The sequence below is a fragment of the Lissotriton helveticus genome, chromosome 8 (assembly GCF_964261635.1).
Source record: "Lissotriton helveticus chromosome 8, aLisHel1.1, whole genome shotgun sequence".
NCBI classification, from domain to species: Eukaryota; Metazoa; Chordata; class Amphibia; order Caudata; family Salamandridae; genus Lissotriton; species Lissotriton helveticus.
The window spans coordinates 1,158,970,841-1,159,115,019 of NC_136069.1; positions in this window are offsets into that span (position 1 = coordinate 1,158,970,841).

A 144,179-nucleotide genomic window follows, 5' to 3' on the forward strand; every position below is an offset into this window, starting at 1 on the left:
TCAAATTGAAACTTCTGATTAAGCAAAACTCTGTAAAAATGGCAATTTTGGTCACTGTGAGGGTTTAACAAGTGGTTATTCAACATGAGGCACGATCCAAAAGACATTTTGAATCATTTTTGGTACAGTCCAAAAAATTAATTTTCTGATAAAAAACGATGACCCCGGACCAGTCGAACGCTCCTAAAATGGTCAATTTGGATGAAATGTTAACATTTAATCTTTTGAATGTAAATTACTGTTGCATGTGAATTATTACTTTTTCAACTAAAATAATTGTATTTAAAGTCATTTCTGTGCCTGAAATTGGTCAAAATTGAAGCTTCTGAGCAAGCAAAACTATGTAAAAATGGCAATTTTGGTCACTGTGAGGGTTTAAAAAGTGGTTAGTTAACATGAGGCACGGTCCAATTGACATTTTGAATCCTTTTTGGTACAGTCCAAAAAATCAATTTTCTGATGAAAAACGATGACCCCGGACCAGTTGAACGTTTCTAAAATGGTCAATTTTGTTGAAATGTTAACATTTAATCTTTTGACTGTAAATTACTGTTGATTGTGAATTTTTACTTTTTCCACTAAAATAATTGTGTTTAAAGTCATTTCTGTGCCTGAAATTGGTCAAAATTGAAGCTTCTGAGCAAACAAAACTCTGTAAAAATGGCAATTTTGGTCACTGTGAGGGTTTAAAAAGTGGTTAGTTAACATGAGGCACGATCCAAAAGACATTTTGAATCATTTTTGGTACAGTCCAAAAAATAAATTTTCTGATGAAAAACGATGACCCCGGACCAGTCAAACGTTCCTAAAATGGTCAATTTCGATGAAATTTTAACATTTAATCTTTTGACTGTAAATTACTGTTGGATGTGAATTATTACTTTTTCAACTAAAATAATTGTGTTTAAAGTCATTTCTGTGCCTGAAATTGGTTCAAATTGAGACTTCTGAGTAAGCAAAACTCTGTAAAAATGGCAATTTTGGTCACTGTGAGGGTTTAAAAAGTGGTTAGTTAACATGAGGCACGGTCCAATTGACATTTTGAATCATTTTTGGTACAGTCCAAAAAATCAATTTTCTGATGAAAAACGATGACCCCGGACCAGTCGAACGTTTCTAAAATGGTCAATTTCGTTGAAATGTTAACATTTAATCTTTTGACTGTAAATTACTGTTGGATGTGAATTTTTACTTTTTCCACTAAAATAATTGTGTTTAAAGTCATTTCTGTGCCTGAAATTGGTCAAAATTGAAGCTTCTGAGCAAGCAAAACTCTGTAAAAATGGCAATTTTGGTCACTGTGAGGGTTTAACAAGTGGTTATTCAACATGAGGCACGATCCAAAAGACATTTTGAATCATTTTTGGTACAGTCCAAAAAATCAATTTTCTGATGAAAAACGATGACCCCGGACCAGTCGAACGTTCCTAAAATGGTCAATTTCGATGAAATTTTAACATCTAATCTTTTGACTGTAAATTACTGTTGGATGTGAATTATTACTTTTTCAACTAAAATAATTGTGTTTAAAGTCATTTCTGTGCCTGAAATTGGTCAAAATTGAAGCTTCTGAGCAAGCAAAACTCTGTAAAAATGGCAATTTTGGTCACTGTGAGGGTTTAACAAGTGGTTAATTCAACATGAGGCACGATCCAAATGACATTTTGAATCTTTTTTGGCACAGTCCAAAAAATTAATTTTCTGATGAAAAACGATGACCCCGGACCAGTCGAAAGTTCCTAAAATGGTCAATTTGGATGAAATTTTAACATTTAATCTTTTGAATGTAAATTACTGTTGGATGTGAATTATTACCTTTTCAACTAAAATAATTGTGTTTAAAGTCATTTCTGTGCCTGAAATTGGTCAAAATTGAAGCTTCTGAGCAAGCAAAACTCTGTAAAAATTGCAATTTTGGTCACTGTGAGGTTTAAACAAGTGGTTATTCAACATGAGGCACAATCCAAAAGACATTTTGAATCATTTTTGGTACAGTCCAAAAAATCAATTTTCTGATGAAAAACGATGACCCCGGACCAGTCGAACGTTCCTAAAATGGTCAATTTCGCTGAAATTTTAACATCTAATCTTTTGACTGTAAATTACTGTTGGATGTGGATTATTACTTTTTCAACTAAAATAATTGTGTTTAAAGTCATTTCTGTGCCTGAAATTGGTCAAAATTGAAGCTTCTGAGCAAGCAAACTCTGTAAAAATGGCAATTTTGGTCACTGTGAGGGTTTAACAAGAGGTTATTCAACATGAGGCACGATCCAAAAGACATTTGGAATAATTTTTGGTACAGTCCAAAAAATCAATTTTCTGTTGAAAAACGATGACCCCGGACCAGTCAAACTTTCCTAAAATGGTCAATTTGGATGAAATTTTAACATTTAACCTTTTGAATGTAAATTACTGTTGGATGTGAATTATTACTTTTTCAACTAAAATAATTGTGTTTAAAGTCATTTCTGTGCCTGAAATTGGTCAAAATTGAAGCTTCTGAGCAAGCAAAACTCTGTAAAAATAGCAATTTTGATCACTGTGAGGGTTTAAAAAGTGGTTATTCAACACGAGGCACGATCCAAATGACATTTTGAATCATTTTTGGTACAGTCCAAAAAAATCAATTTTCTGATGAAAAACGATGACCCCGGACCAGTCGAACGTTTCTAAAATGGTCAATTTTGTTGAAATGTTAACATTTAATCTTTTGACTGTAAATTACTGTTGGATGTGAATTTTTACTTTTTCCACTAAAATAATTGTGTTTAAAGTCATTTCTGTGCCTGAAATTGGTCAAAATTGAAGCTTCTGAGCAAGCAAAACTCTGTAAAAATGGCAATTTTGGTCGCTGTGAGGGTTTAGCAAGTGGTTATTCAACATGAGGCACGATCCAAATGACATTATGAATCATTTTTGGTACAGTCCAAAAAATCAATTTTCTGATGAAAAACGAGGACCCCGGACCAGTCAAAATTTCCTAAAATGGTCAATTTGGATGAAATTTTAACATTTAACCTTTTGAATGTAAATTACTGTTGGATGTGAATTATTACTTTTTCAACTAAAATAATTGTGTTTAAAGTCATTTCTGTGCCTGAAATTGGTCAAAATTGAAGCTTCTGAGCAAGCAAAACTCTGTAAAAATTGCAATTTTGGTCACTGTGAGGTTTAAACAAGTGGTTATTCAACATGAGGCACAATCCAAAAGACATTTTGAATCATTTTTGGTACAGTCCAAAAAATCAATTTTCTGATGAAAAACGATGACCCCGGACCAGTCGAACGTTCCTAAAATGGTCAATTTCGATGAAATTTTAACATCTAATCTTTTGACTGTAAATTACTGTTGGATGTGGATTATTACTTTTTCAACTAAAATAATTGTGTTTAAAGTCATTTCTGTGCCTGAAATTGGTCAAAATTGAAGCTTCTGAGCAAGCAAACTCTGTAAAAATGGCAATTTTGGTCACTGTGAGGGTTTAACAAGAGGTTATTCAACATGAGGCACGATCCAAAAGACATTTGGAATAATTTTTGGTACAGTCCAAAAAATCAATTTTCTGTTGAAAAACGATGACCCCGGACCAGTCAAACTTTCCTAAAATGGTCAATTTGGATGAAATTTTAACATTTAACCTTTTGAATGTAAATTACTGTTGGATGTGAATTATTACTTTTTCAACTAAAATAATTGTGTTTAAAGTCATTTCTGTGCCTGAAATTGGTCAAAATTGAAGCTTCTGAGCAAGCAAAACTCTGTAAAAATAGCAATTTTGATCACTGTGAGGGTTTAAAAAGTGGTTATTCAACACGAGGCACGATCCAAATGACATTTTGAATCATTTTTGGTACAGTCCAAAAAAATCAATTTTCTGATGAAAAACGATGACCCCGGACCAGTCCAACATTTCTAAAATGGTCAATTTCGTTGAAATGTTAACATTTAATCTTTTGACTGTAAATTACTGTTGGATGTGAATTATTAGTTTTTCAACTAAAATAATTGTGTTTAAAGTCATTTCTGTGCCTGAAATTGGTTCAAATTGAGACTTCTGAGTAAGCAAAACTCTGTAAAAATGGCAATTTTGGTCACTGTGAGGGTTTAAAAAGTGGTTAGTTAACATGAGGCACGGTCCAATTGACATTTTGAATCCTTTTTGGTACAGTCCAAAAAATCAATTTTCTGATGAAAAACGATGACCCCGGACCAGTCGAACGTTTCTAAAATGGTCAATTTTGTTGAAATGTTAACATTTAATCTTTTGACTGTAAATTACTGTTGGATGTGAATTTTTACTTTTTCCACTAAAATAATTGTGTTTAAAGTCATTTCTGTGCCTGAAATTGGTCAAAATTGAAGCTTCTGAGCAAGCAAAACTCTGTAAAAATGGCAATTTTGGTCACTGTGAGGGTTTAACAAGTGGTTATTCAACATGAGGCACGATCCAAAAGACATTTTGAATCATTTTTGGTACAGTCCAAAAAATCAATTTTCTGATGAAAAACGATGACCCCGGACCAGTCGAACGCTCCTAAAATGGTCAATTTGGATGAAATTTTAACATTTAATCTTTTGAATGTAAATTACTGTTGGATGTGAATTATTACCTTTTCAACTAAAATAATTGTGTTTAAAGTCATTTCTGTGCCTGAAATTGATCAAAATTGAAGCTTCTGAGCAAGCAAACTCTGTAAAAATGGCAATTTTGGTCACTGTGAGGGTTTAACAAGTGGTTATTCAATATGAGGCACGTTCCAAAAGACATTTTGAATAATTTTTGGTACAGTCCAAAAAAACAATTTTCTGTTGAAAAACGATGACCCCGGACCAGTCAAGCTTTCCTAAAATGGTCAATTTGGATGAAATTTTAACATTTAATCTTTTGACTGTAAATTACTGTTGGATGTGAATTATTACTTTTTCAACTAAAATAATTGTGTTTAAAGTCATTTCTGTGCCTGAAATTGGTTCAAATTGAAACTTCTGAGTAAGCAAAACTCTGTAAAAATGGCAATTTTGGTCACTCTGAGCGTTTAAAAAGTGGTTAGTTAACATGAGGCACGGTCCAATTGACATTTTGAATCATTTTTGGTACAGTCCAAAAAATCAATTTTCTGATGAAAAACGATGACCCCGGGCCAGTCGAACGTTTCTAAAATGGTCAATTTCGTTGAAATGTTAACATTTAATCTTTTGACTGTAAATTACTGTTGGATGTGAATTTTTACTTTTTCCACTAAAATAATTGTGTTTAAAGTCATTTCTGTGCCTGAAATTGGTCAAAATTGAAGCTTCTGAGCAAGCAAAACTCTGTAAAAATGGCAATTTTGGTCACTGTGAGGGTTTAAAAAGTGGTTAGTTAACATGAGGCACGGTCCAATTGACATTTTGAATCCTTTTTGGTACAGTCCAAAAAATCAATTTTCTGATGAAAAACGATGACCCCGGACCAGTCGAACGTTTCTAAAATGGTCAATTTTGTTGAAATGTTAACATTTAATCTTTTGACTGTAAATTACTGTTGGATGTGAATTTTTACTTTTTCCACTAAAATAATTGTGTTTAAAGTCATTTCTGTGCCTGAAATTGGTCAAAATTGAAGCTTCTGAGCAAGCAAAACTCTGTAAAAATGGCAATTTTGGTCACTGTGAGGGTTTAACAAGTGGTTATTCAACATGAGGCACGATCCAAAAGACATTTTGAATCATTTTTGGTACAGTCCAAAAAATCAATTTTCTGATGAAAAACGATGACCCCGGACCAGTCGAACGCTCCTAAAATGGTCAATTTGGATGAAATTTTAACATTTAATCTTTTGAATGTAAATTACTGTTGGATGTGAATTATTACCTTTTCAACTAAAATAATTGTGTTTAAAGTCATTTCTGTGCCTGAAATTGATCAAAATTGAAGCTTCTGAGCAAGCAAACTCTGTAAAAATGGCAATTTTGGTCACTGTGAGGGTTTAACAAGTGGTTATTCAATATGAGGCACGTTCCAAAAGACATTTTGAATAATTTTTGGTACAGTCCAAAAAATCAATTTTCTGTTGAAAAACGATGACCCCGGACCAGTCAAACTTTCCTAAAATGGTCAATTTGGATGAAATTTTAACATTTAATCTTTTGACTGTAAATTACTGTTGGATGTGAATTATTACTTTTTCAACTAAAATAATTGTGTTTAAAGTCATTTCTGTGCCTGAAATTGGTTCAAATTGAAACTTCTGAGTAAGCAAAACTCTGTAAAAATGGCAATTTTGGTCACTGTGAGGGTTTAAAAAGTGGTTAGTTAACATGAGGCACGGTCCAATTGACCTTTTGAATCATTTTTGGTACAGTCCAAAAAATCAATTTTCTGATGAAAAACGATGACCCCGGGCCAGTCGAACGTTTCTAAAATGGTCAATTTCGTTGAAATGTTAACATTTAATCTTTTGACTGTAAATTACTGTTGGATGTGAATTTTTACTTTTTCCACTAAAATAATTGTGTTTAAAGTCATTTCTGTGCCTGAAATTGGTCAAAATTGAAGCTTCTGAGCAAGCAAAACTCTGTAAAAATGGCAATTTTGGTCACTGTGAGGGTTTAACAAGTGGTTATTCAACATGAGGCACGATCCAAAAGACATTTTGAATCATTTTTGGTACAGTCCAAAAAATCAATTTTCTGATGAAAAACGATGACCCCGGACCAGTCGAACGCTCCTAAAATGGTCAATTTGGATGAAATGTTAACATTTAATCTTTTGAATGTAAATTACTGTTGCATGTGAATTATTACTTTTTCAACTAAAATAATTGTATTTAAAGTCATTTCTGTGCCTGAAATTGGTCAAAATTGAAGCTTCTGAGCAAGCAAAACTCTGTAAAAATGGCAATTTTGGTCACTGTGAGGGTTTAACAAGTGGTTATTCAACATGAGGCACGATCCAAAAGACATTTTGAATAATTTTTGGTACAGTCCAAAAAATCAATTTTCTGATGAAAAACGATGACCCCGGACCAGTCGAACGTTTCTAAAATGGTCAATTTTGTTGAAATGTTAACATTTAATCTTTTGACTGTAAATTACTGTTGGATGTGAATTTTTACTTTTTCCACTAAAATAATTGTGTTTAAAGTCATTTCTGTGCCTGAAATTGGTCAAAATTGAAGCTTCTGAGCAAGCAAAACTCTGTAAAAATGGCAATTTTGGTCACTGTGAGGGTTTAACAAGTGGTTATTCAACATGAGGCACGATCCAAAAGACATTTTGAATCATTTTTGGTACAGTCCAAAAAATCAATTTTCTGATGAAAAACGATGACCCCGGACCAGTCGAACGCTCCTAAAATGGTCAATTTGGATGAAATGTTAACATTTAATCTTTTGAATGTAAATTACTGTTGCATGTGAATTATTACTTTTTCAACTAAAATAATTGTATTTAAAGTCATTTCTGTGCCTGAAATTGGTCAAAATTGAAGCTTCTGAGCAAGCAAAACTCTGTAAAAATGGCAATTTTGGTCACTGTGAGGGTTTAACAAGTGGTTATTCAACATGAGGCACGATCCAAAAGACATTTTGAATAATTTTTGGTACAGTCCAAAAAATCAATTTTCTGATGAAAAATGATGACCCCGGACCAGGCGAACGTTCCTAAAATGGTAAATTTGGATGAAATGTTAACATTTAATCTTTTGAATGTAAATTACTGTTGCATGTGAATTATTACTTTTTCAACTAAAATAATTGTGTTTAAAGTCATTTCTGTGCCTGAAATTGGTCAAAATTGAAGCTTCTGAGCAAGCAAAACTCTGTAAAAATTGCAATTTTGGTCACTGTGAGGGTTTAAAAAGTGGTTATTCAACACGAGGCACGATCCAAATGACATTTTGAATCATTTTTGGTACAGTCCAAAAAATCAATTTTCTGATGAAAAGCGATGACCCCGGACCAGTCCAACATTTCTAAAATGGTCAATTTCGTTGAACTGTTAACATTTAATCTTTTGACTGTAAATTACTGTTGGATGTGAATTATTACTTTTTCAACTAAAATAATTGTGTTTAAAGTCATTTCTGTGCCTGAAATTGGTTCAAATTGAAACTTCTGAGTAAGCAAAACTCTGTAAAAATGGCAATTTTGGTCACTGTGAGGGTTTAAAAAGTGGTTAGTTAACATGAGGCACGGTCCAATTGACATTTTGAATCCTTTTTGGTACAGTCCAAAAAATCAATTTTCTGATGAAAAACGATGACCCCGGACCAGTTGAACGTTTCTAAAATGGTCAATTTCGTTGAAATGTTAACATTTAATCTTTTGACTGTAAATTACTGTTGATTGTGAAGTTTTTACTTTTTCCACTAAAATAATTGTGTTTAAAGTCATTTCTGTGCCTGAAATTGGTCAAAATTGAAGCTTCTGAGCAAGCAAAACTCTGTAAAAATGGCAATTTTGGTCACTGTGAGGGTTTAACAAGTGGTTATTCAACATGAGGCACGCTCCAAATGACATTTTGAATCATTTTTGGCACAGTCCCAAAAATTAATTTTCTGATGAAAAACGATGACCCCGGACCAGTCAAACTTTCCTAAAATGGTCAATTTGGATGAATCTTTAACATTTAATCTTTTGAATGTAAATTACTGTTGAATGTGAATTATTACTTTTTCAACTAAAATATTTGTGTTTAAAGTCATTTCTGTGCCTGAAATTGGTCAAAATTGAAGCTTCTGAGCAAGTAAAACTCTGTAAAAATGGCAATTTTGGTCACTGTGAGGGTTTAACAAGTGGTTATTCAACATGAGGCACGATCCAAATGACATTTTGAATCATTTTTGGTACAGTGCAAAAAATCAATTTTCTGATGAAAAACGATGACCCCGGACCAGTCAAAAGTTACTAAAATTGTCAATTTCGATGAAATTTTAACATTTAATCTTTTGAATGTAAATTACTGTTGGATGTGAATTATTACCTTTTCAACTAAAATAATTGTGTTTAAAGTCATTTCTGTGCCTGAAATTGGTCAAAATTGAAGCTTCTGAGCAAGCAAACTCTGTAAAAATGGCAATTTTGGTCACTGTGAGGGTTTAATAAGTAGTTATTCAACATGAGGCACGATCCAAAAGACATTTTGAATAATTTTTGGTACAGTCGAAAAAATCAATTTTCTGTTGAAAAACGATGACCCCGGACCAGTCAAACTTTCCTAAAATGGTCAATTTGGATGAAATTTTAACATTTAACCTTTTGAATGTAAATTACTGTTGGATGTGAATTATTACTTTTTCAACTAAAATAATTGTGTTTAAAGTCATTTCTGTGCCTGAAATTGGTCAAAATTGAAGCTTCTGAGCAAGCAAAACTCTGTAAAAATGGCAATTTTGGTCACTGTGAGGGTTTAACAAGTGGTTATTCAACATGAGGCACGATCCAAATGACATTTTGAATCTTTTTTGGCACAGTCCAAAAAATTAATTTTCTGATGAAAAACGATGACCCCGGACCAGTGATACGTTTCTAAAATGGTCAATTTCGTTGAAATGTTAACATTTAATCTTTTGACTGTAAATTACTGTTGGATGTGAATTTTTACTTTTTCCACTAAAATAATTGTGTTTAAAGTCATTTCTGTGCCTGAAATTGGTCAAAATTGAAGCTTCTGAGCAAGCAAAACTCTGTAAAAATGGCAATTTTGGTCACTGTGAGGGTTTAACAAGTGGTTATTCAACATGAGGCACGATCCAAAAGACATTTTGAATCATTTTTGGTACAGTCCAAAAAATCAATTTTCTGATGAAGAACGATGACCCCGGACCAGTCGAACGCTCCTAAAATGGTCAATTTGGATGAAATGTTAACATTTAATCTTTTGAATGTAAATTACTGTTGCATGTGAATTATTACTTTTTCAACTAAAATAATTGTATTTAAAGTCATTTCTGTGCCTGAAATTGGTCAAAATTGAAGCTTCTGAGCAAGCAAAACTATGTAAAAATGGCAATTTTGGTCACTGTGAGGGTTTAAAAAGTGGTTATTTAACACAAGGCACGATCCAAATGACATTTTGAATCATTTTTGGTACAGTCCAAAAAATAAATTTTCTGATGAAAAACGATGACCCCGGACCAGTCAAACGTTCCTAAAATGGTCAATTTCGATGAAATTTTAACATTTAATCTTTTGACTGTAAATTACTGTTGGATGTGAATTATTACTTTTTCAACTAAAATAATTGTGTTTAAAGTCATTTCTGTGCCTGAAATTGGTCAAAATTGAAGCTTCTGAGCAAGCAAAACTCTGTAAAAATGGCAATTTTGGTCACTGTGAGGGTTTAACAAGTGGTTATTCAACATGAGGCACGATCCAAATGACATTTTGAATCATTTTTGGTACAGTGCAAAAAATCAATTTTCTGATGAAAAACGATGACCCCGGACCAGTCAAAAGTTCCTAAAATAGTCAATTTCGATGAAATTTTAACATTTAATCTTTTGACTGTAAAGTACTGTGCGATGTGAATTATTACTTTTTCAACTAAAATAATTGTGTTTAAAGTCATTTCTGTGCCTGAAATTGGTCAAAATTGAAGCTTTTGAGCAAGCAAAACTCTGTAAAAATGGCAATTTTGGTCACTGTGAGGGTTTAACAAGTGGTTATTCAACATGAGGCACGATCCAAAAGACATTTTGAATAATTTTTGGTACAGTCCAAAAAATCAATTTTCTGATGAAAAACGATGACCCCGGACCAGGCGAACGTTCCTAAAATGGTAAATTTGGATGAAATGTTAACATTTAATCTTTTGAATGTAAATTAATGTTGGATGTGAATTATTACTTTTTCAACTAAAATAATTGTGTTTAAAGTCATTTCTGTGCCGGAAATTGGTCAAAATTGAAGCTTCTGAGCAAGCAAAACTCTGTAAAAATGGCAATTTTGGTCGCTGTGAGGGTTTAGCAAGTGGTTATTCAACATGAGGCACGATCCAAATGACATTTTGAATCATTTTTGCTACAGTCCAAAAAATCAATTTTCTGATGAAAAACGATGACCCCGGACCAGTCAAACTTTCCTAAAATGGTCAATTTGGATGAAATTTTAACATTTAATCTTTTGAATGTAAATTACTGTTGGATGTGAATTATTACCTTTTCAACTAAAATAATTGTGTTTAAAGTCATTTCTGTGCCTGAAATTGGTCAAAATTGAAGCTTCTGAGCAAGCAAACTCTGTAAAAATGGCAATTTTGGTCACTGTGAGGGTTTAACAAGTAGTTATTCAACATGAGGCACGATCCAAAAGACATTTTTAATAATTATTGGTACAGTCCAAAAAATCAATTTTCTGTTGAAAAACGATGACCCCGGACCAGTCAAACTTTCCTAAAATGGTAAATTTGGATGAAATTTTAACATTTAATCTTTTGAATGTAAATTACTGTTGCATGTGAATTATTACTTTTTCAACTAAAATAATTGTGTTTAAAGTCATTTCTGTGCCTGAAATTGGTCAAAATTGAAGCTTCTGAGCAAGCAAAACTCTGTAAAAATTGCAATTTTGGTCACTGTGAGGGTTTAAAAAGTGGTTATTCAACACGAGGCACGATCCAAATGACATTTTGAATCATTTTTGGTACAGTCCAAAAAATCAATTTTCTGATGAAAAACGGTGACCCCGGACCAGTCCAACATTTCTAAAATGGTCAATTTCGTTGAACTGTTAACATTTAATCTTTTGACTGTAAATTACTGTTGGATGTGAATTATTACTTTTTCAACTAAAATAATTGTGTTTAAAGTCATTTCTGTGCCTGAAATTGGTTCAAATTGAAACTTCTGAGTAAGCAAAACTCTGTAAAAATGGCAATTTTGGTCACTGTGAGGGTTTAAAAAGTGGTTAGTTAACATGAGGCACGGTCCAATTGACATTTTGAATCCTTTTTGGTACAGTCCAAAAAATCAATTTTCTGATGAAAAACGATGACCCCGGACCAGTTGAACGTTTCTAAAATGGTCAATGTTGTTGAAATGTTAACATTTAATCTTTTGACTGTAAATTACTGTTGATTGTGAATTTTTACTTTTTCCACTAAAATAATTGTGTTTAAAGTCATTTCTGTGCCTGAAATTGGTCAAAATTGAAGCTTCTGAGCAAGCAAAACTCTGTAAAAATGGCAATTTTGGTCACTGTGAGGGTTTAACAAGTGGTTATTCAACATGAGGCACGCTCCAAATGACATTTTGAATCATTTTTGGCACAGTCCCAAAAATTAATTTTCTGATGAAAAACGATGACCCCGGACCAGTCAAACTTTCCTAAAATGGTCAATTTGGATGAATCTTTAACATTTAATCTTTTGAATGTAAATTACTGTTGAATGTGAATTATTACTTTTTCAACTAAAATATTTGTGTTTAAAGTCATTTCTGTGCCTGAAATTGGTCAAAATTGAAGCTTCTGAGCAAGTAAAACTCTGTAAAAATGGCAATTTTGGTCACTGTGAGGGTTTAACAAGTGGTTATTCAACATGAGGCACGATCCAAAAGACATTTTGAATAATTTTTGGTACAGTCCAAAAAATCAATTTTCTGTTGAAAAACGATGACCCCGGACCAGTCGAAAGTTCCTAAAATGGTCAATTTGGATGAAATTTTAACATTTAATCTTTTGAATGTAAATTACTGTTGGATGTGAATTATTACCTTTTCAACTAAAATAATTGTGTTTAAAGTCATTTCTGTGCCTGAAATTGGTCAAAATTGAAGCTTCTGAGCAAGCAAACTCTGTAAAAATGGCAATTTTGGTCACTGTGAGGGTTTAACAAGTGGTTATTCAACATGAGGCACGATCCAAAAGACATTTTGAATACTTTTTGGTACAGTCGAAAAAATCAATTTTCTGTTGAAAAACGATGACCCCGGACCAGTCAAACTTTCCTAAAATGGTCAATTTGGATGAAATTTTAACATTTAATCTTTTGACTGTAAATTACTGTTGGATGTGAATTATTACTTTTTCAACTAAAATAATTGTGTTTAAAGTCATTTCTGTGCCTGAAATTGGTTCAAATTGAAACTTCTGAGTAAGCAAAACTCTGTAAAAATGGCAATTTTGGTCACTGTGAGGGTTTAAAAAGTGGTTAGTTAACATGAGGCACGGTCCAATTGACATTTTGAATCATTTTTGGTACAGTCCAAAAAATCAATTTTCTGATGAAAAACGATGACCCCGCACCAATGGAATGTTCCTAAAATGGTTGATTTCGATGAAATTTTTAACATTTAATCTTTTGACTGTAAATTACTGTTGGATGTGAATTTTTACTTTTTCAACTAAAATCAGTGCGTTTAAAGTCATTTCTGTGCCTGAAATTGGTCAAAATTGAAGCTTCTGAGTAAGCAAAACACTGTAAAAATTGCAATTTTGGTCACTATCAGGGTTTAAAAAGTGTTTAATTAACATAAGGCACGATCCAATTGACATTTTGAATCATTTTTGGTGCAGTCTAAAAAAATCAATTTTCTGATGAAAAACGATGACCCCAGACTAGTCGAACGTTCCTAAAATGATCAATTTGGATGAAATTTTAACATTAAATCTTTTGAATGTAAATTAATGTTGCATGTGAATTATTACTTTTTCAACTAAAATAATTGTGTTTAAAGTCATTTCTGTGCCTGAAATTGGTGAAAATTGAAGCTTCTGAGCAAGCAAAACTCTGTAAAAATTGCAATTTTGGTCACTGTGAGGGTTTAAAAGTGGTTATTCATCACGAGGCACGATCCAAAAGACATTTTGAATCATTTTTGGTACAGTCCAAAAAATCAATTTTCTGATAAAAAACGATGACCCCGGACCAGTCGAACATTCCTAAAATGGTCAATTTGGATGAAATTTTAACATTTAATCTTTTGACTGTAAAGTACTGTTGGATGTGAATTATTACTTTTTCAACTAAAATAATTGTGTTTAAAGTCATTTCTGTGCCTGAAATTGGTCAAAATTGAAGCTTTTGAGCAAGCAAAACTCTGTAAAAATGGCAATTTTGGTCACTGTGAGGGTTTAACAAGTGGTTATTCAACACGAGGCACGATCCAAAAGACATTTTGAATCATTTTTGGTACAGTGCAAAAAATCAATTTTCTGATGAAAAACGATGACCCCGGACCAGTCAAAAGTTACTAAAATTGTCAATTTCGATGAAATTTTAACATTTAATCTTTTGACTGTAAAGTACTGTTGGATGTGAATTATTACTTTTTCAACTAAAATAATTGTGTTTAAAGTCATTTCTGTGCCTGAAATTGGTCAAAATTGAAGCTTTTGAGAAAGCAAAACTCTGTAAAAATAGCAATTTTGGTCACTGTGAGGGTTTAACAAGTGGTTATTCAACATGAGGCACGATCCAAAAGACATTTTGAATAATTTTTGGTACAGTCCAAAAAATCAATTTTCTGATGAAAAACGATGACCCCGGACCAGGCGAACGTTCCTAAAATGGTAAATTTGGATGAAATGTTAACATTTAATCTTTTGAATGTATATTACTGTTGCATGTGAATTATTACTTTTTCAACTAAAATAATTGTGTTTAAAGTCATTTCTGTGCCGGAAATTGGTCAAAATTGAAGCTTCTGAGCAAGCAAAACTCTGTAAAAATGGCAATTTTGGTCGCTGTGAGGGTTTAGCAAGTGGTTATTCAACATGAGGCACGATCCAAATGACATTTTGAATCATTTTTGGTACAGTCCAAAAAATCAATTTTCTGTTGAAAAACGATGACCCCGGACCAGTCAAACTTTCCTAAAATGGTCAATTTGGATGAAATTTTAACATTTAACCTTTTGACTGTAAATTACTGTTGGGTGTGAAATATTACTTTTTCAACTAAAATAATTGTGTTTAAAGTCATTTTTGTGCCTGAAATTGGTCAAAATTGAAGCTTCTGAGCAAGCAAAACTCTGTAAAAATTGCAATTTTGGTCACTGTGAGGGTTTAAAAAGTGGTTATTCAACACGAGGCACGATCCAAATGACATTTTGAATCATTTTTGGTACAGTCCAAAAAATCTATTTTCTGATGAAAAACGATGACCACGGACCAGTCGAACGTTTCTAAAATGATCAATTTCGTTGAAATGTTAACATTTAATCTTTTGACTGTAAATTACTGTTGGATGTGAATTATTACTTTTTCAACTAAAATAATTGTGTTTAAAGTCATTTCTGTGCCTGAAATTGGTTCAAATTGAAACTTCAGAGTAAGCAAAACTCTGTAAAAATGGCAATTTTGGTCACTGTGAGGGTTTAAAAAGTGGTTAGTTAACATGAGGCACCGTCCAATTGACATTTTGAATCATTTTTGGTACAGTCCAAAAAATTAATTTTCTGATGAAAAACGATGACCCCGGACCAGTCGAAAGTTCCTAAAATGGTCAATTTGGATGAAATTTTAACATTTAACCTTTTGAATGTAAATTACTGTTGGATGTGAATTATTACTTTTTCAACTAAAATAATTGTGTTTAAAGTCATTTCTGTGCCTGAAATTGGTCAAAATTGAAGCTTCTGAGCAAGCACAACTCTGTAAAAATTGCAATTTTGGTCACTGTGAGGGTTTAACAAGTGGTTATTCAACATGAGGCACGATCCAAAAGACATTTTGAATAATTTTTGGTACAGTCCAAAAAATCAATTTTCTGTTGAAAAACGATGACCCCGGACCAGTCAAACTTTCCTAAAATGGTCAATTTGGATGAAATTTTAACATTTAATCTTTTGACTGTAAATTACTGTTGGATGTGAATTATTACTTTTTCAACTAAAATAATTGTGTTTAAAGTCATTTCTGTGCCTGAAATTGGTTCAAATTGAAACTTCTGAGTAAGCAAAACTCTGTAAAAATGGCAATTTTGGTCACTGTGAGGGTTTAAAAAGTGGTTAGTTAACATGAGGCACGGTCCAATTGACATTTTGAATCATTTTTGGTACAGTCCAAAAAATCAATTTTCTGATGAAAAACGATGACCCCGCACCAATGGAATGTTCCTAAAATGGTTGATTTCGATGAAATTTTAACATTTAATCTTTTGACTGTAAATTACTGTTGGATGTGAATTTTTACTTTTTCAACTAAAATCAGTGCGTTTAAAGTCATTTCTGTGCCTGAAATTGGTCAAAATTGAAGCTTCTGAGTAAGCAAAACACTGTAAAAATTGCAATTTTGGTCACTATCAGGGTTTAAAAAGTGTTTAATTAACATAAGGCACGATCCAATTGACATTTTGAATCATTTTTGGTGCAGTCCAAAAAAATCAATTTTCTGATGAAAAACGATGACCCCGGACTAGTCGAACGTTCCTAAAATGATCAATTTGGATGAAATTTTAACATTAAATCTTTTGAATGTAAATTAATGTTGCATGTGAATTATTACTTTTTCAACTAAAATAATTGTGTTTAAAGTCATTTTTGTGCCTGAAATTGGTCAAAATTGAAGCTTCTGAGCAAGCAAAACTCTGTAAAAATTGCAATTTTGGTCACTGTGAGGGTTTAAAAAGTGGTTATTCAACACGAGGCACGATCCAAATGACATTTTGAATCATTTTTGGTACAGTCCAAAAAATCAATTTTCTGATGAAAAACGATGACCCCGGACCAGTCCAACATTTCTAAAATGGTCAATTTCGTTGAAATGTTAACATTTAATCTTTTGACTGTAAATTACTGTTGGATGTGAATTATTACTTTTTCAACTAAAATAATTGTGTTTAAAGTCATTTCTGTGCCTGAAATTGGTTCAAATTGAAACTTCTGAGTAAGCAAAACTCTGTAAAAATGGCAATTTTGGTCACTGTGAGGGTTTAAAAAGTGGTTAGTTAAGATGAGGCACGGTCCAATCGACATTTTGAATCATTTTTGGTACAGTCCAAAAAATCAATTTTCTGATGAAAAACGATGACCCTGGACCAGTCGAACGTTTCTAAAATGGTCAATTTCATTGAAATGTTAACATTTATTCTTTTGACTGTAAATTACTATTGGATGTGAATTATTACTTTTTCAACTAAAATAATTGTGTTTAAAGTAATTTCTGTGCCTGAAATTGGTTCAAATTGAAACTTCTGAATAAGCAAAACTCTGTAAAAATGGCAATTTTGGTCACTGTGAGGGTTTAAAAAGTGGTTAGTTAACATGAGGCACGGTCCAATTGACATTTTGAATCATTTTTGGTACAGTCCAAAAAATCAATTTTCTGATGAAAAACGATGACCCCGCACCAATGGAATGTTCCTAAAATGGTTGATTTCGATGAAATTTTAACATTTAATCTTTTGACTGTAAATTACTGTTGGATGTGAATTTTTACTTTTTCAACTAAAATCAGTGCGTTTAAAGTCATTTCTGTGCCTGAAATTGGTCAAAATTGAAGCTTCTGAGTAAGCAAAACACTGTAAAAATTGCAATTTTGGTCACTATCAGGGTTTAAAAAGTGTTTAATTAACATAAGGCACGATCCAATTGACATTTTGAATCATTTTTGGTGCAGTCCAAAAAAATCAATTTTCTGATGAAAAACGATGACCCCAGACTAGTCGAACGTTCCTAAAATGATCAATTTGGATGAAATTTTAACATTTAATCTTTTGAATGTAAATTACTGTTGCATGTGAATTATTACTTTTTCAACTAAAATAATTGTGTTTAAAGTCATTTCTGTGCCTGAAATTGGTGAAAATTGAAGCTTCTGAGCAAGCAAAACTCTGTAAAAATTGCAATTTTGGTCACTGTGAGGGTTTAAAAGTGGTTATTCAACACGAGGCACGATCCAAAAGACATTTTGAATCATTTTTGTTACAGTCCAAAAAAAACAATTTTCTGATGAAAAACAATGACCCCGGACTAGTCGAACGTTCCTAAAATGGTCAATTTGGATGAAATTTTAACATTTAATCTTTTGAATGTAACTTACTGTTGCATGTGAATTATTACTTTTTCAACTAAAATAATTGTGTTTAAAGTCATTTCTGTGCCTGAAATTGGTTCAAATTGAAACTTCTGAGTAAGCAAAACTCTGTAAAAATGGCAATTTTGGTCACTGTGAGGGTTTAAAAAGTGGTTAGTTAACATGAGGCACGGTCCAATTGACATTTTAAATCATTTTTGGTACAGTCCAAAAAAATCAATTTTCTGATGAAAAACGATGACCAGTTAAACTTTCCTAAAATGGGCAATTTGGATGAAATGTTAACATTTAATCTTTTGACTGTAAATTAGTGTTGGATGTGGATTATTACTTTTTCAACTAAAATAATTGTGTTTAAAGTCATTTCTGTGCCTGATATTGGTCAAAATTAAAGCTTCTGAGCAAGCCAAACTCTGTAAAAATTGCAATTTTGGCCACTGTGAGGGTTTAAAAAGTGGTTATTCAACACGAGGCATGATCCAAATGACATTTTGAATCATTTTTGGTACAGTCCAAAAAATCAATTTTCTGATGAAAAACGATGACCCCGGACCAGTCAAACGTTCCTAAAATGGGCAATTTGGATGAAATGTTAACATTTAAACTTTTGAATGTAAATTACTGTTGCATGTGAATTACTACTTTTTCAACTAATATAATTGTGTTTAAAGTCATTTCTGTGCCTGAAATTGGTCAAAATTGAAGCTTCTGAGCAAGCAAAACTCTGTAAAAATGGCAATTTTGGTCACTGTGAGGGTTTAACAAGTGGTTATTCAACATGAGGCACGATCCAAAAGACATTTTGAATCATTTTTGGTACAGTCCAAAAAATCAATTTTCTGATGAAAAACGATGACCCCGGACCAGTCGAACGCTCCTAAAATGGTCAATTTGGATGAAATGTTAACATTTAATCTTTTGAATGTAAATTACTGTTGCATGTGAATTATTACTTTTTCAACTAAAATAATTGTATTTAAAGTCATTTCTGTGCCTGAAATTGGTCAAAATTGAAGCTTGTGAGCAAGCAAAACTCTGTAAAAATGGCAATTTTGGTCACTGTGAGGGTTTAACAAGTGGTTATTCAACATGAGGCACGATCCAAAAGACATTTTGAATCATTTTTGGTACAGTCGAAAAAATCAATTTTCTGTTGAAAAACGATGACCCCGGACCAGTCAAACTTTCCTAAAATGGTCAATTTGGATGAAATTTTAACATTTAACCTTTTGAATGTAAATTACTGTTGGATGTGAATTATTACTTTTTCAACTAAAATAATTGTGTTTAAAGTCATTTCTGTGCCTGAAATTGGTCAAAATTGAAGCTTCTGAGCAAGCAAAACTCTGTAAAAATGGCAATTTTGGTCACTGTGAGGGTTTAACAAGTGGTTATTCAACATGAGGCACGATCCAAATGACATTTTGAATCTTTTTTGGCACAGTCCAAAAAATTAATTTTCTGATGAAAAACGATGACCCCGGACCAGTGATACGTTTCTAAAATGGTCAATTTCGTTGAAATGTTAACATTTAATCTTTTGACTGTAAATTACTGTTGGATGTGAATTTTTACTTTTTCCACTAAAATAATTGTGTTTAAAGTCATTTCTGTGCCTGAAATTGGTCAAAATTGAAGCTTCTGAGCAAGCAAAACTCTGTAAAAATGGCAATTTTGGTCACTGTGAGGGTTTAACAAGTGGTTATTCAACATGAGGCACGATCCAAAAGACATTTTGAATCATTTTTGGTACAGTCCAAAAAATCAATTTTCTGATGAAGAACGATGACCCCGGACCAGTCGAACGCTCCTAAAATGGTCAATTTGGATGAAATGTTAACATTTAATCTTTTGAATGTAAATTACTGTTGCATGTGAATTATTACTTTTTCAACTAAAATAATTGTATTTAAAGTCATTTCTGTGCCTGAAATTGGTCAAAATTGAAGCTTCTGAGCAAGCAAAACTATGTAAAAATGGCAATTTTGGTCACTGTGAGGGTTTAAAAAGTGGTTATTTAACACAAGGCACGATCCAAATGACATTTTGAATCATTTTTGGTACAGTCCAAAAAATAAATTTTCTGATGAAAAACGATGACCCCGGACCAGTCAAACGTTCCTAAAATGGTCAATTTCGATGAAATTTTAACATTTAATCTTTTGACTGTAAATTACTGTTGGATGTGAATTATTACTTTTTCAACTAAAATAATTGTGTTTAAAGTCATTTCTGTGCCTGAAATTGGTCAAAATTGAAGCTTCTGAGCAAGCAAAACTCTGTAAAAATGGCAATTTTGGTCACTGTGAGGGTTTAACAAGTGGTTATTCAACATGAGGCACGATCCAAATGACATTTTGAATCATTTTTGGTACAGTGCAAAAAATCAATTTTCTGATGAAAAACGATGACCCCGGACCAGTCAAAAGTTCCTAAAATAGTCAATTTCGATGAAATTTTAACATTTAATCTTTTGACTGTAAAGTACTGTGCGATGTGAATTATTACTTTTTCAACTAAAATAATTGTGTTTAAAGTCATTTCTGTGCCTGAAATTGGTCAAAATTGAAGCTTTTGAGCAAGCAAAACTCTGTAAAAATGGCAATTTTGGTCACTGTGAGGGTTTAACAAGTGGTTATTCAACATGAGGCACGATCCAAAAGACATTTTGAATAATTTTTGGTACAGTCCAAAAAATCAATTTTCTGATGAAAAACGATGACCCCGGACCAGGCGAACGTTCCTAAAATGGTAAATTTGGATGAAATGTTAACATTTAATCTTTTGAATGTAAATTAATGTTGGATGTGAATTATTACTTTTTCAACTAAAATAATTGTGTTTAAAGTCATTTCTGTGCCGGAAATTGGTCAAAATTGAAGCTTCTGAGCAAGCAAAACTCTGTAAAAATGGCAATTTTGGTCGCTGTGAGGGTTTAGCAAGTGGTTATTCAACATGAGGCACGATCCAAATGACATTTTGAATCATTTTTGCTACAGTCCAAAAAATCAATTTTCTGATGAAAAACGATGACCCCGGACCAGTCAAACTTTCCTAAAATGGTCAATTTGGATGAAATTTTAACATTTAATCTTTTGAATGTAAATTACTGTTGGATGTGAATTATTACCTTTTCAACTAAAATAATTGTGTTTAAAGTCATTTCTGTGCCTGAAATTGGTCAAAATTGAAGCTTCTGAGCAAGCAAACTCTGTAAAAATGGCAATTTTGGTCACTGTGAGGGTTTAACAAGTAGTTATTCAACATGAGGCACGATCCAAAAGACATTTTTAATAATTATTGGTACAGTCCAAAAAATCAATTTTCTGTTGAAAAACGATGACCCCGGACCAGTCAAACTTTCCTAAAATGGTAAATTTGGATGAAATTTTAACATTTAATCTTTTGAATGTAAATTACTGTTGCATGTGAATTATTACTTTTTCAACTAAAATAATTGTGTTTAAAGTCATTTCTGTGCCTGAAATTGGTCAAAATTGAAGCTTCTGAGCAAGCAAAACTCTGTAAAAATTGCAATTTTGGTCACTGTGAGGGTTTAAAAAGTGGTTATTCAACACGAGGCACGATCCAAATGACATTTTGAATCATTTTTGGTACAGTCCAAAAAATCAATTTTCTGATGAAAAACGGTGACCCCGGACCAGTCCAACATTTCTAAAATGGTCAATTTCGTTGAACTGTTAACATTTAATCTTTTGACTGTAAATTACTGTTGGATGTGAATTATTACTTTTTCAACTAAAATAATTGTGTTTAAAGTCATTTCTGTGCCTGAAATTGGTTCAAATTGAAACTTCTGAGTAAGCAAAACTCTGTAAAAATGGCAATTTTGGTCACTGTGAGGGTTTAAAAAGTGGTTAGTTAACATGAGGCACGGTCCAATTGACATTTTGAATCCTTTTTGGTACAGTCCAAAAAATCAATTTTCTGATGAAAAACGATGACCCCGTACCAGTTGAACGTTTCTAAAATGGTCAATTTTGTTGAAATGTTAACATTTAATCTTTTGACTGTAAATTACTGTTGATTGTGAATTTTTACTTTTTCCACTAAAATAATTGTGTTTAAAGTCATTTCTGTGCCTGAAATTGGTCAAAATTGAAGCTTCTGAGCAAGCAAAACTCTGTAAAAATGGCAATTTTGGTCACTGTGAGGGTTTAACAAGTGGTTATTCAACATGAGGCACGCTCCAAATGACATTTTGAATCATTTTTGGCACAGTCGCAAAAATTAATTTTCTGATGAAAAACGATGACCCCAGACCAGTCAAACTTTCCTAAAATGGTCAATTTGGATGAATCTTTAACATTTAATCTTTTGAATGTAAATTACTGTTGAATGTGAATTATTACTTTTTCAACTAAAATATTTGTGTTTAAAGTCATTTCTGTGCCTGAAATTGGTCAAAATTGAAGCTTCTGAGCAAGTAAAACTCTGTAAAAATGGCAATTTTGGTCACTGTGAGGGTTTAACAAGTGGTTATTCAACATGAGGCACGATCCAAAAGACATTTTGAATAATTTTTGGTACAGTCCAAAAAATCAATTTTCTGTTGAAAAACGATGACCCCGGACCAGTCGAAAGTTCCTAAAATGGTCAATTTGGATGAAATTTTAACATTTAATCTTTTGAATGTAAATTACTGTTGGATGTGAATTATTACCTTTTCAACTAAAATAATTGTGTTTAAAGTCATTTCTGTGCCTGAAATTGGTCAAAATTGAAGCTTCTGAGCAAGCAAACTCTGTAAAAATGGCAATTTTGGTCACTGTGAGGGTTTAACAAGTGGTTATTCAACATGAGGCACGATCCAAAAGACATTTTGAATACTTTTTGGTACAGTCGAAAAAATCAATTTTCTGTTGAAAAACGATGACCCCGGACCAGTCAAACTTTCCTAAAATGGTCAATTTGGATGAAATTTTAACATTTAATCTTTTGACTGTAAATTACTGTTGGATGTGAATTATTACTTTTTCAACTAAAATAATTGTGTTTAAAGTCATTTCTGTGCCTGAAATTGGTTCAAATTGAAACTTCTGAGTAAGCAAAACTCTGTAAAAATGGCAATTTTGGTCACTGTGAGGGTTTAAAAAGTGGTTAGTTAACATGAGGCACGGTCCAATTGACATTTTGAATCATTTTTGGTACAGTCCAAAAAATCAATTTTCTGATGAAAAACGATGACCCCGCACCAATGGAATGTTCCTAAAATGGTTGATTTCGATGAAATTTTAACATTTAATCTTTTGACTGTAAATTACTGTTGGATGTGAATTTTTACTTTTTCAACTAAAATCAGTGCGTTTAAAGTCATTTCTGTGCCTGAAATTGGTCAAAATTGAAGCTTCTGAGTAAGCAAAACACTGTAAAAATTGCAATTTTGGTCACTATCAGGGTTTAAAAAGTGTTTAATTAACATAAGGCACGATCCAATTGACATTTTGAATCATTTTTGGTGCAGTCTAAAAAAATCAATTTTCTGATGAAAAACGATGACCCCGGACTAGTCGAACGTTCCTAAAATGATCAATTTGGATGAAATTTTAACATTAAATCTTTTGAATGTAAATTAATGTTGCATGTGAATTATTACTTTTTCAACTAAAATAATTGTGTTTAAAGTCATTTCTGTGCCTGAAATTGGTGAAAATTGAAGCTTCTGAGCAAGCAAAACTCTGTAAAAATTGCAATTTTGGTCACTGTGAGGGTTTAACAAGTGGTTATTCATCACGAGGCACGATCCAAAAGACATTTTGAATCATTTTTGGTACAGTCCAAAAAATCAATTTTCTGATAAAAAACGATGACCCCGGACCAGTCGAACATTCCTAAAATGGTCAATTTGGATGAAATTTTAACATTTAATCTTTTGACTGTAAAGTACTGTTGGATGTGAATTATTACTTTTTCAACTAAAATAATTGTGTTTAAAGTCATTTCTGTGCCTGAAATTGGTCAAAATTGAAGCTTTTGAGCAAGCAAAACTCTGTAAAAATGGCAATTTTGGTCACTGTGAGGATTTAACAAGTGGTTATTCAACACGAGGCACGATCCAAAAGACATTTTGAATCATTTTTGGTACAGTGCAAAAAATCAATTTTCTGATGAAAAACGATGACCCCGGACCAGTCAAAAGTTACTAAAATTGTCAATTTCGATGAAATTTTAACATTTAATCTTTTGACTGTAAAGTACTGTTGGATGTGAATTATTACTTTTTCAACTAAAATAATTGTGTTTAAAGTCATTTCTGTGCCTGAAATTGGTCAAAATTGAAGCTTTTGAGAAAGCAAAACTCTGTAAAAATGGCAATTTTGGTCACTGTGAGGGTTTAACAAGTGGTTATTCAACATGAGGCACGATCCAAAAGACATTTTGAATAATTTTTGGTACAGTCCAAAAAATCAATTTTCTGATGAAAAACGATGACCCCGGACCAGGCGAACGTTCCTAAAATGGTAAATTTGGATGAAATGTTAACATTTAATCTTTTGAATGTATATTACTGTTGCATGTGAATTATTACTTTTTCAACTAAAATAATTGTGTTTAAAGTCATTTCTGTGCCGGAAATTGGTCAAAATTGAAGCTTCTGAGCAAGCAAAACTCTGTAAAAATGGCAATTTTGGTCGCTGTGAGGGTTTAGCAAGTGGTTATTCAACATGAGGCACGATCCAAATGACATTTTGAATCATTTTTGGTACAGTCCAAAAAATCAATTTTCTGATGAAAAACGATGACCCCGGACCAGTCAAACTTTCCTAAAATGGTCAATTTGGATGAAATTTTAACATTTAATCTTTTGAATGTAAATTACTGTTGGATGTGAATTATTACCTTTTCAACTAAAATAATTGTGTTTAAAGTCATTTCTGTGCCTGAAATTGGTCAAAATTGAAGCTTCTGAGCAAGCAAACTCTGTAAAAATGGCAATTTTGGTCACTGTGAGGGTTTAACAAGTAGTTATTCAACATGAGGCACGATCCAAAAGACATTTTGAATAATTATTGGTACAGTCCAAAAAATCAATTTTCTGTTGAAAAACGATGACCCCGGACCAGTCAAACTTTCCTAAAATGGTCAATTTGGATGAAATTTTAACATTTAACCTTTTGAATGTAAATTACTGTTGGGTGTGAAATATTACTTTTTCAACTAAAATAATTGTGTTTAAAGTCATTTTTGTGCCTGAAATTGGTCAAAATTGAAGCTTCTGAGCAAGCAAAACTCTGTAAAAATTGCAATTTTGGTCACTGTGAGGGTTTAAAAAGTGGTTATTCAACACGAGGCACGATCCAAATGACATTTTGAATCATTTTTGGTACAGTCCAAAAAATCTATTTTCTGATGAAAAACGATGACCACGGACCAGTCGAACGTTTCTAAAATGATCAATTTCGTTGAAATGTTAACATTTAATCTTTTGACTGTAAATTACTGTTGGATGTGAATTATTACTTTTTCAACTAAAATAATTGTGTTTAAAGTCATTTCTGTGCCTGAAATTGGTTCAAATTGAAACTTCAGAGTAAGCAAAACTCTGTAAAAATGGCAATTTTGGTCACTGTGAGGGTTTAAAAAGTGGTTAGTTAACATGAGGCACCGTCCAATTGACATTTTGAATCATTTTTGGTACAGTCCAAAAAATTAATTTTCTGATGAAAAACGATGACCCCGGACCAGTCGAAAGTTCCTAAAATGGTCAATTTGGATGAAATTTTAACATTTAACCTTTTGAATGTAAATTACTGTTGGATGTGAATTATTACTTTTTCAACTAAAATAATTGTGTTTAAAGTCATTTCCGTGCCTGAAATTGGTCAAAATTGAAGCTTCTGAGCAAGCACAACTCTGTAAAAATTGCAATTTTGGTCACTGTGAGGGTTTAAAAAGTGGTTATTCAACACGAGGCACGATCCAAATGACATTTTGAATCATTTTTGGTACAGTCCAAAAAATCAATTTTCTGATGAAAAACGATGACCCCGGACCAGTCCAACATTTCTAAAATGGTCAATTTCGTTGAAATGTTAACATTTAATCTTTTGACTGTAAATTACTGTTGGATGTGAATTATTACTTTTTCAACTAAAATAATTGTGTTTAAAGTCATTTCTGTGCCTGAAATTGGTTCAAATTGAAACTTCTGAGTAAGCAAAACTCTGTAAAAATGGCAATTTTGGTCACTGTGAGGGTTTAAAAAGTGGTTAGTTAACATGAGGCACGGTCCAATTGACATTTTGAATCATTTTTGGTACAGTCCAAAAAATCAATTTTCTGATGAAAAACGATGACCCTGGACCAGTCGAACGTTTCTAAAATGGTCAATTTCATTGAAATGTTAACATTTATTCTTTTGACTGTAAATTACTATTGGATGTGAATTATTACTTTTTCAACTAAAATAATTGTGTTTAAAGTAATTTCTGTGCCTGAAATTGGTTCAAATTGAAACTTCTGAATAAGCAAAACTCTGTAAAAATGGCAATTTTGGTCACTGTGAGGGTTTAAAAAGTGGTTAGTTAACATGAGGCACGGTCCAATTGACATTTTGAATCATTTTTGGTACAGTCCAAAAAATCAATTTTCTGATGATTAACGATGACCCCGCACCAATGGAATGTTCCTAAAATGGTTGATTTCGATGAAATTTTAACATTTAATCTTTTGACTGTAAATTACTGTTGGATGTGAATTTTTACTTTTTCAACTAAAATCAGTGCGTTTAAAGTCATTTCTGTGCCTGAAATTGGTCAAAATTGAAGCTTCTGAGTAAGCAAAACACTGTAAAAATTGCAATTTTGGTCACTATCAGGGTTTAAAAAGTGTTTAATTAACATAAGGCACGATCCAATTGACATTTTGAATCATTTTTGGTGCAGTCCAAAAAAATCAATTTTCTGATGAAAAACGATGACCCCAGACTAGTCGAACGTTCCTAAAATGATCAATTTGGATGAAATTTTAACATTTAATCTTTTGAATGTAAATTACTGTTGCATGTGAATTATTACTTTTTCAACTAAAATAATTGTGTTTAAAGTCATTTCTGTGCCTGAAATTGGTGAAAATTGAAGCTTCTGAGCAAGCAAAACTCTGTAAAAATTGCAATTTTGGTCACTGTGAGGGTTTAAAAGTGGTTATTCAACACGAGGCACGATCCAAAAGACATTTTGAATCATTTTTGTTACAGTCCAAAAAAAACAATTTTCTGATGAAAAACAATGACCCCGGACTAGTCGAACGTTCCTAAAATGGTCAATTTGGATGAAATTTTAACATTTAATCTTTTGAATGTAACTTACTGTTGCATGTGAATTATTACTTTTTCAACTAAAATAATTGTGTTTAAAGTCATTTCTGTGCCTGAAATTGGTTCAAATTGAAACTTCTGAGTAAGCAAAACTCTGTAAAAATGGCAATTTTGGTCACTGTGAGGGTTTAAAAAGTGGTTAGTTAACATGAGGCACGGTCCAATTGACATTTTAAATCATTTTTGGTACAGTCCAAAAAAATCAATTTTCTGATGAAAAACGATGACCAGTTAAACTTTCCTAAAATGGGCAATTTGGATGAAATGTTAACATTTAATCTTTTGACTGTAAATTAGTGTTGGATGTGGATTATTACTTTTTCAACTAAAATAATTGTGTTTAAAGTCATTTCTGTGCCTGATATTGGTCAAAATTAAAGCTTCTGAGCAAGCCAAACTCTGTAAAAATTGCAATTTTGGCCACTGTGAGGGTTTAAAAAGTGGTTATTCAACACGAGGCATGATCCAAATGACATTTTGAATCATTTTTGGTACAGTCCAAAAAATCAATTTTCTGATGAAAAACGATGACCCCGGACCAGTCAAACTTTCCTAAAATGGGCAATTTGGATGAAATGTTAACATTTAAACTTTTGAATGTAAATTACTGTTGCATGTGAATTACTACTTTTTCAACTAATATAATTGTGTTTAAAGTCATTTCTGTGCCTGAAATTGGTCAAAATTGAAGCTTCTGAGCAAGCAAAACTCTGTAAAAATGGCAATTTTGGTCACTGTGAGGGTTTAACAAGTGGTTATTCAACATGAGGCACGATCCAAAAGATATTTTGAATAATTTTTGGTACAGTCCAAAAAATCAATTTTCTGTTGAAAAACGATGACCCTGGACCAGTCAAACTTTCGTTAAATGGTCAATTTGGATGAAATTTTAACATTTAATCTTTTGAATGTAAATTACTGTTGGATGTGAATTATTACTTTTTCAACTAAAGTAATTGTGTTTAAAGTCATTTCTGTGCCTGAAATTGGTCAAAATTGAAGCTTCTGAGCAAGCAAAACTCTGTAAAAATGGCAATTTTGGGCACTGTGAGGGTTTAAAAAGTGGTTATTCAACACGAGGCACGATCCAAATGACATTTTGAATCATTTTTGGTACAGTCCGAAAAATCAATTTTCTGATGAAAAACGATGACCCCGGACCAGTCGAACATTCCTAAAATGGTCAATTTGGATGAAATGGTAACATTTAAACTTTTGAATGTAAATTACTGTTGCATGTGAATTATTACTTTTTCAACTAAAATAATTGTGTTTAAAGTCATTTCTGTGCCTGAAAAAGGTCAAAATTGAAGCTTCTGAGCAAGCAAAACTCTGTAAAAATGGCAATTTTCGTCACTGTGAGGGTTAAACAAGTGGTTATTCAACATGAGGCACGATCCAAAAGACATTTTGAATCATTTTTGGTACAGTCCAAAAAATCAATTTTCTGATGAAAAACGATGACCCCGGACCAGTCGAACGTTCCTAAAATGGTCAATTTCGATGAAATTTTAACATTTAATCTTTTGACTGTAAATTACTGTTGGATGTGGATTATTACTTTTTCAACTAAAATAATTGTGTTTAAAGTCATTTCTGTGCCTGAAATTGGTCAAAATTGAAGCTTCTGAGCAAGCAAAACTCTGTAAAAATGGCAATTTTGGTCACTGTGAGGGTTTAACAAGTGGTTATTCAACATGAGGCACGATCCAAATGACATTTTGAATCATTTTTGGCACAGTCCAAAAAATTAAATTTCTGATGAAAAACGATGACCCCGGACCAGTCGAAAGTTCCTAAAATGGTCAATTTGGATGAAATTTTAACATTTAATCTTTTGAATGTAAATTACTGTTGGATGTGAATTATTACCTTTTCAACTAAAATAATTGTGTTTAAAGTCATTTCTGTGCCTGAAATTGGTCAAAATTGAAGCTTCTGAGCAAGCAAACTCTGTAAAAATGGCAATTTTGGTCACTGTGAGGGTTTAAAAGTGGTTATTCAACACGAGGCATGATCCAAAAGACATTTTGAATCATTTTTGGTACAGTCCAAAAAATCAATTTTCTGATAAAAAACGATGACCCCGGACCAGTCGAACATTCCTAAAATGGTCAATTTGGATGAAATGTTAACATTTAATCTTTTGAATGTAAATTACTGTTGCATGTGAATTATTACTTTTTCAACTAAAATAATTGTGTTTAAAGTCATTTCTCTGCCTGAAATTGGTTCAAATTGAAACTTCTGAGTAAACAAAACTCTGTAAAAATGGCAATTTTGGTCACTGTGAGGGTTTAAAAAGTGGTTAGTTAACATGAGGCACGGTCCAATTGACATTTTGAATCATTTTTGGTACAGTCCAAAAAAAACAATTTTCTGATGAAAAACGATGACCAGTTAAACTTTCCTAAAATGGGCAATTTGGATGAAATGTTAACATTTAATCTTTTGACTGTAAATTAGTGTTGGATGTGGAATATTACTTTTTCAACTGAAATAATTGTGTTTAAAGTCATTTCTGTGCCTGATATCGGTCAAAATTAAAGCTTCTGAGCAAGCAAAACTCTGTAAAAATTGCAATTTTGGTCACTGTGAGGGTTTAAAAAGTGGTTATTCAACACGAGGCATGATCCAAATGACATTTTGAATCATTTTTGGTACAGTCCAAAAAATCAATTTTCTGATGAAAAACGATGACCCCGGACCAGTCAAACTTTCCTAAAATGGGCAATTTGGATGAAATGTTAACATTTAAACTTTTGAATGTAAATTACTGTTGCATGTGAATTATTAGTTTTTCAACTAAAATAATTGTGTTTAAAGTCATTTTTGTGCCTGAAAAAGGTCAAAATTGAAGCTTCTGAGCAAGCAAAACTCTGTAAAAAGTGGCAATTTTGGTCACTGTGAGGGTTTAACAAGTGGTTATTCAACATGAGGCACGATCCAAAAGACATTTTGAATAATTTTTGGTACAGTCCAAAAAATCAATTTTCTGTTGAAAAACGATGACCCCGGACCAGTCAAACTTTCCTAAAATGGTCAATTTGGATGAAATTTTAACATTTAATCTTTTGACTGTAAATTACTGTTGGATGTGAATTATTACTTTTTCAACTAAAATAATTGTGTTTAAAGTCATTTCTGTGCCTGAAATTGGTTCAAATTGAAACTTCTGAGTAAGCAAAACTCTGTAAAAATGGCAATTTTGGTCACTGTGAGGGTTTAAAAAGTGGTTAGTTAACATGAGGCACGGTCCAATTGACATTTTGAATCATTTTTGGTACAGTCCAAAAAATCAATTTTCTGATGAAAAACGATGACCCCGCACCAATGGAATGTTCCTAAAATGGTTGATTTCGATGAAATTTTAACATTTAATCTTTTGACTGTAAATTACTGTTGGATGTGAATTTTTACTTTTTCAACTAAAATCAGTGCGTTTAAAGTCATTTCTGTGCCTGAAATTGGTCAAAATTGAAGCTTCTGAGTAAGCAAAACACTGTAAAAATTGCAATTTTGGTCACTATCAGGGTTTAAAAAGTGTTTAATTAACATAAGGCACGATCCAATTGACATTTTGAATCATTTTTGGTGCAGTCCAAAAAAATCAATTTTCTGATGAAAAACGATGACCCCGGACTAGTCGAACGTTCCTAAAATGATCAATTTGGATGAAATTTTAACATTAAATCTTTTGAATGTAAATTAATGTTGCATGTGAATTATTACTTTTTCAACTAAAATAATTGTGTTTAAAGTCATTTCTGTGCCTGAAATTGGTGAAAATTGAAGCTTCTGAGCAAGCAAAACTCTGTAAAAATTGCAATTTTGGTCACTGTGAGGGTTTAAAAGTGGTTATTCATCACGAGGCACGATCCAAAAGACATTTTGAATCATTTTTGGTACAGTCCAAAAAATCAATTTTCTGATAAAAAACGATGACCCCGGACCAGTCGAACATTCCTAAAATGGTCAATTTGGATGAAATTTTAACATTTAATCTTTTGACTGTAAAGTACTGTTGGATGTGAATTATTACTTTTTCAACTAAAATAATTGTGTTTAAAGTCATTTCTGTGCCTGAAATTGGTCAAAATTGAAGCTTTTGAGCAAGCAAAACTCTGTAAAAATGGCAATTTTGGTCACTGTGAGGGTTTAACAAGTGGTTATTCAACACGAGGCACGATCCAAAAGACATTTTGAATCATTTTTGGTACAGTGCAAAAAATCAATTTTCTGATGAAAAACGATGACCCCGGACCAGTCAAAAGTTACTAAAATTGTCAATTTCGATGAAATTTTAACATTTAATCTTTTGACTGTAAAGTACTGTTGGATGTGAATTATTACTTTTTCAACTAAAATAATTGTGTTTAAAGTCATTTCTGTGCCTGAAATTGGTCAAAATTGAAGCTTTTGAGCAAGCAAAACTCTGTAAAAATGGCAATTTTGGTCACTGTGAGGGTTTAACAAGTGGTTATTCAACATGAGGCACGATCCAAAAGACATTTTGAATAATTTTTGGTACAGTCCAAAAAATCAATTTTCTGATGAAAAACGATGACCCCGGACCAGGCGAACGTTCCTAAAATGGTAAATTTGGATGAAATGTTAACATTTAATCTTTTGAATGTATATTACTGTTGCATGTGAATTATTACTTTTTCAACTAAAATAATTGTGTTTAAAGTCATTTCTGTGCCGGAAATTGGTCAAAATTGAAGCTTCTGAGCAAGCAAAACTCTGTAAAAATGGCAATTTTGGTCGCTGTGAGGGTTTAGCAAGTGGTTATTCAACATGAGGCACGATCCAAATGACATTTTGAATCATTTTTGGTACAGTCCAAAAAATCAATTTTCTGATGAAAAACGATGACCCCGGACCAGTCAAACTTTCCTAAAATGGTCAATTTGGATGAAATTTTAACATTTAATCTTTTGAATGTAAATTACTGTTGGATGTGAATTATTACCTTTTCAACTAAAATAATTGTGTTTAAAGTCATTTCTGTGCCTGAAATTGGTCAAAATTGAAGCTTCTGAGCAAGCAAACTCTGTAAAAATGGCAATTTTGGTCACTGTGAGGGTTTAACAAGTAGTTATTCAACATGAGGCACGATCCAAAAGACATTTTGAATAATTATTGGTACAGTCCAAAAAATCAATTTTCTGTTGAAAAACGATGACCCCGGACCAGTCAAACTTTCCTAAAATGGTCAATTTGGATGAAATTTTAACATTTAACCTTTTGAATGTAAATTACTGTTGGATGTGAAATATTACTTTTTCAACTAAAATAATTGTGTTTAAAGTCATTTCTGTGCCTGAAATTGGTCAAAATTGAAGCTTCTGAGCAAGCAAAACTTTGTAAAAATTGCAATTTTGGTCACTGTGAGGGTTTAAAAAGTGGTTATTCAACACGAGGCACGATCCAAATGACATTTTGAATCATTTTTGGTACAGTCCAAAAAATCTATTTTCTGATGAAAAACGATGACCACGGACCAGTCGAACGTTTCTAAAATGATCAATTTCGTTGAAATGTTAACATTTAATCTTTTGACTGTAAATTACTGTTGGATGTGAATTATTACTTTTTCAACTAAAATAATTGTGTTTAAAGTCATTTCTGTGCCTGAAATTGGTTCAAATTGAAACTTCAGAGTAAGCAAAACTCTGTAAAAATGGCAATTTTGGTCACTGTGAGGGTTTAAAAAGTGGTTAGTTAACATGAGGCACCGTCCAATTGACATTTTGAATCATTTTTGGTACAGTCCAAAAAATTAATTTTCTGATGAAAAACGATGACCCCGGACCAGTCGAAAGTTCCTAAAATGGTCAATTTGGATAAAATTTTAACATTTAACCTTTTGAATGTAAATTACTGTTGGATGTGAATTATTACTTTTTCAACTAAAATAATTGTGTTTAAAGTCATTTCTGTGCCTGAAATTGGTCAAAATTGAAGCTTCTGAGCAAGCAAAACTCTGTAAAAATTGCAATTTTGGTCACTGTGAGGGTTTAAAAAGTGGTTATTCAACACGAGGCACGATCCAAATGACATTTTGAATCATTTTTGGTACAGTCCAAAAAATCAATTTTCTGATGAAAAACGATGACCCCGGACCAGTCCAACATTTCTAAAATGGTCAATTTCGTTGAAATGTTAACATTTAATCTTTTGACTGTAAATTACTGTTGGATGTGAATTATTACTTTTTCAACTAAAATAATTGTGTTTAAAGTCATTTCTGTGCCTGAAATTGGTTCAAATTGAAACTTCTGAGAAAGCAAAACTCTGTAAAAATGGCAATTTTGGTCACTGTGAGGGTTTAAAAAGTGGTTAGTTAACATGAGGCACGGTCCAATTGACATTTTGAATCATTTTTGGTACAGTCCAAAAAATCAATTTTCTGATGAAAAACGATGACCCTGGACCAGTCGAACGTTTCTAAAATGGTCAATTTCATTGAAATGTTAACATTTAATCTCTTGACTGTAAATTACTATTGGATGTGAATTATTACTTTCTCAACTAAAATAATTGTGTTTAAAGTAATTTCTGTGCCTGAAATTGGTTCAAATTGAAACTTCTGAATAAGCAAAACTCTGTAAAAATGGCAATTTTGGTCACTGTGAGGGTTTAAAAAGTGGTTAGTTAACATGAGGCACGGTCAAATTGACATTTTGAATCATTTTTGGTACAGTCCAAAAAATCAATTTTCGGATGAAAAACGATGACCCCGCACCAATGGAATGTTCCTAAAATGGTTGATTTCGATGAAATTTTAACATTTAATCTTTTGACTGTAAATTACTGTTGGATGTGAATTTTTACTTTTTCAACTAAAATCAGTGCGTTTAAAGTCATTTCTGTGCCTGAAATTGGTCAAAATTGAAGCTTCTGAGTAAGCAAAACACTGTAAAAATTGCAATTTTGGTCACTATCAGGGTTTAAAAAGTGTTTAATTAACATAAGGCACGATCCAATTGACATTTTGAATCATTTTTGGTGCAGTCCAAAAAAATCAATTTTCTGATGAAAAACGATGACCCCAGACTAGTCGAACGTTCCTAAAATGATCAATTTGGATGAAATTTTAACATTTAATCTTTTGAATGTAAATTACTGTTGCATGTGAATTATTACTTTTTCAACTAAAATAATTGTGTTTAAAGTCATTTCTGTGCCTGAAATTGGTGAAAATTGAAGCTTCTGAGCAAGCAAAACTCTGTAAAAATTGCAATTTTGGTCACTGTGAGGGTTTAAAAGTGGTTATTCAACACGAGGCACGATCCAAAAGACATTTTGAATCATTTTTGTTACAGTCCAAAAAAAACAATTTTCTGATGAAAAACAATGACCCCGGACTAGTCAAACGTTCCTAAAATGGTCAATTTGGATGAAATTTTAACATGTATTCTTTTGAATGTAACTTACTGTTGCATGTGAATTATTACTTTTTCAACTAAAATAATTGTGTTTAAAGTCATTTCTGTGCCTGAAATTGGTTCAAATTGAAACTTCTGAGTAAGCAAAACTCTGTAAAAATGGCAATTTTGGTCACTGTGAGGGTTTAAAAAGTGGTTAGTTAACATGAGGCACGGTCCAATTGACATTTTAAATCTTTTTTGGTACAGTCCAAAAAAATCAATTTTCTGATGAAAAACGATGACCAGTTAAACTTTCCTAAAATGGGCAATTTGGATGAAATGTTAACATTTAATCTTTTGACTGTAAATTAGTGTTGGATGTGGATTATTACTTTTTCAACTAAAATAATTGTGTTTAAAGTCATTTCTGTGCCTGATATTGGTCAAAATTAAAGCTTCTGAGCAAGCCAAACTCTGTAAAAATTGCAATTTTGGCCACTGTGAGGGTTTAAAAAGTGGTTATTCAACACGAGGCATGATCCAAATGACATTTTGAATCATTTTTGGTATAGTCCAAAAAATCAATTTTCTGATGAAAAACGATGACCCCGGACCAGTCAAACTTTCCTAAAATGGGCAATTTGGATGAAATGTTAACATTTAAACTTTTGAATGTAAATTACTGTTGCATGTGAATTACTACTTTTTCAACTAATATAATTGTGTTTAAAGTCATTTCTGTGCCTGAAATTGGTCAAAATTGAAGCTTCTGAGCAAGCAAAACTCTGTAAAAATGGCAATTTTGGTCACTGTGAGGGTTTAACAAGTGGTTATTCAACATGAGGCACGATCCAAAAGACATTTTGAATAATTATTGGTACAGTCCAAAAAATCAATTTTCTGTTGAAAAACGATGACCCCGGACCAGTCAAACTTTCCTAAAATGGTCAATTTGGATGAAATTTTAACATTTAACCTTTTGAATGTAAATTACTGTTGGATGTGAAATATTACTTTTTCAACTAAAATAATTGTGTTTAAAGTCATTTCTGTGCCTGAAATTGGTCAAAATTGAAGCTTCTGAGCAAGCAAAACTTTGTAAAAATTGCAATTTTGGTCACTGTGAGGGTTTAAAAAGTGGTTATTCAACACGAGGCACGATCCAAATGACATTTTGAATCATTTTTGGTACAGTCCAAAAAATCTATTTTCTGATGAAAAACGATAACCACGGACCAGTCGAACGTTTCTAAAATGATCAATTTCGTTGAAATGTTAACATTTAATCTTTTGACTGTAAATTACTGTTGGATGTGAATTATTACTTTTTCAACTAAAATAATTGTGTTTAAAGTCATTTCTGTGCCTGAAATTGGTTCAAATTGAAACTTCAGAGTAAGCAAAACTCTGTAAAAATGGCAATTTTGGTCACTGTGAGGGTTTAAAAAGTGGTTAGTTAACATGAGGCACCGTCCAATTGACATTTTGAATCATTTTTGGTACAGTCCAAAAAATTAATTTTCTGATGAAAAACGATGACCCCGGACCAGTCGAAAGTTCCTAAAATGGTCAATTTGGATGAAATTTTAACATTTAACCTTTTGAATGTAAATTACTGTTGGATGTGAATTATTACTTTTTCAACTAAAATAATTGTGTTTAAAGTCATTTCTGTGCCTGAAATTGGTCAAAATTGAAGCTTCTGAGCAAGCAAAACTCTGTAAAAATTGCAATTTTGGTCACTGTGAGGGTTTAAAAAGTGGTTATTCAACACGAGGCACGATCCAAATGACATTTTGAATCATTTTTGGTACAGTCCAAAAAATCAATTTTCTGATGAAAAACGATGACCCCGGACCAGTCCAACATTTCTAAAATGGTCAATTTCGTTGAAATGTTAACATTTAATCTTTTGACTGTAAATTACTGTTGGATGTGAATTATCACTTTTTCAACTAAAATAATTGTGTTTAAAGTCATTTCTGTGCCTGAAATTGGTTCAAATTGAAACTTCTGAGAAAGCAAAACTCTGTAAAAATGGCAATTTTGGTCACTGTGAGGGTTTAAAAAGTGGTTAGTTAACATGAGGCACGGTCCAATTGACATTTTGAATCATTTTTGGTACAGTCCAAAAAATCAATTTTCTGATGAAAAACGATGACCCTGGACCAGTCGAACGTTTCTAAAATGGTCAATTTCATTGAAATGTTAACATTTAATCTCTTGACTGTAAATTACTATTGGATGTGAATTATTACTTTTTCAACTAAAATAATTGTGTTTAAAGTAATTTCTGTGCCTGAAATTGGTTCAAATTGAAACTTCTGAATAAGCAAAACTCTGTAAAAATGGCAATTTTGGTCACTGTGAGGGTTTAAAAAGTGGTTAGTTAACATGAGGCACGGTCAAATTGACATTTTGAATCATTTTTGGTACAGTCCAAAAAATCAATTTTCGGATGAAAAACGATGACCCCGCACCAATGGAATGTTCCTAAAATGGTTGATTTCGATGAAATTTTAACATTTAATCTTTTGACTGTAAATTACTGTTGGATGTGAATTTTTACTTTTTCAACTAAAATCAGTGCGTTTAAAGTCATTTCTGTGCCTGAAATTGGTCAAAATTGAAGCTTCTGAGTAAGCAAAACACTGTAAAAATTGCAATTTTGGTCACTATCAGGGTTTAAAAAGTGTTTAATTAACATAAGGCACGATCCAATTGACATTTTGAATCATTTTTGGTGCAGTCCAAAAAAATCAATTTTCTGATGAAAAACGATGACCCCAGACTAGTCGAACGTTCCTAAAATGATCAATTTGGATGAAATTTTAACATTTAATCTTTTGAATGTAAATTACTGTTGCATGTGAATTATTACTTTTTCAACTAAAATAATTGTGTTTAAAGTCATTTCTGTGCCTGAAATTGGTGAAAATTGAAGCTTCTGAGCAAGCAAAACTCTGTAAAAATTGCAATTTTGGTCACTGTGAGGGTTTAAAAGTGGTTATTCAACACGAGGCACGATCCAAAAGACATTTTGAATCATTTTTGTTACAGTCCAAAAAAAACAATTTTCTGATGAAAAACAATGACCCCGGACTAGTCGAACGTTCCTAAAATGGTCAATTTGGATGAAATTTTAACATTTATTCTTTTGAATGTAACTTACTGTTGCATGTGAATTATTACTTTTTCAACTAAAATAATTGTGTTTAAAGTCATTTCTGTGCCTGAAATTGGTTCAAATTGAAACTTCTGAGTAAGCAAAACTCTGTAAAAATGGCAATTTTGGTCACGGTGAGGGTTTAAAAAGTGGTTAGTTAACATGAGGCACGGTCCAATTGACATTTTAAATCATTTTTGGTACAGTCCAAAAAAATCAATTTTCTGATGAAAAACGATGACCAGTTAAACTTTCCTAAAATGGGCAATTTGGATGAAATGTTAACATTTAATCTTTTGACTGTAAATTAGTGTTGGATGTGGATTATTACTTTTTCAACTAAAATAATTGTGTTTAAAGTCATTTCTGTGCCTGATATTGGTCAAAATTAAAGCTTCTGAGCAAGCCAAACTCTGTAAAAATTGCAATTTTGGCCACTGTGAGGGTTTAAAAAGTGGTTATTCAACACGAGGCATGATCCAAATGACATTTTGAATCATTTTTGGTACAGTCCAAAAAATCAATTTTCTGATGAAAAACGATGACCCCGGACCAGTCGAACATTCCTAAAATGGTCAATTTGGATGAAATGGTAACATTTAAACTTTTGAATGTAAATTACTGTTGCATGTGAATTATTACTTTTTCAACTAAAATAATTGTGTTTAAAGTCATTTCTGTGCCTGAAAAAGGTCAAAATTGAAGCTTCTGAGCAAGCAAAACTCTGTAAAAATGGCAATTTTCGTCACTGTGAGGGTTAAACAAGTGGTTATTCAACATGAGGCACGATCCAAAAGACATTTTGAATCATTTTTGGTACAGTCCAAAAAATCAATTTTCTGATGAAAAACGATGACCCCGGACCAGTCGAACGTTCCTAAAATGGTCAATTTCGATGAAATTTTAACATTTAATCTTTTGACTGTAAATTACTGTTGGATGTGGATTATTACTTTTTCAACTAAAATAATTGTGTTTAAAGTCATTTCTGTGCCTGAAATTGGTCAAAATTGAAGCTTCTGAGCAAGCAAAACTCTGTAAAAATGGCAATTTTGGTCACTGTGAGGGTTTAACAAGTGGTTATTCAACATGAGGCACGATCCAAATGACATTTTGAATCATTTTTGGCACAGTCCAAAAAATTAAATTTCTGATGAAAAACGATGACCCCGGACCAGTCGAAAGTTCCTAAAATGGTCAATTTGGATGAAATTTTAACATTTAATCTTTTGAATGTAAATTACTGTTGGATGTGAATTATTACCTTTTCAACTAAAATAATTGTGTTTAAAGTCATTTCTGTGCCTGAAATTGGTTCAAATTGAAACTTCTGAGTAAACAAAACTCTGTAAAAATGGCAATTTTGGTCACTGTGAGGGTTTAAAAAGTGGTTAGTTAACATGAGGCACGGTCCAATTGACATTTTGAATCATTTTTGGTACAGTCCAAAAAAAACAATTTTCTGATGAAAAACGATGACCAGTTAACTTTCCTAAAATGGGCAATTTGGATGAAATGTTAACATTTAAACTTTTGAATGTAAATTACTGTTGCATGTGAATTATTAGTTTTTCAACTAAAATAATTGTGTTTAAAGTCATTTTTGTGCCTGAAAAAGGTCAAAATTGAAGCTTCTGAGCAAGCAAAACTCTGTAAAAAGTGGCAATTTTGGTCACTGTGAGGGTTTAACAAGTGGTTATTCAACATGAGGCACGATCCAAAAGACATTTTGAATAATTTTTGGTACAGTCCAAAAAATCAATTTTCTGTTGAAAAACGATGACCCCGGACCAGTCAAACTTTCCTAAAATGGTCAATTTGGATGAAATTTTAACATTTAATCTTTTGACTGTAAATTACTGTTGGATGTGAATTATTACTTTTTCAACTAAAATAATTGTGTTTAAAGTCATTTCTGTGCCTGAAATTGGTTCAAATTGAAACTTCTGAGTAAGCAAAACTCTGTAAAAATGGCAATTTTGGTCACTGTGAGGGTTTAAAAGTGGTTAGTTAACATGAGGCACGGTCCAATTGACATTTTGAATCATTTTTGGTACAGTCCAAAAAATCAATTTTCTGATGAAAAACGATGACCCCGCACCAATGGAATTTTCCTAAAATGGTTGATTTCGATGAAATTTTAACATTTAATCTTTTGACTGTAAATTACTGTTGGATGTGAATTTTTACTTTTTCAACTAAAATCAGTGCGTTTAAAGTCATTTCTGTGCCTGAAATTGGTCAAAATTGAAGCTTCTGAGTAAGCAAAACACTGTAAAAATTGCAATTTTGGTCACTATCAGGGTTTAAAAAGTGTTTAATTAACATAAGGCACGATCCAATTGACATTTTGAATCATTTTTGGTGCAGTCCAAAAAAATCAATTTTCTGATGAAAAACGATGACCCCGGACTAGTCGAACGTTCCTAAAATGATCAATTTGGATGAAATTTTAACATTAAATCTTTTGAATGTAAATTAATGTTGCATGTGAATTATTACTTTTTCAACTAAAATAATTGTGTTTAAAGTCATTTCTGTGCCTGAAATTGGTGAAAATTGAAGCTTCTGAGCAAGCAAAACTCTGTAAAAATTGCAATTTTGGTCACTGTGAGGGTTTAAAAGTGGTTATTCATCACGAGGCACGATCCAAAAGACATTTTGAATCATTTTTGGTACAGTCCAAAAAATCAATTTTCTGATAAAAAACGATGACCCCGGACCAGTCGAACATTCCTAAAATGGTCAATTTGGATGAAATTTTAACATTTAATCTTTTGACTGTAAAGTACTGTTGGATGTGAATTATTACTTTTTCAACTAAAATAATTGTGTTTAAAGTCATTTCTGTGCCTGAAATTGGTCAAAATTGAAGCTTTTGAGCAAGCAAAACTCTGTAAAAATGGCAATTTTGGTCACTGTGAGGGTTTAACAAGTGGTTATTCAACATGAGGCACGATCCAAAAGACATTTTGAATAATTTTTGGTACAGTCCAAAAAATCAATTTTCTGATGAAAAACGATGACCCCGGACCAGGCGAACGTTCCTAAAATGGTAAATTTGGATGAAATGTTAACATTTAATCTTTTGAATGTATATTACTGTTGCATGTGAATTATTACTTTTTCAACTAAAATAATTGTGTTTAAAGTCATTTCTGTGCCGGAAATTGGTCAAAATTGAAGCTTCTGAGCAAGCAAAACTCTGTAAAAATGGCAATTTTGGTCGCTGTGAGGGTTTAGCAAGTGGTTATTCAACATGAGGCACGATCCAAATGACATTTTGAATCATTTTTGGTACAGTCCAAAAAATCAATTTTCTGATGAAAAACGATGACCCCGGACAAGTCAAACTTTCCTAAAATGGTCAATTTGGATGAAATTTTAACATTTAATCTTTTGAATGTAAATTACTGTTGGATGTGAATTATTACCTTTTCAACTAAAATAATTGTGTTTAAAGTCATTTCTGTGCCTGAAATTGGTCAAAATTGAAGCTTCTGAGCAAGCAAACTCTGTAAAAATGGCAATTTTGGTCACTGTGAGGGTTTAACAAGTAGTTATTCAACATGAGGCACGATCCAAAAGACATTTTGAATAATTATTGGTACAGTCCAAAAAATCTATTTTCTGATGAAAAACGATGACCACGGACCAGTCGAACGTTTCTAAAATGATCAATTTCGTTGAAATGTTAACATTTAATCTTTTGACTGTAAATTACTGTTGGATGTGAATTATTACTTTTTCAACTAAAATAATTGTGTTTAAAGTCATTTCTGTGCCTGAAATTGGTTCAAATTGAAACTTCAGAGTAAGCAAAACTCTGTAAAAATGGCAATTTTGGTCACTGTGAGGGTTTAAAAAGTGGTTAGTTAACATGAGGCACCGTCCAATTGACATTTTGAATCATTTTTGGTACAGTCCAAAAAATTAATTTTCTGATGAAAAACGATGACCCCGGACCAGTCGAAAGTTCCTAAAATGGTCAATTTGGATGACATTTTAACATTTAACCTTTTGAATGTAAATTACTGTTGGATGTGAATTATTACTTTTTCAACTAAAATAATTGTGTTTAAAGTCATTTCTGTGCCTGAAATTGGTCAAAATTGAAGCTTCTGAGCAAGCAAAACTCTGTAAAAATTGCAATTTTGGTCACTGTGCGGGTTTAAAAAGTGGTTATTCAACACGAGGCACGATCCAAATGACATTTTGAATCATTTTTGGTACAGTCCAAAAAATCAATTTTCTGATGAAAAACGATGACGCCGGACCAGTCCAACATTTCTAAAATGGTCAATTTCGTTGAAATGTTAACATTTAATCTTTTGACTGTAAATTACTGTTGGATGTGAATTATTACTTTTTCAACTAAAATAATTGTGTTTAAAGTCATTTCTGTGCCTGAAATTGGTTCAAATTGAAACTTCTGAGAAAGCAAAACTCTGTAAAAATGGCAATTTTGGTCACTGTGAGGGTTTAAAAAGTGGTTAGTTAACATGAGGCACGGTCCAATTGACATTTTGAATCATTTTTGGTACAGTCCAAAAAATCAATTTTCTGATGAAAAACGATGACCCTGGACCAGTCGAACGTTTCTAAAATGGTCAATTTCATTGAAATGTTAACATTTAATCTCTTGACTGTAAATTACTATTGGATGTGAATTATTACTTTTTCAACTAAAATAATTGTGTTTAAAGTATTGAATTGAATTGAATTGAAAATAATTTGTATTGCGCAGGACAATAACCCGAAGGTATCAAGGCGCCTAGCAAAAGGTCAGGAAGGACCAAGAGGGGAGACATAGAACTTAAACATAAGCTTGCTTGAAGAGAAAGGTCTTTAAGGCACTGCGAAAAATCTGTAGGGATGGAAGGGATCTAAGATCCAAAGGAAGTTCATTCCACCACTTAGGAGCCAGAGTGGAAAAGGCCCTACCACCCCACCTGGCTTTCCGTACCCGGGGAGCTGCAAGAAGCAGCTTCCCGGAGGAACGCAGGTTTCTAGGGGGAACATAGTGGGAGATAATGGATCCAATTCCGGTATCGCTCTTTTTAGCAATGGCTCTGTAGGTCATACTCAGGACCTTAAACCGAATGCGCAGTTCCACCGGCAACCAGTGCAGAGTTTTCCTGGCTGCCGTGGCTGAGGAGCGCCTGGGGATATCCAGGACAAATCTGGCTACGGCATTTTGGACCACCTGCAAGCGCTGCAGCTGTCCTTTGTTGAGTCCTGCATACAGCGCATTGCAATAGTCCAAACGCGAGCCGATGAGAGCGACTGCTATTTGTTTTCTTGCCTGGAGGGAAAGAAATTTCCTAACCCTACGGAGAGTATGAATCAAGCCCCAGCAAGTGGAGACAGTTCTGCTCACCTGGTTGCCCAGGTCAAGGGCAGGGTCTATTATCACCCCGAGATTTTTAGCAGAGGAGGTGGGGGAGGGACAAGTACCAAGGGAGTCAGGCCACCAGTTGGCTGACCAGATGTTTTCTTTTCCCCCAAACACCATCACCTCAGTTTTCTCCCCGTTCAATTTCAGAGAGTTCAGAACCATCCACCTGCCGACCGCCTCCATACAAGATCTAAATTTGGAGGCGATTGGTTCATCTGAATGGGGTAGAGAAACGAGGATTTGAGTGTCGTCTGCATACGAGACTACCTCCATCCCGAAAGATCTTATAAGTTTGGCCAGTGGGGTAACATAGATATTAAAAAGGGTCGGGCTAAGAGCCGACCCCTGAGGAACCCCACACAGCACTGGACGGGATGGAGATAGAAACTCCCCAAGTTTGACTCTCTGTTCCCTCCCTGTAAGAAAGGAGGTCAAGAGATCAAGAGCTGCGTTCTTCACCCCCACCTCCCTCAGCCGGGATGTAAGTACCGAGGGGGAGAGGGTGTCGAAAGCCGCCGTTAGATCTAGCAGGACCAGGAGAGATGTCTGGCCCACATCTACTGATGTACGGATCTTGTCAAGTACGATGGTGAGGGCTGACTCAGTACTAAATTCCTTCCTGAATCCATGCTGAGAGGAGTCCAGGCATCCAGAGCTTTCGACAAAGGCGGCGAGATGTTTGTTAAGATGAGTCTCGAGCATCTTGGCAGGAGCGGGGAGCAGGGAGATAGGCCGGAAGTTTTTTAGAACCCCCGGATCCAGGGAAGCCTTTTTCAGCAGGGGTTTCACTACTGCCTTCTTCCACTCTGCAGGGAAGACACCATCTCTAATGGCAAGATTCATTATCTCCACCAAAGGGGGCAGGAGGGTCTCCCTACATTGTTTAATGACCTTCAGCGGGCAGGGGTCCAAAGGAGATCCGGACTTAATCTTGGCTAACAAAAGCTCAAGATCTTGTACGGTCAGCGAGGGGAAGGTGTCTAGGGTGCAAGGAGTGGGGATTTCGGTGATGGTTAGACTCATCTCCACACCAGGTGTAGGTGCACTGAGGGCAGCTCTTTGTTCCTCCAGGGCTAAGTAAATGTCCTGGATCTTAGAGTGAAAAAAGGAGGCGATCTTCTCACAGAGGTCCTGTGAGGGGATGACGGGGTCAGGGACTTGCAGTCTAACCAGGGAGTCAACAGTTTTAAAAAGTTCCTTCGGAGAAGAAAGCGAGGAGGTCACTGTCACAAAGTATTGTTGTTTAGCTTGCAAGATTTCCGCCTTGTATTTTTTAACCAGAAGTCGGTGCGCATCCTTGTTTTTAAAATCCCAGCTGGCATGCCATAGTCTCTCCATTCTCCTCACTTCTTGCCTAAGAAGCCTAAGGGAGTTAGAAAACCAGGGGGCAGAAGGTCTCTTTCTAGCGCGGCATCGGGATTGTTCTGGGGCCAGTTGATTCAAGGCCTCAGTCGTGACCTGGTCAAAATGGGCGGCTGCAGTCTGAACGCTGCATGGGCCAGAGATGGCAAGGTTTGCAGCCCAGGGCACGAAGGAGTTGCTGTTGATATTCCTAAAATTCCTCGTCGTCTCTATAGTGTGGTTTGCTGGTATAGAGGGCTTTACCCTATGATGATTCAGAAGAAAAGGGACCGCCAGATGGTCAGACCAGGAAAGATGGATCGGATCCTTGGTAATCAGACGTGGATCATTGGAGAAGATGCCATCTAGGGTGTGTCCTGCACGGTGAGTAGCTCCCATGACAAGTTGCATAAGCCCACAAGATTGTAAAGCCTCAGTAAGACAGGAGGTGTCAGAGAGGTCGTGTCGTTCTAGGTGGTAATTAAAGTCACCCATAATGGAAAAATTATCTAGACCAAAGTAGGGTTCAAGAGATTGGAGAAGGTGGTACGTGAATTGAGTTCTCGAGCCGGGGGGACGGTAGATAAGAATGCCGTTAAAGAAGGGGCGTTGTTCTTCTTTTATTGAGAAGTGAAAAGCTTGAAAACTATCAGGGAAATCAGTCAGAGGCACAGTGTGGCATTGAAGATGATCCTTATAAAGGATCGCTATCCCCCCTCCCACTCGTCTCTGCCTATCGAGTCTGGCCAGACAGTAACCTTCCGGAACAGCCTCTATTAGATCGGGGTCAGAGGAGTCCTTAGCCCAAGTTTCTGTCACAAACACTACAGTAGGCGTTCTGTCCAATACCATCTCCTTGAACATAACCCTGTTCTTGATCAACGAACGGGCATTAATTAAGATACCCTCTACTTCTACTAGATTGGAGGTGGGAGAAGTGGAGGGTTTAGAGGTAGGGTGGATGGGAACGGGATTGGAAAGTCTTGGAGAGAGGTAGCAGCCGCAGCGGGGAGGGAACAGAAAGGCGTCCGGATCGTAGGTATGATGACAACGTTTGTTCCTAGGTTTAAGGGCCAGCATTTCACGCAAAGAATAGCTACAGGCGGGGGATGACATTTTGTCCGAGTCCAGAGCCCAGCCGTCCAGCGCGTCCTTAGCGCGGACGGGCGCAGACGGGCTGACTCAGGCGTGACTCCGGCGCAGCGACGGCGCCCCCGCAAACGCGACCGCTAGCGCGGTAGAACACTGATTCCTTATATGTGGTAGACTAGAGCGCTCCCACCACTCTAGCCCCCACTCAAGATGGCCGCCGAGTGCAGAAAAGCCTGAGCCCGGTTTGAAGCTCTAACGGCAGCTAACGCCGTGATAGATGGGCGAAAATGCGTGCAAGTGTATCAGAGGTATGCTGAGTGCATTTGCAACATGAAAATCACACAATTTAAAAGTTTGCTAAAAATCACAAAAAACGATCCGTTTTGCTCACGGAGCGCTAAATACAATGCACATGCTCTGTGCTTCACCAAAATCAATTCAGACAGGTATGAGGGATAGATCTCGCGAGTGCTGCTTCAGGGCTCCTTATATGTGGTAGACTAGAGCGCTCCCACCACTCTAGCCCCCACTCAAGATGGCCGCCGAGTGCAGAAAAGCCTGAGCCCGGTTTGAAGCTCTAACGGCAGCTAACGCCGTGATAGATGGGCGAAAATGCGTGCAAGTGTATCAGAGGTATGCTGAGTGCATTTGCAACATGAAAATCACACAATTTAAAAGTTTGCTAAAAATCACAAAAAACGATCCGTTTTGCTCACGGAGCGCTAAATACAATGCACATGCTCTGTGCTTCACCAAAATCAATTCAGAACACAGTAATTTCTGTGCCTGAAATTGGTTCAAATTGAAACTTCTGAATAAGCAAAACTCTGTAAAAATGGCAATTTTGGTCACTGTGAGGGTTTAAAAAGTGGTTAGTTAACATGAGGCACGGTCAAATTGACATTTTGAATCATTTTTGGTACAGTCCAAAAAATCAATTTTCGGATGAAAAACGATGACCCCGCACCAATGGAATGTTCCTAAAATGGTTGATTTCGATGAAATTTTAACATTTAATCTTTTGACTGTAAATTACTGTTGGATGTGAATTTTTACTTTTTCAACTAAAATCAGTGCGTTTAAAGTCATTTCTGTGCCTGAAATTGGTCAAAATTGAAGCTTCTGAGTAAGCAAAACACTGTAAAAATTGCAATTTTGGTCACTATCAGGGTTTAAAAAGTGTTTAATTAACATAAGGCACGATCCAATTGACATTTTGAATCATTTTTGGTGCAGTCCAAAAAAATCAATTTTCTGATGAAAAACGATGACCCCAGACTAGTCGAACGTTCCTAAAATGATCAATTTGGATGAAATTTTAACATTTAATCTTTTGAATGTAAATTACTGTTGCATGTGAATTATTACTTTTTCAACTAAAATAATTGTGTTTAAAGTAATTTCTGTGCCTGAAATTGGTGAAAATTGAAGCTTCTGAGCAAGCAAAACTCTGTAAAAATTGCAATTTTGGTCACTGTGAGGGTTTAAAAGTGGTTATTCAACACGAGGCACGATCCAAAAGACATTTTGAATCATTTTTGTTACAGTCCAAAAAAACCAATTTTCTGATGAAAAACAATGACCCCGGACTAGTCGAACGTTCCTAAAATGGTCAATTTGGATGAAATTTTAACATTTATTCTTTTGAATGTAACTTACTGTTGCATGTGAATTATTACTTTTTCAACTAAAATAATTGTGTTTAAAGTCATTTCTGTGCCTGAAATTGGTTCAAATTGAAACTTCTGAGTAAGCAAAACTCTGTAAAAATGGCAATTTTGGTCACTGTGAGGGTTTAAAAAGTGGTTAGTTAACATGAGGCACGGTCCAATTGACATTTTAAATCATTTTTGGTACAGTCCAAAAAAATCAATTTTCTGATGAAAAACGATGACCAGTTAAACTTTCCTAAAATGGGCAATTTGGATGAAATGTTAACATTTAATCTTTTGACTGTAAATTAGTGTTGGATGTGGATTATTACTTTTTCAACTAAAATAATTGTGTTTAAAGTCATTTCTGTGCCTGATATTGGTCAAAATTAAAGCTTCTGAGCAAGCCAAACTCTGTAAAAATTGCAATTTTGGCCACTGTGAGGGTTTAAAAAGTGTTTATTCAACACGAGGCATGATCCAAATGACATTTTGAATCATTTTTGGTACAGTCCAAAAAATCAATTTTCTGATGAAAAACGATGACCCCGGACCAGTCAAACTTTCCTAAAATGGGCAATTTGGATGAAATGTTAACATTTAAACTTTTGAATGTAAATTACTGTTGCATGTGAATTACTACTTTTTCAACTAATATAATTGTGTTTAAAGTCATTTCTGTGCCTGAAATTGGTCAAAATTGAAGCTTCTGAGCAAGCAAAACTCTGTAAAAATGGCAATTTTGGTCACTGTGAGGGTTTAACAAGTGGTTATTCAACATGAGGCACGATCCAAAAGATATTTTGAATAATTTTTGGTACAGTCCAAAAAATCAATTTTCTGTTGAAAAACGATGACCCTGGACCAGTCAAACTTTCGTTAAATGGTCAATTTGGATGAAATTTTAACATTTAATCTTTTGAATGTAAATTACTGTTGGATGTGAATTATTACTTTTTCAACTAAAGTAATTGTGTTTAAAGTCATTTCTGTGCCTGAAATTGGTCAAAATTGAAGCTTCTGAGCAAGCAAAACTCTGTAAAAATGGCAATTTTGGTCACTGTGAGGGTTTAAAAAGTGGTTATTCAACACGAGGCACGATCCAAATGACATTTTGAATCATTTTTGGTACAGTCCAAAAAATCAATTTTCTGATGAAAAACGATGACCCCGGACCAGTCGAACATTCCTAAAATGGTCAATTTGGATGAAATGGTAACATTTAAACTTTTGAATGTAAATTACTGTTGCATGTGAATTATTACTTTTTCAACTAAAATAATTGTGTTTAAAGTCATTTCTGTGCCTGAAAAAGGTCAAAATTGAAGCTTCTGAGCAAGCAAAACTCTGTAAAAATGGCAATTTTCGTCACTGTGAGGGTTAAACAAGTGGTTATTCAACATGAGGCACGATCCAAAAGACATTTTGAATCATTTTTGGTACAGTCCAAAAAATCAATTTTCTGATGAAAAACGATGACCCCGGACCAGTCGAACGTTCCTAAAATGGTCAATTTCGATGAAATTTTAACATTTAATCTTTTGACTGTAAATTACTGTTGGATGTGGATTATTACTTTTTCAACTAAAATAATTGTGTTTAAAGTCATTTCTGTGCCTGAAATTGGTCAAAATTGAAGCTTCTGAGCAAGCAAAACTCTGTAAAAATGGCAATTTTGGTCACTGTGAGGGTTTAACAAGTGGTTATTCAACATGAGGCACGATCCAAATGACATTTTGAATCATTTTTGGCACAGTCCAAAAAATTAAATTTCTGATGAAAAACGATGACCCCGGACCAGTCGAAAGTTCCTAAAATGGTCAATTTGGATGAAATTTTAACATTTAATCTTTTGAATGTAAATTACTGTTGGATGTGAATTATTACCTTTTCAACTAAAATAATTGTGTTTAAAGTCATTTCTGTGCCTGAAATTGGCCAAATTTGAAGCTTCTGAGCAAGCAAACTCTGTAAAAATGGCAATTTTGGTCACTGTGAGGGTTTAAAAGTGGTTATTCAACACGAGGCACGATCCAAAAGACATTTTGAATCATTTTTGGTACAGTCCAAAAAATCAATTTTCTGATAAAAAACGATGACCCCGGACCAGTCGAACATTCCTAAAATGGTCAATTTGGATGAAATGTTAACATTTCATCTTTTGAATGTAAATTACTGTTGCATGTGAATTATTACTTTTTCAACTAAAATAATTGTGTTTAAAGTCATTTCTCTGCCTGAAATTGGTTCAAATTGAAACTTCTGAGTAAACAAAACTCTGTAAAAATGGCAATTTTGGTCACTGTGAGGGTTTAAAAAGTGGTTAGTTAACATGAGGCACGGTCCAATTGACATTTTGAATCATTTTTGGTACAGTCCAAAAAAACAATTTTCTGATGAAAAACGATGACCAGTTAAACTTTCCTAAAATGGGCAATTTGGATGAAATGTTAACATTTAATCTTTTGACTGTAAATTAGTGTTGGATGTGGAATATTACTTTTTCAACTAAAATAATTGTGTTTAAAGTCATTTCTGTGCCTGATATCGGTCAAAATTAAAGCTTCTGAGCAAGCAAAACTCTGTAAAAATTGCAATTTTGGTCACTGTGAGGGTTTAAAAAGTGGTTATTCAACACGAGGCATGATCCAAATGACATTTTGAATCATTTTTGGTACAGTCCAAAAAATCAATTTTCTGATGAAAAACGATGACCCCGGACCAGTCAAACTTTCCTAAAATGGGCAATTTGGATGAAATGTTAACATTTAAACTTTTGAATGTAAATTACTGTTGCATGTGAATTATTAGTTTTTCAACTAAAATAATTGTGTTTAAAGTCATTTTTGTGCCTGAAAAAGGTCAAAATTGAAGCTTCTGAGCAAGCAAAACTCTGTAAAAAGTGGCAATTTTGGTCACTGTGAGGGTTTAACAAGTGGTTATTCAACATGAGGCGCGATCCAAAAGACATTTTGAATAATTTTTGGTACAGTCCAAAAAATCAATTTTCTGTTGAAAAACGATGACCCCGGACCAGTCAAACTTTCCTAAAATGGTCAATTTGGATGAAATTTTAACATTTAATCTTTTGACTGTAAATTACTGTTGGATGTGAATTATTACTTTTTCAACTAAAATAATTGTGTTTAAAGTCATTTCTGTGCCTGAAATTGGTTCAAATTGAAACTTCTGAGTAAGCAAAACTCTGTAAAAATGGCAATTTTGGTCACTGTGAGGGTTTAAAAAGTGGTTAGTTAACATGAGGCACGGTCCAATTGACATTTTGAATCATTTTTGGTACAGTCCAAAAAATCAATTTTCTGATGAAAAACGATGACCCCGCACCAATGGAATGTTCCTAAAATGGTTGATTTTGATGAAATTTTAACATTTAATCTTTTGACTGTAAATTACTGTTGGATGTGAATTTTTACTTTTTCAACTAAAATCAGTGCGTTTAAAGTCATTTCTGTGCCTGAAATTGGTCAAAATTGAAGCTTCTGAGTAAGCAAAACACTGTAAAAATTGCAATTTTGGTCACTATCAGGGTTTAAAAAGTGTTTAATTAACATAAGGCACGATCCAATTGACATTTTGAATCATTTTTGGTGCAGTCCAAAAAAATCAATTTTCTGATGAAAAACGATGACCCCGGACTAGTCGAACGTTCCTAAAATGATCAATTTGGATGAAATTTTAACATTAAATCTTTTGAATGTAAATTAATGTTGCATGTGAATTATTACTTTTTCAACTAAAATAATTGTGTTTAAAGTCATTTCTGTGCCTGAAATTGGTGAAAATTGAAGCTTCTGAGCAAGCAAAACTCTGTAAAAATTGCAATTTTGGTCACTGTGAGGGTTTAAAAGTGGTTATTCATCACGAGGCACGATCCAAAAGACATTTTGAATCATTTTTGGTACAGTCCAAAAAATCAATTTTCTGATAAAAAACGATGACCCCGGACCAGTCGAACATTCCTAAAATGGTCAATTTGGATGAAATTTTAACATTTAATCTTTTGACTGTAAAGTACTGTTGGATGTGAATTATTACTTTTTCAACTAAAATAATTGTGTTTAAAGTCATTTCTGTGCCTGAAATTGGTCAAAATTGAAGCTTTTGAGCAAGCAAAACTCTGTAAAAATGGCAATTTTGGTCACTGTGAGGGTTTAACAAGTGGTTATTCAACACGAGGCACGATCCAAAAGACATTTTGAATCATTTTTGGTACAGTGCAAAAAATCAATTTTCTGATGAAAAACGATGACCCCGGACCAGGCGAACGTTCCTAAAATGGTAAATTTGGATGAAATGTTAACATTTAATCTTTTGAATGTATATTACTGTTGCATGTGAATTATTACTTTTTCAACTAAAATAATTGTGTTTAAAGTCATTTCTGTGCCGGAAATTGGTCAAAATTGAAGCTTCTGAGCAAGCAAAACTCTGTAAAAATGGCAATTTTGGTCGCTGTGAGGGTTTAGCAAGTGGTTATTCAACATGAGGCACGATCCAAATGACATTTTGAATCATTTTTGGTACAGTCCAAAAAATCAATTTTCTGATGAAAAACGATGACCCCGGACCAGTCAAACTTTCCTAAAATGGTCAATTTGGATGAAATTTTAACATTTAATCTTTTGAATGTGAATTACTGTTGGATGTGAATTATTACCTTTTCAACTAAAATAATTGTGTTTAAAGTCATTTCTGTGCCTGAAATTGGTCAAAATTGAAGCTTCTGAGCAAGCAAAACTCTGTAAAAATGGCAATTTTGGTCACTGTGAGGGTTTAAAAAGTGGTTATTCAACACGAGGCACGATCCAAATGACATTTTGAATCATTTTTGGTACAGTCCAAAAAATCAATTTTCTGATGAAAAACGATGACCCCGGACCAGTCGAACATTCCTAAAATGGTCAATTTGGATGAAATGGTAACATTTAAACTTTTGAATGTAAATTACTGTTGCATGTGAATTATTACTTTTTCAACTAAAATAATTGTGTTTAAAGTCATTTCTGTGCCTGAAAAAGGTCAAAATTGAAGCTTCTGAGCAAGCAAAACTCTGTAAAAATGGCAATTTTCGTCACTGTGAGGGTTAAACAAGTGGTTATTCAACATGAGGCACGATCCAAAAGACATTTTGAATCATTTTTGGTACAGTCCAAAAAATCAATTTTCTGATGAAAAACGATGACCCCGGACCAGTCGAACGTTCCTAAAATGGTCAATTTCGATGAAATTTTAACATTTAATCTTTTGACTGTAAATTACTGTTGGATGTGGATTATTACTTTTTCAACTAAAATAATTGTGTTTAAAGTCATTTCTGTGCCTGAAATTGGTCAAAATTGAAGCTTCTGAGCAAGCAAAACTCTGTAAAAATGGCAATTTTGGTCACTGTGAGGGTTTAACAAGTGGTTATTCAACATGAGGCACGATCCAAATGACATTTTGAATCATTTTTGGCACAGTCCAAAAAATTAAATTTCTGATGAAAAACGATGACCCCGGACCAGTCGAAAGTTCCTAAAATGGTCAATTTGGATGAAATTTTAACATTTAATCTTTTGAATGTAAATTACTGTTGGATGTGAATTATTACCTTTTCAACTAAAATAATTGTGTTTAAAGTCATTTCTGTGCCTGAAATTGGTCAAAATTGAAGCTTCTGAGCAAGCAAACTCTGTAAAAATGGCAATTTTGGTCACTGTGAGGGTTTAAAAGTGGTTATTCAACACGAGGCACGATCCAAAAGACATTTTGAATCATTTTTGGTACAGTCCAAAAAATCAATTTTCTGATAAAAAACTATGACCCCGGACCAGTCGAACATTCCTAAAATGGTCAATTTGGATGAAATGTTAACATTTAATCTTTTGAATGTAAATTACTGTTGCATGTGAATTATTACTTTTTCAACTAAAATAATTGTGTTTAAAGTCATTTCTCTGCCTGAAATTGGTTCAAATTGAAACTTCTGAGTAAACAAAACTCTGTAAAAATGGCAATTTTGGTCACTGTGAGGGTTTAAAAAGTGGTTAGTTAACATGAGGCACGGTCCAATTGACATTTTGAATCATTTTTGGTACAGTCCAAAAAAAACAATTTTCTGATGAAAAACGATGACCAGTTAAACTTTCCTAAAATGGGCAATTTGGATGAAATGTTAACATTTAATCTTTTGACTGTAAATTAGTGTTGGATGTGGAATATTACTTTTTCAACTAAAATAATTGTGTTTAAAGTCATTTCTGTGCCTGATATCGGTCAAAATTAAAGCTTCTGAGCAAGCAAAACTCTGTAAAAATTGCAATTTTGGTCACTGTGAGGGTTTAAAAAGTGGTTATTCAACACGAGGCATGATCCAAATGACATTTTGAATCATTTTTGGTACAGTCCAAAAAATCAATTTTCTGATGAAAAACGATGACCCCGGACCAGTCAAACTTTCCTAAAATGGGCAATTTGGATGAAATGTTAACATTTAAACTTTTGAATGTAAATTACTGTTGCATGTGAATTATTAGTTTTTCAACTAAAATAATTGTGTTTAAAGTCATTTTTGTGCCTGAAAAAGGTCAAAATTGAAGCTTCTGAGCAAGCAAAACTCTGTAAAAAGTGGCAATTTTGGTCACTGTGAGGGTTTAACAAGTGGTTATTCAACATGAGGCACGATCCAAAAGACATTTTGAATAATTTTTGGTACAGTCCAAAAAATCAATTTTCTGTTGAAAAACGATGACCCCGGACCAGTCAAACTTTCCTAAAATGGTCAATTTGGATGAAATTTTAACATTTAATCTTTTGACTGTAAATTACTGTTGGATGTGAATTATTACTTTTTCAACTAAAATAATTGTGTTTAAAGTCATTTCTGTGCCTGAAATTGGTTCAAATTGAAACTTCTGAGTAAGCAAAACTCTGTAAAAATGGCAATTTTGGTCACTGTGAGGGTTTAAAAAGTGGTTAGTTAACATGAGGCACGGTCCAATTGACATTTTGAATCATTTTTGGTACAGTCCAAAAAATCAATTTTCTGATGAAAAACGATGACCCCGCACCAATGGAATGTTCCTAAAATGGTTGATTTCGATGAAATTTTAACATTTAATCTTTTGACTGTAAATTACTGTTGGATGTGAATTTTTACTTTTTCAACTAAAATCAGTGCGTTTAAAGTCATTTCTGTGCCTGAAATTGGTCAAAATTGAAGCTTCTGAGTAAGTAAAACACTGTAAAAATTGCAATTTTGGTCACTATCAGGGTTTAAAAAGTGTTTAATTAACATAAGGCACGATCCAATTGACATTTTGAATCATTTTTGGTGCAGTCCAAAAAAATCAATTTTCTGATGAAAAACGATGACCCCGGACTAGTCGAACGTTCCTAAAATGATCAATTTGGATGAAATTTTAACATTAAATCTTTTGAATGTAAATTAATGTTGCATGTGAATTATTACTTTTTCAACTAAAATAATTGTGTTTAAAGTCATTTCTGTGCCTGAAATTGGTGAAAATTGAAGCTTCTGAGCAAGCAAAACTCTGTAAAAATTGCAATTTTGGTCACTGTGAGGGTTTAAAAGTGGTTATTCATCACGAGGCACGATCCAAAAGACATTTTGAATCATTTTTGGTACAGTCCAAAAAATCAATTTTCTGATAAAAAACGATGACCCCGGACCAGTCGAACATTCCTAAAATGGTCAATTTGGATGAAATTTTAACATTTAATCTTTTGACTGTAAAGTACTGTTGGATGTGAATTATTACTTTTTCAACTAAAATAATTGTGTTTAAAGTCATTTCTGTGCCTGAAATTGGTCAAAATTGAAGCTTTTGAGCAAGCAAAACTCTGTAAAAATGGCAATTTTGGTCACTGTGAGGGTTTAACAAGTGGTTATTCAACACGAGGCACGATCCAAAAGACATTTTGAATCATTTTTGGTACAGTGCAAAAAATAAATTTTCTGATGAAAAACGATGACCCCGGACCAGGCGAACGTTCCTAAAATGGTAAATTTGGATGAAATGTTAACATTTAATCTTTTGAATGCATATTACTGTTGCATGTGAATTATTACTTTTTCAACTAAAATAATTGTGTTTAAAGTCATTTCTGTGCCGGAAATTGGTCAAAATTGAAGCTTCTGAGCAAGCAAAACTCTGTAAAATTGGCAATTTTGGTCGCTGTGAGGGTTTAGCAAGTGGTTATTCAACATGAGGCACGATCCAAATGACATTTTGAATCATTTTTGGTACAGTCCAAAAAATCAATTTTCTGATGAAAAACGATGACCCCGGACCAGTCAAACTTTCCTAAAATGGTCAATTTGGATGAAATTTTAACATTTAATCTTTTGAATGTAAATTACTGTTGGATGTGAATTATTACCTTTTCAACTAAAATAATTGTGTTTAAAGTCATTTCTGTGCCTGAAATTGGTCAAAATTGAAGCTTCTGAGCAAGCAAACTCTGTAAAAATGGCAATTTTGGTCACTGTGAGGGTTTAACAAGTAGTTATTCAACATGAGGCACGATCCAAAAGACATTTTGAATAATTATTGGTACAGTCCAAAAAATCAATTTTCTGTTGAAAAACGATGACCCCGGACCAGTCAAACTTTCCTAAAATGGTCAATTTGGATGAAATTTTAACATTTAACCTTTTGAATGTAAATTACTGTTGGATGTGAAATATTACTTTTTCAACTAAAATAATTGTGTTTAAAGTCATTTCTGTGCCTGAAATTGGTCAAAATTGAAGCTTCTGAGCAAGCAAAACTTTGTAAAAATTGCAATTTTGGTCACTGTGAGGGTTTAAAAAGTGGTTATTCAACACGAGGCACGATCCAAATGACATTTTGAATCATTTTTGGTACAGTCCAAAAAATCAATTTTCTGATGAAAAACGATGACCCCGGACCAGTCGAACGTTCCTAAAATGGTCAATTTCGATGAAATTTTAACATTTAATCTTTTGACTGTAAATTACTGTTGGATGTGGATTATTACTTTTTCAACTAAAATAATTGTGTTTAAAGTCATTTCTGTGCCTGAAATTGGTCAAAATTGAAGCTTCTGAGCAAGCAAAACTCTGTAAATATGGCAATTTTGGTCACTGTGAGGGTTTAACAAGTGGTTATTCAACATGAGGCACGATCCAAATGACATTTTGAATCATTTTTGGCACAGTCCAAAAAATTAAATTTCTGATGAAAAACGATGACCCCGGACCAGTCGAAAGTTCCTAAAATGGTCAATTTGGATGAAATTTTAACATTTAATCTTTTGAATGGAAATTACTGTTGGATGTGAATTATTACCTTTTCAACTAAAATAATTGTGTTTAAAGTCATTTCTGTGCCTGAAATTGGTCAAAATTGAAGCTTCTGAGCAAGCAAACTCTGTAAAAATGGCAATTTTGGTCACTGTGAGGGTTTAAAAGTGGTTATTCAACACGAGGCACGATCCAAAAGACATTTTGAATCATTTTTGGTACAGTCCAAAAAATCAATTTTCTGATAAAAAACGATGACCCCGGACCAGTCGAACATTCCTAAAATGGTCAATTTGGATGAAATGTTAACATTTAATCTTTTGAATGTAAATTACTGTTGCATGTGAATTATTACTTTTTCAACTAAAATAATTGTGTTTAAAGTCATTTCTCTGCCTGAAATTGGTTCAAATTGAAACTTCTGAGTAAACAAAATTCTGTAAAAATGGCAATTTTGGTCACTGTGAGGGTTTAAAAAGTGGTTAGTTAACATGAGGCACGGTCCAATTGACATTTTGAATCATTTTTGGTACAGTCCATAAAAAACTATTTTCTGATGAAAAACGATGACCAGTTAAACTTTCCTAAAATGGGCAATTTGGATGAAATGTTAACATTTAATCTTTTGACTGTAAATTAGTGTTGGATGTGGAATATTACTTTTTCAACTAAAATAATTGTGTTTAAAGTCATTTCTGTGCCTGATATTGGTCAAAATTAAAGCTTCTGAGCAAGCAAAACTCTGTAAAAATTGCAATTTTGGTCACTGTGAGGGGTTAAAAAGTGGTTATTCAACACGAGGCATGATCCAAATGACATTTTGAATCATTTTTGGTACAGTCCAAAAAATAAATTTTCTGATGAAAAACGATGACCCCGGACCAGTCAAACTTTCCTAAAATGGGCAATTTGGATGAAATGTTAACATTTAAACTTTTGAATGTAAATTACTGTTGCATGTGAATTATTAGTTTTTCAACTAAAATAATTGTGTTTAAAGTCATTTTTGTGCCTGAAAAAGGTCAAAATTGAAGCTTCTGAGCAAGCAAAACTCTGTAAAAAGTGGCAATTTTGGTCACTGTGAGGGTTTAACAAGTGGTTATTCAACATGAGGCACGATCCAAAAGACATTTTGAATAATTTTTGGTACAGTCCAAAAAATCAATTTTCTGTTGAAAAACGATGACCCCGGACCAGTCAAACTTTCCTAAAATGGTCAATTTGGATGAAATTTTAACATTTAATCTTTTGACTGTAAATTACTGTTGGATGTGAATTATTACTTTTTCAACTAAAATAATTGTGTTTAAAGTCATTTCTGTGCCTGAAATTGGTTCAAATTGAAACTTCTGAGTAAGCAAAACTCTATAAAAATGGCAATTTTGGTCACTGTGAGGGTTTAAAAAGTGGTTAGTTAACATGAGGCACGGTCCAATTGACATTTTGAATCATTTTTGGTACAGTCCAAAAAATCAATTTTCTGATGAAAAACGATGACCCCGCACCAATGGAATGTTCCTAAAATGGTTGATTTCGATGAAATTTTAACATTTAATCTTTTGACTGTAAATTACTGTTGGATGTGAATTTTTACTTTTTCAACTAAAATCAGTGCGTTTAAAGTCATTTCTGTGCCTGAAATTGGTCAAAATTGAAGCTTCTGAGTAAGCAAAACACTGTAAAAATTGCAATTTTGGTCACTATCAGGGTTTAAAAAGTGTTTAATTAACATAAGGCACGATCCAATTGACATTTTGAATCATTTTTGGTGCAGTCCAAAAAAATCAATTTTCTGATGAAAAACGATGACCCCGGACTAGTCGAACGTTCCTAAAATGATCAATTTGGATGAAATTTTAACATTAAATCTTTTGAATGTAAATTAATGTTGCATGTGAATTATTACTTTTTCAACTAAAATAATTGTGTTTAAAGTCATTTCTGTGCCTGAAATTGGTGAAAATTGAAGCTTCTGAGCAAGCAAAACTCTGTAAAAATTGCAATTTTGGTCACTGTGAGGGTTTAAAAGTGGTTATTCAACACGAGGCACGATCCAAAAGACATTTTGAATCATTTTTGGTACAGTCCAAAAAATCAATTTTCTGATAAAAAACGATGACCCCGGACCAGTCGAACATTCCTAAAATGGTCAATTTGGATGAAATTTTAACATTTAATCTTTTGACTGTAAAGTACTGTTGGATGTGAATTATTACTTTTTCAACTAAAATAATTGTGTTTAAAGTCATTTCTGTGCCTGAAATTGGTCAAAATTGAAGCTTTTGAGCAAGCAAAACTCTGTAAAAATGGCAATTTTGGTCACTGTGAGGGTTTAACAAGTGGTTATTCAACACGAGGCACGATCCAAAAGACATTTTGAATCATTTTTGGTACAGTGCAAAAAATCAATTTTCTGATGAAAAACGATGACCCCGGACCAGTCAAAAGTTACTAAAATTGTCAATTTCGATGAAATTTTAACATTTAATCTTTTGACTGTAAAGTACTGTTGGATGTGAATTATTACTTTTTCAACTAAAATAATTGTGTTTAAAGTCATTTCTGTGCCTGAAATTGGTCAAAATTGAAGCTTTTGAGCAAGCAAAACTCTGTAAAAATGGCAATTTTGGTCACTGTGAGGGTTTAACAAGTGGTTATTCAACATGAGGCACGATCCAAAAGACATTTTGAATAATTTTTGGTACAGTCCAAAAAATCAATTTTCTGATGAAAAACGATGACCCCGGACCAGGCGAACGTTCCTAAAATGGTAAATTTGGATGAAATGTTAACATTTAATCTTTTGAATGTATATTACTGTTGCATGTGAATTATTACTTTTTCAACTAAAATAATTGTGTTTAAAGTCATTTCTGTGCCGGAAATTGGTCAAAATTGAAGCTTCTGAGCAAGCAAAACTCTGTAAAAATGGCAATTTTGGTCGCTGTGAGGGTTTAGCAAGTGGTTATTCAACATGAGGCATGATCCAAATGACATTTTGAATCATTTTTGGTACAGTCCAAAAAATCAATTTTCTGATGAAAAACGATGACCCCGGACCAGTCAAACTTTACTAAAATGGTCAATTTGGATGAAACTTTAACATTTAATCTTTTGAATGTAAATTACTGTTGGATGTGAATTATTACCTTTTCAACTAAAATAATTGTGTTTAAAGTCATTTCTGTGCCTGAAATTGGTCAAAATTGAAGCTTCTGAGCAAGCAAACTCTGTAAAAATGGCAATTTTGGTCACTGTGAGGGTTTAACAAGTAGTTATTCAACATGAGGCACGATCCAAAAGACATTTTGAATAATTATTGGTACAGTCCAAAAAATCAATTTTCTGTTGAAAAACGATGACCCCGGACCAGTCAAACTTTCCTAAAATGGTCAATTTGGATGACATTTTAACATTTAACCTTTTGAATGTAAATTACTGTTGGATGTGAAATATTACTTTTTCAACTAAAATAATTGTGTTTAAAGTCATTTCTGTGCCTGAAATTGGTCAAAATTGAAGCTTCTGAGCAAGCAAAACTCTGTAAAAATTGCAATTTTGGTCACTGTGAGGGTTTAAAAAGTGGTTATTCAACACGAGGCACGATCCAAATGACATTTTGAATCATTTTTGGTACAGTCCAAAAAATCTATTTTCTGATGAAAAACGATGACCACGGACCAGTCGTACGTTTCTAAAATGATCAATTTCGTTGAAATGTTAACATTTAATCTTTTGACTGTAAATTACTGTTGGATGTGAATTATTACTTTTTCAACTAAAATAATTGTGTTTAAAGTCATTTCTGTGCCTGAAATTGGTTCAAATTGAAACTTCAGAGTAAGCAAAACTCTGTAAAAATTGCAATTTTGGTCACTGTGAGGGTTTAAAAAGTGGTTAGTTAACATGAGGCACCGTCCAATTGACATTTTGAATCATTTTTGGTACAGTCCAAAAAATTAATTTTCTGATGAAAAACGATGACCCCGGACCAGTCGAAAGTTCCTAAAATGGTCAATTTGGATGAAATTTTAACATTTAACCTTTTGAATGTAAATTACTGTTGGATGTGAATTATTACTTTTTCAACTAAAATAATTGTGTTTAAAGTCATTTCTGTGCCTGAAATTGGTCAAAATTGAAGCTTCTGAGCAAGCAAAACTCTGTAAAAATTGCAATTTTGGTCACTGTGAGGGTTTAAAAAGTGGTTATTCAACACGAGGCACGATCCAAATGACATTTTGAATCATTTTTGGTACAGTCCAAAAAAATCAATTTTCTGATGAAAAACGATGACCCCGGACCAGTCCAACATTTCTAAAATGGTCAATTTCGTTGAAATGTTAACATTTAATCTTTTGACTGTAAATTACTGTTGGATGTGAATTATTACTTTTTCAACTAAAATAATTGTGTTTAAAGTCATTTCTGTGCCTGAAATTGGTTCAAATTGAAACTTCTGAGTAAGCAAAACTCTGTAAAAATGGCAATTTTGGTCACTGTGAGGGTTTAAAAAGTGGTTAGTTAACATGAGGCACGGTCCAATTGACATTTTGAATCATTTTTGGTACAGTCCAAAAAATCAATTTTCTGATGAAAAACGATGACCCTGGACCAGTCGAACGTTTCTAAAATGGTCAATTTCATTGAAATGTTAACATTTAATCTTTTGACTGTAAATTACTATTGGATGTGAATTATTACTTTTTCAACTAAAATAATTGTGTTTAAAGTAATTTCTGTGCCTGAAATTGGTTCAAATTGAAACTTCTGAATAAGCAAAACTCTGTAAAAATGGCAATTTTGGTCACTGTGAGGGTTTAAAAAGTGGTTAGTTAACATGAGGCACGGTCCAATTGACATTTTGAATCATTTTTGGTACAGTCCAAAAAATCAATTTTCTGATGAAAAACGATGACCCCGCACCAATGGAATGTTCCTAAAATGGTTGATTTCGATGAAATGTTAACATTTAATCTTTTGACTGTAAATTACTGTTGGATGTGAATTTTTACTTTTTCAACTAAAATCAGTGCGTTTAAAGTCATTTCTGTGCCTGAAATTGGTCAAAATTGAAGCTTCTGAGTAAGCAAAACACTGTAAAAATTGCAATTTTGGTCACTATCAGGGTTTAAAAAGTGTTTAATTAACATAAGGCACGATCCAATTGACATTTTGAATCATTTTTGGTGCAGTCCAAAAAAATCAATTTTCTGATGAAAAACGATGACCCCAGACTAGTCGAACGTTCCTAAAATGATCAATTTGGATGAAATTTTAACATTTAATCTTTTGAATGTAAATTACTGTTGCATGTGAATTATTACTTTTTCAACTAAAATAATTGTGTTTAAAGTCATTTCTGTGCCTGAAATTGGTGAAAATTGAAGCTTCTGAGCAAGCAAAACTCTGTAAAAATTGCAATTTTGGTCACTGTGAGGGTTTAAAAGTGGTTATTCAACACGAGGCACGATCCAAAAAACATTTTGAATCATTTTTGTTACAGTCCAAAAAAAACAATTTTCTGATGAAAAACAATGACCCCGGACTAGTCGAACGTTCCTAAAATGGTCAATTTGGATGAAATTTTAACATTTAATCTTTTGAATGTAACTTACTGTTGCATGTGAATTATTACTTTTTCAACTAAAATAATTGTGTTTAAAGTCATTTCTGTGCCTGAAATTGGTTCAAATTGAAACTTCTGAGTAAGCAAAACTCTGTAAAAATGGCAATTTTGGTCACTGTGAGGGTTTAAAAAGTGGTTAGTTAACATGAGGCACGGTCCAATTGACATTTTAAATCATTTTTGGTACAGTCCAAAAAAATCAATTTTCTGATGAAAAACGATGACCAGTTAAACTTTCCTAAAATGGGCAATTTGGATGAAATGTTAACATTTAATCTTTTGACTGTAAATTAGTGTTGGGTGTGGATTATTACTTTTTCAACTAAAATAATTGTGTTTAAAGTCATTTCTGTGCCTGATATTGGTCAAAATTAAAGCTTCTGAGCAAGCCAAACTCTGTAAAAATTGCAATTTTGGCCACTGTGAGGGTTTAAAAAGTGGTAATTCAACACGAGGCATGATCCAAATGACATTTTGAATCATTTTTGGTACAGTCCAAAAAATCAATTTTCTGATGAAAAACGATGACCCCGGACCAGTCCAACATTTCTAAAATGGTCAATTTCGTTGAAATGTTAACATTTAATCTTTTGACTGTAAATTACTGTTGGATGTGAATTATTACTTTTTCAACTAAAATAATTGTGTTTAAAGTCATTTCTGTGCCTGAAATTGGTTCAAATTGAAACTTCTGAGTAAGCAAAACTCTGTAAAAATGGCAATTTTGGTCACTGTGAGGGTTTAAAAAGTGGTTAGTTAACATGAGGCACGGTCCAATTGACATTTTGAATCATTTTTGGTACAGTCCAAAAAATCAATTTTCTGATGAAAAACGATGACCCTGGACCAGTCGAACGTTTCTAAAATGGTCAATTTCATTGAAATGTTAACATTTAATCTTTTGACTGTAAATTACTATTGGATGTGAATTATTACTTTTTCAACTAAAATAATTGTGTTTAAAGTAATTTCTGTGCCTGAAATTGGTTCAAATTGAAACTTCTGAATAAGCAAAACTCTGTAAAAATGGCAATTTTGGTCACTGTGAGGGTTTAAAAAGTGGTTAGTTAACATGAGGCACGGTCCAATTGACATTTTGAATCATTTTTGGTACAGTCCAAAAAATCAATTTTCTGATGAAAAACGATGACCCCGCACCAATGGAATGTTCCTAAAATGGTTGATTTCGATGAAATGTTAACATTTAATCTTTTGACTGTAAATTACTGTTGGATGTGAATTTTTACTTTTTCAACTAAAATCAGTGCGTTTAAAGTCATTTCTGTGCCTGAAATTGGTCAAAATTGAAGCTTCTGAGTAAGCAAAACACTGTAAAAATTGCAATTTTGGTCACTATCAGGGTTTAAAAAGTGTTTAATTAACATAAGGCACGATCCAATTGACATTTTGAATCATTTTTGGTGCAGTCCAAAAAAATCAATTTTCTGATGAAAAACGATGACCCCAGACTAGTCGAACGTTCCTAAAATGATCAATTTGGATGAAATTTTAACATTTAATCTTTTGAATGTAAATTACTGTTGCATGTGAATTATTACTTTTTCAACTAAAATAATTGTGTTTAAAGTCATTTCTGTGCCTGAAATTGGTGAAAATTGAAGCTTCTGAGCAAGCAAAACTCTGTAAAAATTGCAATTTTGGTCACTGTGAGGGTTTAAAAGTGGTTATTCAACACGAGGCACGATCCAAAAAACATTTTGAATCATTTTTGTTACAGTCCAAAAAAAACAATTTTCTGATGAAAAACAATGACCCCGGACTAGTCGAACGTTCCTAAAATGGTCCATTTGGATGAAATTTTAACATTTAATCTTTTGAATGTAACTTACTGTTGCATGTGAATTATTACTTTTTCAACTAAAATAATTGTGTTTAAAGTCATTTCTGTGCCTGAAATTGGTTCAAATTGAAACTTCTGAGTAAGCAAAACTCTGTAAAAATGGCAATTTTGGTCACTGTGAGGGTTTAAAAAGTGGTTAGTTAACATGAGGCACGGTCCAATTGACATTTTAAATCATTTTTGGTACAGTCCAAAAAAATCAATTTTCTGATGAAAAACGATGACCAGTTAAACTTTCCTAAAATGGGCAATTTGGATGAAATGTTAACATTTAATCTTTTGACTGTAAATTAGTGTTGGGTGTGGATTATTACTTTTTCAACTAAAATAATTGTGTTTAAAGTCATTTCTGTGCCTGATATTGGTCAAAATTAAAGCTTCTGAGCAAGCCAAACTCTGTAAAAATTGCAATTTTGGCCACTCTGAGGGTTTAAAAAGTGGTAATTCAACACGAGGCATGATCCAAATGACATTTTGAATCATTTTTGGTACAGTCCAAAAAATCAATTTTCTGATGAAAAACGATGACCCCGGACCAGTCAAACTTTCCTAAAATGGGCAATTTGGATGAAATGTTAACATTTAAACTTTTGAATGTAAATTACTGTTGCATGTGAATTATTACTTTTTCAACTAATATAATTGTGTTTAAAGTCATTTCTGTGCCTGAAATTGGTCAAAATTGAAGCTTCTGAGCAAGCAAAACTCTGTAAAAATGGCAATTTTGGTCACTGTGAGGGTTTAACAAGTGGTTATTCAACATGAGGCACGATCCAAAAGATATTTTGAATAATTTTTGGTACAGTCCAAAAAATCAATTTTCTGTTGAAAAACGATGATCCCGGACCAGTCAAACTTTCGTTAAATGGTCAATTTGGATGAAATTTTAACATTTAATCTTTTGAATGTAAATTACTGTTGGATGTGAATTATTACTTTTTCAACTAAAGTAATTGTGTTTAAAGTCATTTCTGTGCCTGAAATTGGTCAAAATTGAAGCTTCTGAGCAAGCAAAACTCTGTAAAAATGGCAATTTTGGTCACTGTGAGGGTTTAAAAAGTGGTTATTCAACACGAGGCACGATCCAAATGACATTTTGAATCATTTTTGGTACAGTCCAAAAAATCAATTTTCTGATGAAAAACGATGACCCCGGACCAGTCGAACATTCCTAAAATGGTCAATTTGGATGAAATGTTAACATTTAAACTTTTGAATGTAAATTACTGTTGCATGTGAATTATTACTTTTTCAACTAAAATAATTGTGTTTAAAGTCATTTCTGTGCCTGAAAAAGGTCAAAATTGAAGCTTCTGAGCAAACAAAACTCTGTAAAAATGGCAATTTTCGTCACTGTGAGGGTTAAACAAGTGGTTATTCAACATGAGGCACGATCCAAAAGACATTTTGAATCATTTTTGGTACAGTCCAAAAAAATCAATTTTCTGATGAAAAACGATGACTCCGGACCAGTCGAACGTTCCTAAAATGGTCAATTTCGATGAAATTTTAACATTTAATCTTTTGACTGTAAATTACTGTTGGATGTGGATTATTACTTTTTCAACTAAAATAATTGTGTTTAAAGTCATTTCTGTGCCTGAAATTGGTCAAAATTGAAGCTTCTGAGCAAGCAAAACTCTGTAAAAATGGCAATTTTGGTCACTGTGAGGGTTTAACAAGTGGTTATTCAACATGAGGCACGATCCAAATGACATTTTGAATCATTTTTGGCACAGTCCAAAAAATTAAATTTCTGATGAAAAACGATGACCCCGGACCAGTCGAAAGTTCCTAAAATGGTCAATTTGGATGAAATTTTAACATTTAATCTTTTGAATGTAAATTACTGTTGGATGTGAATTATTACCTTTTCAACTAAAATAATTGTGTTTAAAGTCATTTCTGTGCCTGAAATTGGTCAAAATTGAAGCTTCTGAGCAAGCAAACTCTGTAAAAATGGCAATTTTGGTCACTGTGAGGGTTTAAAAGTGGTTATTCAACACGAGGCACGATCCAAAAGACATTTTGAATCATTTTTGGTACAGTCCAAAAAATCAATTTTCTGATAAAAAACGATGACCCCGGACCAGTCGAACATTCCTAAAATGGTCAATTTGGATGAAATGTTAACATTTAAACTTTTGAATGTAAATTACTGTTGCATGTGAATTATTACTTTTTCAACTAATATAATTGTGTTTAAAGTCATTTCTGTGCCTGAAATTGGTCAAAATTGAAGCTTCTGAGCAAGCAAAACTCTGTAAAAATGGCAATTTTGGTCACTGTGAGGGTTTAACAAGTGGTTATTCAACATGAGGCCCGATCCAAAAGATATTTTGAATAATTTTTGGTACAGTCCAAAAAATCAATTTTCTGTTGAAAAACGATGACCCTGGACCAGTCAAACTTTCGTTAAATGGTCAATTTGGATGAAATTTTAACATTTAATCTTTTGAATGTAAATTACTGTTGGATGTGAATTATTACTTTTTCAACTAAAGTAATTGTGTTTAAAGTCATTTCTGTGCCTGAAATTGGTCAAAATTGAAGCTTCTGAGCAAGCAAAACTCTGTAAAAATGGCAATTTTGGTCACTGTGAGGGTTTAAAAAGTGGTTATTGAACACGAGGCACGATCCAAATGACATTTTGAATCATTTTTGGTACAGTCCAAAAAATCAATTTTCTGATAAAAAACGATGACCCCGGACCAGTCGAACATTCCTAAAATGGTCAATTTGGATGAAATGTTAACATTTAATCTTTTGAATGTAAATTACTGTTGCATGTGAATTATTACTTTTTCAACTAAAATAATTGTGTTTAAAGTCATTTCTCTGCCTGAAATTGGTTCAAATTGAAACTTCTGAGTAAGCAAAACTCTGTAAAAATGGCAATTTTGGTCACTGTGAGGGTTTAAAAAGTGGTTAGTTAACATGAGGCACGGTCCAATTGACATTTTGAATCATTTTTGGTACAGTCCAAAAAAAACAATTTTCTGATGAAAAACGATGACCAGTTAAACTTTCCTAAAATGGGCAATTTGGATGAAATGTTAACATTTAATCTTTTGACTGTAAATTAGTGTTGGATGTGGAATATTACTTTTTCAACTAAAATAATTGTGTTTAAAGTCATTTCTGTGCCTGATATTGGTCAAAATTAAAGCTTCTGAGCAAGCAAAACTCTGTAAAAATTGCAATTTTGGTCACTGTGAGGGTTTAAAAAGTGGTTATTCAACACGAGGCATGATCCAAATGACATTTTGAATCATTTTTGGTACAGTCCAAAAAATCAATTTTCTGATGAAAAACGATGACCCCGGACCAGTCAAACTTTCCTAAAATGGGCAATTTGGATGAAATGTTAACATTTAAACTTTTGAATGTAAATTACTGTTGCATGTGAATTATTACTTTTTCAACTAATATAATTGTGTTTAAAGTCATTTCTGTGCCTGAAATTGGTCAAAATTGAAGCTTCTGAGCAAGCAAAACTCTGTAAAAATGGCAATTTTGGTCACTGTGAGGGTTTAACAAGTGGTTATTAAACATGAGGCACGATCCAAAAGATATTTTGAATAATTTTTGGTACAGTCCAAAAAATCAATTTTCTGTTGAAAAACGATGACCCTGGACCAGTCAAACTTTCGTTAAATGGTCAATTTGGATGAAATTTTAACATTTAATCTTTTGAATGTAAATTACTGTTGGATGTGAATTATTACTTTTTCAACTAAAGTAATTGTGTTTAAAGTCATTTCTGTGCCTGAAATTGGTCAAAATTGAAGCTTCTGAGCAAGCAAAACTCTGTAAAAATGGCAATTTTGGTCACTGTGAGGGTTTAAAAAGTGGTTATTGAACACGAGGCACGATTCAAATGACATTTTGAATCATTTTTGGTACAGTCCAACAAATCAATTTTCTGATGAAAAACGATGTCATCGTTTTTCATCAGAAAATTGATTTTTTGGACTGTTCAAAAAATTATTCAAAATGTAAATTGGATCGTGCCTCATGTTGAATAACCACTTTTTAAACCCTCACAGTGACCAAAATTGCCATTTTTACAGAGTTTTGCTGACTCAAAAGCTTCAATTTTGACAAATTTCAGGCACAGAAATGACTTTAAACACACTTATTTTAGTTGAAGAAGTCATAATTCACATCCAACAGTCATTTAGAGTCAAAATATAAAATGTTAAAATTTCATCCATATTGACCATTTTGGGAACGTTCAACATGTCCGGAGTAATCGTTTTTCATCAGAAAATTGATTTTTTGGACTCTTCAAAAAATTATTCAAAATGTCAATTAGATCGTGCCTCATGTTGAATAACCACTTTTTAAACCCTCACAGTGACCAAAATTGCCATTTTTACAGAGTTTTGCTGACTCAAAAGCTTCAATTTTGACCAATTTCAGGCACAGAAATGACTTTAAACACACTTATTTTAGTTTTAGAAGTCATAATTCACATCCAACAGTCATTTAGAGTCAAAAGATTAAATGTTAAAATTTCATCCATATTGACCATTTTGGGAACGTTCGACAGGTCCGGAGTCATCGTTTTCCATCAGAAAATTGATTTTTTGGACTGTACCAAAAATTATTAAAAATGCCAATTGGATCATGCCTCATGCTGAATAACCACTTTTTAAACCCTCACAGTGACCAAAATTGCCATTTTTATAGAGTTTTGCTGACTCAAAAGCTTCAATTTTGACCAATTTCAGACACAGAAATGACTTTAAATACACTTATTTTAGTTGAAGAAGTCATAATTCACATCCAACAGTCATTTACAGTCAAAAAACTTAAATGTTAAAATTTCATCCATATTGACCATTTTGGGAACGTTCGAAAGGTCCGTAGTCATCGTTTTTCATCAGAAAATGGATTTTTTGGACTATACCAAAAATTATTCAAAATGTCAATTGGATCGTGCCTCATGTTGAATAACCACTTTTTAAACCCTCACAGTGACAAAAATTGCCATTTTTACAGAGTTTTGCTGACTCAAAAGCTTCAATTTTGACCAATTTCAGACACAGAAATGACTTTAAACACACCTATTTTAGTTGAAGAAGTCATAATTCACATCCAACAGTCATTTAGAGTCAAAAAATTAAACGTTAAAATGTCATCCATATTGACCATTTTGGGAAAGTTTGACAGGTCCGGAGTCATCGTTTTTCATCAGAAAATTGCTTTTTTGGACTGTTCAAGAAATTATTCAAAATGTAAATTGGATCGTGCCTCATGTTGAATAACCACTTTTTAAACCCTCACAGTGACCAAAATTGCCATTTTTACAGAGTTTTGCTGACTCAAAAGCTTACATTTTGACCAATTTCAGGCACAGAAATGACTTTAAGCACACTTATTTTAGTTGAAGAAGTCATAATTCACATCCAACAGTCATTTAGAGTCAAAATATTAAATGTTAAAATTTCATCCATATTGACCATTTTGGGAACGTTCGACAGGTCGTTTTTCATCAGACAATAGATTTTTTGGACTGTACCAAAAATGATTCAAAATGTCATTTGGATCGTCCCTCATGTTGAATAACCACTTTTGAAACCCTCACAGTGTCAAAAATTGCAATTTTTACAAGAGTTTTGCTTACTCAAAAGCTGCAATTTTGACAAATTTCAGGCACAGAAATGACTTTAAACACACTTATTTTGTTGAAAAAGTCATAATTCACATCCAACAGTCATTTACAGTCAAAAAATGCAATGCTAAAATTGCATGCATATTGACCATTTTGGGAACGTTCGACAGGTCCGGAGTCATCGTTTTCCATCAGAAAATTGATTTTTTGGAATGTACCAAAAATTATTCAAAATGTCAATTGGATCGTGCCTCATGTTGAATAACCACTTTTTAAACCCTCACAGTGACAAAAATTGCCATTTTTACAGAGTTTGCTGACTCAAAAGCTTCAATTTTGACCAATTTCAGACACAGAAATGACTTTAAACACACTTATTTTAGTTGAAGAAGTCATAATTCACATCCAACAGTCATTTAGAGTCAAAAGATTAAATGTTAAAATGTCATCCATATTGACCATTTTGGGAAAGTTTGACAGGTCCGGAGTCATCGTTTTTCTTCAGAACATTGTTTTTTTGGACTGTTCAAATAATTATTCAAAATGTAAATTTGATTGTGCCTCATGTTGAATAACCACTTTTTAAACCCTCACAGTGACCAAAATTGCCATTTGTACAGAGTTTTGCTGACTCAAAAGCTTCACTTTTGACCAATTTCAGGCACAGAAATGACTTTAAACACACTTATTTTAGTTGAAAAAGTAATAATACACATCCAACAGTCATTTGCAGTCAAAAAATTAAACGTTAAAATTTCATCCATATTGATCATTTTGGGAACGTTCAACAGGTCCTTAGTCATCGTTTTTCATCAGAAAATTGATTTTTTGGACTGTTCAAAAAATTATTCAAAATGTAAATTGGATCGTCCCTCATGTTGAATAACCACTTTTTAAACCCTCACAGTGTCCAAAATTGCCATTTTTACAAGAGTTTTGCTTACTCAAAAGCTGCAATTTTGACAAATTTCAGGCACAGAAATGACTTTAAACACACTTATTTTAGTTGAAATAGTCATAATTCACATCCAACAGTCATTTACAGTCAAAAAATGCAATGCTAAAATTTCATCCATATTGACCATTTTGGGAACGTTCGACAGGTCCGGAGTTATCGTTTTTCATCAGAAAATTGATTTTTTGGACTGTACCAGAAATTCTTCAAAATGTCAATTGGATCGTGCCTCATGTTGAATAACCACTTTTTAAACCCTCACAGTGACCAAAATTGCCATTTTTACAGAGTTTTGCTGACTCAAAACCTTCAATTTTGACCAATTTCAGGCACAGAAATGACTTTAAACACACTTATTTTAGTTGAAAAAGTCATAATTCACATCCAAAAGTCATTTAGAGTAAAAACATTAAATGGTAACATGTCATCCATATTGACCATTTTGGGTACGTTCGACAGGTCCGGAGTCATCGTTTTTCATCAGAAAATTGATTTTTTGGACTGTTCAAAAAATTATTCAAAATGTCAATTAGATCGTGCCTCATGTTGAATAACCACTTTTTAAACCCTCACAGTGACCAAAATTGCCATTTTTACAGAGTTTTGCTGACTCAAAAGCTTCAATTTTGACCAATTTCAGGCACAGAAATGACTTTAAACACACTTATTTTAGTTGAAGAAGTCATAATTCACATCCAACAGTCATTTACAGTCAAAATATTAAATGTTAAAATTTCATCCATATTGACCATTTTGGGAACGTTCAACAGGTCCGGAGTCATTGTTTTTCATCAGAAAATAGATTTTTTTGGACTGTACCAAAAATGATTCAAAATGTCAATTGGATCGTGCCTCATGTTGAATAACCACTTTTTAAACCCTCACAGTGTCCAAAATTGCCATTTTTACAGAGTTTTGCTTACTCAAAAGTTTCAATTTTGACCAATTTCAGACACAGAAATGACTTTAAACACACTTATTTTAGTTGAAGAAGTCATAATTCACATCAAACAGTCATTTAGAGTCAAAATATTAAATGTTAAAATTTCATCCATATTGACCATTTTGGGAACGTTCGACAGGTCGTTTTTCATCAGACAATAGATTTTTTGGACTGTACCAAAAATGATTCCAAATGTCATTTGGATCGTCCCTTATGTTGAATAACCACTTTTTAAACCCTCACAGTGTCCAAAATTGCCATTTTTACAAGAGTTTTGCTTACTCAAAGCTGCAATTTTGACAAATTTTAGGCACAGAAATGACTTTAAACACACTTATTTTAGTTGAAATAGACATAATTCACATCCAACAGTCATTTACAGTCAAAAAATGCAATGCTAAAATGTCATCCATATTGACCATTTAGGGAACGTTCGACAGGTCCGGAGTCATCGTTTTTCATCAGAAAATTGATTTTTTGGACTGTACGAGAAATTATTCAAAATGTCAATTGGATCGTGCCTCATGTTGAATATCCACTTTTTAAACCCTCACAGTGACAAAAATAGCCATTTTTACAGAGTTTTGCTTACTCAAAAGCTTCAATTTTGACCAATTTCAGGCACAGAAATGACTTTAAACACACTTTTTTAAGTTGAAAAAGTAATAATACACATCCAACAGTCATTTGCAGTCAAAAAAATAAACGTTAAAATTTCATCCATATTGACCATTTTGGGAACGTTCGACAGGTCCGGAGTCATCGTTTTCCATCAGAAAATTGATTTTTTGGACTGTACCAAAAATAATTAAAAATGCCAATTGGATCATGCCTCATGCTGAATAACCACTTTTTAAACCCTCACAGTGACCAAAATTGCCATTTTTATGGAGTTTTGCTGACTCAAAAGCTTCAATTTTGACCAATTTCAGACACAGAAATGACTTTAAACACACTTATTTTAGTTGAAGAAGTCATAATTCACATCCAACAGTCATTTACAGTAAAAAAACTTAAATGTTAAAATTTCATCCATATTGACCATTTTGGGAACGTTCGAAAGGTCCGGAGTCATCGTTTTTCATCAGAAAATTGATTTTTTGGACTGTACCAAAAATGATTCAAAATGTCAATTGGATCGTGCCTCATGTTGAATATCCACTTTTTAAACCCTCACAGTGACAAAAATAGCCATTTTTACAGAGTTTTGCTTACTCAAAAGCTTCAATTTTCACCAATTTCAGACACAGAAATGACTTTAAACACACTTATTTTAGTTGAAAAAGTCTTAATACACATCCAACAGTCATTTACAGTCAAAAGATTAAACGTTAAAATGTCATCCATATTGACCATTTTGGGAAAGATTGACAGGTCCGGAGTCATCGTTTTTCATCAGAAAATTGATTTTTTGGACTGTACCAAAAATGATTCAAAATGTAAATTTGATCGTGCCTCATGTTGAATAACCACTTTTTAAACGCTCACAGTGACAAAAATTGCCATTTTTACAGAGTTTTGCTTACTCAAAAGCTTCAATTTTGACCAATTTCAGGCACAGAAATGACTTTAAAGACACTTTTTTTAGTTGAAAAAGTAATAATACACATCCAACAGTCATTTGCAGTCAAAAAATTAAACGTTAAAATTTCATCCATATTGACCATTTTGTGAACGTTCAACAGGTCCTTAGTCATCGTTTTTCATCAGAAAATGGATTTTTTGGACTGTTCAAAAAATTATTCAAAATGTAAATTGGATCGTCCCTCATGTTGAATAACCACTTTTTAAACCCTCACAGTGTCCAAAATTGCCATTTTTACAAGAGTTTTGCTTACTCAAAAGCTGCAATTTTGACAAATTTCAGGCACAGAAATGACTTTAAACACACTTATTTTAGTTGAAATAGTCATAATTCACATCCAACAGTCATTTACAGTCAAAAAATGCAATGCTAAAATTTCATCCATATTGACCATTTTGGGAACGTTCGACAGGTCCGGAGTTATCGTTTTTCATCAGAAAATTGATTTTTTGGACTGTACCAGAAATTCTTCAAAATGTCAATTGGATCGTGCCTCATGTTGAATAACCACTTTTTAAACCCTCACAGTGACCAAAATTGCCATTTTTACAGAGTTTTGCTGACTCAAAACCTTCAATTTTGACCAATTTCAGGCACAGAAATGACTTTAAACACACTTATTTTAGTTGAAGAAGTCATAATTCACATCCAACAGTCATTTAGAGTCAAGAAATGAAATGTCAAAATTTCATCCATTTTGACCATTTTGGGAACGTTCGACAGGTCCGGAGTCATCGTTTTTCATCAGAAAATTGATTTTTTGGACTGTACCAGAAATTCTTCAAAATGTCAATTGGATCGTGCCTCATGTTGAATAACCACTTTTTAAACCCTCACAGTGACCAAAATTGCCATTTTTACAGAGTTTTGCTGACTCAAAACCTTCAATTTTGACCAATTTCAGGCACAGAAATGACTTTAAACACAATTATTTTAGTTGAAGAAGTCATAATTCACATCCAACAGTCATTTAGAGTCAAGAAATGAAATGTCAAAATTTCATCCATTTTGACCATTTTGGGAACGTTCGACAGGTCCGGAGTCATCGTTTTTCATCAGAAAATTGATTTTTTGGACTGTACCAAAAATGATTCAAAATGTTACTTGGATCGTGCCTCATGTTGAATAACCACTTTTTAAACCCTCACAGTGACCAAAATTGCCATTTTTACAGAGTTTTGCTGACTCAAAAGCTTCAATTTTGACCAATTTCAGACACAGAAATGACTTTAAACACACTTATTTTAGTTGAAAAAGTAATAATACACATCCAACAGTCATTTGCAGTCAAAAAATTAAACGTTAAAATTTCATCCATATTGACCATTTTGTGAACGTTCAACAGGTCCTTAGTCATCGTTTTTCATCAGAAAATTGATTTTTTGGACTGTTCAAAAAATTATTCAAAATGTAAATTGGATCGTGCCTTATGTTGAATAACCACTTTTTAAACCCTCACAGTGACCAAAATTGCCATTTTTACAGAGTTTTGCTGACTCAAAAGCTTCAATTTTGACAAATTTCAGGCACAGAAATGACTTTAAACACACTTATTTTAGTTGAAGAAGTCATAATTCACATCCAACAGTCATTTAGAGTCAAAATATTAAATGTTAAAATTTCATCCATATTGACCATTTTGGGAACGTTCAACAGGTCCGGAGTAATCGTTTTTCATCAGAAAATTGATTTTTTGGACTGTTCAAAAAATTATTCAAAATGTCAATTAGATCGTGCCTCATGTTGAATAACCACTTTTTAAACCCTCACAGTGACCAAAATTGCCATTTTTACAGAGTTTTGCTGACTCAAAAGCTTCAATTTTGACCAATTTCTGGCACAGAAATGACTTTAAACACACTTATTTTAGTTTTAGAAGTCATAATTCACATCCAACAGTCATTTAGAGTCAAAAGATTAAATGTTAAAATTTCATCCATATTGACCATTTTGGGAACGTTCGACAGGTCCGGAGTCATCGTTTTCCATCAGAAAATTGATTTTTTGGACTGTACCAAAAATAATTAAAAATGCCAATTGGATCATGCCTCATGCTGAATAACCACTTTTTAAACCCTCACAGTGACCAAAATTGCCATTTTTATAGAGTTTTGCTGACTCAAAAGCTTCAATTTTGACCAATTTCAGACACAGAAATGACTTTAAACACACTTATTTTAGTTGAAGAAGTCATAATTCACATCCAACAGTCATTTAGAGTCAAAAGATTAAATGTTAAAATGTCATCCATATTGACCATTTTGGGAAAGTTTGACAGGTCCGGAGTCATCGTTTTTCTTCAGAAAATTGATTTTTTGGACTGTTCAAAAAATTATTCAAAATGTAAATTTGATCGTGCCTCATGTTGAATAACCACTTTTTAAACCCTCACAGTGACCAAAATTGCCATTTGTACAGAGTTTTGCTGACTCAAAAGCTTCACTTTTGACCAATTTCAGGCACAGAAATGACTTTAAACACACTTATTTTAGTTGAAAAAGTAATAATACACATCCAACAGTCATTTGCAGTCAAAAAATTAAACGTTAAAATTTCATCCATATTGATCATTTTGGGAACGTTCAACAGGTCCTTAGTCATCGTTTTTCATCAGAAAATTGAATTTTTGGACTGTACCAAAAATTATTAAAAATGTCAATTGGATCATACCTCATGTTGAATAACCACTTTTTAAACCCTCACATTGCCCAAAATTGCCATTTTTACAGAGTTGTGCTCACTCAAAATCTTCAATTTTGACCAATTTCAGGCACAGAAATGACTTAAAACACACTTATTTTAGTTGAAAAAGTCATAATTCACATACAACAGTCATTTAGAGTCAAAAGATTAAATGTTAAAATGTCATCCATATTGACCATTTTGGGAAAGTTTGACAGGTCCGGAGTCATCGTTTTTCATCAGAAAATTGATTTTTTGGACTGTTCAAAAAATTATTCCAAATGTAAATTGGATCGTGCCTCATGTTGAATAACCACTTTTTAAACCCTCACAGTGACCAAAATTGCCATTTTTACAGAGTTTTGCTGACTCAAAAGCTTACATTTTGACCAATTTCAGGCACAGAAATGACTTTAAGCACACTTATTTTAGTTGAAGAAGTCATAATTCACATCCAACAGTCATTTACAGTCAAAAAATGCAATGCTAAAATTTCATGCATATTGACCATTTTGGGAACGTTCGACAGGTCCGGAGTCATCGTTTTCCATCAGAAAATTGATTTTTTGGACTGTACCAAAAATTATTAAAAATGCCAATTGGATCATGCCTCATGCTGAATAACCATTTTTTAAACCCTCACAGTGACCAAAATTGCCATTTTTATAGAGTTTTGCTGACTCAAAAGCTTCAATTTTGACCAATTTCAGACACAGAAATGACTTTAAACACACTTATTTTAGTTGAAGAAGTCATAATTCACATCCAACAGTCATTTAGAGTCAAAAGATTAAATGTTAAAATGTCGTCCATATTGACAATTTTGGGAAAGTTTGAGAGGTCCGGAGTCATCGTTTTTCTTCAGAAAATTGATTTTTTGGACTGTTCAAAAAATTATTCAAAATGTAAATTTGATCGTGCCTCATGTTGAATAACCACTTTTTAAACCCTCACAGTGACCAAAATTGACATTTGTACAGAGTTTTGCTGACTCAAAAGCTTCACTTTTGACCAATTTCAGGCACAGAAATGACTTTAAACACACTTATTTTAGTTGAAAAAGTAATAATACACATCCAACAGTCATTTGCAGTCAAAAAATTAAATGTTAAAATTTCATCCATATTGATCATTTTGGGAACGTTCAACAGGTCCTTAGTCATCGTTTTTCATCAGAAAATTGATTTTTTGGACTGTACCAAAAATTATTCAAAATGTCAATTGGATCGTGCCTCATGTTGAATAACCAATTTTAAACCCTCACAGTGACCAAAATTGCCATTTTTACAGAGTTTTGCTGACTCAAAAGCTTCAATTTTGACCGATTTCAGGCACAGAAATGACTTTAAACACACTTATTTTAGTTGAAGAAGTCATAATTCACATCCAACAGTCATTTAGAGTCAAAATATTAAATGTTAAAATTTCATCCATATTGACCATTTTGGGAACGTTCGACAGGTCCGGAGTCATCGTTTTTACTCAGAAAATAGATTTGTTGGACTGTACCAAAAATTATTAAAAATGTCAATTGGATCATACCTCATGTTGAATAACCACTTTTTAAACCCTCACAGTGCCCAAAATTGCCATTTTTACAGAGTTGTGCTTACTCAAAAGCTTCAATTTTGACCAATTTCAGGCACAGAAATTACTTAAAACACACTTATTTTAGTTGAAAAAGTCATAATTCACATCCAACAGTCATTTAGAGTCAAAAGATTAAATGTTAAAATGTCATCCATATTGACCATTTTGGGAAAGTTTGACAGGTCCGGAGTCATCGTTTTTCATCAGAAAATTGATTTTTTGGACTGTTCAAAAAATTATTCAAAATGTAAATTGGATCGTCCCTCATGTTGAATAACCACTTTTTAAACCCTCACAGTGTCCAAAATTGCCATTTTTACAAGAGTTTTGCTTACTCAAAAGCTGCAATTTTGACAAATTTCAGGCACAGAAATGACTTTAAACACACTTATTTTAGTTGAAATAGTCATAATTCCCATCCAACAGTCATTTACAGTCAAAAAATGCAATGCTAACATTTCATCCATATTGACCATTTTGGGAACGTTCGACAGGTCCAGAGTTATCGTTTTTCATCAGAAAATTGATTTTTTGGACTGTACCAGAAATTCTTCAAAATGTCAATTGGATCGTGCCTCATGTTGAATAACCACTTTTTAAACCCTCACAGTGACCAAAATTGCCATTTTTACAGAGTTTTGCTGACTCAAAACCTTCAATTTTGACCAATTTCAGACACAGAAATGACTTTAAACACACTTATTTTAGTTGAAAAAGTCATAATTCACATCCAGCAGTCATTTAGAGTAAAAAAATTAAATGGTAACATGTCATCCATATTGACCATTTTGGGTACGTTCGACAGGTCCGGAGTCATCGTTTTTCATCAGAAAATTGATTTTTTGGACTGTTCAAAAAATTATTCAAAATGTCAATTAGATCGTGCCTCATGTTGAATAACCACTTTTTAAACCTTCACAGTGACCAAAATTGCCATTTTTACAGAGTTTTGCTGACTCAAAAGCTTCAATTTTGACCAATTTCAGGCACAGAAATGACTTTAAACACACTTATTTTAGTTGAAGAAGTCATAATTCACATCCAACAGTCATTTACAGTCAAAATATTAAATGTTAAAATTTCATCCATATTGACCATTTTGGGAACGTTCAACAGGTCCGGAGTCATTGTTTTTCATCAGAAAATAGATTTTTTGGACTGTACCAAAAATGATTCAAAATGTCAATTGGATCGTGCCTCATGTTGAATAACCACTTTTTAAACCCTCACAGTGTCCAAAATTGCCATTTTTACAGAGTTTTGCTTACTCAAAAGTTTCAATTTTGACCAATTTCAGACACAGAAATGACTTTAAACACACTTATTTTAGTTGAAGAAGTCATAATTCACATCAAACAGTCATTTAGAGTCAAAATATTAAATGTTAAAATTTCATCCATATTGACCATTTTGGGAATGTTCGACAGGTCGTTTTTCATCAGACAATAGATTTTTTGGACTGTACCAAAAATGATTCCAAATGTCATTTGGATCGTCCCTTATGTTGAATAACCACTTTTTAAACCCTCACAGTGTCCAAAATTGCCATTTTTACAAGAGTTTTGCTTACTCAAAAGCTGCAATTTTGACAAATTTTAGGCACAGAAATGACTTTAAACACACTTATTTTTGTTGAAATAGTCATAATTCACATCCAACAGATATTTACAGTCAAAAAATGCAATGCTAAAATGTCATCCATATTGTCCATTTAGGGAACGTTCGACAGGTCCGGAGTCATCGTTTTTCATCAGAAAATAGATTTTTTGGACTGTACGAGAAATTATTCAAAATGTCAATTGGATCGTGCCTCATGTTGAATAACCACTTTTTAAACCCTCACAGTGACCAAAATTGCCATTTTTTCAGAGTTTTGCTGACTCAAAACCTTCAATTTTGACCAATTTCAGGCACAGAAATGACTTTAAACACACTTATTTTAGTTGAAGAAGTCATAATTCACATCCAACAGTCATTTACAGTCAAAAAACTTAAATGTTAAAATTTCATCCATATTGACCATTTTGGGAACGTTCGAAAGGTCCGGAGTCATCGTTTTTCATCAGAAAATTGATTTTTTGGACTGTACCAAAAATGATTCAAAATGTCAATTGGATCGTGCCTCATGTTGAATATCCACTTTTTAAACCCTCACAGTGACAAAAATAGCCATTTTTACAGAGTTTTGTTTACTCAAAAGCTTCAATTTTCACCAATTTCAGACACAGAAATGACTTTAAACACACTTATTTTAGTTGAAAAAGTCATAATATACATCCAACAGTCATTTACAGTCAAAAAATTAAACGTTAAAATGTCATCCATATTGACCATTTTGGGAAAGATTGACAGGTCCGGAGTCATCGTTTTTCATCAGAAAATTGATTTTTTGGACTGTACCAAAAATGATTCAAAATGTAAATTTGATCGTGCCTCATGTTGAATAACCACTTTTTAAACCCTCACAGTGACCAAAAATTGCCATTTTTACAGAGTTTTGCTGACTCAAAAGCTTCAATTTTGACCAATTTCAGGCACAGAAATGACTTTAAACACACTTATTTTAGTTGAAGAAGTCATAATTCACATCCAACAGTCATTTACAGTCAAAATATTAAATGTTAAAATTTCATCCATATTGACCATTTTGGGAACGTTCAACAGGTCCGGAGTCATTGTTTTTCATCAGAAAATAGATTTTTTGGACTGTACCAAAAATGATTCAAAATGTCAATTGGATCGTGCCTCATGTTGAATAACCACTTTTTAAACCCTCACAGTGTCCAAAATTGCCATTTTTACAGAGTTTTGCTTACTCAAAAGTTTCAATTTTGACCAATTTCAGACACAGAAATGACTTTAAACACACTTATTTTAGTTGAAGAAGTCATAATTCACATCCAACAGTCATTTAGAGTCAAAAGATTAAATGTTAAAATTTCATCCATATTGACCATTTTGGGAACGTTCGACAGGTCCGGAGTCATCGTTTTTCATCAGAAAATGGATTTTTTGGACTATACCAAAAATTATTCAAAATGTCAATTGGATCGTGCCTATGTTGAATAACCACTTTTTAAACCCTCAAAGTGACAAAAATTGCCATTTTTACAGAGTTTTGCTGACTCAAAAGCTTCAATTTTGACCAATTTCAGACACAGAAATGACTTTAAACACACTTATTTTAGTTGAAGAAGTCATAATTCACATCCAACAGTCATTTAGAGTCAAAAGATTAAATGTTAAAATGTCATCCATATTGACCATTTTGGGAAAGTTTGACAGGTCCGGAGTCATCGTTTTTCTTCAGAAAATTGATTTTTTTGGACTGTTCAAAAAAGTTATTCAAAATGTAAATTTGATCGTGCCTCATGTTGAATAACCACTTTTTAAACCCTCACAGTGACCAAAATTGCCATTTGTACAGAGTTTTGCTGACTCAAAAGCTTCACTTTTGACCAATTTCAGGCACAGAAATGACTTTAAACACACTTATTTTAGTTGAAAAAGTAATAATACACATCCAACAGTCATTTGCAGTCAAAAAATTAAACGTTAAAATTTCATCCATATTGATCATTTTGGGAACGTTCAACAGGTCCTTAGTCATCGTTTTTCATCAGAAAATTGATTTTTTGGACTGTACCAAAAATTATTAAAAATGTCAATTGGATCATACCTCATGTTGAATAACCACTTTTTAAACCCTCACAGTGCCCAAAATTGCCATTTTTACAGAATTGTGCTTACTCAAAAACTTCAATTTTGACCAATTTCAGGCACAGAAATGACTTAAAACACACTTATTTTAGTTGAAAAAGTCATAATTCACATACAACAGTCATTTAGAGTCAAAAGATTAAATGTTAAAATGTCATCCATATTGACCATTTTGGGAAAGTTTGCCAGGTCCGGAGTCATCGTTTTTCATCAGAAAATTGATTTTTTGGACTGTTCAAAAAATTATTCAAAATGTAAATTGGATCGTGCCTCATGTTGATTAACCACTTTTTAAACCCTCACAGTGACCAAAATTGCCATTTTTACAGAGTTTTGCTGATTCAAAAGCTTACATTTTGACCAATTTCAGGCACAGAAAAGACTTTAAGCACACTTATTTTAGTTGAAGAAGTCATAATTCACATCCAACAGTCATTTAGAGTCAAAATATTAAATGTTAAAATTTCATCCATATTCACCATTTTGGGAACGTTCGACAGGTCCGGAGTCATCGTTTTTCATCAAAAAATAGATTTGTTGGACTGTACCAAAAATGATTCAAAATGTCAATTGGATCGTACCTCATGCTGAATAACCACTTTTTAAACCCTCACAGTGACCAAAATTGCCATTTTTATAGAATTTTGCTGACTCAAAAGCTTCAATTTTGACCAATTTCAGACACAGAAATGACTTTAAACACACTTATTTTAGTTGAAGAAGTCATAATTCACATCCAACAGTCATTTACAGTCAAAATACTTAAATGTGAAAATTTCATCCATATTGACCATTTTGGGAACGTTCGAAAGGTCCGGAGTCATCGTTTTTCATCAGAAAATAGATTTTTTGGACTGTACCAAAAATGATTCAAAATGTCAATTGGATCGTGCCTCATGTTGAATATCCACTTTTTAAACCCTCACAGTGACAAAAATTACCATTTTTACAGAGTTTTGCTCACTCAAAAGCTTCAATTTTGACCAATTTCAGGCACAGAAATGGCTTTAAACACACTTATTTTAGTTGAAAAAGTCATAATATACATCCAACAGTCATTTACAGTCAATAAATTAAACGTTAAAATTTCATCCATATTGACCATTTTGGGAACATTCGACAGGTCCGGAGTCATCGTTTTTCATCAGAAGATTGATTTTTTGGACTGTACCAAAAATGATTCAAAATGTCAATTGGATCGTGCCTCATGTTGAATAACCAATTTTTATACCCTCACAGTGACCAAAATTGCCATTTTTACATAGTTTTGCTGACTCAAAAGCTTCAATTTTGACCAATTTCAGACACAGAAATGACTTTAAACACACTTATTTTAGTTGAAGAAATCATAATTCACATCCAACAGTCATTTAGAGTAAAAAAATTAAATGGTAAAATATCATCGATATTGACCATTTTGGGAACGTTCGACAGGTCCGGAGTCATCGTTTTCCATCAGAAAATAGATTTTTTGGACTGTACCAAAAATTATTAAAAATGCCAATTGGATCGTGCCTTATGCTGAATAACCACTTTTTAAACCCTCACAGTGACCAAAATTGCCATTTTTATAGAGTTTTGCTGACTCAAAAGCTTCAATTTTGACCAATTTCAGACACAGAAATGACTTTAAACACACTTATTTTAGTTGAAGAAGTCATAATTCACATCCAACAGTCATTTAGAGTCAAAATATTAAATGTTAAAATTTCATCCATATTGACCATTTTGGGAACGTTCGTGAAGTCCGGAGTCATCGTTTTTCATCAGAAAATAGATTTGTTGGACTGTACCAAAAATGATTCCAAATGTCAATTGGATCGTACCTTATGTTGAATAACCACTTTTTAAACCCTCACAGTGTCCAAATTTCAGGCACAGAAATGACTTTAAACACACTTATTTTAGTTGAACGAGTCATAATTCACATCCAACAGTCATTTACAGTCAAAAAATGCAATGCTAAAATTTCATCCATATTGACCATTTTGGGAACGTCGGAGTCATCGTTTTTCATCAGAAAATTGATTTTTTGGACTGTACCAAAAATGATTCAAAATGTCACTTGGATCGTGCCTCATGTTGAATAACCACTTTTTAAACCCTCACAGTGACCAAAATTGCCATTTTTACAGAGTTTTGCTGACTCAAAAGCTTCAATTTTGACCAATTTCAGACACAGAAATGACTTTAAACACACTTATTTTAGTTGATGAAGTCATAATTCACATCCAACAGTCATTTAGAGTAAAAAAATTAAATGGTAACATGTCATCCATATTGACCATTTTGGGAACGTTCGAAAGGTCCGGAGTCATCGTTTTTCATCAGAAAATTGATTTTTTGGACTGTACCAAAAATGATTCAAAATGTCACTTGGATCGTGCCTCATGTTGAATAACCACTTTTTAAACCCTCACAGTGACCAAAATTGCCATTTTTACAGAGTTTTGCTGACTCAAAAGCTTCAATTTTGACCAATTTCAGGCACAGAAATGACTTTAAACACACTTATTTTAGTTGAAGAAGTCATAATTCACATCCAACAGTCATTTACAGTCAAAAAACTTAAATGTTAAAATTTCATCCATATTGACCATTTTGGGAACGTTCGAAAGGTCCGGAGTCATCGTTTTTCATCAGAAAATTGATTTTTTGGACTGTACCAAAAATTATTCAAAATGTCAATTGGATCGTGCCTCATGTTGAATATCCACTTTTTAAACCCTCACAGTGACAAAAATTGCCATTTTTACAGAGTTTTGCTTACTCAAAAGCTTCAATTTTGACCAATTTCAGGCACAGAAATGACTTTAAACACTCTTATTTTAGTTGAAGAAGTCACATCCAACAGTCATTTAGAGTCAAAATATTAAATGTTAAAATTTCATCCATATTGACCATTTTGGGAATGTTCGACAGGTCCGGAGTCATCGTTTTTCATCAGAAAATAGATTTGTTGGACTGTTCAAAAAATTATTCAAAATGTAAATTGGATCGTGCCTCATGTTGAATAACCACTTTTTAAACCCTCACAGTGACCAAAATTGCCATTTTTACATAGTTTTGCTGACTCAAAAGCTTCAATTTTGACCAATTTCAGACACAGAAATGACTTTAAACACACTTATTTTAGTTGAAGAAATCATAATTCACATCCAACAGTCATTTAGAGTAAAAAAATTAAATGGTAAAATGTCATCCATATTGACCATTTTGGGAACGTTCGACAGGTCCGGAGTCATCGTTTTCCATCAGAAAATAGATTTTTTGGACTGTACCAAAAATTATTAAAAATGCCAATTGGATCGTGCCTTATGCTGAATAACCACTTTTTAAACCCTCACAGTGACCAAAATTGCCATTTTTATAGAGTTTTGCTGACTCAAAAGCTTCAATTTTGACCAATTTCAGACACAGAAATGACTTTAAACACACTTATTTTAGTTGAAGAAGTCATAATTCACATCCAACAGTCATTTAGAGTCAAAATATTAAATGTTAAAATTTCATCCATATTGACCATTTTGGGAACGTTCGTGAGGTCCGGAGTCATCGTTTTTCATCAGAAAATAGATTTGTTGGACTGTACCAAAAATGATTTCAAATGTCAATTGGATCGTACCTTATGTTGAATAACCACTTTTTAAACCCTCACAGTCTCCAAATTTCAGGCACAGAAATGACTTTAAACACACTTATTTTAGTTGAACGAGTCATAATTCACATCCAACAGTCATTTACAGTCAAAAAATGCAATGCTAAAATTTCATCCATATTGACCATTTTGGGAACGTCGGAGTCATCGTTTTTCATCAGAAAATTGATTTTTTGGACTGTACCAAAAATGATTCAAAATGTCACTTGGATCGTGCCTCATGTTGAATAACCACTTTTTAAACCCTCACAGTGACCAAAATTGCCATTTTTACAGAGTTTTGCTGACTCAAAAGCTTCAATTTTGACCAATTTCAGACACAGAAATGACTTTAAACACACTTACTTTAGTTGATGAAGTCATAATTCACATCCAACAGTCATTTAGAGTAAAAAAATTAAATGGTAACATGTCATCCATATTGACCATTTTGGGAACGTTCGAAAGGTCCGGAGTCATCGTTTTTCATCAGAAAATTGATTTTTTGGACTGTACCAAAAATGATTCAAAATGTCACTTGGATCGTGCCTCATGTTGAATAACCACTTTTTAAACCCTCACAGTGACCAAAATTGCCATTTTTACAGAGTTTTGCTGACTCAAAAGCTTCAATTTTGACCAATTTCAGGCACAGAAATGACTTTAACCACACTTATTTTAGTTGAAGAAGTCATAATTCACATCCAACAGTCATTTACAGTCAGAAAACTTAAATGTTAAAATTTCATCCATATTGACCATTTTGGGAACGTTCGAAAGGTCCGGAGTCATCGTTTTTCATCAGAAAATTGATTTTTTGGACTGTACCAAAAATTATTCAAAATGTCAATTGGATCGTGCCTCATGTTGAATAACCACTTTTTAAACCCTCACAGTGACCAAAATTGCCATTTTTACAGAGTTTTGCTGACTCAAAAGCTTACATTTTGACCAATTTCAGGCACAGAAATGACTTTAAACACACCTATTTTAGTTGAAGAAGTCATAATTCACATCAAACAGTCATTTAGAGTCAAAATATCAAATGTTAAAATGTCATCCATATTGACCATTTTGGGAACGTTCGACAGGTCGTTTTTCATCAGACAATAGATTTTTTGGACTGTACCAAAAATGATTCCAAATGTCATTTGGATCATCCCTTATGTTGAATAACCACTTTTTAAACCCTCACTGTGTCCAAAATTGCCATTTTTACAAGAGTTTTGCTTACTCAAAAGCTGCAATTTTGACAAACTTCAGGCACAGAAATGACTTTAAACACACTTATTTTAGTTGAAATAGTCATAATTCACATCCAACAGTCATTTACAGTCAAAAAATGCAATGCTAAAATTTCATCCATATTGACCATTTTGGGAACGTTCGACAGGTCCGGAGTCATCGTTTTTCATCAGAAAATTGATTTTTTGGACTGTACGAGAAATTATTCAAAATGTCAATTGGATCGTGCCTCATGTTGAATAACCACTTTTTAAACCCTCACAGTGAACAAAATTGCCATTTTTTCAGAGTTTTGCTGACTCAAAACCTTCAATTTTGACCAATTTCAGGCACAGAAATGACTTTAAACACACTTATTTTAGTTGAAGAAGTCATAATTCACATCCAACAGTCATTTACAGTCAAAAAACTTAAATGTTAAAATTTCATCCATATTGACCATTTTGGGAACGTTCGAAAGGTCCGGAGTCATCGTTTTTCATCAGAAAATTGATTTTTTGGACTGTACCAAAAATGATTCAAAATGTCAATTGGATCGTGCCTCATGTTGAATATCCACTTTTTAAACGCTCACAGTGACAAAAATTGCCATTTTTACAGAGTTTTGCTTACTCAAAAGCTTCAATTTTGACCAATTTCAGGCACAGAAATGACTTTAAACACACTTATTTTAGTTTTAGAAGTCATAATTCACATCCAACAGTCATTTAAAGTAAAAAAATTAAATGGTAACATGTCATTCATATTGACCATTTTGGGAACGTTCAACAGGTCCGGAGTCATCGTTTTCCATCAGAAAATTGATTTTTTGGACTGTACCAAAAAATATTAAAAATGCCAATTGGATCATGCCTCATGCTGAATAACCACTTTTTAAACCCTCACAGTGACCAAAATTGCCATTTTTATAGAGTTTTGCTGACTCAAAAGCTTCAATTTTGACCAATTTCAGACACAGAAATGACTTTAAACACACTTATTTTAGTTGAAGAAGTCATAATTCACATCCAACAGTCATTTACAGTCAAAAAACTTAAATGTTAAAATTTCATCCATATTGACCATTTTGGGAACGTCCGAAAGGTCCGGAGTCATCGTTTTTAATCAGAAAATGGATTTTTTGGACTATACCAAAAAATATTCAAAATGTCAATTGGATCGTGCCTCATGTTGAATAACCACTTTTTAAACCCTCACAGTGACAAAAATTGCCATTTTTACAGAGTTTTGCTGACTCAAAAGCTTCAATTTTGACCAATTTCAGACACAGAAATGACTTTAAACACACTTATTTTAGTTGAAGAAGTCATAATTCACATCCAACAGTCATTTACAGTCAAAAAACTTAAATGTTAAAATTTCATCCATATTGACCATTTTGGGAACGTTCGAAAGGTCCGGAGTCATCGTTTTTCATCAGAAAATTGATTTTTTGGACTGTACCAAAAATTATTCAAAATGTCAATTGGATCGTGCCTCATGTTGAATATCCACTTTTTAAACCCTCACAGTGACAAAAATTGCCATTTTTATAGAATTTTGCTGACTCAAAAGCTTCAATTTTGACCAATTTCAGACACAGAAATGACTTTAAACACACTTATTTTAGTTGAAGAAGTCATAATTCACATCCAACAGTCATTTACAGTCAAAATACTTAAATGTGAAAATTTCATCCATATTGACCATTTTGGGAACGTTCGAAAGGTCCGGAGTCATCGTTTTTCATCAGAAAATAGATTTTTTGGACTGTACCAAAAATGATTCAAAATGTCAATTGGATCGTGCCTCATGTTGAATATCCACTTTTTAAACCCTCACAGTGACAAAAATTACCATTTTTACAGAGTTTTGCTCACTCAAAAGCTTCAATTTTGACCAATTTCAGGCACAGAAATGGCTTTAAACACACTTATTTTAGTTGAAAAAGTCATAATATACATCCAACAGTCATTTACAGTCAATAAATTAAACGTTAAAATTTCATCCATATTGACCATTTTGGGAACATTCGACAGGTCCGGAGTCATCGTTTTTCATCAGAAGATTGATTTTTTGGACTGTACCAAAAATGATTCAAAATGTCAATTGGATCGTGCCTCGTGTTGAATAACCAATTTTTATACCCTCACAGTGACCAAAATTGCCATTTTTACATAGTTTTGCTGACTCAAAAGCTTCAATTTTGACCAATTTCAGACACAGAAATGACTTTAAACACACTTATTTTAGTTGAAGAAATCATAATTCACATCCAACAGTCATTTAGAGTAAAAAAATTAAATGGTAAAATATCATCGATATTGACCATTTTGGGAACGTTCGACAGGTCCGGAGTCATCGTTTTCCATCAGAAAATAGATTTTTTGGACTGTACCAAAAATTATTAAAAATGCCAATTGGATCGTGCCTTATGCTGAATAACCACTTTTTAAACCCTCACAGTGACCAAAATTGCCATTTTTATAGAGTTTTGCTGACTCAAAAGCTTCAATTTTGACCAATTTCAGACACAGAAATGACTTTAAACACACTTATTTTAGTTGAAGAAGTCATAATTCACATCCAACAGTCATTTAGAGTCAAAATATTAAATGTTAAAATTTCATCCATATTGACCATTTTGGGAACGTTCGTGAAGTCCGGAGTCATCGTTTTTCATCAGAAAATAGATTTGTTGGACTGTACCAAAAATGATTCCAAATGTCAATTGGATCGTACCTTATGTTGAATAACCACTTTTTAAACCCTCACAGTGTCCAAATTTCAGGCACAGAAATGACTTTAAACACACTTATTTTAGTTGAACGAGTCATAATTCACATCCAACAGTCATTTACAGTCAAAAAATGCAATGCTAAAATTTCATCCATATTGACCATTTTGGGAACGTCGGAGTCATCGTTTTTCATCAGAAAATTGATTTTTTGGACTGTACCAAAAATGATTCAAAATGTCACTTGGATCGTGCCTCATGTTGAATAACCACTTTTTAAACCCTCACAGTGACCAAAATTGCCATTTTTACAGAGTTTTGCTGACTCAAAAGCTTCAATTTTGACCAATTTCAGACACAGAAATGACTTTAAACACACTTATTTTAGTTGATGAAGTCATAATTCACATCCAACAGTCATTTAGAGTAAAAAAATTAAATGGTAACATGTCATCCATATTGACCATTTTGGGAACGTTCGAAAGGTCCGGAGTCATCGTTTTTCATCAGAAAATTGATTTTTTGGACTGTACCAAAAATGATTCAAAATGTCACTTGGATCGTGCCTCATGTTGAATAACCACTTTTTAAACCCTCACAGTGACCAAAATTGCCATTTTTACAGAGTTTTGCTGACTCAAAAGCTTCAATTTTGACCAATTTCAGGCACAGAAATGACTTTAAACACACTTATTTTAGTTGAAGAAGTCATAATTCACATCCAACAGTCATTTACAGTCAAAAAACTTAAATGTTAAAATTTCATCCATATTGACCATTTTGGGAACGTTCGAAAGGTCCGGAGTCATCGTTTTTCATCAGAAAATTGATTTTTTGGACTGTACCAAAAATTATTCAAAATGTCAATTGGATCGTGCCTCATGTTGAATATCCACTTTTTAAACCCTCACAGTGACAAAAATTGCCATTTTTACAGAGTTTTGCTTACTCAAAAGCTTCAATTTTGACCAATTTCAGGCACAGAAATGACTTTAAACACTCTTATTTTAGTTGAAGAAGTCACATCCAACAGTCATTTAGAGTCAAAATATTAAATGTTAAAATTTCATCCATATTGACCATTTTGGGAATGTTCGACAGGTCCGGAGTCATCGTTTTTCATCAGAAAATAGATTTGTTGGACTGTTCAAAAAATTATTCAAAATGTAAATTGGATCGTGCCTCATGTTGAATAACCACTTTTTAAACCCTCACAGTGACCAAAATTGCCATTTTTACAGAGTTTTGCTGACTCAAAAGCTTCAATTTTGACCAATTTCAGACACAGAAATGACTTTAAACACGCTTATTTTAGTTGAAGAAGTCATAATTCACATCCAACAGTTGATTAGAGTCAAAAGATTAAATGTTAAAATTTCATCCATATTGACCATTGTGGGAATGTTCGACAGGTCCGGAGTCATCGTTTTCCATCAGAAAATTGATTTTTTGGACTGTACCAAAAATGATTCAAAATGTCAATTGGATCGTGCCTCATGTTGAATAACCAATTTTTATACCCTCACAGTGACCAAAATTGCCATTTTTACATAGTTTTGCTGACTAAAAAGCTTCAATTTTGACCAATTTCAGACACAGAAATGACTTTAAACACACTTATTTTAGTTGAAGAAATCATAATTCACATCCAACAGTCATTTAGAGTAAAAAAATTAAATGGTAAAATGTCATCCATATTGACCATTTTGGGAACGTTCGACAGGTCCGGAGTCATCGTTTTCCATCAGAAAATAGATTTTTTGGACTGTACCAAAAATTATTAAAAATGCCAATTGGATCGTGCCTTATGCTGAATAACCACTTTTTAAACCCTCACAGTGACCAAAATTGCCATTTTTATAGAGTTTTGCTGACTCAAAAGCTTCAATTTTGACCAATTTCAGACACAGAAATGACTTTAAACACACTTATTTTAGTTGAAGAAGTCATAATTCACATCCAACAGTCATTTAGAGTCAAAATATTAAATGTTAAAATTTCATCCATATTGACCATTTTGGGAACGTTCGTGAGGTCCGGAGTCATCGTTTTTCATCAGAAAATAGATTTGTTGGACTGTACCAAAAATGATTTCAAATGTCAATTGGATCGTACCTTATGTTGAATAACCACTTTTTAAACCCTCACAGTCTCCAAATTTCAGGCACAGAAATGACTTTAAACACACTTATTTTAGTTGAACGAGTCATAATTCACATCCAACAGTCATTTACAGTCAAAAAATGCAATGCTAAAATTTCATCCATATTGACCATTTTGGGAACGTCGGAGTCATCGTTTTTCATCAGAAAATTGATTTTTTGGACTGTACCAAAAATGATTCAAAATGTCACTTGGATCGTGCCTCATGTTGAATAACCACTTTTTAAACCCTCACAGTGACCAAAATTGCCATTTTTACAGAGTTTTGCTGACTCAAAAGCTTCAATTTTGACCAATTTCAGACACAGAAATGACTTTAAACACACTTACTTTAGTTGATGAAGTCATAATTCACATCCAACAGTCATTTAGAGTAAAAAAATTAAATGGTAACATGTCATCCATATTGACCATTTTGGGAACGTTCGAAAGGTCCGGAGTCATCGTTTTTCATCAGAAAATTGATTTTTTGGACTGTACCAAAAATGATTCAAAATGTCACTTGGATCGTGCCTCATGTTGAATAACCACTTTTTAAACCCTCACAGTGACCAAAATTGCCATTTTTACAGAGTTTTGCTGACTCAAAAGCTTCAATTTTGACCAATTTCAGGCACAGAAATGACTTTAACCACACTTATTTTAGTTGAAGAAGTCATAATTCACATCCAACAGTCATTTACAGTCAGAAAACTTAAATGTTAAAATTTCATCCATATTGACCATTTTGGGAACGTTCGAAAGGTCCGGAGTCATCGTTTTTCATCAGAAAATTGATTTTTTGGACTGTACCAAAAATTATTCAAAATGTCAATTGGATCGTGCCTCATGTTGAATAACCACTTTTTAAACCCTCACAGTGACCAAAATTGCCATTTTTACAGAGTTTTGCTGACTCAAAAGCTTACATTTTGACCAATTTCAGGCACAGAAATGACTTTAAACACACCTATTTTAGTTGAAGAAGTCATAATTCACATCAAACAGTCATTTAGAGTCAAAATATCAAATGTTAAAATGTCATCCATATTGACCATTTTGGGAACGTTCGACAGGTCGTTTTTCATCAGACAATAGATTTTTTGGACTGTACCAAAAATGATTCCAAATGTCATTTGGATCATCCCTTATGTTGAATAACCACTTTTTAAACCCTCACTGTGTCCAAAATTGCCATTTTTACAAGAGTTTTGCTTACTCAAAAGCTGCAATTTTGACAAACTTCAGGCACAGAAATGACTTTAAACACACTTATTTTAGTTGAAATAGTCATAATTCACATCCAACAGTCATTTACAGTCAAAAAATGCAATGCTAAAATTTCATCCATATTGACCATTTTGGGAACGTTCGACAGGTCCGGAGTCATCGTTTTTCATCAGAAAATTGATTTTTTGGACTGTACGAGAAATTATTCAAAATGTCAATTGGATCGTGCCTCATGTTGAATAACCACTTTTTAAACCCTCACAGTGAACAAAATTGCCATTTTTTCAGAGTTTTGCTGACTCAAAACCTTCAATTTTGACCAATTTCAGGCACAGAAATGACTTTAAACACACTTATTTTAGTTGAAGAAGTCATAATTCACATCCAACAGTCATTTACAGTCAAAAAACTTAAATGTTAAAATTTCATCCATATTGACCATTTTGGGAACGTTCGAAAGGTCCGGAGTCATCGTTTTTCATCAGAAAATTGATTTTTTGGACTGTACCAAAAATGATTCAAAATGTCAATTGGATCGTGCCTCATGTTGAATATCCACTTTTTAAACGCTCACAGTGACAAAAATTGCCATTTTTACAGAGTTTTGCTTACTCAAAAGCTTCAATTTTGACCAATTTCAGGCACAGAAATGACTTTAAACACACTTATTTTAGTTTTAGAAGTCATAATTCACATCCAACAGTCATTTAAAGTAAAAAAATTAAATGGTAACATGTCATTCATATTGACCATTTTGGGAACGTTCAACAGGTCCGGAGTCATCGTTTTCCATCAGAAAATTGATTTTTTGGACTGTACCAAAAAATATTAAAAATGCCAATTGGATCATGCCTCATGCTGAATAACCACTTTTTAAACCCTCACAGTGACCAAAATTGCCATTTTTATAGAGTTTTGCTGACTCAAAAGCTTCAATTTTGACCAATTTCAGACACAGAAATGACTTTAAACACACTTATTTTAGTTGAAGAAGTCATAATTCACATCCAACAGTCATTTACAGTCAAAAAACTTAAATGTTAAAATTTCATCCATATTGACCATTTTGGGAACGTCCGAAAGGTCCGGAGTCATCGTTTTTAATCAGAAAATGGATTTTTTGGACTATACCAAAAAATATTCAAAATGTCAATTGGATCGTGCCTCATGTTGAATAACCACTTTTTAAACCCTCACAGTGACAAAAATTGCCATTTTTACAGAGTTTTGCTGACTCAAAAGCTTCAATTTTGACCAATTTCAGACACAGAAATGACTTTAAACACACTTATTTTAGTTGAAGAAGTCATAATTCACATCCAACAGTCATTTACAGTCAAAAAACTTAAATGTTAAAATTTCATCCATATTGACCATTTTGGGAACGTTCGAAAGGTCCGGAGTCATCGTTTTTCATCAGAAAATTGATTTTTTGGACTGTACCAAAAATTATTCAAAATGTCAATTGGATCGTGCCTCATGTTGAATATCCACTTTTTAAACCCTCACAGTGACAAAAATTGCCATTTTTACAGAGTTTTGCTTACTCAAAAGCTTCAATTTTGACCAATTTCAGGCACAGAAATGACTTTAAACACTCTTATTTTAGTTGAAGAAGTCACATCCAACAGTCATTTAGAGTCAAAATATTAAATGTTAAAATTTCATCCATATTGACCATTTTGGGAATGTTCGACAGGTCCGGAGTCATCGTTTTTCATCAGAAAATAGATTTGTTGGACTGTTCAAAAAATTATTCAAAATGTAAATTGGATCGTGCCTCATGTTGAATAACCACTTTTTAAACCCTCACAGTGACCAAAATTGCCATTTTTACAGAGTTTTGCTGACTCAAAAGCTTCAATTTTGACCAATTTCAGACACAGAAATGACTTTAAACACGCTTATTTTAGTTGAAGAAGTCATAATTCACATCCAACAGTTGATTAGAGTCAAAAGATTAAATGTTAAAATTTCATCCATATTGACCATTTTGGGAATGTTCGACAGGTCCGGAGTCATCGTTTTCCATCAGAAAATTGATTTTTTGGACTGTACCAAAAATGATTCAAAATGTCAATTGGATCGTGCCTCATGTTGAATAACCAATTTTTATACCCTCACAGTGACCAAAATTGCCATTTTTACATAGTTTTGCTGACTAAAAAGCTTCAATTTTGACCAATTTCAGACACAGAAATGACTTTAAACACACTTATTTTAGTTGAAGAAATCATAATTCACATCCAACAGTCATTTAGAGTAAAAAAATTAAATGGTAAAATGTCATCCATATTGACCATTTTGGGAACGTTCGACAGGTCCGGAGTCATCGTTTTCCATCAGAAAATAGATTTTTTGGACTGTACCAAAAATTATTAAAAATGCCAATTGGATCGTGCCTTATGCTGAATAACCACTTTTTAAACCCTCACAGTGACCAAAATTGCCATTTTTATAGAGTTTTGCTGACTCAAAAGCTTCAATTTTGACCAATTTCAGACACAGAAATGACTTTAAACACACTTATTTTAGTTGAAGAAGTCATAATTCACATCCAACAGTCATTTAGAGTCAAAATATTAAATGTTAAAATTTCATCCATATTGACCATTTTGGGAACGTTCGTGAGGTCCGGAGTCATCGTTTTTCATCAGAAAATAGATTTGTTGGACTGTACCAAAAATGATTTCAAATGTCAATTGGATCGTACCTTATGTTGAATAACCACTTTTTAAACCCTCACAGTCTCCAAATTTCAGGCACAGAAATGACTTTAAACACACTTATTTTAGTTGAACGAGTCATAATTCACATCCAACAGTCATTTACAGTCAAAAAATGCAATGCTAAAATTTCATCCATATTGACCATTTTGGGAACGTCGGAGTCATCGTTTTTCATCAGAAAATTGATTTTTTGGACTGTACCAAAAATGATTCAAAATGTCACTTGGATCGTGCCTCATGTTGAATAACCACTTTTTAAACCCTCACAGTGACCAAAATTGCCATTTTTACAGAGTTTTGCTGACTCAAAAGCTTCAATTTTGACCAATTTCAGACACAGAAATGACTTTAAACACACTTACTTTAGTTGATGAAGTCATAATTCACATCCAACAGTCATTTAGAGTAAAAAAATTAAATGGTAACATGTCATCCATATTGACCATTTTGGGAACGTTCGAAAGGTCCGGAGTCATCGTTTTTCATCAGAAAATTGATTTTTTGGACTGTACCAAAAATGATTCAAAATGTCACTTGGATCGTGCCTCATGTTGAATAACCACTTTTTAAACCCTCACAGTGACCAAAATTGCCATTTTTACAGAGTTTTGCTGACTCAAAAGCTTCAATTTTGACCAATTTCAGGCACAGAAATGACTTTAACCACACTTATTTTAGTTGAAGAAGTCATAATTCACATCCAACAGTCATTTACAGTCAGAAAACTTAAATGTTAAAATTTCATCCATATTGACCATTTTGGGAACGTTCGAAAGGTCCGGAGTCATCGTTTTTCATCAGAAAATTGATTTTTTGGACTGTACCAAAAATTATTCAAAATGTCAATTGGATCGTGCCTCATGTTGAATAACCACTTTTTAAACCCTCACAGTGACCAAAATTGCCATTTTTACAGAGTTTTGCTGACTCAAAAGCTTACATTTTGACCAATTTCAGGCACAGAAATGACTTTAAACACACCTATTTTAGTTGAAGAAGTCATAATTCACATCAAACAGTCATTTAGAGTCAAAATATCAAATGTTAAAATGTCATCCATATTGACCATTTTGGGAACGTTCGACAGGTCGTTTTTCATCAGACAATAGATTTTTTGGACTGTACCAAAAATGATTCCAAATGTCATTTGGATCATCCCTTATGTTGAATAACCACTTTTTAAACCCTCACTGTGTCCAAAATTGCCATTTTTACAAGAGTTTTGCTTACTCAAAAGCTGCAATTTTGACAAACTTCAGGCACAGAAATGACTTTAAACACACTTATTTTAGTTGAAATAGTCATAATTCACATCCAACAGTCATTTACAGTCAAAAAATGCAATGCTAAAATGTCATCCATATTGACCATTTTGGGAACGTTCGACAGGTCCGGAGTCATCGTTTTTCATCAGAAAATTGATTTTTTGGACTGTACGAGAAATTATTCAAAATGTCAATTGGATCGTGCCTCATGTTGAATAACCACTTTTTAAACCCTCACAGTGAACAAAATTGCCATTTTTTCAGAGTTTTGCTGACTCAAAACCTTCAATTTTGACCAATTTCAGGCACAGAAATGACTTTAAACACACTTATTTTAGTTGAAGAAGTCATAATTCACATCCAACAGTCATTTACAGTCAAAAAACTTAAATGTTAAAATTTCATCCATATTGACCATTTTGGGAACGTTCGAAAGGTCCGGAGTCATCGTTTTTCATCAGAAAATTGATTTTTTGGACTGTACCAAAAATGATTCAAAATGTCAATTGGATCGTGCCTCATGTTGAATATCCACTTTTTAAACGCTCACAGTGACAAAAATTGCCATTTTTACAGAGTTTTGCTTACTCAAAAGCTTCAATTTTGACCAATTTCAGGCACAGAAATGACTTTAAACACACTTATTTTAGTTTTAGAAGTCATAATTCACATCCAACAGTCATTTAAAGTAAAAAAATTAAATGGTAACATGTCATTCATATTGACCATTTTGGGAACGTTCAACAGGTCCGGAGTCATCGTTTTCCATCAGAAAATTGATTTTTTGGACTGTACCAAAAAATATTAAAAATGCCAATTGGATCATGCCTCATGCTGAATAACCACTTTTTAAACCCTCACAGTGACCAAAATTGCCATTTTTATAGAGTTTTGCTGACTCAAAAGCTTCAATTTTGACCAATTTCAGACACAGAAATGACTTTAAACACACTTATTTTAGTTGAAGAAGTCATAATTCACATCCAACAGTCATTTACAGTCAAAAAACTTAAATGTTAAAATTTCATCCATATTGACCATTTTGGGAACGTCCGAAAGGTCCGGAGTCATCGTTTTTAATCAGAAAATGGATTTTTTGGACTATACCAAAAAATATTCAAAATGTCAATTGGATCGTGCCTCATGTTGAATAACCACTTTTTAAACCCTCACAGTGACAAAAATTGCCATTTTTACAGAGTTTTGCTGACTCAAAAGCTTCAATTTTGACCAATTTCAGACACAGAAATGACTTTAAACACACTTATTTTAGTTGAAGAAGTCATAATTCACATCCAACAGTCATTTAGAGTCAAAAGATTAAATGTTAAAATGTCATCCATATTGACCATTTTGGGAAAGTTTGACAGGTTCGGAGTCATCGTTTTTCTTCAGAAAATTGATTTTTTGGCCTGTTCAAAAAATTATTCAAAATGTAAATTTGATCGTGCCTCATGTTGAATAACCACTTTTTAAACCCTCACAGTGACCAAAATTGCCATTTGTACAGAGTTTTGCTGACTCAAAAGCTTCACTTTTGACCAATTTCAGGCACAGAAATGACTTTAAACACACTTATTTTAGTTGAAAAAGTAATAATACACATCCAACAGTCATTTGCAGTCAAAAAATTAAACGTTAAAATTTCATCCATATTGATCATTTTGGGAACGTTCAACAGGTCCTTAGTCATCGTTTTTCATCAGAAAATTGATTTTTTGGACTGTACCAAAAATTATTCAAAATTTCAATTGGCTCGTGTCTCATGTTGAATAACCACTTTTTAAACCCTCACAGTGACCAAAATTGCCATTTTTACAGAGTTTTGCTGACTCAAAAGCTTCAATTTTGACCAATTTCAGGCACAGAAATGGCTTTAAACACACTTATTTTAGTTGAAAAAGTCACAATTCACATCCAACAGTCATTTAGAGTCAAAATATGAAATGTTAAAATTTCATCCATATTGACCATTTTGGGAACGTTCGACAGGTCCGGAGTCATCGTTTTTCATCAGAAAATAGATTTGTTGGACTGTACCAAAAATGATTAAAAATGTCAATTGGATCATACCTCATGTTGAATAACCACTTTTTAAACCCTCACAGTGCCCAAAATTACCATTTTTACAGAGTTGTGCTCACTCAAAAGCTTCAATTTTGACCAATTTCAGGCACAGAAATGACTTTAAACACACTTATTTTAGTTGAAAAAGTCATAATTGACATCCAACAGTCATTTAGAGTCAAAAGATTAAATGTTAAAATGTCATCCATATTGACCATTTTCGGAACGTTCGACAGGTCGTTTTTCATCAGACAATAGATTTTTTGGACTGTACCAAAAATGATTCAAAATGTCATCAGAAAATGGATTTTTTGGACTATACCAAAAATTATTCAAAATGTCAATTGGATCGTGCCTCATGTTGAATAACCACTTTTTAAACCCTCACAGTGACAAAAATTGCCATTTTTACAGAGTTTTGCTGACTCAAAAGCTTCAATTTTGACCAATTTCAGACACAGAAATGACTTTAAACACACTTATTTTAGTTGAAGAAGTCATAATTCACATCCAACAGTCATTTAGAGTCAAAAGATTAAATGTTAAAATGTCATCCATATTGACCATTTTGGGAAAGTTTGACAGGTCCGGAGTCATCGTTTTTCTTCAGAAAATTGATTTTTTGGCCTGTTCAAAAAATTATTCAAAATGTAAATTTGATCGTGCCTCATGTTGAATAACCACTTTTTAAACCCTCACAGTGACCAAAATTGCCATTTGTACAGAGTTTTGCTGACTCAAAAGCTTCACTTTTGACCAATTTCAGGCACAGAAATGACTTTAAACACACTTATTTTAGTTGAAAAAGTAATAATACACATCCAACAGTCATTTGCAGTCAAAAAATTAAACGTTAAAATTTCATCCATATTGATCATTTTGGGAACGTTCAACAGGTCCTTAGTCATCGTTTTTCATCAGAAAATTGATTTTTTGGACTGTACCAAAAATTATTCAAAATTTCAATTGGCTCGTGTCTCATGTTGAATAACCACTTTTTAAACCCTCACAGTGACCAAAATTGCCATTTTTACAGAGTTTTGCTGACTCAAAAGCTTCAATTTTGACCAATTTCAGGCACAGAAATGGCTTTAAACACACTTATTTTAGTTGAAAAAGTCACAATTCACATCCAACAGTCATTTAGAGTCAAAATATGAAATGTTAAAATTTCATCCATATTGACCATTTTGGGAACGTTCGACAGGTCCGGAGTCATCGTTTTTCATCAGAAAATAGATTTGTTGGACTGTACCAAAAATGATTAAAAATGTCAATTGGATCATACCTCATGTTGAATAACCACTTTTTAAACCCTCACAGTGCCCAAAATTACCATTTTTACAGAGTTGTGCTCACTCAAAAGCTTCAATTTTGACCAATTTCAGGCACAGAAATGACTTTAAACACACTTATTTTAGTTGAAAAAGTCATAATTGACATCCAACAGTCATTTAGAGTCAAAAGATTAAATGTTAAAATGTCATCCATATTGACCATTTTCGGAACGTTCGACAGGTCGTTTTTCATCAGACAATAGATTTTTTGGACTGTACCAAAAATGATTCAAAATGTCATCAGAAAATGGATTTTTTGGACTATACCAAAAATTATTCAAAATGTCAATTGGATCGTGCCTCATGTTGAATAACCACTTTTTAAACCCTCACAGTGACCAAAATTGCCATTTTTACAGAGTTTTGCTGACTCAAAAGCTTCAATTTTGACCAATTTCAGACACAGAAATGACTTTAAACACACTTATTTTAGTTGAAGAAGTCATAATTCACATCCAACAGTCATTTAGAGTCAAAAGATTAAATGTTAAAATGTCATCCATATTGACCATTTTGGGAAAGTTTGACAGGTCCGGAGTCATCGTTTTTCTTCAGAAAATTGATTTTTTTGGACTGTTCAAAAAAGTTATTCAAAATGTAAATTTGATCGTGCCTCATGTTGAATAACCACTTTTTAAACCCTCACAGTGACCAAAATTGCCATTTGTACAGAGTTTTGCTGACTCAAAAGCTTCACTTTTGACCAATTTCAGGCACAGAAATGACTTTAAACACACTTATTTTAGTTGAAAAAGTAATAATACACATCCAACAGTCATTTGCAGTCAAAAAATTAAACGTTAAAATTTCATCCATATTGATCATTTTGGGAACGTTCAACAGGTCCTTAGTCATCGTTTTTCATCAGAAAATTGATTTTTTGGACTGTACCAAAAATTATTAAAAATGTCAATTGGATCATACCTCATGTTGAATAACCACTTTTTAAACCCTCACAGTGCCCAAAATTGCCATTTTTACAGAATTGTGCTTACTCAAAAACTTCAATTTTGACCAATTTCAGGCACAGAAATGACTTAAAACACACTTATTTTAGTTGAAAAAGTCATAATTCACATACAACAGTCATTTAGAGTCAAAAGATTAAATGTTAAAATGTCATCCATATTGACCATTTTGGGAAAGTTTGCCAGGTCCGGAGTCATCGTTTTTCATCAGAAAATTGATTTTTTGGACTGTTCAAAAAATTATTCAAAATGTAAATTGGATCGTGCCTCATGTTGATTAACCACTTTTTAAACCCTCACAGTGACCAAAATTGCCATTTTTACAGAGTTTTGCTGACTCAAAAGCTTACATTTTGACCAATTTCAGGCACAGAAAAGACTTTAAGCACACTTATTTTAGTTGAAGAAGTCATAATTCACATCCAACAGTCATTTAGAGTCAAAATATTAAATGTTAAAATTTCATCCATATTGACCATTTTGGGAACGTTCGACAGGTCGTTTTTCATCAGACAATAGATTTTTTAGACTGTACCAAAAATGATTCAAAATGTCATTTGGATCGTCCCTCATGTTGAATAACCACTTTTGAAACCCTCACAGTGTCCAAAATTGCCATTTTTACAAGAGTTTTGCTTACTCAAAAGCTGCAATTTTGACAAATTTCAGGCACAGAAATGACTTTAAACACACTTATTTTGTTGAAAAAGTCATAATTCACATCCAACAGTCATTTACAGTCAAAAAATGCAATGCTAAAATTTCATGCATATTGACCATTTTGGGAATGTTCGACAGGTCCGGAGTCATCGTTTTCCATCAGAAAATTGATTTTTTAAAAATTAAATGGTAAAATGTCATCCATATTGACCATTTTGGGAACGTTCGACAGGTCCGGAGTCATCGTTTTCCATCAGAAAATAGATTTTTTGGACTGTACCAAAAATTATTAAAAATGCCAATTGGATCGTGCCTTATGCTGAATAACCACTTTTTAAACCCTCACAGTGACAAAAATTGCCATTTTTACAGAGTTTTGCTTACTCAAAAGTTTTAATTTTGACCAATTTCAGGCACAGAAATGACTTTAAACACTCTTATTTTAGTTGAAAAAGTCATAATAAACATCCAACAGTCATTTACAGTCACAAAATTAAATGTTAACATTTCATCCATATTGACCATTTTGGGAACGTTCAACAGGTCCTTAGTCATTGTTTTTCATAAGAAAATAGATTTTTTGGACTGTACCAAAAATTATTCAAAATGTCAATTAGATCATACCTCATGTTGAATAACCACTTTTTAAACCCTCACAGTGACCAAAATTGCCATTTTTACAGAGTTTTGCTGACTCAAAAGCTTCAATTTTGACCAATTTCAGGCACAGAAATGACTTTAAACACACTTATTTTAAGTTGAAGAAGTCATAATTCACATCCAACAGTCATTTAGAGTCAAAATATTAAATGTTAAAATTTCATCCATATTGACCATTTTGGGAACGTTCGACAGGTCCGGAGTCATCGTTTTTCATCAAAAAATAGATTTGTTGGACTGTACCAAAAATTATTCAAAATGTCAATTGGATCGTACCTCATGTTGAATAACCACTTTTTAAACCCTCACAGTGCCCAAAATTGCCATTTTACAGAGTTGTGCTGACTCAAAAGCTTCAATTTTGACCAATTTCAGGCACAGAAATGACTTTAAACACACTTATTTTAGTTGAAGAAATCATAATTCACATCCAACAGTCATTTAGAGTAAAAAAATTAAATGGTAAAATATCATCGATATTGACCATTTTGGGAACGTTCGACAGCTCCGGAGTCATCGTTTTCCATCAGAAAATAGATTTTTTGGACTGTACCAAAAATTATTAAAAATGCCAATTGGATCGTGCCTTATGCTGAATAACCACTTTTTAAACCCTCACAGTGACCAAAATTGCCATTTTTATAGAGTTTTGCTGACTCAAAAGCTTCAATTTTGACCAATTTCAGACACAGAAATGACTTTAAACACACTTATTTTAGTTGAAGAAGTCATAATTCACATCCAAAAGTCATTTACAGTCAAAATACTTAAATGTGAAAATTTCATCCATATTGACCATTTTGGGAACGTTCGAAAGGTCCGGAGTCATCGTTTTTCATCAGAAAATAGATTTTTTGGACTGTACCAAAAATGATTCAAAATGTCAATTGGATCGTGCCTCATGTTGAATATCCACTTTTTAAACCCTCACAGTGACAAAAATTACCATTTTTACAGAGTTTTGCTTACTCAAAAGCTTCAATTTTGACCAATTTCAGGCACAGAAATGGCTTTAAACACACTTATTTTAGTTGAAAAAGTCATAATATACATCCAACAGTCATTTACAGTCAATAAATTAAACGTTAAAATTTCATCCATATTGACCATTTTGGGAACATTCGACAGGTCCGGAGTCATCGTTTTTCATCAGAAGATTGATTTTTTGGACTGTACCAAAAATGATTCAAAATGTCAATTGGATCGTGCCTCATGTTGAATAACCAATTTTTATACCCTCACAGTGACCAAAATTGCCATTTTTACATAGTTTTGCTGACTCAAAAGCTTCAATTTTGACCAATTTCAGACACAGAAATGACTTTAAACACACTTATTTTAGTTGAAGAAATCATAATTCACATCCAACAGTCATTTAGAGTAAAAAAATTAAATGGTAAAATGTCATCCATATTGACCATTTTGGGAACGTTCGACAGGTCCGGAGTCATCGTTTTCCATCAGAAAATAGATTTTTTGGACTGTACCAAAAATTATTAAAAATGCCAATTGGATCGTGCCTTATGCTGAATAACCACTTTTTAAACCCTCACAGTGACCAAAATTGCCATTTTTATAGAGTTTTGCTGACTCAAAAGCTTCAATTTTGACCAATTTCAGACACAGAAATGACTTTAAACACACTTATTTTAGTTGAAGAAGTCATAATTCACATCCAACAGTCATTTAGAGTCAAAATATTAAATGTTAAAATTTCATCCATATTGACCATTTTGGGAACGTTCGTGAAGTCCGGAGTCATCGTTTTTCATCAGAAAATAGATTTGTTGGACTGTACCAAAAATGATTCCAAATGTCAATTGGATCGTACCTTATGTTGAATAACCACTTTTTAAACCCTCACAGTGTCCAAATTTCAGGCACAGAAATGACTTTAAACACACTTATTTTAGTTGAACGAGTCATAATTCACATCCAACAGTCATTTACAGTCAAAAAACTGCAATGCTAAAATTTCATCCATATTGACCATTTTGGGAACGTCGGAGTCATCGTTTTTCATCAGAAAATTGATTTTTTGGACTGTACCAAAAATGATTCAAAATGTCACTTGGATCGTGCCTCATGTTGAATAACCACTTTTTAAACCCTCACAGTGACCAAAATTGCCATTTTTACAGAGTTTTGCTGACTCAAAAGCTTCAATTTTGACCAATTTCAGACACAGAAATGACTTTAAACACACTTATTTTAGTTGATGAAGTCATAATTCACATCCAACAGTCATTTAGAGTAAAAAAATTAAATGGTAACATGTCATCCATATTGACCATTTTGGGAACGTTCGAAAGGTCCGGAGTCATCGTTTTTCATCAGAAAATTGATTTTTTGGACTGTACCAAAAATGATTCAAAATGTCACTTGGATCGTGCCTCATGTTGAATAACCACTTTTTAAACCCTCACAGTGACCAAAATTGCCATTTTTACAGAGTTTTGCTGACTCAAAAGCTTCAATTTTGACCAATTTCAGGCACAGAAATGACTTTAAACACACTTATTTTAGTTGAAGAAGTCATAATTCACATCCAACAGTCATTTACAGTCAAAAAACTTAAATGTTAAAATTTCATCCATATTGACCATTTTGGGAACGTTCGAAAGGTCCGGAGTCATCGTTTTTCATCAGAAAATTGATTTTTTGGACTGAACCAAAAATTATTCAAAATGTCAATTGGATCGTGCCTCATGTTGAATATCCACTTTTTAAACCCTCACAGTGACAAAAATTGCCATTTTTACAGAGTTTTGCTTACTCAAAAGCTTCAATTTTGACCAATTTCAGGCACAGAAATGACTTTAAACACTCTTATTTTAGTTGAAGAAGTCACATCCAACAGTCATTTAGAGTCAAAAGATTAAATGTTAAAATGTCATCCATATTGACCATTTTCGGAACGTTCGACAGGTCGTTTTTCATCAGACAATAGATTTTTTGGACTGTACCAAAAATGATTCAAAATGTCATCAGAAAATGGATTTTTTGGACTATACCAAAAATTATTCAAAATGTCAATTGGATCGTGCCTCATGTTGAATAACCACTTTTTAAACCCTCACAGTGACAAAAATTGCCATTTTTACAGAGTTTTGCTGACTCAAAAGCTTCAATTTTGACCAATTTCAGACACAGAAATGACTTTAAACACACTTATTTTAGTTGAAGAAGTCATAATTCACATCCAACAGTCATTTAGAGTCAAAAGATTAAATGTTAAAATGTCATCCATATTGACCATTTTGGGAAAGTTTGACAGGTCCGGAGTCATCGTTTTTCTTCAGAAAATTGATTTTTTTGGACTGTTCAAAAAAGTTATTCAAAATGTAAATTTGATCGTGCCTCATGTTGAATAACCACTTTTTAAACCCTCACAGTGACCAAAATTGCCATTTGTACAGAGTTTTGCTGACTCAAAAGCTTCACTTTTGACCAATTTCAGGCACAGAAATGACTTTAAACACACTTATTTTAGTTGAAAAAGTAATAATACACATCCAACAGTCATTTGCAGTCAAAAAATTAAACGTTAAAATTTCATCCATATTGATCATTTTGGGAACGTTCAACAGGTCCTTAGTCATCGTTTTTCATCAGAAAATTGATTTTTTGGACTGTACCAAAAATTATTAAAAATGTCAATTGGATCATACCTCATGTTGAATAACCACTTTTTAAACCCTCACAGTGCCCAAAATTGCCATTTTTACAGAATTGTGCTTACTCAAAAACTTCAATTTTGACCAATTTCAGGCACAGAAATGACTTAAAACACACTTATTTTAGTTGAAAAAGTCATAATTCACATACAACAGTCATTTAGAGTCAAAAGATTAAATGTTAAAATGTCATCCATATTGACCATTTTGGGAAAGTTTGCCAGGTCCGGAGTCATCGTTTTTCATCAGAAAATTGATTTTTTGGACTGTTCAAAAAATTATTCAAAATGTAAATTGGATCGTGCCTCATGTTGATTAACCACTTTTTAAACCCTCACAGTGACCAAAATTGCCATTTTTACAGAGTTTTGCTGACTCAAAAGCTTACATTTTGACCAATTTCAGGCACAGAAAAGACTTTAAGCACACTTATTTTAGTTGAAGAAGTCATAATTCACATCCAACAGTCATTTAGAGTCAAAATATTAAATGTTAAAATTTCATCCATATTGACCATTTTGGGAACGTTCGACAGGTCGTTTTTCATCAGACAATAGATTTTTTAGACTGTACCAAAAATGATTCAAAATGTCATTTGGATCGTCCCTCATGTTGAATAACCACTTTTGAAACCCTCACAGTGTCCAAAATTGCCATTTTTACAAGAGTTTTGCTTACTCAAAAGCTGCAATTTTGACAAATTTCAGGCACAGAAATGACTTTAAACACACTTATTTTGTTGAAAAAGTCATAATTCACATCCAACAGTCATTTACAGTCAAAAAATGCAATGCTAAAATTTCATGCATATTGACCATTTTGGGAATGTTCGACAGGTCCGGAGTCATCGTTTTCCATCAGAAAATTGATTTTTAAAAAATTAAATGGTAAAATGTCATCCATATTGACCATTTTGGGAACGTTCGACAGGTCCGGAGTCATCGTTTTCCATCAGAAAATAGATTTTTTGGACTGTACCAAAAATTATTAAAAATGCCAATTGGATCGTGCCTTATGCTGAATAACCACTTTTTAAACCCTCACAGTGACAAAAATTGCCATTTTTACAGAGTTTTGCTTACTCAAAAGCTTTAATTTTGACCAATTTCAGGCACAGAAATGACTTTAAACACTCTTATTTTAGTTGAAAAAGTCATAATAAACATCCAACAGTCATTTACAGTCACAAAATTAAACGTTAACATTTCATCCATATTGACCATTTTGGGAACGTTCAACAGGTCCTTAGTCATCGTTTTTCATAAGAAAATAGATTTTTTGGACTGTACCAAAAATTATTCAAAATGTCAATTAGATCATACCTCATGTTGAATAACCACTTTTTAAACCCTCACAGTGACCAAAATTGCCATTTTTACAGAGTTTTGCTGACTCAAAAGCTTCAATTTTGACCAATTTCAGGCACAGAAATGACTTTAAACACACTTATTTTAAGTTGAAGAAGTCATAATTCACATCCAACAGTCATTTAGAGTCAAAATATTAAATGTTAAAATTTCATCCATATTGACCATTTTGGGAACGTTCGACAGGTCCGGAGTCATCGTTTTTCATCAAAAAATAGATTTGTTGGACTGTACCAAAAATTATTCAAAATGTCAATTGGATCGTACCTCATGTTGAATAACCACTTTTTAAACCCTCACAGTGCCCAAAATTGCCATTTTACAGAGTTGTGCTGACTCAAAAGCTTCAATTTTGACCAATTTCAGGCACAGAAATGACTTTAAACACACTTATTTTAAGTTGAAGAAGTCATAATTCACATCCAACAGTCATTTAGAGTCAAAATATTAAATGTTAAAATTTCATCCATATTGACCATTTTGGGAACGTTCGACAGGTCCGGAGTCATCGTTTTTCATCAAAAAATAGATTTGTTGGACTGTACCAAAAATGATTCAAAATGTCAATTGGATCGTACCTCATGCTGAATAACCACTTTTTAAACCCTCACAGTGACCAAAATTGCCATTTTTATAGAGTTTTGCTGACTCAAAAGCTTCAATTTTGACCAATTTCAGACACAGAAATGACTTTAAACACACTTATTTTAGTTGAAGAAGTCATAATTCACATCCAACAGTCATTTACAGTCAAAATACTTAAATGTGAAAATTTCATCCATATTGACCATTTTGGGAACGTTCGAAAGGTCCGGAGTCATCGTTTTTCATCAGAAAATAGATTTTTTGGACTGTACCAAAAATGATTCAAAATGTCAATTGGATCTTGCCTCATGTTGAATATCCACTTTTTAAACCCTCACAGTGACAAAAATTACCATTTTTACAGAGTTTTGCTCACTCAAAAGCTTCAATTTTGACCAATTTCAGGCACAGAAATGGCTTTAAACACACTTATTTTAGTTGAAAAAGTCATAATATACATCCAACAGTCATTTACAGTCAATAAATTAAACGTTAAAATTTCATCCATATTGACCATTTTGGGAACATTCGACAGGTCCGGAGTCATCGTTTTTCATCAGAAGATTGATTTTTTGGACTGTACCAAAAATGATTCAAAATGTCAATTGGATCGTGCCTCATGTTGAATAACCAATGTTTATACCCTCACAGTGACCAAAATTGCCATTTTTACATAGTTTTGCTGACTCAAAAGCTTCAATTTTGACCAATTTCAGACACAGAAATGACTTTAAACACACTTATTTTAGTTGAAGAAATCATAATTCACATCCAACAGTCATTTAGAGTAAAAAAATTAAATGGTAAAATATCATCGATATTGACCATTTTGGGAACGTTCGACAGCTCCGGAGTCATCGTTTTCCATCAGAAAATAGATTTTTTGGACTGTACCAAAAATTATTAAAAATGCCAATTGGATCGTGCCTTATGCTGATTAACCACTTTTTAAACCCTCACAGTGACCAAAATTGCCATTTTTACAGAGTTTTGTTGACTCAAAAGCTTCAATTTTGACCAATTTCAGGCACAGAAATGACTTTAAACACACTTATTTTAAGTTGAAGAAGTCATAATTCACATCCAACAGTCATTTAGAGTCAAAATATTAAATGTTAAAATTTCATCCATATTGACCATTTTGGGAACGTTCGACAGGTCCGGAGTCATCGTTTTTCATCAAAAAATAGATTTGTTGGACTGTACCAAAAATTATTCAAAATGTCAATTGGATCGTACCTCATGTTGAATAACCACTTTTTAAACCCTCACAGTGCCCAAAATTGCCATTTTACAGAGTTGTGCTGACTCAAAAGCTTCAATTTTGACCAATTTCAGGCACAGAAATGACTTTAAACACACTTATTTTAAGTTGAAGAAGTCATAATTCACATCCAACAGTCATTTACAGTCAAAATACTTAAATGTGAAAATTTCATCCATATTGACCATTTTGGGAACGTTCGAAAGGTCCGGAGTCATCGTTTTTCATCAGAAAATAGATTTTTTGGACTGTACCAAAAATGATTCAAAATGTCAATTGGATCGTGCCTCATGTTGAATATCCACTTTTTAAACCCTCACAGTGACAAAAATTACCATTTTTACAGAGTTTTGCTTACTCAAAAGCTTCAATTTTGACCAATTTCAGGCACAGAAATGGCTTTAAACACACTTATTTTAGTTGAAAAAGTCATAATATACATCCAACAGTCATTTACAGTCAATAAATTAAACGTTAAAATTTCATCCATATTGACCATTTTGGGAACATTCGACAGGTCCGGAGTCATCGTTTTTCATCAGAAGATTGATTTTTTGGACTGTACCAAAAATGATTCAAAATGTCAATTGGATCGTGCCTCATGTTGAATAACCAATTTTTATACCCTCACAGTGACCAAAATTGCCCTTTTTACATAGTTTTGCTGACTCAAAAGCTTCAATTTTGACCAATTTCAGACACAGAAATGACTTTAAACACACTTATTTTAGTTGAAGAAATCATAATTCACATCCAACAGTCATTTAGAGTAAAAAAATTAAATGGTAAAATGTCATCCATATTGACCATTTTGGGAACGTTCGACAGGTCCGGAGTCATCGTTTTCCATCAGAAAATAGATTTTTTGGACTGTACCAAAAATTATTAAAAATGCCAATTGGATCGTGCCTTATGCTGAATAACCACTTTTTAAACCCTCACAGTGACCAAAATTGCCATTTTTATAGAGTTTTGCTGACTCAAAAGCTTCAATTTTGACCAATTTCAGACACAGAAATGACTTTAAACACACTTATTTTAGTTGAAGAAGTCATAATTCACATCCAACAGTCATTTAGAGTCAAAATATTAAATGTTAAAATTTCATCCATATTGACCATTTTGGGAACGTTCGTGAAGTCCGGAGTCATCGTTTTTCATCAGAAAATAGATTTGTTGGACTGTACCAAAAATGATTCCAAATGTCAATTGGATCGTACCTTATGTTGAATAACCACTTTTTAAACCCTCACAGTGTCCAAATTTCAGGCACAGAAATGACTTTAAACACACTTATTTTAGTTGAACGAGTCATAATTCACATCCAACAGTCATTTACAGTCAAAAAATGCAAGGCTAAAATTTCATCCATATTGACCATTTTGGGAACGTCGGAGTCATCGTTTTTCATCAGAAAATTGATTTTTTGGACTGTACCAAAAATGATTCAAAATGTCACTTGGATCGTGCCTCATGTTGAATAACCACTTTTTAAACCCTCACAGTGACCAAAATTGCCATTTTTACAGAGTTTTGCTGACTCAAAAGCTTCAATTTTGACCAATTTCAGACACAGAAATGACTTTAAACACACTTATTTTAGTTGATGAAGTCATAATTCACATCCAACAGTCATTTAGAGTAAAAAAATTAAATGGTAACATGTCATCCATATTGACCATTTTGGGAACGTTCGAAAGGTCCGGAGTCATCGTTTTTCATCAGAAAATTGATTTTTTGGACTGTACCAAAAATGATTCAAAATGTCACTTGGATCGTGCCTCATGTTGAATAACCACTTTTTAAACCCTCACAGTGACCAAAATTGCCATTTTTACAGAGTTTTGCTGACTCAAAAGCTTCAATTTTGACCAATTTCAGGCACAGAAATGACTTTAAACACACTTATTTTAGTTGAAGAAGTCATAATTCACATCCAACAGTCATTTACAGTCAAAAAACTTAAATGTTAAAATTTCATCCATATTGACCATTTTGGGAACGTTCGAAAGGTCCGGAGTCATCGTTTTTCATCAGAAAATTGATTTTTTGGACTGTACCAAAAATTATTCAAAATGTCAATTGGATCGTGCCTCATGTTGAATATCCACTTTTTAAACCCTCACAGTGACAAAAATTGCCATTTTTACAGAGTTTTGCTTACTCAAAAGCTTCAATTTTGACCAATTTCAGGCACAGAAATGACTTTAAACACTCTTATTTTAGTTGAAGAAGTCACATCCAACAGTCATTTAGAGTCAAAATATTAAATGTTAAAATTTCATCCATATTGACCATTTTGGGAATGTTCGACAGGTCCGGAGTCATCGTTTTTCATCAGAAAATAGATTTGTTGGACTGTTCAAAAAATTATTCAAAATGTAAATTGGATCGTGCCTCATGTTGAATAACCACTTTTTAAACCCTCACAGTGACCAAAATTGCCATTTTTACAGAGTTTTGCTGACTCAAAAGCTTCAATTTTGACCAATTTCAGACACAGAAATGACTTTAAACACGCTTATTTTAGTTGAAGAAGTCATAATTCACATCCAACAGTTGATTAGAGTCAAAAGATTAAATGTTAAAATTTCATCCATATTGACCATTTTGGGAATGTTCGACAGGTCCGGAGTCATCGTTTTCCATCAGAAAATTGATTTTTTGGACTGTACCAAAAATGATTCAAAATGTCAATTGGATCGTGCCTCATGTTGAATAACCAATTTTTATACCCTCACAGTGACCAAAATTGCCATTTTTACATAGTTTTGCTGACTCAAAAGCTTCAATTTTGACCAATTTCAGACACAGAAATGACTTTAAACACACTTATTTTAGTTGAAGAAATCATAATTCACATCCAACAGTCATTTAGAGTAAAAAAATTAAATGGTAAAATGTCATCCATATTGACCATTTTGGGAACGTTCGACAGGTCCGGAGTCATCGTTTTCCATCAGAAAATAGATTTTTTGGACTGTACCAAAAATTATTAAAAATGCCAATTGGATCGTGCCTTATGCTGAATAACCACTTTTTAAACCCTCACAGTGACCAAAATTGCCATTTTTATAGAGTTTTGCTGACTCAAAAGCTTCAATTTTGACCAATTTCAGACACAGAAATGACTTTAAACACACTTATTTTAGTTGAAGAAGTCATAATTCACATCCAACAGTCATTTAGAGTCAAAATATTAAATGTTAAAATTTCATCCATATTGACCATTTTGGGAACGTTCGTGAGGTCCGGAGTCATCGTTTTTCATCAGAAAATAGATTTGTTGGACTGTACCAAAAATGATTTCAAATGTCAATTGGATCGTACCTTATGTTGAATAACCACTTTTTAAACCCTCACAGTCTCCAAATTTCAGGCACAGAAATGACTTTAAACACACTTATTTTAGTTGAACGAGTCATAATTCACATCCAACAGTCATTTACAGTCAAAAAATGCAATGCTAAAATTTCATCCATATTGACCATTTTGGGAATGTCGGAGTCATCGTTTTTCATCAGAAAATTGATTTTTTGGACTGTACCAAAAATGATTCAAAATGTCACTTGGATCGTGCCTCATGTTGAATAACCACTTTTTAAACCCTCACAGTGACCAAAATTGCCATTTTTACAGAGTTTTGCTGACTCAAAAGCTTCAATTTTGACCAATTTCAGGCACAGAAATGACTTTAAACACACTTATTTTAGTTGAAGAAGTCATAATTCACACCCAACAGTCATTTACAGTCAAAATACTTAAATGTGAAAATTTCATCCATATTGACCATTTTGGGAACGTTCGAAAGGTCCGGAGTCATCGTTTTTCATCAGAAAATAGATTTTTTGGACTGTACCAAAAATGATTCAAAATGTCAATTGGATCGTGCCTCATGTTGAATATCCACTTTTTAAACCCTCACAGTGACAAAAATTACCATTTTTACAGAGTTTTGCTTACTCAAAAGCTTCAATTTTGACCAATTTCAGGCACAGAAATGGCTTTAAACACACTTATTTTAGTTGAAAAAGTCATAATATACATCCAACAATCATTTACAGTCAATAAATTAAACGTTAAAATTTCATCCATATTGACCATTTTGGGAACATTCGACAGGTCCGGAGTCATCGTTTTTCATCAGAAGATTGATTTTTTGGACTGTACCAAAAATGATTCAAAATGTCAATTGGATCGTGCCTCATGTTGAATAACCAATTTTTATACCCTCACAGTGACCAAAATTGCCATTTTTACATAGTTTTGCTGACTCAAAAGCTTCAATTTTGACCAATTTCAGACACAGAAATGACTTTAAACACACTTATTTTAGTTGAAGAAATCATAATTCACATCCAACAGTCATTTAGAGTAAAAAAATTAAATGGTAAAATGTCATCCATATGGACCATTTTGGGAACGTTCGACAGGTCCGGAGTCATCGTTTTCCATCAGAAAATAGATTTTTTGGACTGTACCAAAAATTATTAAAAATGCCAATTGGATCGTGCCTTATGCTGAATAACCACTTTTTAAACCCTCACAGTGACCAAAATTGCCATTTTTATAGAGTTTTGCTGACTCAAAAGCTTCAATTTTGACCAATTTCAGACACAGAAATGACTTTAAACACACTTATTTTAGTTGAAGAAGTCATAATTCACATCCAACAGTCATTTAGAGTCAAAATATTAAATGTTAAAATTTCATCCATATTGACCATTTTGGGAACGTTCGTGAAGTCCGGAGTCATCGTTTTTCATCAGAAAATAGATTTGTTGGACTGTACCAAAAATGATTCCAAATGTCAATTGGATCGTACCTTATGTTGAATAACCACTTTTTAAACCCTCACAGTGTCCAAATTTCAGGCACAGAAATGACTTTAAACACACTTATTTTAGTTGAACGAGTCATAATTCACATCCAACAGTCATTTACAGTCAAAAAATGCAATGCTAAAATTTCATCCATATTGACCATTTTGGGAACGTCGGAGTCATCGTTTTTCATCAGAAAATTGATTTTTTGGACTGTACCAAAAATGATTCAAAATGTCACTTGGATCGTGCCTCATGTTGAATAACCACTTTTTAAACCCTCACAGTGACCAAAATTGCCATTTTTTCAGAGTTTTGCTGACTCAAAAGCTTCAATTTTGACCAATTTCAGACACAGAAATGACTTTAAACACACTTATTTTAGTTGATGAAGTCATAATTCACATCCAACAGTCATTTAGAGTAAAAAAATTAAATGGTAACATGTCATCCATATTGACCATTTTGGGAACGTTCGAAAGGTCCGGAGTCATCGTTTTTCATCAGAAAATTGATTTTTTGGACTGTACCAAAAATGATTCAAAATGTCACTTGGATCGTGCCTCATGTTGAATAACCACTTTTTAAACCCTCACAGTGACCAAAATTGCCATTTTTACAGAGTTTTGCTGACTCAAAAGCTTCAATTTTGACCAATTTCAGGCACAGAAATGACTTTAAACACACTTATTTTAGTTGAAGAAGTCATAATTCACATCCAACAGTCATTTACAGTCAAAAAACTTAAATGTTAAAATTTCATCCATATTGACCATTTTGGGAACGTTCGAAAGGTCCGGAGTCATCGTTTTTCATCAGAAAATTGATTTTTTGGACTGTACCAAAAATTATTCAAAATGTCAATTGGATCGTGCCTCATGTTGAATATCCACTTTTTAAACCCTCACAGTGACAAAAATTGCCATTTTTACAGAGTTTTGCTTACTCAAAAGCTTCAATTTTGACCAATTTCAGGCACAGAAATGACTTTAAACACTCTTATTTTAGTTGAAGAAGTCACATCCAACAGTCATTTAGAGTCAAAATATTAAATGTTAAAATTTCATCCATATTGACCATTTTGGGAATGTTCGACAGGTCCGGAGTCATCGTTTTTCATCAGAAAATAGATTTGTTGGACTGTTCAAAAAATTATTCAAAATGTAAATTGGATCGTGCCTCATGTTGAATAACCACTTTTTAAACCCTCACAGTGACCAAAATTGCCATTTTTACAGAGTTTTGCTGACTCAAAAGCTTCAATTTTGACCAATTTCAGACACAGAAATGACTTTAAACACGCTTATTTTAGTTGAAGAAGTCATAATTCACATCCAACAGTTGATTAGAGTCAAAAGATTAAATGTTAAAATTTCATCCATATTGACCATTTTGGGAATGTTCGACAGGTCCGGAGTCATCGTTTTCCAACAGAAAATTGATTTTTTGGACTGTACCAAAAATGATTCAAAATGTCAATTGGATCGTGCCTCATGTTGAATAACCAATTTTTATACCCTCACAGTGACCAAAATTGCCATTTTTACATAGTTTTGCTGACTCAAAAGCTTCAATTTTGACCAATTTCAGACACAGAAATGACTTTAAACACACTTATTTTAGTTGAAGAAGTCATAATTCACATCCAACAGTCATTTAGAGTCAAAATATTAAATGTTAAAATTTCATCCATATTGACCATTTTGGGAACGTTCGTGAGGTCCGGAGTCATCGTTTTTCATCAGAAAATAGATTTGTTGGACTGTACCAAAAATGATTTCAAATGTCAATTGGATCGTACCTTATGTTGAATAACCACTTTTTAAACCCTCACAGTCTCCAAATTTCAGGCACAGAAATGACTTTAAACACACTTATTTTAGTTGAACGAGTCATAATTCACATCCAACAGTCATTTACAGTCAAAAAATGCAATGCTAAAATTTCATCCATATTGACCATTTTGGGAATGTCGGAGTCATCGTTTTTCATCAGAAAATTGATTTTTTGGACTGTACCAAAAATGATTCAAAATGTCACTTGGATCGTGCCTCATGTTGAATAACCACTTTTTAAACCCTCACAGTGACCAAAATTGCCATTTTTACAGAGTTTTGCTGACTCAAAAGCTTCAATTTTGACCAATTTCAGGCACAGAAATGACTTTAAACACACTTATTTTAGTTGAAGAAGTCATAATTCACATCCAACAGTCATTTACAGTCAAAAAACTTAAATGTTAAAATTTCATCCATATTGACCATTTTGGGAACGTTCGAAAGGTCCGGAGTCATCGTTTTTCATCAGAAAATTGATTTTTTGGACTGTACCAAAAATTATTCAAAATGTCAATTGGATCGTGCCTCATGTTGAATATCCACTTTTTAAACCCTCACAGTGACAAAAATTGCCATTTTTACAGAGTTTTGCTTACTCAAAAGCTTCAATTGTGACCAATTTCAGGCACAGAAATGACTTTAAACACTCTTATTTTAGTTGAAAAAGTCATAATACACATCCAACAGTCATTTAGAGTCAAAATATTAAATGTTAAAATTTCATCCATATTGACCATTTTGGGAATGTTCGACAGGTCCGGAGTCATCGTTTTTCATCAGAAAATAGATTTGTTGGACTGTTCAAAAAATTATTCAAAATGTAAATTGGATCGTGCCTCATGTTGAATAACCACTTTTTAAACCCTCACAGTGACCAAAATTGCCATTTTTACAGAGTTTTGCTGACTCAAAAGCTTCAATTTTGACCAATTTCAGACACAGAAATGACTTTAAACACGCTTATTTTAGTTGAAGAAGTCATAATTCACATCCAACAGTCATTTAAAGTAAAAAAATTAAATGGTAACATGTCATTCATATTGACCATTTTGGGAACGTTCAACAGGTCCGGAGTCATCGTTTTTCATCAGAAAATTGATTTTTTGGACTGTACCAAAAATGATTCAAAATGTAAATTTGATCGTGCCTCATGTTGAATAACCACTTTTTAAACCCTCACAGTGACCAAAATTGCCATTTTTACAGAGTTTTGCTGACTCAAAAGCTTACATTTTGACCAATTTCAGGCACAGAAATGACTTTAAACACACCTATTTTAGTTGAAGAAGTCATAATTCACATCAAACAGTCATTTAGAGTCAAAATATTAAATGTTAACATTTCATCCATATTGACCATTTTGGGAACGTTCGACAGGTCGTTTTTCATCAGACAATAGATTTTTTGGACTGTACCAAAAATGATTCCAAATGTCATTTGGATCATCCCTTATGTTGAATAACCACTTTTTAAACCCTCACTGTGTCCAAAATTGCCATTTTTACAAGAGTTTTGCTTACTCAAAAGCTGCAATTTTGACAAACTTCAGGCACAGAAATGACTTTAAACACACTTATTTTAGTTGAAATAGTCATAATATACATCCAACAGTCATTTACAGTCAAAAAATGCAATGCTAAAATTTCATCCATATTGACCATTTTGGGAACGTTCGACAGGTCCGGAGTCATCGTTTTTCATCAGAAAATTGATTTTTTGGACTGTACGAGAAATTATTCAAAATGTCAATTGGATCGTCCCTCATGTTGAATAACCACTTTTTAAACCCTCACAGTGAACAAAATTGCCATTTTTTCAGAGTTTTGCTGACTCAAAACCTTCAATTTTGATCAATTTCAGGCACAGAAATGACTTTAAACACACTTATTTTAGTTGAAAAAGTCATAATATACATCCAACAGTCATTTACAGTCAAAAAATTAAACGTTAAAATGTCATCCATATTGACCATTTTGGGAAAGATTGACAGGTCCGGAGTCATCGTTTTTCATCAGAAAATTGATTTTTTGGACTGTACCAAAAATGATTCAAAATGTAAATTTGATCGTGCCTCATGTTGAATAACCACTTTTTAAACGCTCACAGAGACAAAAATTGCCATTTTTACAGAGTTTTGCTTACTCAAAAGCTTCAATTTTGACCAATTTCAGGCACAGAAATGACTTTAAACACACTTTTTTTAGTTGAAAAAGTAATAATACACATCCAACAGTCATTTGCAGTCAAAAAATTAAACGTTAAAATTTCATCCATATTGACCATTTTGTGAACGTTCAACAGGTCCTTAGTCATCATTTTTCATCAGAAAATTGATTTTTTTGGACTGTTCAAAAAATTATTCAAAATGTAAATTGGATAGTGCCTCATGTTGAATAACCACTTTTTAAACCCTCACAGTGACCAAAATTGCCATTTTTACAGAGTTTTGCTGACTCAAAAGCTTCAATTTTGACCAATTTCAGGCACAGAAATGACTTTAAACACACTTATTTTAGTTGAAGAAGTCATAATTCACATCCAACAGTCATTTACAGTCAAAATATTAAATGTTAAAATTTCATCCATATTGACCATTTTGGGAACGTTCAACAGGTCCGGAGTCATTGTTTTTCATCAGAAAATAGATTTTTTGGACTGTACCAAAAATGATTCAAAATGTCAATTGGATCGTGCCTCATGTTGAATAACCACTTTTTAAACCCTCACAGTGTCCAAAATTGCCATTTTTACAGAGTTTTGCTTACTCAAAAGTTTCAATTTTGACCAATTTCAGACACAGAAATGATTTAAACACACTTATTTTAGTTGAAGAAGTCATAATTCACATCCAACAGTCATTTAGAGTCAAAAGATTAAATGTTAAAATTTCATCCATATTGACCATTTTGGGAACGTTCGACAGGTCCGGAGTCATCGTTTTTCATCAGAAAATGGATTTTTTGGACTATACCAAAAATTATTCAAAATGTCAATTGGATCGTGCCTCATGTTGAATAACCACTTTTTAAACCCTCACAGTGACAAAAATTGCCATTTTTACAGAGTTTTGCTGACTCAAAAGCTTCAATTTTGACCAATTTCAGACACAGAAATGACTTTAAACACACTTATTTTAGTTGAAGAAGTCATAATTCACATCCAACAGTCATTTAGAGTCAAAAGATTAAATGTTAAAATGTCATCCATATTGACCATTTTGGGAAAGTTTGACAGGTCCGGAGTCATCGTTTTTATTCAGAAAATTGATTTTTTTGGACTGTTCAAAAAAGTTATTCAAAATGTAAATTTGATCGTGCCTCATGTTGAATAACCACTTTTTAAACCCTCACAGTGACCAAAATTGCCATTTGTACAGAGTTTTGCTGACTCAAAAGCTTCACTTTTGACCAATTTCAGGCACAGAAATGACTTTAAACACACTTATTTTAGTTGAAAAAGTAATAATACACATCCAACAGTCATTTGCAGTCAAAAAATTAAACGTTAAAATTTCATCCATATTGATCATTTTGGGAACGTTCAACAGGTCCTTAGTCATCGTTTTTCATCAGAAAATTGATTTTTTGGACTGTACCAAAAATTATTAAAAATGTCAATTGGATCATACCTCATGTTGAATAACCACTTTTTAAACCCTCACAGTGCCCAAAATTGCCATTTTTACAGAATTGTGCTTACTCAAAAACTTCAATTTTGACCAATTTCAGGCACAGAAATGACTTAAAACACACTTATTTTAGTTGAAAAAGTCATAATTCACATACAACAGTCATTTAGAGTCAAAAGATTAAATGTTAAAATGTCATCCATATTGACCATTTTGGGAAAGTTTGCCAGGTCCGGAGTCATCGTTTGTCTTCAGAAAATTGATTTTTTGGACTGTTCAAAAAATTATTCAAAATGTAAATTGGATCGTGCCTCATGTTGATTAACCACTTTTTAAACCCTCACAGTGACCAAAATTGCCATTTTTACAGAGTTTTGCTGACTCAAAAGCTTACATTTTGACCAATTTCAGGCACAGAAAAGACTTTAAGCACACTTATTTTAGTTGAAGAAGTCATAATTCACATCCAACAGTCATTTAGAGTCAAAATATTAAATGTTAAAATTTCATCCATATTGACCATTTTGGGAACGTTCGACAGGTCGTTTTTCATCAGACAATAGATTTTTTAGACTGTACCAAAAATGATTCAAAATGTCATTTGGATCGTCCCTCATGTTGAATAACCACTTTTGAAACCCTCACAGTGTCCAAAATTGCCATTTTTACAAGAGTTTTGCTTACTCAAAAGCTGCAATTTTGACAAATTTCAGGCACAGAAATGACTTTAAACACACTTATTTTGTTGAAAAAGTCATAATTCACATCCAACAGTCATTTACAGTCAAAAAATGCAATGCTAAAATTTCATGCATATTGACCATTTTGGGAATGTTCGACAGGTCCGGAGTCATCGTTTTCCATCAGAAAATTGATTTTTAAAAAATTAAATGGTAAAATGTCATCCATATTGACCATTTTGGGAACGTTCGACAGGTCCGGAGTCATCGTTTTCCATCAGAAAATAGATTTTTTGGACTGTACCAAAAATTATTAAAAATGCCAATTGGATCGTGCCTTATGCTGAATAACCACTTTTTAAACCCTCACAGTGACAAAAATTGCCATTTTTACAGAGTTTTGCTTACTCAAAAGCTTTAATTTTGACCAATTTCAGGCACAGAAATGACTTTAAACACTCTTATTTTAGTTGAAAAAGTCATAATAAACATCCAACAGTCATTTACAGTCACAAAATTAAACGTTAACATTTCATCCATATTGACCATTTTGGGAACGTTCAACAGGTCCTTAGTCATCGTTTTTCATAAGAAAATAGATTTTTTGGACTGTACCAAAAATTATTCAAAATGTCAATTAGATCATACCTCATGTTGAATAACCACTTTTTAAACCCTCACAGTGACCAAAATTGCCATTTTTACAGAGTTTTGCTGACTCAAAAGCTTCAATTTTGACCAATTTCAGGCACAGAAATGACTTTAAACACACTTATTTTAAGTTGAAGAAGTCATAATTCACATCCAACAGTCATTTAGAGTCAAAATATTAAATGTTAAAATTTCATCCATATTGACCATTTTGGGAACGTTCGACAGGTCCGGAGTCATCGTTTTTCATCAAAAAATAGATTTGTTGGACTGTACCAAAAATTATTCAAAATGTCAATTGGATCGTACCTCATGTTGAATAACCACTTTTTAAACCCTCACAGTGCCCAAAATTGCCATTTTACAGAGTTGTGCTGACTCAAAAGCTTCAATTTTGACCAATTTCAGGCACAGAAATGACTTTAAACACACTTATTTTAAGTTGAAGAAGTCATAATTCACATCCAACAGTCATTTAGAGTCAAAATATTAAATGTTAAAATTTCATCCATATTGACCATTTTGGGAACGTTCGACAGGTCCGGAGTCATCGTTTTTCATCAAAAAATAGATTTGTTGGACTGTACCAAAAATGATTCAAAATGTCAATTGGATCGTACCTCATGCTGAATAACCACTTTTTAAACCCTCACAGTGACCAAAATTGCCATTTTTATAGAGTTTTGCTGACTCAAAAGCTTCAATTTTGACCAATTTCAGACACAGAAATGACTTTAAACACACTTATTTTAGTTGAAGAAGTCATAATTCACATCCAACAGTCATTTACAGTCAAAATACTTAAATGTGAAAATTTCATCCATATTGACCATTTTGGGAACGTTCGAAAGGTCCGGAGTCATCGTTTTTCATCAGAAAATAGATTTTTTGGACTGTACCAAAAATGATTCAAAATGTCAATTGGATCGTGCCTCATGTTGAATATCCACTTTTTAAACCCTCACAGTGACAAAAATTACCATTTTTACAGAGTTTTGCTCACTCAAAAGCTTCAATTTTGACCAATTTCAGGCACAGAAATGGCTTTAAACACACTTATTTTAGTTGAAAAAGTCATAATATACATCCAACAGTCATTTACAGTCAATAAATTAAACGTTAAAATTTCATCCATATTGACCATTTTGGGAACATTCGACAGGTCCGGAGTCATCGTTTTTCATCAGAAGATTGATTTTTTGGACTGTACCAAAAATGATTCAAAATGTCAATTGGATCGTGCCTCATGTTGAATAACCAATTTTTATACCCTCACAGTGACCAAAATTGCCATTTTTACATAGTTTTGCTGACTCAAAAGCTTCAATTTTGACCAATTTCAGACACAGAAATGACTTTAAACACACTTATTTTAGTTGAAGAAGTCATAATTCACATCCAACAGTCATTTAGAGTCAAAATATTAAATGTTAAAATTTCATCCATATTGACCATTTTGGGAACGTTCGTGAAGTCCGGAGTCATCGTTTTTCATCAGAAAATAGATTTGTTGGACTGTACCAAAAATGATTCCAAATGTCAATTGGATCGTACCTTATGTTGAATAACCACTTTTTAAACCCTCACAGTGTCCAAATTTCAGGCACAGAAATGACTTTAAACACACTTATTTTAGTTGAACGAGTCATAATTCACATCCAACAGTCATTTACAGTCAAAAAATGCAATGCTAAAATTTCATCCATATTGACCATTTTGGGAACGTCGGAGTCATCGTTTTTCATCAGAAAATTGATTTTTTGGACTGTACCAAAAATGATTCAAAATGTCACTTGGATCGTGCCTCATGTTGAATAACCACTTTTTAAACCCTCACAGTGACCAAAATTGCCATTTTTACAGAGTTTTGCTGACTCAAAAGCTTCAATTTTGACCAATTTCAGACACAGAAATGACTTTAAACACACTTATTTTAGTTGATGAAGTCATAATTCACATCCAACAGTCATTTAGAGTAAAAAAATTAAATGGTAACATGTCATCCATATTGACCATTTTGGGAACGTTCGAAAGGTCCGGAGTCATCGTTTTTCATCAGAAAATTGATTTTTTGGACTGTACCAAAAATGATTCAAAATGTCACTTGGATCGTGCCTCATGTTGAATAACCACTTTTTAAACCCTCACAGTGACCAAAATTGCCATTTTTACAGAGTTTTGCTGACTCAAAAGCTTCAATTTTGACCAATTTCAGGCACAGAAATGACTTTAAACACACTTATTTTAGTTGAAGAAGTCATAATTCACATCCAACAGTCATTTAGAGTCAAAATATTAAATGTTAAAATTTCATCCATATTGACCATTTTGGGAATGTTCGACAGGTCCGGAGTCATCGTTTTTCATCAGAAAATAGATTTGTTGGACTGTTCAAAAAATTATTCAAAATGTAAATTGGATCGTGCCTCATGTTGAATAACCACTTTTTAAACCCTCACAGTGACCAAAATTGCCATTTTTACAGAGTTTTGCTGACTCAAAAGCTTCAATTTTGACCAATTTCAGACACAGAAATGACTTTAAACACGCTTATTTTAGTTGAAGAAGTCATAATTCACATCCAACAGTTGATTAGAGTCAAAAGATTAAATGTTAAAATTTCATCCATATTGACCATTTTGGGAATGTTCGACAGGTCCGGAGTCATCGTTTTCCATCAGAAAATTGATTTTTTGGACTGTACCAAAAATGATTCAAAATGTCAATTGGATCGTGCCTCATGTTGAATAACCAATTTTTATACCCTCACAGTGACCAAAATTGCCATTTTTACATAGTTTTGCTGACTCAAAAGCTTCAATTTTGACCAATTTCAGACACAGAAATGACTTTAAACACACTTATTTTAGTTGAAGAAATCATAATTCACATCCAACAGTCATTTAGAGTAAAAAAATTAAATGGTAAAATGTCATCCATATTGACCATTTTGGGAACGTTCGACAGGTCCGGAGTCATCGTTTTCCATCAGAAAATAGATTTTTTGGACTGTACCAAAAATTATTAAAAATGCCAATTGGATCGTGCCTTATGCTGAATAACCACTTTTTAAACCCTCACAGTGACCAAAATTGCCATTTTTATAGAGTTTTGCTGACTCAAAAGCTTCAATTTTGACCAATTTCAGACACAGAAATGACTTTAAACACACTTATTTTAGTTGAAGAAGTCATAATTCACATCCAACAGTCATTTAGAGTCAAAATATTAAATGTTAAAATTTCATCCATATTGACCATTTTGGGAACGTTCGTGAGGTCCGGAGTCATCGTTTTTCATCAGAAAATAGATTTGTTGGACTGTACCAAAAATGATTTCAAATGTCAATTGGATCGTACCTTATGTTGAATAACCACTTTTTAAACCCTCACAGTCTCCAAATTTCAGGCACAGAAATGACTTTAAACACACTTATTTTAGTTGAACGAGTCATAATTCACATCCAACAGTCATTTACAGTCAAAAAATGCAATGCTAAAATTTCATCCATATTGACCATTTTGGGAACGTCGGAGTCATCGTTTTTCAGCAGAAAATTGATTTTTTGGACTGTACCAAAAATGATTCAAAATGTCACTTGGATCGTGCCTCATGTTGAATAACCACTTTTTAAACCCTCACAGTGACCAAAATTGCCATTTTTACAGAGTTTTGCTGACTCAAAAGCTTCAATTTTGACCAATTTCAGACACAGAAATGACTTTAAACACACTTACTTTAGTTGATGAAGTCATAATTCACATCCAACAGTCATTTAGAGTAAAAAAATGAAATGGTAACATGTCATCCATATTGACCATTTTGGGAACGTTCGAAAGGTCCGGAGTCATCGTTTTTCATCAGAAAATTGATTTTTTGGACTGTACCAAAAATGATTCAAAATGTCACTTGGATCGTGCCTCATGTTGAATAACCACTTTTTAAACCCTCACAGTGACCAAAATTGCCATTTTTACAGAGTTTTGCTGACTCAAAAGCTTCAATTTTGACCAATTTCAGGCACAGAAATGACTTTAACCACACTTATTTTAGTTGAAGAAGTCATAATTCACATCCAACAGTCATTTACAGTCAGAAAACTTAAATGTTAAAATTTCATCCATATTGACCATTTTGGGAACGTTCGAAAGGTCCGGAGTCATCGTTTTTCATCAGAAAATTGATTTTTTGGACTGTACCAAAAATTATTCAAAATGTCAATTGGATCGTGCCTCATGTTGAATAACCACTTTTTAAACCCTCACAGTGACCAAAATTGCCATTTTTACAGAGTTTTGCTGACTCAAAAGCTTACATTTTGACCAATTTCAGGCACAGAAATGACTTTAAACACACCTATTTTAGTTGAAGAAGTCATAATTCACATCAAACAGTCATTTAGAGTCAAAATATTAAATGTTAAAATTTCATCCATATTGACTATTTTGGGAACGTTCGACAGGTCGTTTTTCATCAGACAATAGATTTTTTGGACTGTACCAAAAATGATTCCAAATATCATTTGGATCATCCCTTATGTTGAATAACCACTTTTTAAACCCTCACTGTGTCCAAAATTGCCATTTTTACAAGAGTTTTGCTTACTCAAAAGCTGCAATTTTGACAAACTTCAGGCACAGAAATGACTTTAAACACACTTATTTTAGTTGAAATAGTCATAATTCACATCCAACAGTCATTTACAGTCAAAAAATGCAATGCTAAAATTTCATCCATATTGACCATTTTGGGAACGTTCGACAGGTCCGGAGTCATCGTTTTTCATCAGAAAATTGATTTTTTGGACTGTACGAGAAATTATTCAAAATGTCAATTGGATCGTGCCTCATGTTGAATAACCACTTTTTAAACCCTCACAGTGAACAAAATTGCCATTTTTTCAGAGTTTTGCTGACTCAAAACCTTCAATTTTGACCAATTTCAGGCACAGAAATGACTTTAAACACACTTATTTTAGTTGAAGAAGTCATAATTCACATCCAACAGTCATTTACAGTCAAAAAACTTAAATGTTAAAATTTCATCCATATTGACCATTTTGGGAACGTTCGAAAGGTCCGGAGGCATCGTTTTTCATCAGAAAATTGATTTTTTGGACTGTACCAAAAATTATTCAAAATGTCAATTGGATCGTGCCTCATGTTGAATATCCACTTTTTAAACCCTCACAGTGACAAAAATTGCCATTTTTACAGAGTTTTGCTTACTCAAAAGCTTCAATTTTGACCAATTTCAGGCACAGAAATGACTTTAAACACTCTTATTTTAGTTGAAGAAGTCACATCCAACAGTCATTTAGAGTCAAAATATTAAATGTTAAAATTTCATCCATATTGACCATTTTGGGAATGTTCGACAGGTCCGGAGTCATCGTTTTTCATCAGAAAATAGATTTGTTGGACTGTACCAAAAATGATTCAAAATGTCAATTGGATCGTGCCTCATGTTGAATAACCAATTTTTATACCCTCACAGTGACCAAAATTGCCATTTTTACATAGTTTTGCTGACTCAAAAGCTTCAATTTTGACCAATTTCAGACACAGAAATGACTTTAAACACACTTATTTTAGTTGAAGAAATCATAATTCACATCCAACAGTCATTTAGAGTAAAAAAATTAAATGGTAAAATGTCATCCATATTGACCATTTTGGGAACGTTCGACAGGTCCGGAGTCATCGTTTTCCATCAGAAAATAGATTTTTTGGACTGTACCAAAAATTATTAAAAATGCCAATTGGATCGTGCCTTATGCTGAATAACCACTTTTTAAACCCTCACAGTGACCAAAATTGCCATTTTTATAGAGTTTTGCTGACTCAAAAGCTTCAATTTTGACCAATTTCAGACACAGAAATGACTTTAAACACACTTATTTTAGTTGAAGAAGTCATAATTCACATCCAACAGTCATTTAGAGTCAAAATATTAAATGTTAAAATTTCATCCATATTGACCATTTTGGGAACGTTCGTGAGGTCCGGAGTCATCGTTTTTCATCAGAAAATAGATTTGTTGGACTGTACCAAAAATGATTTCAAATGTCAATTGGATCGTACCTTATGTTGAATAACCACTTTTTAAACCCTCACAGTCTCCAAATTTCAGGCACAGAAATGACTTTAAACACACTTATTTTAGTTGAACGAGTCATAATTCACATCCAACAGTCATTTACAGTCAAAAAATGCAATGCTAAAATTTCATCCATATTGACCATTTTGGGAACGTCGGAGTCATCGTTTTTCATCAGAAAATTGATTTTTTGGACTGTACCAAAAATGATTCAAAATGTCACTTGGATCGTGCCTCATGTTGAATAACCACTTTTTAAACCCTCACAGTGACCAAAATTGCCATTTTTACAGAGTTTTGCTGACTCAAAAGCTTCAATTTTGACCAATTTCAGACACAGAAATGACTTTAAACACACTTACTTTAGTTGATGAAGTCATAATTCACATCCAACAGTCATTTAGAGTAAAAAAATTAAATGGTAACATGTCATCCATATTGACCATTTTGGGAACGTTCGAAAGGTCCGGAGTCATCGTTTTTCATCAGAAAATTGATTTTTTGGACTGTACCAAAAATGATTCAAAATGTCACTTGGATCGTGCCTCATGTTGAATAACCACTTTTTAAACCCTCACAGTGACCAAAATTGCCATTTTTACAGAGTTTTGCTGACTCAAAAGCTTCAATTTTGACCAATTTCAGGCACAGAAATGACTTTAACCACACTTATTTTAGTTGAAGAAGTCATAATTCACATCCAACAGTCATTTACAGTCAGAAAACTTAAATGTTAAAATTTCATCCATATTGACCATTTTGGGAACGTTCGAAAGGTCCGGAGTCATCGTTTTTCATCAGAAAATTGATTTTTTGGACTGTACCAAAAATTATTCAAAATGTCAATTGGATCGTGCCTCATGTTGAATAACCACTTTTTAAACCCTCACAGTGACCAAAATTGCCATTTTTACAGAGTTTTGCTGACTCAAAAGCTTACATTTTGACCAATTTCAGGCACAGAAATGACTTTAAACACACCTATTTTAGTTGAAGAAGTCATAATTCACATCAAACAGTCATTTAGAGTCAAAATATTAAATGTTAAAATTTCATCCATATTGACCATTTTGGGAACGTTCGACAGGTCGTTTTTCATCAGACAATAGATTTTTTGGACTGTACCAAAAATGATTCCAAATGTCATTTGGATCATCCCTTATGTTGAATAACCACTTTTTAAACCCTCACTGTGTCCAAAATTGCCATTTTTACAAGAGTTTTGCTTACTCAAAAGCTGCAATTTTGACAAACTTCAGGCACAGAAATGACTTTAAACACACTTATTTTAGTTGAAATAGTCATAATTCACATCCAACAGTCATTTACAGTCAAAAAATGCAATGCTAAAATTTCATCCATATTGACCATTTTGGGAACGTTCGACAGGTCCGGAGTCATCGTTTTTCATCAGAAAATTGATTTTTTGGACTGTACGAGAAATTATTCAAAATGTCAATTGGATCGTGCCTCATGTTGAATAACCACTTTTTAAACCCTCACAGTGAACAAAATTGCCATTTTTTCAGAGTTTTGCTGACTCAAAACCTTCAATTTTGACCAATTTCAGGCACAGAAATGACTTTAAACACACTTATTTTAGTTGAAGAAGTCATAATTCACATCCAACAGTCATTTACAGTCAAAAAACTTAAATGTTAAAATTTCATCCATATTGACCATTTTGGGAACGTTCGAAAGGTCCGGAGTCATCGTTTTTCATCAGAAAATTGATTTTTTGGACTGTACCAAAAATGATTCAAAATGTCAATTGGATCGTGCCTCATGTTGAATATCCACTTTTTAAACGCTCACAGTGACAAAAATTGCCATTTTTACAGAGTTTTGCTTACTCAAAAGCTTCAATTTTGACCAATTTCAGGCACAGAAATGACTTTAAACACACTTATTTTAGTTTTAGAAGTCATAATTCACATCCAACAGTCATTTAAAGTAAAAAAATTAAATGGTAACATGTCATTCATATTGACCATTTTGGGAACGTTCAACAGGTCCGGAGTCATCGTTTTCCATCAGAAAATTGATTTTTTGGACTGTACCAAAAAATATTAAAAATGCCAATTGGATCATGCCTCATGCTGAATAACCACTTTTTAAACCCTCACAGTGACCAAAATTGCCATTTTTATAGAGTTTTGCTGACTCAAAAGCTTCAATTTTGACCAATTTCAGACACAGAAATGACTTTAAACACACTTATTTTAGTTGAAGAAGTCATAATTCACATCCAACAGTCATTTACAGTCAAAAAACTTAAATGTTAAAATTTCATCCATATTGACCATTTTGGGAACGTCCGAAAGGTCCGGAGTCATCGTTTTTAATCAGAAAATGGATTTTTTGGACTATACCAAAAAATATTCAAAATGTCAATTGGATCGTGCCTCATGTTGAATAACCACTTTTTAAACCCTCACAGTGACAAAAATTGCCATTTTTACAGAGTTTTGCTGACTCAAAAGCTTCAATTTTGACCAATTTCAGACACAGAAATGACTTTAAACACACTTATTTTAGTTGAAGAAGTCATAATTCACATCCAACAGTCATTTAGAGTCAAAAGATTAAATGTTAAAATGTCATCCATATTGACCATTTTGGGAAAGTTTGACAGGTCCGGAGTCATCGTTTTTCTTCAGAAAATTGATTTTTTGGCCTGTTCAAAAAATTATTCAAAATGTAAATTTGATCGTGCCTCATGTTGAATAACCACTTTTTAAACCCTCACAGTGACCAAAATTGCCATTTGTACAGAGTTTTGCTGACTCAAAAGCTTCACTTTTGACCAATTTCAGGCACAGAAATGACTTTAAACACACTTATTTTAGTTGAAAAAGTAATAATACACATCCAACAGTCATTTGCAGTCAAAAAATTAAACGTTAAAATTTCATCCATATTGATCATTTTGGGAACGTTCAACAGGTCCTTAGTCATCGTTTTTCATCAGAAAATTGATTTTTTGGACTGTACCAAAAATTATTCAAAATTTCAATTGGCTCGTGTCTCATGTTGAATAACCACTTTTTAAACCCTCACAGTGACCAAAATTGCCATTTTTACAGAGTTTTGCTGACTCAAAAGCTTCAATTTTGACCAATTTCAGGCACAGAAATGGCTTTAAACACACTTATTTTAGTTGAAAAAGTCACAATTCACATCCAACAGTCATTTAGAGTCAAAATATGAAATGTTAAAATTTCATCCATATTGACCATTTTGGGAACGTTCGACAGGTCCGGAGTCATCGTTTTTCATCAGAAAATAGATTTGTTGGACTGTACCAAAAATGATTAAAAATGTCAATTGGATCATACCTCATGTTGAATAACCACTTTTTAAACCCTCACAGTGCCCAAAATTACCATTTTTACAGAGTTGTGCTCACTCAAAAGCTTCAATTTTGACCAATTTCAGGCACAGAAATGACTTTAAACACACTTATTTTAGTTGAAAAAGTCATAATTCACATCCAACAGTCATTTACAGTCAAAAAATGCAATGCTAAAATTTCATCCATATTGACCATTTTGGGAACGTTCGACAGGTCCGGAGTTATCGTTTTTCATCAGAAATTTGATTTTTTGGACTGTACCAGAAATTCTTCAAAATGTCAATTGGATCGTGCCTCATGTTGAATAACCACTTTTTAAACCCTCACAGTGACCAAAATTGCCATTTTTACAGAGTTTTGCTGACTCAAAACCTTCAATTTTGACCAATTTCAGGCACAGAAATTACTTTAAACACACTTATTTTAGTTGAAGAAGTCATAATTCACATCCAACAGTCATTTAGAGTCAAAAAATGAAATGTTAAAATTTCATCCATATTGACCATTTTGGGAACGTTCGAAAGGTCCGGAGTCATCGTTTTTCATCAGAAAATTGATTTTTTGGACTGTACCAAAAATGATTCAAAATGTCACTTGGATCGTGCCTCATGTTGAATAACCACTTTTTAAACCCTCACAGTGACCAAAATTGCCATTTTTACAGAGTTTTGCTGACTCAAAAGCTTCAATTTTGACCAATTTCAGGCACAGAAATGACTTTAAACACACTTATTTTAGTTGAAGAAGTCATAATTCACATCCAACAGTCATTTACAGTCAAAAAACTTAAATGTTAAAATTTCATCCATATTGACCATTTTGGGAACGTTCGAAAGGTCCGGAGTCATCGTTTTTCATCAGAAAATTGATTTTTTGGACTGTACCAAAAATTATTCAAAATGTCAATTGGATCGTGCCTCATGTTGTATATCCACTTTTTAAACCCTCACAGTGACAAAAATTGCCATTTTTACAGAGTTTTGCTTACTCAAAAGCTTCAATTTTGACCAATTTCAGGCACAGAAATGACTTTAAACACACTTATTTTAAGTTGAAGAAGTCATAATTCACATCCAACAGTCATTTAGAGTCAAAATATTAAATGTTAAAATTTCATCCATATTGACCATTTTGGGAACGTTCGACAGGTCCGGAGTCATCGTTTTTCATCAAAAAATAGATTTGTTGGACTGTACCAAAAATGATTCAAAATGTCAATTGGATCGTACCTCATGTTGAATAACCACTTTTTAAACCCTCACAGTGCCCAAAATTGCCATTTTACAGAGTTGTGCTTACTCAAAAGCTTCAATTTTGACCAATTTCAGGCACAGAAATGACTTTAAACACACTTATTTTTAGTTTTAGAAGTCATAATTCACATCCAACAGTTGATTAGAGTCAAAAGATTAAATGTTAAAATTTCATCCATATTGACCATTTTGGGAACGTTCGACAGGTCCGGAGTCATCGTTTTCCATCAGAAAATTGATTTTTTGGACTGTACCAAAAATGATTCAAAATGTCAATTGGATCGTGCCTCATGTTGAATAACCAATTGTTATACCCTCACAGTGACCAAAATTGCCATTTTTACATAGTTTTGCTGACTCAAAAGCTTCAATTTTGACCAATTTCAGACACAGAAATGACTTTAAACACACTTATTTTAGTTGAAGAAATCATAATTCACATCCAACAGTCATTTAGAGTAAAAAAATTAAATGGTAAAATGTCATCCATATTGACCATTTTGGGAACGTTCGACAGGTCCGGAGTCATCGTTTTCCGACAGAAAATAGATTTTTTGGACTGTACCAAAAATTATTAAAAATGCCAATTGGATCGTGCCTTATGCTGAATAACCACTTTTTAAACCCTCACAGTGACCAAAATTGCCATTTTAATAGAGTTTTGCTGACTCAAAAGCTTCAATTTTGACCAATTTCAGACACAGAAATGACTTTAAACACACTTATTTTAGTTGAAGAAGTCATAATTCACATCCAACAGTCATTTAGAGTCAAAATATTAAATGTTAAAATGTCATCCATATTGACCATTTTGGGAACGTTCGTGAGGTCCGGAGTCATCGTTTTTCATCAGAAAATAGATTTGTTGGACTGTACCAAAAATGATTCCAAATGTTGAATAACCACTTTTTAAACCCTCACAGTGTCCAAATTTCAGGCACAGAAATGACTTTAAACACACTTATTTTAGTTGAACGAGTCATAATTCACATCCAACAGTCATTTACAGTCAAAAAATGCAATGCTAAAATTTCATCCATATTGACCATTTTGGGAATGTCGGAGTCATCGTTTTTCATCAGAAAATTGATTTTTTGGACTGTACCAAAAATGATTCAAAATGTCACTTGGATCGTGACTCATGTTGAATAACCACTTTTTAAACCCTCACAGTGACCAAAATTGCCATTTTTACAGAGTTTTGCTGACTCAAAAGCTTCAATTTTGACCAATTTCAGGCACAGAAATGACTTTAAACACACTTATTTTAGTTGAAGAAGTCATAATTCACATCCAACAGTCATTTACAGTCAAAAAACTTAAATGTTAAAATTTCATCCATATTGACCATTTTGGGAACGTTCGAAAGGTCCGGAGTCATCGTTTTTCATCAGAAAATTGATTTTTTGGACTGTACCAAAAATTATTCAAAATGTCAATTGGATCGTGCCTCATGTTGAATATCCACTTTTTAAACCCTCACAGTGACAAAAATTGCCATTTTTACAGAGTTTTGCTTACTCAAAAGCTTCAATTGTGACCAATTTCAGGCACAGAAATGACTTTAAACACTCTTATTTTAGTTGAAAAAGTCATAATACACATCCAACAGTCATTTAGAGTCAAAATATTAAATGTTAAAATTTCATCCATATTGACCATTTTGGGAATGTTCGACAGGTCCGGAGTCATCGTTTTTCATCAGAAAATAGATTTGTTGGACTGTTCAAAAAATTATTCAAAATGTAAATTGGATCGTGCCTCATGTTGAATAACCACTTTTTAAACCCTCACAGTGACCAAAATTGCCATTTTTACAGAGTTTTGCTGACTCAAAAGCTTCAATTTTGACCAATTTCAGACACAGAAATGACTTTAAACACGCTTATTTTAGTTGAAGAAGTCATAATTCACATCCAACAGTCATTTAAAGTAAAAAAATTAAATGGTAACATGTCATTCATATTGACCATTTTGGGAACGTTCAACAGGTCCGGAGTCATCGTTTTTCATCAGAAAATTGATTTTTTGGACTGTACCAAAAATGATTCAAAATGTAAATTTGATCGTGCCTCATGTTGAATAACCACTTTTTAAACCCTCACAGTGACCAAAATTGCCATTTTTACAGAGTTTTGCTGACTCAAAAGCTTACATTTTGACCAATTTCAGGCACAGAAATGACTTTAAACACACCTATTTTAGTTGAAGAAGTCATAATTCACATCAAACAGTCATTTAGAGTCAAAATATTAAATGTTAAAATTTCATCCATATTGACCATTTTGGGAACGTTCGACAGGTCGTTTTTCATCAGACAATAGATTTTTTGGACTGTACCAAAAATGATTCCAAATGTCATTTGGATCATCCCTTATGTTGAATAACCACTTTTTAAACCCTCACTGTGTCCAAAATTGCCATTTTTACAAGAGTTTTGCTTACTCAAAACCTTCAATTTTGATCAATTTCAGGCACAGAAATGACTTTAAACACACTTATTTTAGTTAAAGAAGTCATAATTCACATCCAACAGTCATTTACAGTCAAAAAACTTAAATGTTAAAATTTCATCCATATTGACCATTTTGGGAACGTTCGAAAGGTCCGGAGTCATCGTTTTTCATCAGAAAATTGATTTTTTGGACTGTACCAAAAATGATTCAAAATGTCAATTGGATCGTGCCTCATGTTGAATATCCACTTTTTAAACGCTCACAGTGACAAAAATTGCCATTTTTACAGAGTTTTGCTTACTCAAAAGCTTCAATTTTGACCAATTTCAGGCACAGAAATGACTTTAAACACACTTATTTTAGTTGAAGAAGTCATAATTCACATCCAACAGTAATTTAGAGTCAAAATATTAAATGTTAAAATTTCATCCATATTGACCATTTTGGGAACGTTCAACAGGTCCGGAGTCATCGTTTTTCATCAGAAAATTGATTTTTTGGACTGTACCAAAAATGATTCAAAATGTCAATTAGATCGTGCCTCATGTTGAATAACCACTTTTTAAACCCTCACAGTGACCAAAATTGCCATTTTTACAGAGTTTTGCTGACTCAAAAGCTTCAATTTTGACCAATTCCAGGCACAGAAATGACTTTAAACACACTTATTTTAGTTTTAGAAGTCATAATTCACATCCAACAGTCATTTAAAGTAAAAAAATTAAATGGTAACATGTCATGCATATTGACCATTTTGGGAACGTTCAACAGGTCCGGAGTCATCGTTTTCCATCAGAAAATTGATTTTTTGGACTGTACCAAAAATTATTCAAAATGTCAATTGGATCGTGCCTCATGTTGAATATCCACTTTTTAAACCCTCACAGTGACAAAAATTGCCATTTTTACAGAGTTTTGCTTACTCAAAAGCTTCAATTTTGATCAATTTCAGGCACAGAAATGACTTTAAACACTCTTATTTTAGTTGAAAAAGTCATAATACACATCCAACAGTCATTTAGAGTAAAAAAATCAAATGGTAAAATGTCATCCATATTGACCATTTTGGGAACGTTCGACAGGTCTGGAGTCATCGTTTTCCATCAGAAAATAGATTTTTTGGACTGTACCAAAAATTATTCAAAATGTCAATTGGATCGTGCCTCATGTTGAATATCCACTTTTTAAACCCTCACAGTGACAAAAATTGCCATTTTTACAGAGTTTTGCTTACTCAAAAGCTTCAATTTTGACCAATTTCAGGCACAGAAATGACTTTAAACACTCTTATTTTAGTTGAAAAAGTCATAATACACATCCAACAGTCATTTAGAGTCAAAATATTAAATGTTAAAATTTCATCCATATTGACCATTTTGGGAATGTTCGACAGGTCCGGAGTCATCGTTTTTCATCAGAAAATAGATTTGTTGGACTGTTCAAAAAATTATTCAAAATGTAAATTGGATCGTGCCTCATGTTGAATAACCACTTTTTAAACCCTCACAGTGACCAAAATTGCCATTTTTACAGAGTTTTGCTGACTCAAAAGCTTCAATTTTGACCAATTTCAGACACAGAAATGACTTTAAACACGCTTATTTTAGTTGAAGAAGTCATAATTCACATCCAACAGTCATTTAAAGTAAAAAAATTAAATGGTAACATGTCATTCATATTGACCATTTTGGGAACGTTCGAAAGGTCCGGAGTCATCGTTTTTCATCAGAAAATTGATTTTTTGGACTGTACCAAAAATGATTCAAAATGTAAATTTGATCGTGCCTCATGTTGAATAACCACTTTTTAAACCCTCACAGTGACCAAAATTGCCATTTTTACAGAGTTTTGCTGACTCAAAAGCTTACATTTTGACCAATTTCAGGCACAGAAATGACTTTAAACACACCTATTTTAGTTGAAGAAGTCATAATTCACATCAAACAGTCATTTAGAGTCAAAATATTAAATGTTAAAATTTCATCCATATTGACCATTTTGGGAACGTTCGACAGGTCGTTTTTCATCAGACAATAGATTTTTTGGACTGTACCAAAAATGATTCCAAATGTCATTTGGATCATCCCTTATGTTGAATAACCACTTTTTAAACCCTCACTGTGTCCAAAATTGCCATTTTTACAAGAGTTTTGCTTACTCAAAAGCTGCAATTTTGACAAACTTCAGGCACAGAAATGACTTTAAACACACTTATTTTAGTTGAAATAGTCATAATTCACATCCAACAGTCATTTACAGTCAAAAAATGCAATGCTAAAATTTCATCCATATTGACCATTTTGGGAACGTTCGACAGGTCCGGAGTCATCGTTTTTCATCAGAAAATTGATTTTTTGGACTGTACGAGAAATTATTCAAAATGTCAATTGGATCGTGCCTCATGTTGAATAACCACTTTTTAAACCCTCACAGTGAACAAAATTGCCATTTTTTCAGAGTTTTGCTGACTCAAAACCTTCAATTTTGATCAATTTCAGGCACAGAAATGACTTTAAACACACTTATTTTAGTTGAAGAAGTCATAATTCACATCCAACAGTCATTTACAGTCAAAAAACTTAAATGTTAAAATTTCATCCATATTGACCATTTTGGGAACGTTCGAAAGGTCCGGAGTCATCGTTTTTCATCAGAAAATTGATTTTTTGGACTGTACCAAAAATTATTCAAAATGTCAATTGGATCGTGCCTCATGTTGAATATCCACTTTTTAAACCCTCACAGTGACAAAAATTGCCATTTTTACAGAGTTTTGCTTACTCAAAAGCTTCAATTTTGACCAATTTCAGGCACAGAAATGACTTTAAACACTCTTATTTTAGTTGAAAAAGTCATAATACACATCCAACAGTCATTTAGAGTAAAAAAATCAAATGGTAAAATGTCATCCATATTGACCATTTTGGGAACGTTCGACAGGTCTGGAGTCATCGTTTTCCATCAGAAAATAGATTTTTTGGACTGTACCAAAAATTATTCAAAATGTCAATTGGATCGTGCCTCATGTTGAATATCCACTTTTTAAACCCTCACAGTGACAAAAATTGCCATTTTTACAGAGTTTTGCTTACTCAAAAGCTTCAATTTTGACCAATTTCAGGCACAGAAATGACTTTAAACACTCTTATTTTAGTTGAAAAAGTCATAATACACATCCAACAGTCATTTAGAGTCAAAATATTAAATGTTAAAATTTCATCCATATTGACCATTTTGGGAATGTTCGACAGGTCCGGAGTCATCGTTTTTCATCAGAAAATAGATTTGTTGGACTGTTCAAAAAATTATTCAAAATGTAAATTGGATCGTGCCTCATGTTGAATAACCACTTTTTAAACCCTCACAGTGACCAAAATTGCCATTTTTACAGAGTTTTGCTGACTCAAAAGCTTCAATTTTGACCAATTTCAGACACAGAAATGACTTTAAACACGCTTATTTTAGTTGAAGAAGTCATAATTCACATCCAACAGTCATTTAAAGTAAAAAAATTAAATGGTAACATGTCATTCATATTGACCATTTTGGGAACGTTCGAAAGGTCCGGAGTCATCGTTTTTCATCAGAAAATTGATTTTTTGGACTGTACCAAAAATGATTCAAAATGTAAATTTGATCGTGCCTCATGTTGAATAACCACTTTTTAAACCCTCACAGTGACCAAAATTGCCATTTTTACAGAGTTTTGCTGACTCAAAAGCTTACATTTTGACCAATTTCAGGCACAGAAATGACTTTAAACACACCTATTTTAGTTGAAGAAGTCATAATTCACATCAAACAGTCATTTAGAGTCAAAATATTAAATGTTAAAATTTCATCCATATTGACCATTTTGGGAACGTTCGACAGGTTGTTTTTCATCAGACAATAGATTTTTTGGACTGTACCAAAAATGATTCCAAATGTCATTTGGATCATCCCTTATGTTGAATAACCACTTTTTAAACCCTCACTGTGTCCAAAATTGCCATTTTTACAAGAGTTTTGCTTACTCAAAAGCTGCAATTTTGACAAACTTCAGGCACAGAAATGACTTTAAACACACTTATTTTAGTTGAAATAGTCATAATTCACATCCAACAGTCATTTACAGTCAAAAAATGCAATGCTAAAATTTCATCCATATTGACCATTTTGGGAACGTTCGACAGGTCCGGAGTCATCGTTTTTCATCAGAAAATTGATTTTTTGGACTGTACCAAAAATGATTCAAAATGTCAATTAGATCGTGCCTCATGTTGAATAACCACTTTTTAAACCCTCACAGTGACAAAAATTGCCATTTTTACAGAGTTTTGCTGACTCAAAAGCTTCAATTTTGACCAATTCCAGGCACAAAAATGACTTTAAACACACTTATTTTAGTTTTAGAAGTCATAATTCACATCCAACAGTCATTTAAAGTAAAAAAATTAAATGGTAACATGTCATTCATATTGACCATTTTGGGAACGTTCAACAGGTCCGGAGTCATCGTTTTCCATCAGAAAATTGATTTTTTGGACTGTACCAAAAAATATTAAAAATGCCAATTGGATCATGCCTCATGCTGAATAACCACTTTTTAAACCCTCACAGTGACCAAAATTGCCATTTTTACATAGTTTTGCTGACTCAAAAGCTTCAATTTTGACCAATTTCAGACACAGAAATGACTTTAAACACACTTATTTTAGTTGAAGAAATCATAATTCACATCCAACAGTCATTTAGAGTCAAAATATTAAATGTTAAAATTTCATCCATATTGACCATTTTGGGAATGTTCGACAGGTCCGGAGTCATCGTTTTTCATCAGAAAATAGATTTGTTGGACTGTTCAAAAAATTATTCAAAATGTAAATTGGATCGTGCCTCATGTTGAATAACCACTTTTTAAACCCTCACAGTGACCAAAATTGCCATTTTTACAGAGTTTTGCTGACTCAAAAGCTTCAATTTTGACCAATTTCAGACACAGAAATGACTTTAAACACGCTTATTTTAGTTGAAGAAGTCATAATTCACATCCAACAGTCATTTAAAGTAAAAAAATTAAATGGTAACATGTCATTCATATTGACCATTTTGGGAACGTTCGAAAGGTCCGGAGTCATCGTTTTTCATCAGAAAATTGATTTTTTGGACTGTACCAAAAATGATTCAAAATGTAAATTTGATCGTGCCTCATGTTGAATAACCACTTTTTAAACCCTCACAGTGACCAAAATTGCCATTTTTACAGAGTTTTGCTGACTCAAAAGCTTACATTTTGACCAATTTCAGGCACAGAAATGACTTTAAACACACCTATTTTAGTTGAAGAAGTCATAATTCACATCAAACAGTCATTTAGAGTCAAAATATTAAATGTTAAAATTTCATCCATATTGACCATTTTGGGAACGTTCGACAGGTCGTTTTTCATCAGACAATAGATTTTTTGGACTGTACCAAAAATGATTCCAAATGTCATTTGGATCATCCCTTATGTTGAATAACCACTTTTTAAACCCTCACTGTGTCCAAAATTGCCATTTTTACAAGAGTTTTGCTTACTCAAAAGCTGCAATTTTGACAAACTTCAGGCACAGAAATGACTTTAAACACACTTATTTTAGTTGAAATAGTCATAATTCACATCCAACAGTCATTTACAGTCAAAAAATGCAATGCTAAAATTTCATCCATATTGACCATTTTGGGAACGTTCGACAGGTCCGGAGTCATCGTTTTTCATCAGAAAATTGATTTTTTGGACTGTACGAGAAATTATTCAAAATGTCAATTGGATCGTGCCTCATGTTGAATAACCACTTTTTAAACCCTCACAGTGAACAAAATTGCCATTTTTTCAGAGTTTTGCTGACTCAAAACCTTCAATTTTGACCAATTTCAGGCACAGAAATGACTTTAAACACACTTATTTTAGTTGAAGAAGTCATAATTCACATCCAACAGTCATTTACAGTCAAAAAACTTAAATGTTAAAATTTCATCCATATTGACCATTTTGGGAACGTTCGAAAGGTCCGGAGTCATCGTTTTTCATCAGAAAATAGATTTTTTGGACTGTACCAAAAATGATTCAAAATGTCAATTGGATCGTGCCTCATGTTGAATATCCACTTTTTAAACGCTCACAGTGCCCAAAATTGCCATTTTACAGAGTTGTGCTTACTCAAAAGCTTCAATTTTGACCAATTTCAGGCACAGAAATGACTTTAAACACACTTATTTTTAGTTTTAGAAGTCATAATTCACATCCAACAGTTGATTAGAGTCAAAAGATTAAATGTTAAAATTTCATCCATATTGACCATTTTGGGAACGTTCGACAGGTCCGGAGTCATCGTTTTCCATCAGAAAATTGATTTTTTGGACTGTACCAAAAATGATTCAAAATGTCAATTGGATCGTGCCTCATGTTGAATAACCAATTGTTATACCCTCACAGTGACCAAAATTGCCATTTTTACATAGTTTTGCTGACTCAAAAGCTTCAATTTTGACCAATTTCAGACACAGAAATGACTTTAAACACACTTATTTTAGTTGAAGAAATCATAATTCACATCCAACAGTCATTTAGAGTAAAAAAATTAAATGGTAAAATGTCATCCATATTGACCATTTTGGGAACGTTCGACAGGTCCGGAGTCATCGTTTTCCGACAGAAAATAGATTTTTTGGACTGTACCAAAAATTATTAAAAATGCCAATTGGATCGTGCCTTATGCTGAATAACCACTTTTTAAACCCTCACAGTGACCAAAATTGCCATTTTAATAGAGTTTTGCTGACTCAAAAGCTTCAATTTTGACCAATTTCAGACACAGAAATGACTTTAAACACACTTATTTTAGTTGAAGAAGTCATAATTCACATCCAACAGTCATTTAGAGTCAAAATATTAAATGTTAAAATGTCATCCATATTGACCATTTTGGGAACGTTCGTGAGGTCCGGAGTCATCGTTTTTCATCAGAAAATAGATTTGTTGGACTGTACCAAAAATGATTCCAAATGTTGAATAACCACTTTTTAAACCCTCACAGTGTCCAAATTTCAGGCACAGAAATGACTTTAAACACACTTATTTTAGTTGAACGAGTCATAATTCACATCCAACAGTCATTTACAGTCAAAAAATGCAATGCTAAAATTTCATCCATATTGACCATTTTGGGAATGTCGGAGTCATCGTTTTTCATCAGAAAATTGATTTTTTGGACTGTACCAAAAATGATTCAAAATGTCACTTGGATCGTGACTCATGTTGAATAACCACTTTTTAAACCCTCACAGTGACCAAAATTGCCATTTTTACAGAGTTTTGCTGACTCAAAAGCTTCAATTTTGACCAATTTCAGGCACAGAAATGACTTTAAACACACTTATTTTAGTTGAAGAAGTCATAATTCACATCCAACAGTCATTTACAGTCAAAAAACTTAAATGTTAAAATTTCATCCATATTGACCATTTTGGGAACGTTCGAAAGGTCCGGAGTCATCGTTTTTCATCAGAAAATTGATTTTTTGGACTGTACCAAAAATTATTCAAAATGTCAATTGGATCGTGCCTCATGTTGAATATCCACTTTTTAAACCCTCACAGTGACAAAAATTGCCATTTTTACAGAGTTTTGCTTACTCAAAAGCTTCAATTGTGACCAATTTCAGGCACAGAAATGACTTTAAACACTCTTATTTTAGTTGAAAAAGTCATAATACACATCCAACAGTCATTTAGAGTCAAAATATTAAATGTTAAAATTTCATCCATATTGACCATTTTGGGAATGTTCGACAGGTCCGGAGTCATCGTTTTTCATCAGAAAATAGATTTGTTGGACTGTTCAAAAAATTATTCAAAATGTAAATTGGATCGTGCCTCATGTTGAATAACCACTTTTTAAACCCTCACAGTGACCAAAATTGCCATTTTTACAGAGTTTTGCTGACTCAAAAGCTTCAATTTTGACCAATTTCAGACACAGAAATGACTTTAAACACGCTTATTTTAGTTGAAGAAGTCATAATTCACATCCAACAGTCATTTAAAGTAAAAAAATTAAATGGTAACATGTCATTCATATTGACCATTTTGGGAACGTTCAACAGGTCCGGAGTCATCGTTTTTCATCAGAAAATTGATTTTTTGGACTGTACCAAAAATGATTCAAAATGTAAATTTGATCGTGCCTCATGTTGAATAACCACTTTTTAAACCCTCACAGTGACCAAAATTGCCATTTTTACAGAGTTTTGCTGACTCAAAAGCTTACATTTTGACCAATTTCAGGCACAGAAATGACTTTAAACACACCTATTTTAGTTGAAGAAGTCATAATTCACATCAAACAGTCATTTAGAGTCAAAATATTAAATGTTAAAATTTCATCCATATTGACCATTTTGGGAACGTTCGACAGGTCGTTTTTCATCAGACAATAGATTTTTTGGACTGTACCAAAAATGATTCCAAATGTCATTTGGATCATCCCTTATGTTGAATAACCACTTTTTAAACCCTCACAGTGACCAAAATTGCCATTTTTACAGAGTTTTGCTGACTCAAAAGCTTCAATTTTGACCAATTTCAGGCACAGAAATGACTTTAAACACACTTATTTTAGTTGAAGAAGTCATAATTCACATCCAACAGTCATTTACAGTCAAAAAACTTAAATGTTAAAATTTCATCCATATTGACCATTTTGGGAACGTTCGAAAGGTCCGGAGTCATCGTTTTTCATCAGAAAATTGATTTTTTGGACTGTACCAAAAATGATTCAAAATGTCAATTGGATCGTGCCTCATGTTGAATATCCACTTTTTAAACGCTCACAGTGACAAAAATTGCCATTTTTACAGAGTTTTGCTTACTCAAAAGCTTCAATTTTGACCAATTTCAGGCACAGAAATGACTTTAAACACACTTATTTTAGTTGAAGAAGTCATAATTCACATCCAACAGTAATTTAGAGTCAAAATATTAAATGTTAAAATTTCATCCATATTGACCATTTTGGGAACGTTCAACAGGTCCGGAGTCATCGTTTTTCATCAGAAAATTGATTTTTTGGACTGTACCAAAAATGATTCAAAATGTCAATTAGATCGTGCCTCATGTTGAATAACCACTTTTTAAACCCTCACAGTGACCAAAATTGCCATTTTTACAGAGTTTTGCTGACTCAAAGCTTCAATTTTGACCAATTCCAGGCACAGAAATGACTTTAAACACACTTATTTTAGTTTTAGAAGTCATAATTCACATCCAACAGTCATTTAAAGTAAAAAAATTAAATGGTAACATGTCATTCATATTGACCATTTTGGGAACGTTCAACAGGTCCGGAGTCATCGTTTTCCATCAGAAAATTGATTTTTTGGACTGTACCAAAAATTATTCAAAATGTCAATTGGATCGTGCCTCATGTTGAATATCCACTTTTTAAACCCTCACAGTGACAAAAATTGCCATTTTTACAGAGTTTTGCTTACTCAAAAGCTTCAATTTTGATCAATTTCAGGCACAGAAATGACTTTAAACACTCTTATTTTAGTTGAAAAAGTCATAATACACATCCAACAGTCATTTAGAGTAAAAAAATCAAATGGTAAAATGTCATCCATATTGACCATTTTGGGAACGTTCGACAGGTCTGGAGTCATCGTTTTCCATCAGAAAATAGATTTTTTGGACTGTACCAAAAATTATTCAAAATGTCAATTGGATCGTGCCTCATGTTGAATATCCACTTTTTAAACCCTCACAGTGACAAAAATTGCCATTTTTACAGAGTTTTGCTTACTCAAAAGCTTCAATTTTGACCAATTTCAGGCACAGAAATGACTTTAAACACTCTTATTTTAGTTGAAAAAGTCATAATACACATCCAACAGTCATTTAGAGTCAAAATATTAAATGTTAAAATTTCATCCATATTGACCATTTTGGGAATGTTCGACAGGTCCGGAGTCATCGTTTTTCATCAGAAAATAGATTTGTTGGACTGTTCAAAAAATTATTCAAAATGTAAATTGGATCGTGCCTCATGTTGAATAACCACTTTTTAAACCCTCACAGTGACCAAAATTGCCATTTTTACAGAGTTTTGCTGACTCAAAAGCTTCAATTTTGACCAATTTCAGACACAGAAATGACTTTAAACACGCTTATTTTAGTTGAAGAAGTCATAATTCACATCCAACAGTCATTTAAAGTAAAAAAATTAAATGGTAACATGTCATTCATATTGACCATTTTGGGAACGTTCGAAAGGTCCGGAGTCATCGTTTTTCATCAGAAAATTGATTTTTTGGACTGTACCAAAAATGATTCAAAATGTAAATTTGATCGTGCCTCATGTTGAATAACCACTTTTTAAACCCTCACAGTGACCAAAATTGCCATTTTTACAGAGTTTTGCTGACTCAAAAGCTTACATTTTGACCAATTTCAGGCACAGAAATGACTTTAAACACACCTATTTTAGTTGAAGAAGTCATAATTCACATCAAACAGTCATTTAGAGTCAAAATATTAAATGTTAAAATTTCATCCATATTGACCATTTTGGGAACGTTCGACAGGTCGTTTTTCATCAGACAATAGATTTTTTGGACTGTACCAAAAA